The following is a 144,179-nucleotide window of genomic DNA, read 5'->3' as shown; positions in this document are numbered from 1 at the left end:
ACCAAATATAAATAATAAATAAAATTTTTTTAAAAAAATTTAAAATAAATAAATATCAATTCACAGTGTCAAAACATCAAACAGAATTCTTTAATTCACTGACACTGAGAACCATACACCTGACAGTTTTCTAAATATTAAGCAAACCCCTGATCTCCTAGGCTGATGACTCTTCCTGATCTTTTGAGGCTCAATTTAGCAATGAAAAAAGTGAACAAATATTAATTATTTGTGAAATGACATGTCTTCCCAAAAATATCATAAATTCCAGGAATTTTAGGAACCATATCTGAATCGTGTACCTCTTGCGTGATTGGATTCTGGTATACATTAAGTACTCAATTATTCATTGAATGAATCAAATTTTAGGACAAAATGAAATGTAAATAGTAGTGTCACCATCTTTTCTATCTTTTTTAGTTAACTTCTCATCAGAATGTTTTTCTGTTCCCTCATACATTCTTCATATTCATTTAATGAATAGAATAATGAAATAATGCCTCAGTTTTTTTTTTTCCTGTAAAATGGGGATAATAATGTGCCTAATGCCATAGTGCTGTTATGAAGGTTGAATGAGTTAATATAGGTAAAGAGCTTGGAATAGTGCCTAGCACAAAGTAAATGTTATCCTCCATCATCATCATTATCATCATCATCATCATCATCATCATCATCATCATCATCATCATCATCATCATTAGCAGCAGCATTATTTATAGCTGGGTCTTTATCCAGTGAGCTTTTTGTCCTTCTGGTTACTCCTCTTGTTAGAAGCCTGGTCTTGTGCTGGATAGACTACTCTGGTTTTAAAAGAAACCTCATCCCTTCTGGAAGAGCCTAGCCTGAGAAGTTTCCTTGAAAAGCAATATCTCCTCTCTATGTTTGATTGTGTATTCCCCCGCCCAACCTGCTTCTTCAGAATCCTCTCCAGAATGTTGATTATAATAGTTTAACTCTGTTTAACTGTGCTGCCTCATCCCTCCAATTTTTCCCTTTTATTCTAAAAGACTATTGTGATATCACTGTCTCAGCTGCTTTTAATCAGACTATATCAATTGAAAATGGAGAATGACCCATTCATTCTGGATCTATTAAACAGTCCAGATCTGTTTAACACAGAATAGCATGTTTTATACAACATTGGTTGTTTAACAGTTATATTAGAACTCCCTATCATCAACTGCTTGAATAGACCCAGAGTAACAGACCCAGATTAAATGTTTAGTATATGTTATGGCTTAAAATATCTAGTATACTAAGCTAGTAAATGTTCTTTCTATATATGCAATATTTCTCAAGTTCTCTTAGAACAGAGTTATGTTAATACATGTAATTAGCATAAAACTCTGCTTAGCAGCATTAATCTGAGGTTGTTGTATACAGTTCTAAAATCTCTCGCCCAACATACTGCCAAAATTACCCTCCTGAATCGTCTTGTGTAATGGTTAAAGATATAAGACGATTTTTGTTGGGATTTCTTGCCATAGAAACACACATTTCACATTTCTAATGAGATCATGTTCCAAATCTGCCAGAAACCAATGTTCAGTTTCCTCCTTGCTGCTTCCTGGAATCCAGGGGTGGTGAGCGACCCTCAACTGGCCACCTTGGCTTACTTCACTTACCCTTTAATTTGTTTCTCATAGTATTATCTCTGAATATGTAAACATATGTAATCAACTTTTAAAAGTATTTTTCAGCTAATAAAATTTTCATTTTTTATGTAACTGTATCTCTTCCCTCTTTTTCATTATCCATACTCTAGATAATCTAATCCAATGGCTCTCAACCTTGGCTGTGAAAGATTTTAAAAATAGAGGTGTTCTGTCGGATTCCCAGAAAAGTAAATGAAAATTCTTATGAGTTGAATACAGACAATATATTTTTTATATAAACTTTATAAGACATTACGATCATCAGCCATGAGATTCTTCCCATTTCATCCTAATTGAGAAATAATTAAACAAATTAGTATTATTATTATAATTTACAGATGGAAATAATAAAGATAATAACAATAAGATAATAAAAAGTAAAGCCAAAATCTTGAAATGAGAAAGAGTCATTACCAGCTTTATTCCTTTATATCTTAGCATATCATCTTATATTTGGGAACACCTTGTTCTTGGAAACTCTTGGTTTCTGGCAAAGGATGGTGACATTGGAAAATTGCTTGTCATACCTTTTAAATATCCTCTACATGAATGATATTAGAGTTCTTCGCTCTTCAAATGCCTTTTTTTTTTTTTGGCATAAGTATTCTGCTTGATGAAAAAGGACAACCAATGCACAGTCACATTATGTAAATAAAGTTCTTTGAGCTAATTATTAGTAATAATTTGCAATGTGATGAAAAGATGTATTCATTTGAATTTTAATGATCAGTTTTTATTTATATACTTTTAAAATAATTTGCAATTTAAAGGAAAATAGAATATATAACTGTACTTTAGAATCTTTTTCTTAATCCCAAACATATTGCATACATTTTAAATAATGCTAGACAGAAGATACCATATCATGATGCTTCAATTATCCATTTGAATCTTAATAAAAATTCAGAGAATTTGTTAATCAATATGCATCATGATTAAACAGATAAATTCCCAATTAGTTTTAGAGCCAAACTCAGAAGAATCTTAGTAGGGGGGAAGTATCCTTTCTTGGAAAGGTTATACTTCTAAGTTTAAATAACTGTGTCTTGGTCTCTGAGTCATACAGTGTACATTAATATCTATGTACCATAATGAGACTTTAAAACAGAATGTGGTCTGTTGATTCCTAATACCTATTCAAATATGTTATGAACTCAATTATCCAGGGGCCTATTTTCCAGTTTATGAATTATTTATTTCCTTTGTTTTGAAAAGATTATTATAGCTGTCAGGGCCAAGACAATATTAAAGCTCCAGAACTTGATGATAATGCTCACGAGATATTTAAGCATGGAAGGGAGGCACTGATTACCAAAGCAAATAGCTATTAATTGAATGAACAGACTAAGCAAAATTCTTCAGAATTTCAAAGACTCATTCTATATGGATAAACGAGCAACTGCATAAAATGAATTGTCCAAGAATCCCCCACATGCTTTTAGTTTGAAATGAAATGCAGCAGATAATTTTGCCAACATTAGATCTAGGAAAAGGACTGATATCACGAACTATAGCCTCGACTTTTATTTGATACCATTAGAAAATTAAACCAAAGCTCTGGCCATTGACTGGGGTCAGCTACACTGAGCCCACCAAAGTCTTAAGTTTTTCTAAACAAAGAGCATTTTATTTGGCTCTTCCCCATTAATTAAAATGCAGTATAAGTAACAGGATTTAACTCATTATACAATAGATAATTTTGAACTTGGTGTCAAAATAGGTTTCTAAAATTTGAGAAACTCTTCTCACATAATCAAAACTAATGACCAAACCACTAACTACAGCCCCTACTAACTATCATTATAATATAATTTGTTGCTTTATAGATATAAAGCAGTGCTATAGGTAAATGTTGTTAATGACAGGTACCAACCTGATTTAGGGAAATGCTATATAACTAAAACTTCTGTGAACAATGTTCAGCTAAAAGCTATCTTTTTTTCTTTCTTTCTTTTTTTTTTTTTTTGTCTGTACCGCGCAGCATGTGGGATCTTCTTAGTTCCCTGACCTGTGATCAACCCAACACCCCCTGCACTGGAAGGCGGAGTCTTAACCGCTGGACCGCCTGGGAAGTCCAGCTAAAAGCTATCATTAATTCAGTTTTGAATTTTGTAAGGTTTTTGGATAGATTTTATTGCCAAAATGGCAAAGAATGGTCAAAAGACAAAGCTGTGAGATTTGTAACTATCCCAGATTTTACATCTTTTTTGTTAAGCCATCTTACCAATGTCACCTCTGAGTCTCTTTAAACACTAAGAAAGATTTTTAACCACACATTCCTAACAAAAATGTATTTTTTATTAGACCATAGAATTGGCACATTATTACAACTCCATCAGATTTAACTTATATAATAAACAGGGAGTAAACTAATAGCCAACACAATCCTGTTTCAGAACATTCATCCCCTCCTCCTGCATCACCATCAGAAAACCAAGATCTTTATGGTATTAATGTAAGCATGCTAAACAATTACTTTAAATTATCTTGCAATCCTTTATATTTTAGTAAATTTCAACTGAGACAGTTATTTGTGAATGATATAATTTTTGGTCTTGAGTTCGAGGATCGTGAACTCAAAAGCCATCAGAGACATGGAAGGTAATGTTAATTTGTAAACCGGCAGGTGTAAGGTACAGAGAGGAGCAGGACCTATGGTGAACTGCAAAATAGATACATACTGCAAAGCATTCAAATTATTATTTTTTAAAAACACAGAGCTAGCTCAGCAAGACAGGTTAACAGGCTTGGTTAAGCCTAATGAGTACCATGTCACAACTTTTAGTCTAAATCCGTGATTCTAAAGACTAGTTGCACATTAGAGTCACTGCATGAGTGAAAGCAAAACAGAACTACATGTGCCTAGGCCCCTCCTCCAGAAAGCTGGATCAATTCATCTGGGGTAGGGATCAGAGAATGGTGTCTTCTAACAAGTTCCCTAGATGATGCTAATGTCTGCCAAAGTTGAGAACACTCTGGTCTCAGTGATAGATTTGAGATCGAATAAATAAATTTTATTGTATCACATGGAGAATATTTATGTTTTTCTGCTGAGATGTTAATTCTTACAGGAATGGGCTGGTAATTTACGTATTTACGATAGAGCCAATTCACTGAGCTGTTTTTCAAATGCCAGTGGGAGTTTTCCCTACATCGTCTTCAGTCGCACATTAATTTGTTAGATAGTTAGCTGAGGTTGGAGATACAGACAGCCACCTCACCTGTAGCTATGTATGGTAGTAAAGTTTCTCAAGGGGAACAGAGTCAATAGAGTGTGTGTGTGTGTGTGTATGTGTATGTGTATTGCATCTACCTTTCCTCTTGAGTTAAATGCATGAACAAACTTAAATGTAGTTAATAGATACAGTCTATCATAAGGCTAAACCTTCTCTGTAAAGACAGCACAGGTGTGATGATAACATCATTGTGTTCTGCTGGGAGACACTTCGGAAAATACATGTCAAAGACAACTTGATTTTCTGTCCTACACCTGATCCATCCCCAGTCATCTATCCACCCAGCTACAATGCAGGAAATTCAGAGGAATCCTAGACTTCCCCCTTTCCTTTAACCAGCATGGTAAATCCTACTGAGTCTACCTCTAACACATTCCTCAAGTTCATCCACTTCTCTGCACCTCTACTACTACCACTTCAGGTCACCATCATTTCTTGTTTTATTTTTGGCAATAGACTCTTAACTGCTTACTTTACTCTCAGATCATTTCACTGCTCTGCTTAAAACTTTCATTTTCTTTAGAATAAAACTCAATATCCTCACCATGACTTATGGTCTTTACTGATCTGGTCCCAGCAACATTTGCGATTTTATATTGACCAGCATTTATATACCATGTTCCACCCACACCAGCATTTTCCAAGTTCCTTGGACATTCCAAACTTTTTCCGGTCATAGTGGTTTTGTGCTTGCTGTTGTCTAGAACATTCTTCTCATGTCTGATACCTTCTTATTTTCACACTTCCTGATATTCTCTATCAAAGAGTCATTTTTATTTCCCTCATAATACCAATGTCAACATTTATCATCTCACTTAATAATTTTTATGCTGTCTATTTTCCCTACTAGCAAATAAGCTCCCCCCAGGCAGAGACAGAGATCTTGACTGTGCCAATCCTCCCTGTATCACCAGTGCCTAGCACCATGTCGTACACAGGACAAATGTTCAATGAATATTTTTAAACACCTGAGTGAATGAATGAGTAGTTAGGTTCTGACATGTTACTATGTCTATAAATAATAGAATGATCTGAATGCCTAGGTTTTGCTAAGAGCATAGATTCTATTGCAGAGTACAGGTCTATGTAACTAGCAAACTCTCAATATATGTCTTCAGTTGTCATCAACACAGCACTCATTCATCTTTTGATTCAAGCATTTGTTGAATGCCTGCTTTGTGCCTGATTATAGGACAGCATGATACCAATCTACGACAGATCTTAGGTCACATTAATATTAGTGCTTGGATATTGCTATTTCCAACATCCCATCTGCTCATTCAGGAACTCAAATGCTTTGACCCTCCCCACTGCTATGGCAATAAGAAGGGTCTTCTATACGCTCCAACATCAGTTTGAACTGTAACTCCCCACTATTCTCTGCCACTCCAAGCTCTACATTCACCTTCACTGCTGATTATCTCACATAAACCTCTAATCTCAGAAAGGTGCATATCCTTACCTTTTCATTTCCAACATTAATGCTCTCAACCCTAACAGTACTGCAATATGTCAACAGCCTTTGCAATGTTCCATCCCACTATATTAAGGTCAATTGGAAGAGATGGGGTTCCACAGCAGGATGGGTTGGGCATTTGTACTAGTAAGAGTAGACTCACAATTATACCATGTAGATTCAACATTGTAAAATGCTCAAAACAATAGAAGTGTGTTTTCTGATCACGTGACAGTACTAGGTGGGACAACAGGTTGGCAGGGCAGCCATCTCCCATATAGTCATTCAGGGACCCAGACTGATGAAGGCTCTGCCATCTTCAGCATGTTGTTTCCAAAGTTTCCTGGGAAGTCCATTATAGGTGGTAGGAAAGAGAAAAGAGCACAGAGGAGCACCATAGGGAGTTTTATGATCCAGGCCTGGAGGTAGCACTATCACTTCCTATCATATGCAGTGGGATAGAACTCAGTCACATGCTAATACCTAAAGACATGGAGAGCTGGGAAATGTTATGCTAGACGTCATTTTCCAGTAACAACTCATGAAATTTTGAAGGATAATTGACTATGCCTGCCACAGCTCACAGTGTTTCAGAAGGTGGTGGAATAGCTCTTCCAATCCACACAAGCAGCCCTTCATGTCCTCAGGCTCTACACATGCTTCTAGGGTAGTTAGATTGGGACTGGTTTTAGGACTGAGCACCACACCAAACTGAGAACTGCCATTCCATTCTGCTCTTCAGTCCATGCTGCTGAATCTAAAAACTTTTGCAAGGGTTCAAGGTTCTCCATGTACCTTGGCTTTTGGAGCTTTCTACTGAACCATTAATTACACCTGTAAGTTTAACATTTTGGATAAAGTACAGTTTTCCACCCCACAAGGAAACTTCTCAACCCTCAAAAAAAAAAAAAAAATCACTTGGAGCAAATACATGTGTTCTGGTAATCATGGTGCTAAAAAATACCTGCCAATCCTACCTTATACCTCAACTCCAACTTTTCTGGAATCTTTGCTAGAAATTTGAGATGAACCTGAATATTAATTGGAACTTATGTAGGCATAGGGGCTGAAGAAAGAATTCTAGGTGAGAGGTAAAATTTGAACAAAGACTGAGAAGAAATCATTTATTCATCAAATATGTATAGCTCTGAGGCTCAGAAAAAGAAAATGACTTGTCACTTTATAAACCAGATATAATATTCTTTATGTAGACTGCAAACTATGTTATGGTAGGTGCTAACTATTGTCTTCTCGGTAATCTCCAGAGAATTGATTACAAAGCCTTTTTCACTAAAAATTTAAAAGTACATCTTAGAACTCAAAACTAACACTTGGGGGTTTTATAGATCTTAGATATTAGATTTTCTCTTAAAATCAAGATCAGAAGTAAGATTAGAACAAATGTAAATAGATTATAGGTGTTTTCAAGATTCAGGAAACAAACAACTAAAAATAAGGATAATATATTTTAGAATTATAACCATAGGCAACAGTCCAAGGTTCATGAAACTCAGTCTTCAGAACACTGGTTAAGCAATGACATTTGGGAAAGTCAGTAAGCAGCAACTCTCCAATCCTCCTCCTGAAGGACAGCATAGACAGGCCTGGCCCAGCTGGCTGGAGTTTGAGGGGCCGTCTCAGAAGGTAGAAGTGCCTTTGCTTGCATCTGTGGTGCATGGCACCAGAGTCCAAATACCACTTGTGTTCCAAGAAGAGATGCCAAGGGTCAATTTGCAGAAATGTGTCCAATTGTGCTGTCAGACTAAAAAAGCCTGATAGTCAAAGCTAAGACAGCCAAGAAGCCAGGCAAGGCTACACCAAGAAACAACAGGACAGAATTAGGAACTAGGAGGTAATGACCAGGATTAATGCCTTTGGCTATCCTTGTTCTAGGTGGGGTATAAGGTGGACAAACCAGTATATTTAAAGGACCTAGGACATAGCAGACAGCAAGCAAATTGGCTTTAAAAACTATCTAGTATAGAAATTAATTCTACCAGAGAAGATTTCTAGGAATGTGAAATAAGTGGTAACAAATGTAACTTCATTTGAAAAAAGCTGATAGACTTGGCTCTTCCTAAACATGTGCTTTATTGCCTCAATTTTCAAATAGAGCTTTGAATTTTCAACACTGAAGTCACTGCTGGACAACAAGCAATTATTAAAAGCAAATTTATATAAAATCTGAGAAACTTAAAAGAACCCGAAGTCATCAAGGCCCTTTTGGAACAGTTTAATTAGTTGTTGGCTATCAGGACAGAAGACTAAGGAGTGAAGATTTGATTATGACAGGGTGAGAATTTTAAAGCATATTTTTTGAGTATATCTTTCTTAGATCAAATTTCCTTGAAATAGACACAGCTACAAGAATACTTGGGCAAGTGATTTATGAAGAAAGTACTCCCAGGAAAACCAGTAAGGGAGTGGGAGAAACAGGACAGGGAGGAGGAAAACCAAGCAAGAACGCAGTTTCAGCAAAGACCCTGCCCCTATAGGCTATCCCTCAGAGTTATCCTGCTCCAGGGCGAGAAAGCTGCCTTTCATACCCTTGCATTGCACCAGACCAAGAGAAAATATTCGGTAACATGGATAACCCAGAATGTATTAAATTATTTTTCTATGAATGATTCACATTAAAGATGTTTCTGTAAATAATACTACACTAAAATATTTTGTACATGTGTCGTTATATGCCAGTGTTTTATTTCTGTAAATAGATACCTAAAAGTGGGATTTCTTGGTCAAAGAGTATGTTGATTTCTTCTCTTTTTTTTTTTTTTTTTAAACAGTGTGGAGGTTTTGAGTTCTTTTAGTGTCACTGGTAGGTTTTTTTTTAATTATAAATTTATTTATTTTATTTATTTTTGTCTGCGTTGGGTCTTTGTTGCTGCGTGCAGGCTTTCTCTAGTTGGGGTGAGCTGGGGCTACTCTTCGTTGCAGTGTGCGGGCTTCTCATTGCAGTGGCTTCTCTTGTTGCAGAGCATGGGCTCTAGGCACGCGGGCTTCAGTAGTTGTGGCTCGTGGGCTCTACAGCACAGGCTCAGTAGTTGTGGTGCACAGGCTTAGTTGCTCAGCGGCATGTGGGATCTTCCCGGACCAGGGCTCGAACCTGTGTCCCCTGCATTGGCAGGCAGATTCTTAACCACTGCGCCACCAGCGAAGCCCATATGCTGATTTCTAATATTAAAAGTTAAAAAGAAATTCAGTTGATGACCTTTCCTCCCATTTTACTGAGAAAATAGAAGCAATCAGAGGTGAAACTTCACAAACTGCTTCAAAGAGATTCAAGATTTACAACTGGCCAGGATCTGTATCATATACCATGTCCTCCTTCCCATCATAAATGATGTATTCGTTCTCCTCTCTAAATCTGATCTCTCTGTTCATGCACTGAACCTCATGTCCTACTCAAGGACATTTTTACTCTAGCAATGCTCCCCTCTTTCTCCCTCTCCTCAACTTTTCCATTTGCTCAAGACAAAAAACTTAGCACCATCCTTGACTATTCTCTTTCTTTCATGTTACACATACAATAAATCAGCAAATCAGGTTGATTATAGTTTAATATGTATCCAGGATATAACCACTTCTCACTCACTACCTTTAATATTACAACTTTTGGTCCAAGCTATTATTTGTTTTTCCAGATCATGGCCGTATCTGCCAAAATGGTCTATTTTACCTTTGTTACTTTACAATCTATTCTCAACACATAGCAAGAGTAATTCTTTTAAACTTAAGACAGATCAAGTGATCAGAATGAACTCTATAACAACCCTACTTAAAATTGTTAATCACCTTTCACATCCCAATCCCTATATTCTTTCCTGCTTTATTCTTTTATAGCATTTATCACATTTAAATAAAATGTATAATTTACATATTCCAGATCACTTTGGATATCTTATAATTGAACGAAAATCATTTTTTATGCTCAATTCTTATCATTGTATTTTTTGTCCTTGCATTTTCCAAGGTTTCATTATGAAAAATTTTAACATACAACAAAGTGGCAAGAATTTTGCAGTAAACACTCAGTACTCATCACCTACATTTGACCATTAATATTTTACTTTACTTGCTTTATCACATGTCTCCATCTCTTTCCTCATTCCATCCAGCCAATCAGCTATCCTATTTTTGATACATTTCACAATAAATTTCAGAAATCAGGTTTAATTTTTATCTTACTGATGCCTGACGATGTTGAACACCTTTTCATGTGCTTACTGTCCTTTCGTATATCTTGTTTGGTAAAATGTCTATTAGAATATTTTGCTGATTTTTAATTGTGCTGTTTCCTTTTCTGCTTATTGAGTTACAGATTTTCTTTGTATATCCTAGACACCACTTCTTTGTCAGACATACGTTTGTGTATATTTTCTCCCCATCTGTGGTTTGACTATTCATTTCCTTAATTGTGTATTTCGATAAGCATAAGTTTTAACTTTTGATAAAGTATAATGTATCAATTTTATAGTTACTGCCTTCTTTAACCTTAGAAACTTTTGCCTTTTGCTTATACACACATCATGAGAAAATTCTTATATATTGTTTCTAAAAGTTTGATGATTTAAGCTTTTGCATTTAGATCAATAACCCATCTTCAATTAATTATTGTGTGTAGGGTGAGGTAGAGATTAAGCTGTTTTTTTTTTTTTTTTTTTAAGCTGCTTTTTTAAAGTAATACATTTTATTTTTTAGAGCAGTTTTAGGTTCACAGCAAAATTGAGCAGAAAGTACAGAGAGTTCCTGTTGGTCAAAGTACTCTGTACCACCAATTACCAATCACAGGGCAAGACTGCAAACACTTCTGCCCATTGCGTCTTTGTATCAGAGTCACCAGGGGAAACACAATACAGCCGAGCACTGGATAGAATGATACTTCATTTAAATAGAGAAGAGACAGAGCAAGATCAGTTTCAATATTTGGTGTGGGTATCCCATAACCAACAGGTCTCTCCTGGCAGCCAATGTAGAACAATTTGCTTACTCACATCCTTCTCTAGCCTTGGTGGAAGAAACCCTGACCCTTCTCCTGTGGAATATGAAATACTGAAAGTTGGGGGAATACCTGAGGGCAACTGACTCCTATGCTTAAGCAGCATAAAGGAATGCTCATTGCTCCTGAAAGGGAAAGATAGTTCCACACAAAGCTATAAGCCCTGCACGGGCTGTGTGGGCCCTTTACCGGTTGGTAAGGAAGAATTCTAGGACCAAGGCCCATTTTTGGTGACTGAGTGAGGGGTCAAAAGACTGAATGCATGAGTCTGCATTTCTCAATAATTCCATTTTACAACCTATCCCCACATATGCATAACCTCCTCCTACTATCAATATCTTGCACCAGAGTACTTTTATTACAATCCATGAATCTACATTGACACATTATTATCACCCAAACTTCATAGCTAACATTAGGGTTCCCTCTTGGTGTTGTACATTCTATGGCATCTGACAAATGTATGACATATGCCCACCATTACGGTATTGTACAGTACTACCATAAATATCCTCTGTGCTCTGCCTATTCATCTCTCCCTCCCCCTAAAGCCTGGTTACCACTAATTTTTTTTTTACTGTCTCCATAGTTTTGCCTTTTCCAAGGTGTCATATAGTTGGAATCATACAGTATGTAGCCATTTTGGATTGGCTTCTTTCACTTAGTAATATGCATTTAAGGTTCTTCCATGTTTTTTCATGGCTTGATTTAGATCATTTCTTTTTAGTGATGAATAATATTCCATTGTCTAGATGTACCACAGTATATTTGTCCACTTACTACTGAAGTATATCTTGGTTGCTCCAAAGTTTTGGTAGTTATGAACAAAGCTGCCATAAACATCCATTAGCAGGTTTTTGTGTGGACATGAGTTTTCCATTGATTTGAGTAAATACTAAGGAGCATGACTGCTGGATTATATGTTAAGGATATGGTCAGTTTTGTTAGAAACTGCCAAACTGTCTTCCAAAGTGGCTGCCTACCAGCAATGAATGAGAGTTCCTGTTGCTTCACATCCTCATCAGAATTTGGTGTTGTTAGCATTCTGGATTTTGTCAGCATTCTGGATTTTAATTTGCAATTTACTAGTAGCATATGATATTGAACAACTCTTTATATTTTACTTACTCTCTGTTATATCTTCTTTGGTGAGGTGTCTGTTAAAGTCTTTTGCCCATCTCTGAAACAGATTGTTCATGTTCTTATTGTTGAGTTCTAAGAGTTCTTTGTATATTTTGTATAACAGTACTTAATCATATGTCTTTTTCAAATATTTTTGCAAAGTCTATACTTACCTACTCATTCTCTTGACATTGTCTTTTGCAGAGCAGAAGTTTATACTTTTCATGAAGTCCAGCTTATCTATAGTTTATTTTCATGGATCATGCCTTTGGTGTTGTTTCTAAAAAGTCATTGCGATACCCAAGGTCATCTAAGTTTTCTCCTATGTTATCTTCTAGGAGTTTTGTAGTTTTGTGTTTTACATTTAGGTCTATGATTCATTTTGAGTTAATTTTGGGGAAGGTGTGAGGTTTATATCTAGATTAACTTTTTTGCATGTGGCTGTCCAGCTGTTTCAGCACCATTTGTTAAAAAGACTATCTTTACTCCATTTTACTGTCTTTGCTTGTCAAAGATTAGTTGACTATATTTATTTTATGTGGGCCTATTTCTAGGCTGTTCCATTGATATATTATCTATTCTTTCACCAATACTACACTGTCTTGATTACTGGTAGCTTTATAAAAAAGTCTTGAAGCCAGGTAGTGTCAGTCCTCCAACTTTGTTTTATCCTTCAATATTGTGTTGGCTCTTCTGGGTCTTTTGCCTCTTTATATAAACTTTACAACTACTTGTTAGCATCCACAAAATAGTTTGCTCAGATTTTGACTGAAATTGCATGGAATCTATAGATCAAGTGGGGGAAACTGCCATCTTGACAATGTTGAGTCTTTCTATCCATGAACATGGAATATTTCTCCATTTATTAAGTTTTTCTTTGATTTCATTCACCATCATTTTGTAGATTTCCTCATATAGATGTTGTACATATTTTGTTAGACTTATAGCTAAGTATTTTATTTGGGGGATGCTTATATAAATGTGCTTTTAATTTCAAATTTCACTTGTTCATTACTGATATATAGGAAAGCAATTGACTTTTGTATATTAATCTTTTATCCTGCAACCTTGCTATAAATGTTTATAATCTCCATGAGGTGTTTTTTTGTTGTCTTTGATTTTTTTTCTTCAGATTTTCTACATAGACAATTGTCATCTGCAAACAAAGACAGTTTTATTTCTTCCTTCCTAATCTGCATGTATTTTATTTTATTTTATTTTATTTGTCTTATTATACTAGCTAGGACTGATAGTACAATGTTGAAAAGCAGGAGGTAATAGGGGACATTCTTCCCCTGTTCCTGATCTTAATGGGAAAACGTCAAGTTTTTCATCATTAAGAATGATGTTAGCTATAGGTTTTTGGTAATTGTTCTTTATCAAAATTTGGAAGTTCCCTCTGCGTGTGGAGGGGAGAAGAAGCATTCTATAGTTCTATGATTATGTCTCAGTCTTTTGGTGAATCTATCTGCTGTACTGTGAACTTCATCATTACTTCTAAATTCTACATCCCCCTGCCCTTAGGTGGGACAGAATGGCTAGAGGAAAATTGATTTGGGTATTTCCCTTCTCCTACCTGGAAGGCTAGAGCTGGCCAGAGTTGGATATTTCCTTTCCCCTGGGTAGTTTAGGTTCTGATAAAACCCAGAAGGTTAGGCTCTGATAAAATACTTTTTCCTGAGAGAAGTCCTCATTAAGAAGACCAGAATACTCTGGCATATTTCAAAATGGTTCCTTTTTCCTCCCCTTGCAGAAGCATAAGGATTTTCTCCAAAATTTACTCTGAGGATCTGGTAGAGCTCCTGGAAGTAAAACTCTTTCCGGAAGTGTGGGAGCACTCCTATGACTGGGTCCCCATGGAGTTCTTAACTCTCAAAGTCATACACATTGATCATCCAGCAATTTGTCAATTACAGTTTACATTTTTCTACCCTGGCACTTGTTCCTGTGGAGATTTCTGCTGATGGATTTCTGCTTCCATAAGTTGTGACTCTCTATCTACCTGTCTGTCTCTTCAATATTTGGGGTAGTGGTTTGGACTGTGATCTCGGAATCTCTAACAGATCTAAGAAGAATTGTTGATTTTTCAGTTTGTTCAGCTTTTTACTGGTTGTTAGGATGGAGTGGTAACTTCTAAACAGCTTACACGCTGGTTTCCAAACCCTCAATCTCAACTAAGTTTCTTTTTATTTTTAATCTGCATATCCAGTTATTACATCATTTGTTGAAAGTATTTTCCTTTACCACTGGATTGCTTAAGTCACTGTGCTGAAAATCAAATCACCATACAAATATGGGCCTATTTCTGAGATTTCTATTCTGTTCCATTATCAGTCTTTTTGTCTGTCCCATGCTGTCTTGATATGCAGAATTATAGTAAGGCTTTAAATCATCCAATTTTGTTCTTCTTGAAGAGTGCCTTAAGTATTTTAAATTGTTTTGCATTGCTATATATATTTCAGAATCATTTGTAGATTTTACAAATAAATCTGCTAAGAATATGGTTGGGATTGCATTGAATCTATACATCAATTTTGGGAGAATTAACATCTTAAAAATACTGAGCCTTCCAATTCATGAACATGGGGTATCTCTTTATATAGGTCTTCTTAATTTCTCTCAAGAATGTTTTGTTGTTTTCACTGCAGAGATCTCATACATTTACTGTTTAATTCATCCTTAAGTATTATGTGTATTATGACATGATTGCAATTTTTTAATATTTTATTTTCCAACTGTTTACTGCTAGTATGTAAAAATACAATAGGTTGTTTTTGTTGTTGTTGTTTGTCCTTTTTTCCCTATCAGGCTTGTATCCTGCATCACTCTCAAATATAACTATTATATCTGGTATTTTTTGTAGATTCCTTAGGATATTCTATACAAATAATCATATCACCTGTGAATTAAAGGCAATTTTATTTCTTCCTATCTGATCTTTACATCTTAAAATTTTTATTTCTTGTCTTATTCCAATGACTAGGACTTCCAACCAATGTTGAATACAAAGGGTGACTGTGGGTATTTTTGCCTTGTTTCCAATATTTGGGAGAAAATGTTCAATATTTTGCCAAAGTGTATATTAGCTGTATATTTTTACATATGTCCTCTATCAGATTAAGGAAATCCCCTTTTATTCCTAGTTTGCTGGGAATGTTTATCATAAATTGGTGATGAATTTTCTCTAATGTTTTCTCTGCATTTATTGAAATAATTTTTCTTTATTTTGTTAATATAGTAATTTGTTAATGTAGTTAATAAAATAGATTTTAAATGTTAAAATGGGCATTCCTAAGATAAACTGTTTAGTCAACATTTAATGTGCTTTTTATGTTAATGTTTTGTTATGCTAATACTTCGTTATTTTTGTGTCTATATTCACAAGGGATATTGTTCTTTAGTTTCTTTCTTCTTTTTTTCCCCTTGCAGTGCATTAATCAGAATTTCTATTAGTCTCATCATAATTTGGGAAAAATTTTTCCTCTTTTTCATGAAATGTTTAGTGTAATATTGGGTTATTTCTTCATTAATGTTTCTTAGAATTTATCAGTGAAACCCTCTGGGCCTGCAGTTTATTCCATGATAAAATTTTCTATAATAATTCAATCTACTTAAGAGATCTAGGGATATTGTTCATATAAGTCACCGAGCTGCTGTGAATCTATAAATTTGTGTCTTTCACAATTTCAGCCACTATTTCTCTGTCCTCCTCTTCTGCCTCCTCCTTCTTCCTGCCATATTTTCTCCTTTCTCTCCTTAGGGATACCAATTACACATATATTAGAACTAATAATATTATTCTATAAGCCCCAGACTCTCTTTTCGGTTTTTAAAATCTTTTTCGCTATATTCTTTAGATAATTGCCTTCACCCAGTTGAGTTTCACTGATTATTTTCCTTGAAATATCCATTATATTACTAAGTGACATTTTTATTGAGGATGTTGTATTTTTCAGCTCCAGAATTTCTATTTGTTTTTTCTTTTGAATGTTTTTATCTCTATGATTTGATTTCTTACCTTTTTAGTCATTGTGAGCATATTTTTCTTTACCTTAATTTGCCTCATTGAGTAACTCCTTAAAGTCCTTCTATGCTAATTTCAACATTTGGGTTATCTTGGTATTGGTATCTGCTAATTGTCCTTTCTCTTGAGAAAGGGTCATATTTTCCTGATTTTTCATATGTTGAGTGATTTGGGGTTATATACTGGACATTGGAAATGATATGCTGTGTATTCTATTATATTTCTCTGGCTAATTAATTTGACTGGATTCAAAGTACAAATTCTCCAGTAGCTCAGATCTCAGCTCAGTTATTTTATCTTTAGCTAGGGTCTGTTCCACACATGCATGTTTCAGTGGTTAGCCAGATAATTATTCAGAACTTGTAAAGAATACTTGGAACTACCATTCTCTGACTCTTCACTTTCCAGAACTGCCCTTCACTTTCCAACGGTTAAGGTCATCACTCTGTATTTTGGCGTTTCAGACTAGAAAGCCTGTGGTTTTCCATCAGAGTTTCAGTTATCGCAGATGGCTGCTTACTGTAGTCTACACCTCCCTTCATAGACACAAATTGCCATTGTTCCAGAGACCTCATCTACATAAGACAATGGCTGGTATGAAAAAAGGCATCTCTTTATTTACCAGTAAGGTTGCCAGAAGTCTTCCCTTATTCCAGAACTATGTCACATGTCCATCCTAAAACCAATCACCAACAAAAACAATAGTATATTATGTTTGATTCAGTGAGTTATATAGCCCTGAAGAGGAGGGTGGATTTACCAAATAAATTAGCAACTATGTCACAAAGAGAAAGGCTGGCAATTGTTCTCGGATCGGCAGCCAGTAGTGTCTCAGCATTGTGAATGCATTGCAAAATACCAGGAGACATTTTTCACATAGACTAACACAGGAATGATGGACCCCAGAATTGTGCAATGTGGTGCTGTTAAAATTAATTACTAGATAATTTTATGAAAATGGGATTGGGAAATTCATAAAGTGAAAATCAGTTTTATTTCCAGCTAACGGAAGAGCCACTTAAATGGAAGTGAGATTAGTGTTGATTAAGAATTCAATGTATGAACCCCCTAAGCATGGATATATAAGAAATAAGGAGAGCATTCTAAGGGGAAAGTATACAGAGTAGTATGGAATCATACTGAGAAAATATATGGATAAAGAGAAATCATTAGACTAAGATTTTATACAAAGTCTAAGTTTTCTCAAAATAAATAAAGCAAAACAAAAGCATATTAAAAACAAAAACCACAAAGTGATGATAAAAGCAAAATTCTGTGTTTAAAGAAGTATCCTAGGGCTTCCCTGGTGGCGCAGTGGTTGAGAATCTGCCTGCCAATGCAGGGGACACGGGTTCGAGCCCTGGTCTGGGAAGATCCCACATGCCGCGCAGCGGCTGGGCCCGTGAGCCACAATTACTGAGCCTGTGCATCTGGAGCCTGTGCTCCGCAACAAGAGAGGCCGTGATAGTGAGAGGCCCGCGCACCGCGATGAAGAGTGGCCCCCACTTGCCACAACTAGAGAAAGCCCTCGTACAGAAACGAAGACCCAGCACAGCCATAAATAAATAATTAATTAATTAATTTAAAAAAAAAGAAGTATCCTAGAGGAGACAGGACCAAAAAATGGAGGGTTGAAGTCCAGTTAGTGCAAGGGTGAGATAGGTACTAAAACTTAAGTTATCTTTCCACAGATGACAGGGAAGGCCAAGGATTATTTTCTTGAGGTAAATTCCTAGAAATCACCTGATGAAAGAGTTTATCATTTTTCTGCTCATTCATGTAGTTTTTTTATAATTTCTTTTCAATTAATTTCTATTGGCTGAGAACGTTCAACTGCAGATTATTTCAGTATCATTGAGGACTCTAAAATATAATTATAAATAAGTAATCAAACAGAATTGTCTTATCCCATCAGGGTCACCTATGGTTATTCTTGATTTCTTATCTTTAATCAAGTACCATGGACTTGACTTCCAACCCCTTCCCATCCTAAGTAGCTAGATTTATGCCAAAGTCTTTTTTATAGTAACTTGCATAAGATTTTTTTTAAAAACCCATTTAGTCAGAGTTCCCCTTTATCTACATTTGCATTTACTCACTACATTTCTCACTCTATTACTTATTATCTTTCTAAAAACAAAAATTTTACATTCCATTTGCTTCAAAAGATGGGTATAGAGAAAAGAATATTGGAAAGTTGGGGCACACAGCTTCTACAGGTTCTGTCACTAATTAGCTGGATAATCTTGGGCAAGTAATTTTTCCTTTCTGGACCATAGTTGCCTCCTGTGCAACTGTAGGGAAAAAAATGAAAATAGAGTATGATAGTAAATGGGCATTCAGTTCTATCATTCCATGATTCCACAAATAATTCAAGTGACAAGATCAGACTTTCAATGTTAAATGCTATTTGTTCCTACTAGTGCCATATGCAGTACTGGTAAAATACATCCTTCATTATTCTGGGTCTCACATGTTAGAGAATTTTAGAGCCAAAGGATATCTACTCTTTTACCTAAATATTAGTCCTAGGCCTCAAAATTATTAGTATTAGAACTAGAAATATAATCTAGATTTCCTAACTTCCAGGGCTAGTGCCCTTCCCTCTTTTCCTATTCACCTGCAAATGTAATAATTATAATGATTACACTTATAAATATAATAATATACAAAAGCCTCACAAATATTCTGAGTTATTCTTTCCCCCCATATGAACAACTGTAGAAGATACTATTAGAAGAGATAATTAAAACACAGATTAACAAGCATTTGCCATTCTACATCTAACTTGCATCTGGACAGACTTGGGCAGTCTCCAGCAATGTGAAAGTATAGAAAGTGAAGGCTGAGAAACTGCATATTTTCCTATAAAAGACAGTTCCAGGAAATACACCTCTGTCAGAAAATAAACCCGAAATAATGTTCAACAGCACACAGCATACACAACATCTGCTGAGGCAAAGACTGATTTGAGTTTCCATATATTGCCCAGTTTCAAACACATTACTTTCTCATTCTATAAAAGATTCTCTTCCTTTTAAACAAAAGCATGTTACTATTACTAACTTTGATAATATCCATACGATAGTGCTGAAAGTAAAACATTACAAGAAAAGAGTGATGACTTATGTTAGGGTTCTTAAAGTGGTTTTGCTTTTAAAACATGTGCACCAAAGGAGCAACCACTCCCTCCCGTCATGCTCCTACCTAACCTTCCAGCCTCCTCCACTGAACCTCACACACCTTTAGAATTGAGAACAGTGCCTCGTCTACTTCTCTCCACCAAAAGAGGAAAGTGCCAAGGCTCAGGCTCTTGGTCTTACAGCTGCTTTGATGAAAGGCAGGGATCTGCATCAGAACCCCCTCCATGTGCATGCCAGCAGAGTGGCTGGGCTCTCTCCATCCCCCATCACTGGGCCCTAGTAGGGAACAGCCTGTGTGACAGAATATTTCACCTTCCCTTCATCCCTTCTTAATAGTAATTTACTTCCAGATTCTGCTCTTTCCTGATGGAAGTTAGAGGGTACAGAGCTTTTTCTTGCTCCATCTACCAACGTAGTGTCAGGCACAGATTTCCAATTTTCCCTAATAGTCACTCAGCAGAATAGCTTTGGAAAATCTACTTGGTAATAAAGACAATTCAAACAGGAAAAAAAGAATTCCTTCCAAATGACAGAAGCAAATATCTTTAAGACAAAAAATGATGTAAATGAAACTGGCTCCCAAAACTTTATACAGCAATTAATTTCTTCCTAAAACATCTATCTGCTGTCATGTGGATATAGCCTTGTGTATTTTCAGTAGGCCTAAAAGGGTAGTGTTTATCAATAAAATGTTCTTACGTACCAAAACTAATTATACTTTATATTGCTAAATCTGAAAACTGCTTTATTTTAAAAAAAATCTGAGGTTTCTCTCTTTACCAAATATGTGGCTTCCTTGCTGTCTGTATTTCTTTCCCCTTGCTTACTTACCAAAAGATAAACTAGTCACTTTTTCCCACTGGCTTTGCTTAGTTATAATTTTTTTTAACATCACAGTCAATTTTATTTTGGATTTTGATAATGGGAGATCCTGTCCTTAGGTTTTCCATGTTTGTTCTAATTTAAAGTTTTACTTAATTTAAAAGTACATTAACAAAAATTCAACTGACAAACTCAAAGTACAAAAGCAAAGTTGAAAATGGCAGCAGTTTGTTACCTAAATTCTAACTCTTAAGCAATGAGTAAATAGGGATTTTTTACCCCCATGGCCCCCTTTGTTCTCTGAAAAAATGACTTGGCATCATGCCTCAGGTTTTAATGGTCACATTGGGGTCTTGTGTTAAGAATCCTCACCAAAGGAAGTTCCAGTTGCTCACTAGGAATGTCCTCAAATAGTTTGAAATTTTTTTTCTCCACTAATTATGTAGAATCTATGTACAGCCATCAGCCTTCAATTCCTAAGCCAAATAACCAAATTATTTTTTATCTTGGCACAAAATTAGCTCAGGAGTCAGGTCTCTGCCCCCAAGGGATAAAAGGAGAAGGGCAACTTAACACATAAAGCACAGCCCCCAAGTTACGGGAAAAGGCTCTCTTTACTGTTACTGCTGCAATATCAGTAATGAAGCAGAAGAAGCAGTTGTGCAGAACAAATGTCTGCATTTAGAAAAGGAATAAAGAAGCAGAGGACATGCTTTCATTTGAGCCTACATTCAGAACCCTGAACTTTCTGGAAGAAATAATAAAATGAGGTATCTAAAAAAGAAAAATACAAAAAGACATCATTACAAAGTACCACTGTTGTTACCCCTTAGATCCTCCCAACAGATACCCCCAAACTTTGCTAACTGGCATTTCTGAGGTTCAAAGTACTCAATCTGCGTACCCAGTGCTTTTCTATTCACAGGATTGTGTGGGAATCCTGCCATTTGGGCAGGTTACTCCACCTCCCTGGACTTCAACGTGTACTTCTAAGGTCAATACTCCTTTCTACTTCCTCCGCTATCTTATTCATTGATGACAAAGAACTCACAGTCTGTCTACAGTTTCTATTACTGTAACATTTAACTTTCTTTGATAAACCAAATGTTCATAGTTGCCTTCCAATTACAATAGACTACTTTCTCTGTTCCACTAAGCAATTCTTTTGCTAGTTTTATTTCTGTCAGTCTAGAAGTTGACCTCTAAAACAGAGAGCATCCAGTACTAATTTGTATAAATAACAAAAATCTGTTATAGGTAAATATTGAACTAGTGCAAAAGTTGTTTATGTATTTGGAGGAAGGTGGTCAAAAGGTTTACAAAATAAATAAGTAGTAGGGATGTAATGCACAACATGATGACTATAGCTAACACTGTATAATATACAGGGAAGTTGATAAGAGAATAGATCCTAAGAGTTCTCATCCCAAGAAGAAATTTTTTTTCTTTTTCTTTTCTTTTTGTTTTATCTATATGATATGATGGATGTTAACTAAACCTGTTGTGGTAATCATTTCACAATATATGTAGACCAAATCATCATGCTGTATATCTTAAATTTATACAGAGATGCGTGTCAATTATTTCTCAATAAAACTGGAATAAAAGAGAAAATAATGAAAATGAGCCACTGTAATTTTTGGCCATCTTCCTAATTCAAGCTTTGGAGTTAAAAAAATTATTTTTCAATCAATTCTAAATGATCTGACAGGCTTTATTTTTCAATAATTCAAAACAAAACTAGATAGCTAACAAGAAGTGCTTAAAGGTGTGTGTGTGTGTGTGTGTGTGTGTGTGTGTGTGTGTGTGCGCGTAATGATAGGAATGAGGGAATGGGTAAGGTGATTTCCCACAATTAAGTTTCTAATTGCAGAAAATATGAGATTAAAATATTTCTCATATATATTTTCCTATTTTTTAACCATGGCAAATATAGGTAAAACAGTAAAAACAATACTAGATAAATACATAAATCCAGAAAATGTAATGCTATAAAGTAGGAAGAGCATACCCTAATCCATGCACAGATGAGTATAATTTTGGTTAAAGACAAAATAATATTTCTTTCTCACAAGTTAGCCAAAGAAATATTTCTAAGTCCTTTTTCTCTCTGCCCATAAAATTTAAATATATAAAACCAAAATATCCAAACCTCCACTGATAACTGGAATAGGAACATAAAAGCCAGAATAGCAGAGACAAGAAGAAGCTCTTATAGATTCTTGATTAATTTTAAAATGACATATTTTGAACTATTATTCCAAGAGCAATCTCTTTACCCCTTAGCTAGGATTTATGTAGATGATCTCCTAATTCAGGGGTAACTTCCTATGTTAACCACAGGGACTTGCTCTTCTAAAGGCACGCATTGGAATAAACCCTGAGAATTCTCCAAACAGCTTGTTAAATGCCCTGGAGATTCTGAAATGTTCCTTTTCTCCCTCCCTGTCCCACAGCCTCAGCGGGGGCCACTGTTGTTCTTACAAGGAGATTACATCCATTAAGTACGTGAAAGCTGAAATTCTTGCAATTTGCTGTTTTAGTGCATACGTACTGGCCCATCACTATCATCCTGAACAGTTTGCTTCATCTTCCCAGGCCTTTTCTCTTCTTCTTCTTCTTTTTTCACCTATAAAGAACTAAGGAAGTTAAAAGTCTTTTCCAGCTATAAAGCTTCATCTTCGTTCAGGGTGATAAAGTGAGAGGATAAAAGTGAAATCCTTGATCTGAGAGCCATATACTCTAGGCTATACTGATTTCTATAAGAAATTATACTTCTGTCAAATTTGTGGAATTGTCTGAAAGGCAGTCAGCCCACAAAATTATCTGTATATGTATTTAATTTGGGGAGTTTTGGTACCATAACCAGCTTTTATGCCCAACTGTATATTTCAAGGCTGCCTACATCTCTGTTCTTAAAGATTTGTCTTTATATAAAAACAAAAATAGAAAATAATACTATTAATTCCCCTCCTTCCTTTCTTTACTAAACTATAAGCAAAGGTCAGTTAGTACAACAAATTTACTCACAAAAAATTAATGATTTTTAAAGATTAGTAAAGATTTAAATTAGGAAACAGTTAAATTTTCATACCAAACTAAAAAGAAGAAAGCTAATTTTAATATAGAGCTTTTTACAGCTTTCCACAAATACATATCCTTTTTATGAACACAATTTCTACTTTACTGAATTCCTTTTCTAAATTTATTTATGTAAAAGTGTTCTATTGCACATTTGGTAACCAAAATGTTCTACTCTTTAATTTTGTACTTCAGAATCATTCACCAAATCAAAAAACTTCCACAATAATCAATCAAAACTTAATACTAGATTCTACACTTCTTGAGGGCAAATGACATGGGTCGTTATCTTTCGTACAGCTCAAGGAATATAGCACGTCAAGCAAGCACTAGATGGTCCCCAAGGTACTTTGTATTAAATTACACTCCCCTGTGGAGTTTTGCATATATACAAAATGTATATTATTATACGCTGGTTATCAGAATATATATACCGTAGTTGGTGTCCCGACTAGGACACAAAATTTACCCTCATTGCTTCATGTGAAGAGACTTGAACAAAATTACTAGTTACAGAGGTGTATGTATGTGAAAGGAAAGAGCAAAGGAGGATGCAGATCAGCAAGAGAGAGGAACTGTTACCACTCCTTGCACTTAAGGGGTGAGGGGAGGAAATATAATTGTAGGAACTCCAGTGGTAGCTGGAGCCCTGCAGGAGAGGATCTGGAGGGACACAGCCACTACTAGAAAAGTGACACTGGGCTTCCCTGGTGGCGCAGTGGTTGGGAATCTGCCTGCCAACGCAGGGGACACGGGTTCGAGCCCTGGTCTGGGAAGATCCCACATGCCGCGGAGCGGCTGGGCCCGTGAGCCACAATTGCTGAGCCTGCGCGTCTGGAGCCTGTGCTCCGCAACAAGAGAGGCCGCGATAGCGAGAGGCCCGCGCACCGCGATGAAGAGTGGCCCTCACTTGCCGCAACTAGAGAAAGCCCTCGCACAGAAACGAAGACCCAACACAGCCATAAATAAATAAATAAATAAATAATTAAAAAAAAAAAAAAAAAGAAAAGTGACACTGAAACAAAGAGGAGGAGAGGAAGAAATACCCAGAAGTTCTCTAATCTTCTGAAGATCCCATTCTCCCACTGCCAAAACCAACTGCAAGTCATCCGTCCAAGGGACACTGGTGATGCACAGATGTCAGAACAGAGCTGAGCAGAAAAGGGCAGAAAATCGGTCTGCGGACTAACCCAAGAAGAACCAGCACCGTGCATATTGCATTCCTCCAAAACAATAATATTTCTGTTAATACTAATTTGTAGTATTCTATGAATACTAATTCATTGATAATAAATCTTTGTCAAAGTCTGTTTATCAGAGAAAAATTTGTCAAATAGGGAGAACGGATGTTAGGTCAAATTATATTTGATGATATGTATGTTTTAATGGGAAGCACACGGCAGCAGATAGCTTAGGGAACTCTTAGCGGGAAATAATTAAAATAATGAGCTAGAAAACACAAAGTGTGCATCCAGGAGTCTGAGAACAGAAGGAAAAGAAACCGAGTCAGGTTTAGTTAGCAGAAAGGACATAGCCAAAGTCCCCAGAGTGCAGGAGAAACTGTGAGGGATTGTGCCAGGGCCGTAAAGCCGCCAGAGATCGAGGCTTGCTCCTTCATGAAGCTGAGAATAGAGTTCAGGGTTTCCTTCAGCTCTTCCTGTAAGGAGTAGAACAACCAGAAAGAAATTTCAGGGGCTCTTCTTTCTCTTCTCAATCTCTCCATTTGCTGTCTGAGTCCTAAGATAACCCTGTTTTGTCCATCAATAATAAAGTGCCTAAAGTCATTCATTTGTTCATTCATTCATTCATTCATGCTCTTTGCAAGGTAAATTGCTCTAATTTATTGGTAAAATCCTGCAAAATGTACAATGCCCAGCTGGCACACAATAGGTATCAATAAACATTAGTCAAATAAAAACCAATTAGTGAATGGATGGAGAAATGAAGATACCATAAATGTCTGTTGTTATAAAACACTGCAACTTTAAAGAAAACACTACGACCTGCCAATCAATTCACAAACATAAATGACTGAGATCAAAATGTTTAAAATTTTGATCTAGGATACAGGACTAAGAAACCTAGAGAGCTTGAAGTGAAAGGAGGCACAGTTTGACAAAGGGACAGCTGAGAACACAGAAAACAAACAGAACTCTTCAGAGACTTCACAGCTTTGTCAAGGGAAGGTTCTGTTTACCATCAGCTGGAAGGAGACAAACAGCAGCTTTGTGGAAATATGTTTATTGTGTTTGGTGCCAAGATGCAGAGTTCAGTTTCCAGGAATTTTTGGTGATTTATTATATGATTTAAACATCCTTATATAGAATATTTTTTCCTTCAAAAGGTCCTTTTCACCATCTTGGCCATTTTTCCTTCTCAATAAGAGATCATTAAGTCTGTTTGAAAGCTAGGGAATAGGAAATTTACATTAGTTTCAAACTTTGAAAAAAATTGTTTAAGCCAATACCTGTGCTCTGAAATATCATACCGCTTTATGGAAACTTAATAGTAGAATACAGAAAGCAGAATCAAATTATGTCTACTTTTCTAGAAGTTGCCATAAATTTTCTGGAGGATAACTTATAAATTCAGATTATACATTTAAAAAAATCCTTGAATATTCTGGAAATACGTATATACATTGCTTTCCAATTGTGTTCATTTCACAGGCTTCGATAAAATAGCCCCCTTTGCCAAATAAATATCAATATTTATTTGGCTAGTCAACTGGTACTTAATAATTCAACACTAAACTATTTTATTACTTTTCTCTGGCTAATCTACTGTAACAAAGAAATATTGGTTTTCCATAAGTAAAGCCTCCGAACCCTTTTTATCATTTCCCCACTGGCATCTCAGACATTAGAGTGATGAGTGGTCAATGATAAAGAGAAGAGGAGCAGAGAGGGGAAAAGAGAAAATAGACAAGACAGGTGTTACCAAAAAATTAGGACAATAGGGCTTCCCTGGTGACGCAGTGGTTGAGAATCTGCCTGCCAATGCAGGGGACATGGGTTCGAGCCCTGGTCTGGGAAGATCCCACATGCCGCGGAGCAACTGGGCCCGTGAGCCACAACTACTGAGCCTGTGCGTCTGGAGCCTGTGCTCCGCAACAGGAGAGGCCACGATAGTGAGAGGCCCGCGCACCGCGATGAAGAGTGGCCCCCGCTTGCCGCAACTAGAGAAAGCCCTCGCACAGAAACAAAGACCCAACACAGCCAAAAATAAATAAATAAATTTATTAAAAAAAAAAAAAAATTAGGACAATAGCCCATAACCTAGTACCTGAGTTCCAAACTCTGTTCTACCACTGAGTGACTTGGGCATCAGTTGTTCATTCACCTATGAAATGAATGAGTTAGATTCAATTATTGCTAAGAGTCCCACTGGCTCTGCAGTATTACACTACTCTCCATGAGGTAAGACCTCTTTTCCTTTCATTTGAAACCCCTAGTTAAAAACAAATAAGATACCACTATTTTATTTTCCCCCAGATATTATGACTATTAGCATCATCTCTAGCTGCATCCTGGTAAGATCACAAGCCCCAACAAAGCCTTAAAACCGGCATCTTCCGTATCCAAAAGAAAAAATGAGCTGGAGTACATACTCATAAAGGCTGCACTGCAAACTTCAAAAATGAGGCCTGCACATGTCTACTTTGTAGAACAGCCTGGCTGACTTTTGACCTGACTTAGCATTATTTAAAGCAGCTTACTGACACTGCCAATAACATCGCACATAATAGAACACACATCTTGTAAGTGAACCACAGATAGTGCCAGGCAACATAAAGAATCCAGGAAATACACACTTAAAACGTAAACTGCTTCAACAGAATAGCTACTGAAGGATCTGGAAGCAAATACACAAACTGCTTCTCTAAGGTCAAATAACCACATTTTAGGATTCTGCAATGGCTGCTGCCATAGTCTTGTTTTTAAAAGCCTCAATAATTTCTCAAGACATCGTGTTTAACGAAAGGCCACATCTATTTCCCCCAGTAAAGATTTAGCCTAACACTACTGGATATGTTTAGGGCATAGAAATAAAGCATGCCTTCCAGAGGTTGGAAAAAAGAGAAAAACTGCCTTTTAGAATTAGTAGGTACCATTCTAATCTGAAGCTTGTACTGTCCTTTTCAATCGTTGCAGAGAAACAATTAATAAAGGAATCCATTAAGACCTGATTATTGCTGCTAAAAAAGGAAGGTAGAATTTCAGTCCTTTGAAGTAACTGAGAATGATTCAGGCCTCATTACAGAGATATAATCTACATTCATACATTTATGTTAGTGATTCAAATCTATTGGGAGAGATTGAATTCCGTTAAATAGTGCATCTTTCCTGGGGAACTTTTCTCAGGCTTTCTCGGGCTAACCTAAGAGGTGACCTAACAATGCAAAGCAGTGGAGTATTTAGGGATTCAACTGTGCTATAAAAGAAAGGCTGTACAGAAAAGAGAAAGAAGAATGAGATATAATCTAAAAAGCTATGTCAGCTTTTCCTTTGGGCTGTTTTGTAAATGCCCTTCCTGTCATCACGCTGTACAGAAGAGAGGCGAAAGGGCTCTAGAACTTTTAAACACTGCACCTGCTGCAACCAGATTTTAGTATGGCAGTTTTAAAGATGTATCTTTCCCATTTAGGACAGAATAAAAACACAAAACCTCTAACTTAAATGTCTGAACAGCTTCTTCTACTGGAGAAGAAAGTTGGTAGATGTGTGTGTGTGTGAAAGAGAGACAGAGAGAGTGAATGTGTGAGAGAGAGAGAGACAGAGGCAGAGAGAGACAGAGAGACTACTTTCGAGGTTTGGGGTAGGGGGTTGTCTATTGTGAGTTAAAAGAATTGAAAGGATCTCAAGTTGGCACCAATACTGTTGATGCCTGGTGCAGAGAAACCTCAAAATAATAACTTCCTGTGTTTTGTAACTTTTCATGGCAGGATTTTTATTGTACAGTTTCATCAAACATATTTTTTTTCCCCAAAAAACATGTAGGTTTAATTACTTGTCAATTCAAACATTTGCATTCTGCTGAACAACTGGGCTGAAACTCTATTTCCTTAGAAACACTACACTCTTTTTTAGGCATTTTTCAGCTCAGGTGTAAAACTGTGAACTAGAAAATTGAAATTAGCACTGTGCGTTTAGTTTTAAATATCCATGCTTTAATGAAAGAGCCAGACTTGTTTGACATATGCTCTTTATTTGCTTAACTCTCCAATTAATAGCTACAGAAATCAGAGCTAATTACGTTAAATATAAAAATCTACTGTGTTCACCACATTGTCAAAGTCTTCTGAATCAGCATTGCAATGGTTTATAAATAATGCAGTTAAAATCCTGATTCTAGTATTAAGATGTTCTGTTTCAAAGGCTCTGAATGCACAGGAAACTATAAGAGCACGTGTGTAAAGTCATTTTTCAAGTCACCACACAACATAATTAGGCAATATTCCTAAAGCCCATTTCCAAAGCTAGATTTTTTAATTTCTTTGTCTTTTCTCCTGTTCAATGAAGATTGAGACCAAATGCACATTGCAGGGACTCTGGCTTGTAGTATATACACAAGCTCGCCCGATTAGTTCCCTCCGAATTACAGTTGCAGAGGTCAAACTCCCAAGTTCACCTTGAAGTGATTCACCCTCTTAGGATAGCTGCCTAAAAATTAGGTTGAACCATATGAAACTGCCACTTTTGAAGGTCAAAAACCATAAAATATTGGCAATTTCACATGCTTCAACATAACACAAAGGTCCAACTGCCTGACAGAACATAAATACTTTATTTCAATACATCTTCAGTCACTTCTTCCAGTCAGGCTGTCCCTAGTTTAGAGTAATTCTTAAAGAGGTTCTCTAGGAATTCTTACTCAGGTTGGAACGGATTATCACAGTATCTCCTTCTTTGTGCCTCTTAATCCTTGGCAAAGGCTGCCTAGCCAGGGACTTGATTCTGTCTGTACCTGAGACATGAGCAAGTTTATTAGCAATGAAGGAGTTTCAGGGTGGTGAATGCGAAAAAGAGAGGGAGACTGGTGGTACAGTTATATTGTAAAATCGAGCCCTTTAAACATTAAAATTTGAAGACAGAAGAAAGGGCCATCTCCCTTGATGGCAAAGTGCAAAGGAAATTGCCTAGAAAACAGCAGAATATTCGGCAAAATTGTATGGTTAAATCTTCGCAATCTCAATAAAGTGAGTTCGCTTTGAAGTGCACGCGTTATTCTGTAAACGACCCTTGTTAGCAATCAGAAATCGGTCACTTCGGTCCCTGATTTCATTTGCGCCGAGAGAGGCGACTTTTAAGGGTGGTGATAAATCTCCCTGAGCTTAAAAGTCAGAGAGGGCCAAAGTGTGAACTTTTTACTTCAGCAAAGGAAGCGAGAAATCAGTGATTCATTAAAGCAGAGACCTCCTTGGAAGCTGGCAGAAGAGGAGGAAAGGAAGCTAATTATGTCTTCCTTTTCTTTGCTCGCTCCCACCAGTTTATAATTCACTGCCTTGGAGGGTTTATCCTCAGCATCTTCTGTTTTCTCCCTCAGCCCTCCCCTGCTTCTGCGAGCGAGGGGGGAAAAAAAAAGTCAGCCAAGCCCCAGGCTCCAGGTGGCTCTCAAGTACTTCACTGCCAAAAGGAAAAAAAAAAATAAAAAATCCTATACTGGAAAACAAGTGAGAAAGGGGCTCCCCAGAGGGGATTGGTTCAGACTGGAAGACAGCAAAATTGGGAAAGCGTGAGGATACTGCTCGCTCCGCTGACCAGCGCTGCAGCACAAGGACGCTTCCGCAGCAATTAGCCCAAGCTGGAGGCGCTGGCGGAGGCTGCAGGCTGCGGCGGCCCGGGTGGCGAGGAAGGGACCCGCAGCCCCCGAGCTCCAGCCAGAGGCATCGCGCTCCCTTCTCCTCGCTCCCCTGCTCTCCCCCCTCCCTGCCCCCTCCCCCCTCCCTCTCCTCGGCGTTCCCAGCAGCCGAGGGTTTCAGATGTCCCACCGCCGTTTGACCCCCTTTCCCCCCGCCCGCCCCCCGCTTCTCCACCCCTGCAAATGAGGTTTGGCCAGCAGAGGCAGAGCCCACCTCTGGCTTAGAATCACTGACATTTAGACTCCAGGCTTCAACCTGTTTACAAGCGGGCTTTCCAAAGGAAGGGGTGGGGGGGCGGGGGGAGGGAAATAGGGCCAAACAAAACACCAACCGCCATCCCCTCCAAACAAGAAGTGACTTTCTGGAGGCTTCAAATCAACAGGCACCACCAAAAAGAGAAAGCAAGAGGGGGAAGAGAACAACGGCGACCGGGCCCCTGACTCCAGTTCTGACAACCCAAAGGGACTCACTTTTAGAACTGGCCAGCAAGCTGGGGCTGTGCGGAGAGGGACCACAAGGTGCCAGCCGCAGAAGGGCGCAGATACCTCCCCCAGCCTCCCACCCCAGCCCCTTTGGGTTTTGTTCACCGTGCTGTCATCTGTTTTTCAGACCCTTTTCTGCGTCTAACATGGTGAAGAAAGGAGTGAAGAGGAGAACAAAGTAACTCCCGGGGGAGCGAAGATCGAGGGTTACCCGCACCACGACGGCCACCACCAGCTCCTGCCACTGCGGCCACCCACGTCCACATTCACCGGGAGACCGAGGGGCGCGCGGCAGCGGATCCGAGAAAGGAGCGAGAAGAGGCAGCCGGCCCTTCCGAGGAGTTATGGATGTTGGTGCTTTCACTTCTGGCCAGATCCGAGCCCAGAGGGAGCTAACCAGCGGCCGCCACCTCCAGCTGTCTCCTTGCCTCGCACCGGGTCTTACCGTTCCAGTATGTTCCTTCTGATGAGACAATTTCCAGTGCCGAGAGTTTCAGTACAATGTGGAAATGGATATTGACACATTGTGCCTCAGCCTTTCCCCACCTGCCCGGCTGCTGCTGCTGCTTCTTGTTGCTGTTCTTAGTGTCTTCCGTCCCTGTCACCTGCCAAGCCCTTGGTCAGGGCATGGTGTCACCAGAGGCCACCAACTCCTCTTCTTCCTCGTCCTCCTCGTCTTTCTCCTCTCCTTCCAGTGCGGGGAGGCATGTGCGGAGCTACAATCACCTCCAAGGAGATGTCCGCTGGAGAAAGCTCTTCTCTTTCACCAAGTACTTTCTCAAGATTGAGAACGGGAAGGTCAGCGGTACCAAGAAGGAGAACTGCCCGTACAGTAAGTAACAAATGCGCGCTCCCCTCCTTCCAATTATCCACCCCACCCCACCCCGGGGCGGGGGGGGGGGGAATCTGTTCCAGATGTGGCCAGCTAAATATTTACGTCCCCAACTCCTGTAAAATGATTAAGTGGAATACTTTCACACTAAATCACCCCCCCCCACCCCGGGTGTATACATTGCGCCGCCTCACCCCCTCCCCGCAGCGCGCTCCCTCCCCACCCCCAGGCTCTTCGCCACCCTACCCGCCCCGTCTCTCTGGCTTGTCACTCGCGGGACCACGCAGGGCGCCCAAGAGTTGTTGCAGTACATAGATGCCCCTCTCTGTCTCCATCGCCCTTCCCCACCTCATCCCAAGGTCTCCTTTCCCTCCCTTCTGGAAATGGCTCAAGTAAACACATTTTGTTCTTTTGGCTGGCAATCTTATTAAGAGTTTCAGGACAGTTTCCTCAAGCTGAAAATAATTATCCGCTGTCAATTATAGGGACTTTATGGGAACTTTATTTAAGAAAGAAAAGTCAATTTCACTCTCCCCCACCCCCATCCCTTTACCCTACCACCCCTCTAGATAGGAGCAAAAGCATATTTCTGGTTTTGATTTTTTTTTTTTTTTTTTTTTTTTTTTGGTCCCTCATGTTGGTTTGAGTGATTGCAGTCCATGAAGTTAGCTTTTCAGGCACCACCGCTGCTATTTGTCTTCTGCCTGCCTTCTCTCTTGGTAACATGATGCTCATGTCTGCATTGTCAATAGCATATGCGCTGCTTTGTGGTGTCCTGTTGTACTCGTTTCTTCTGAAACCTCTCATATTGCAGAGCCATAGTACTACAGCACTGTAAACATCTGGGACTGGAGTCACACAGACCTCACACAAATTTCATTGTCATTCTTTTATTTTCAAAGTAAAAGTCGTAAGTCTGTTTCCATGGTGTTGGTTTATCCCATAGGATGAGGTTTTCACCTCAGTGCAAATTATGCCCCATCCTTGGACTTCTTGCTTTTTTCCTTTCTCCCTCCCTCTTTTCTTTCCTTCTTTAGCTCTTTCTCTTCTTTCTTTCTTGCAGGGATGTGGGTTGGGTAGGGGGAGGGAGAACTAGAAGAGGAGGAGTGAACATTGTGTCTCTTCCTGAATCAGTCCAGCAAAGCCAGATTACTCTGTTGGCTTCCTTTCCTGCTTACTTTCAAGTGGTGAGACTTATTCATCCTCTATTGATTGCAATTTGAAAGGATCCTGAGGCTATGTAATGGCACACTGAAGACAGTAGACAATAACATTTAAACATCTTTAATGACCATTTAGCATTATCTCAATGGTAGTTCCAAGTCACCTTTTCAAAGGATTTTTTTGTGTCAGTTGTTTGGGAATTCCAAGCATATATTTGCTAGCTAACTTAAATACATGAGTCATATACTTCATGATTCCTTAGCCTAGAAAGTATCTGGTATTAATGGGAAAGACAGTTAACCAGAACCTAGCATTATCTTTTTAAAATAAAGATTTACAAGAAATAAGACATTTTGCTTATTTGGGGACTCACATACCTTCAACATTAACTTCTGTTCCTCCTCAGCTGCTATTTCCATTTACTAAAATTAACAATATGTTTACAAGTAATAAAAAAGATTTGTGTAAGTGTTTTAAAGTATTCCATTTGATGTTTACTACCAGAGATGTACCTATAGTCCATTAACTATATTTTTTCCATTCTTATTCATAAGAAGTGGCTGAAATAATGTCATTTTTTTTTTTTTTTGCTCCAAAGTAATTTGTTACCTGAATTTATTAGATATGATGTATAGATGTTATGGTTATTAATTTAAAATTTTAATACTTTTATTCACTTCTAAAACAAAATAGTTGTGATATCATCCAGGTAGGACGATGGGGAAGAAGTGGCCCGAACACTTACTGAAGAGTGAGCTGGGAGTTAAAAAAAAAAATTCACAGGGACTGAAATTCTTTGTATTTTTAGTTCATGGAAATAACTCAAAGAAATATAATAAAATTTCAGAGTGTTAACCTTGAGCAAATTTTGTTTTACACTAACTTGACTTCGCTATTGCTGTATTTTAAGTGTCTTTATGATGTGATGTAAGGAGCAATCTATAGTAGTTTATTTATGCAACTTAAATTACTATTTTCTAAAATAATGATCACTGTGTGATGAACCATTTAGTAAATGGTTTCCAGTGTACACATTCAAATATATTTTACAGTAAGAATTATCTGCAAAGAGAAAAGTATATGATTTTTATCGTGTAAAAACAAGTGTGGAAAATTTTCATCCTAACTGTCTAAAATACACTAATACGTCTCCCATGTGATAAATGATAACTAATAGTCCCTGTTAATATTATAGTATCTTATATAGTAATGCAATACTAATCAATGGTTGAAAATGAAAGGGGGTGGAGCTTGCTATGTTAAATAATGTCAAACCATAAATAATTTAGGTTTTCCAAGAACATCTGTATCAAGACATAGCAAGTGAATAGTAGAGGTTGAAACAGCTTTAATTTCACATGTGGCTGGGTAATCAGAATGCTCCTACAATTTCCAGCTGGACTGATTCAGCTGAACTACATGGTATCATTAAGATATTGTCTAAATGTTGCATAATTACATGAGAACAAACTTTTGCTATGCCTACAGGGTAACCAGCCAGCCAGCCCACCAAATGGTAGCCTGTTAAATATTAGGGTATCTAACCTCTGAAGAGTGTCAGTTCCTTGTCCAAAAACCACATTTCAGTAACATTTTCCTAAAAAAGTTATTAATTATTCTCAATACACAAAGCTGTTCTTTTAAGGTTTGCTTATTTGAAGCTTAATTTTCTTTGTTACTTTTGACCCTAGTATTACTGCTGCTAAAATACAGTAACAGCTTATCTAAGAGGTTACATGTTTGTGATGTCCTGGGTAATTAAACAACTGTTTTACTGGCTTTTTGCCAGCAAAATGCTAACAAAAGAGAAGTAAGGAAATCATCCAGGAGCACTAAAAAATCATTTTTAACTTCTACCTCCAAAGTTGGTTCCCATAAATTGGGTGGTTCTAAAAATATTACATGTGCTAGAGAAACTCTTCTCCATTTTGAGTGATTATTATAAATTTTTAGGGGTGGGGTATTTTTTGTTTGCTCCTTTGCCATTATATGAGAGTAGAATAAAGGGAACAGTGATGAATTATGTTTCTCCTGCTAGAAGTCTGAGAAAGCTTGAATAATTTAGAATAGCTGTGGCGTATCTGTCACTAGATATGCTTGGGCTCATTTAGGTTTGTTATATCATCCTTTACATCTAGAGCTTTGCCCTTGAAACGTTACCACTCGGCTCCAGTTCTGGCCTACTAGAAAGGCTGGATACAGCTGTTAGGTACCCTTGCAACTGGGACCGGTGGACTTATTTCTGTCCATGTGAGTAAAACAGCTGTGGGCTACTCCCCTGATTGTCACTTATAGAAAAGGGGAGTCTAGTGAAAAGAAAATGTATCCCTAAACTTGAGAGAGCCAAGGATAGATATTCTCAAAATGGAAAGCCACAGTGCTTATGAGTCTTTTCAGGAAAGGAGTATGTGAGACATTAGAGAAATCAGTGTGCACTGAGTATGCAGTATGTGCCCTATTTCTTTAAATATATACCTCATTTAACACTCATAATAGTTCTGTGATTTAGATAGGACTATCCACATTTTTCAAATATGAAAACTAACCCTGAAAAAAAGTAAATTACCCAAGGTCATTCAACTAGAAATTGACAGAGCCAGATTCAAGCCCAAGTCGATTTGGTTTTATCATTACTTATTTCTTCTACCTCGCTACTACCGACAACATTGATGTCAATATATCAGAAGTAGACACCACAAAACTCTAAAAAACAAATTATCCAGATCCTTAATTGCTTTTTGCTATGCACACCAACTGTTCATCAGAAGGAAATTGGAAGAGCAGTAAGATGACAGTGGAACAGAGTGAGTATGTTAAAGTTATCATTGCAGGTGTCTACATGGTATCAGACAATGTTAGTGCATTCTCTAGGTGAAATCTCTCTTTTGATATTATATTTGAGAATATAACTGCTCATGGACACACAATGTACACATACATCCATCTCACAGAAGGCAGTAGGAATACATGACTAAGAAAAATCCATGAATATCGTTGTATATAGTAATTGTTTACAGCTGAGGGCCAAATGTTTAATTGTTCCCACATGTAATAAAACAATTTGATTGTAAGTACAAGTGTGAAATTGGGCTGTTGAAGAAACTTCTGATGTATGACTCTAAAAGGAGCAAATCTTAGAGACCTAAAGCTTTAAAATGACTCCGCAAATCAAAAAGGTATTTCACCACATAGAAATGACTGATTATTGTCTTGTAAATAAGGTTTACATTATTACTTTTTAATCAGGACTAGAGCTTATTTTAGGAAGTTAAATAAGAAAATCACTTTTGAGGAAAATAAGGACTTGAATATTATCTCCTAATAAATATACAACAGTTTTCTGGGAAGAAAACCTATATGCAACTTATGGCTTCCACTGGTGTCTCATGTAAGTTGTGGTTGTTTCTAGAGTTTGGTTGCATAATTTATAACTGGCAGCATTTAATCATGAGGATCGAGGATTTATGAAGGTGGAAGGCACTATTTAATGTTTACATGACACTGTCCTGTTACCTTTACTGCATTCCTACCATATGGACCCTCCACTTTGATGGATTTATCATAAATCCATTAAAAATGCACAATTACAGAGAGTTTCCTCTTTATAAACCTGATTTACAACCATCTACTAGAAGAAACTCAAGAAAACAGTTGGCAGAAATCACATGCCAAATACCGGAGTATGAGAATTCAGAGACACCAATCTCTAGGTCTTGAGTATTTTAGTAATCTATTACCGAAAGGCGTGTACCATTCTTTAAAAGCAGGTGTTTTCAAAATGATGTTTAAGCACAGAAATTAAAAGAAGAAGAATTGTGCCTTATACAATGAAGGAAACTCCATTGCATGCATTTTTCCTCTACATTTTTACTGCCCAGTTTAGAGCAATAAGCCTTACTCCAGTTCATTTCTTCATTTTGTAATGAACTTATGGTAGAACCTGAATGAGCACTTTAAATTCCTACACAATTACCTTAATGTTCAGAGGCAAACCCCATTTATTATCCAAACGTCTGACTTTCCACAAGCCAAAATGTTGGAAAAAAGTTGACGGCTCATTTGAAATGGAGCTAATGTTCCTCACATTTATGGGCTGCCTATGAATATCTCCATCTTTCCTAAGCCTTAAATGTCTGTACACTTATCCAAAGTTGCAGTACAAATGATATGTCTTTATTATGCTTCAGAAGGAAGAATAATACATGCGTATTAGTTCAAAGTGATTTTAATCTATCTTAACATTAATTCTGTGAACTTTGCAATGAAGAGTAATTCAGATGACATTTTTAGTATTACTGTTCCAACATTTGTCAGCATTAATAGTTGATGTTTGCTTAGTGTAAGTAAAACATTAGCATTTCCCTCCCAGAAATTAAAGTTGTCCTTTAATTTTCCAGTAAAATTGGGCATAAGATTTATGTTAATTTTAATACAGTTTTATTACAATCTAGCAGAGTAATGAAACTCATTTTGTCTCAAGCTTTTTATGCAGAAGTATCTTAATTTTTCATGTATTGATATATTGCAATGTTTTAAGATCATTTACCTTTGCCATTTGACAAATGGTGTTTGTTACTTGGTTTTGCAGATTAAAAATATTCACTTTTCATAATTGGGACTTGTTTTTTCAGTGCCTATTACCTCTACCTGTGCTGGTCAGTCAGTATAACAAGTGATAACCTAGAAACGTGCCTTTAAAATTAGTGTAAGAAAATATACCTGCATCTTGGGAAGCCACCAGTGACACTCTGGTACCAAATTAATGAATAAAATGTGTCAATGTTTTACAGAATTAGTTTAAAACCAAGTATTTATTTAGTACAGATTTTGCACAAATAGAAAATTTCAAGATATCTAAAAGGGAGCTGGGTCACCCACAAAATAATGGCCTTAAAGATTTCCTTGCTTTTAAATCAGGTCAGTTGTATTCTTTCTTTGAACGCTATGTCCTAATTGGAACAATAAATCAAAGATGACACTCAGAGTAGATTCCCATGTAAGGTGGACCACTGGACAGTGACGTTTTACTGCTGCTAACACGTGCATCCAATTACCATGTGATAGATTCATGGTGCTGGCAGTAAAGTATTGCCTCATTTTATACTTCACCTAATAATTCTTCAGCCTAAACCTGTCTACCTTTACCTATATCTAATCTGTCAGTATGTGTGTTATCATTAATGAGGAAGTTTCAAATGTTTGGCATGCTTCCTACAATGAGCAATGACATTAAGATATTAATGAATCATTTAATTAACCATAATAGATGAGGGAAAATATTAAGTCAATATATCCCCAACTTCACGTAACTGTCAACTAAGTATAACCTAATAATTTCACTACAATGATAACTTAATTATGAATAGTGGGGGTTAACTGGAACTTAATTCTAAAGAGCAAAATTAAGAACTTTAAAAATATTATTAACTTTAATAATTCTAATTAATTAATCCTAACTGCAAAATTAAGAATTCTTTTAAACAGGCATTTTTCCATAATAATTATTATTTTCTATCATCATTATTATTTTCTTTCAAGGACCTTAGGTTAACATGTTTTACTGGTAAACATATGTGTTAGTTCATCCTTAACCTTTTTTGAGGCACTGCCCCTGTTTGAGGATAACTTGACATGTTCATAGAATCTACAATTCAAGACCCATCAACTGCTTTCTAATAGTTCTATCTTGAGGCAGTTATACATCTGAAATATCAGCCATCTGAGGCACTGTGAATCCCTGATATTTTATCACCCCTTCACCACTTCATTATTTTCTCCTCCTTTTCTTTTCTTTTTTTTCTTTTTTCCTTTTCCCTCATGTCTAAACCCCTTACATACCGCTGAAGCAAGGGAAAGTCATCCATTATCATGCCTTAGCATCCCACGTTACATTTAGGACCAGTAGCCTAGCTGTTTTTGGATGTATCACTTGGGCACATCAGCAACCAAAACATGTAGTTCATTTTCTATGCAAAAAAGTCTTCAGCAATGCAAATTCAACATACTCAATCAGGTGCCTCTTCCATCAGGTGCCTCTTCCCATTTTGAATCTCCAATGAAGTCCCATTATCCCAGCACTTAGGCCAATTTCTTAAAGCTTTGCCTTTAGTGAAGTGGGCAAACCACGAATAAGCATCTTCTGAGAATGGATGCTGATTGTCTAGTTACTAAATCATCAATCTGCATTTTCCCTTCAGGTTAAATATTCTGTTCCCAGTAACTCTCCCTACACATTCATTTCACCTTTCTTCTAAAGTTGTTCAGTATATGCAACACTTACTAATTACTATGTCAATTTTCTGATCTTTTTGCATTTGTCTGGACTCCTATAAGAGGAAGAAAGTGAATGAAGATGATTTAGGAAATCACATAATTATTTTGCTTCTTTTTGAAGTCATCATTTACTTCAAAAAGATGAACACTAATTTGGAGGTCTTTAATATTGCCAACTTCCAGAACCTCACTTAGATTATAAAGCTTCTCTGTACACCCCTGCCAACTGTAGCTCTTTAAAATGAAACGAATGTTCTCATTTTAATACTGGTTATCAAAGGGGAAAAATGTAAAACGTACATGCATGTGTATTTCAGGCTGACCAAATATAGAAATGCACATAGCTTTATTAGAAAACATTGAGACACTGACAGGAGTTAAAATTTAAATTCATAGCATATGTGTACTCACATACTTCTCTCAAGAAAGAACCTTTTGGCACTGATTGCTGAATTAGATTTATATTTATTATATGCAGAATCTGACTATTTACGTATGTTAGATTGGTTTGTTACTCTAATAATAATTAAAAGCCAACTTCTTTTTACAGTTTGTTTCAAATTATATAGATAGATCGATACAGATATAGACAGATGGATTTCCATCTATCTATAGGGATAGCTTTGATTTATTGATAGAATTATTAAAAGAAAAATTAATATTCTGCAACATGAGGAAACATGACACTAATTTTTATACTATTTACGGTCTGAAGTGAGATATATTTATAATGTTATTAATAACAGTAGTTAGCAATGTAGTAAGCCAGATTTCTAGGGCATTTTTTGGAATGTCTCCATAGAAGGATGTGATTCCACAAAGATGAAGAGAAAAAGTGCTAGGGATATTAATCAGATTATGGTATAAAAAGTTGGCGAATGAAACTACATAAATGCTTTAAAGCTGAAGCAAGAGAGATGGTAAAGAACATATAATTAGAATGTTAGAAGCCAGAGGAAAAGCAGAAGAGGCCATAGAGCATTTAGACATAGACTGTGAAAGGAGGAGGAGATGCTTTGCTGGAGTGATGAAGACAAGGGTTTTGAACTCTCAGGAAGGAGATCAAGCTAATGAGTAGCGCTGCAAAAGGGCTGACATGACAAGAAAGGTGTGAGGGAAATATAACCCAATCCCTGGCATTCAACTGGATGTTAAATTAACTGAAATGAGAACCTGTGATCTAAAAGGAATCCCACAGAAGTAATCGCAGCCACGGTATCAGAGTAAGGAAGGCTAAATCTGAGTTCCTGCTAAAGAGGCAGAAGGGTAGAGGGGTTAAAAGTGTGGGCTTTGATTAAAAGTGATTACAATTATGGGCCTGGATCAAAAGTAAGCTTTGTAGACACAGAAGTGGGTGCATTTGAGGCTCCAAACTGCCAGACAATAGTGTATCACTTGGGCAAGTTGTCATCAGTAAAACAAGGATATTAACAATACCTATCTCTTTTCTACATGGTAGAGATTAAACGAGATCATTTATTCATTCAACAGAAATATATTAAGTGCCTGCTTTGTGTCAGATACCGTCTGACACTTAAATACATGCTGAACAAAGATGCTGGTTTTGCTCTCTCAGAGCTTTACTCTACAGACAATATCAAAACAAACAAACAAATAAAGAGATATGTGATGAAAAATTGGGGTAACTGTATGGAAAACAAGCAGGGTACTCTAACAGAAAACAACTGGGAACTATTCTAGGCTACAGAAGCCTTCTGAAGATGGGAGGTAGGAGGAAGGGAACAGCATGGGGAGAGTTTGGTGCCTTCTCCAAGAAGTACAGAAAAGGCACACTGAGCCTGGGGTTTGGTGAGAAGTTTGGAGAAGTTGAAGTTAGTGTTTGTAGTAGCTTAATGGTGCCCTCATCAAATGGGTATTATATAAAGGAAAAGTAAATGTGATGCTTCTCTTATTTCAAGGGAAAGTATCAAGAAAGCAACCAGCAGATTACTTGATGAAGTGGAAACTATAAATATTAGAAAAAAGAAGAAGGAATGAGGAATGCACTTGACATTTTTTAAAAACAGAAATATTAGAATATCTGAAATAATTTAAGATTTGGAATTGTAGTATCCATAATGTTCTGCAGTTTGGGGGAAGCACAGAGGTCTGGTTCATTAAGAGACTAGTAGCAGACATTTGAAAACTGAAGATGAGGAGAGAGTGAAGAACTAAAAATAAAGAATAGAAGGTAACAAATGGGGCTTCCCTGGTGGCGCAGTGGTTGAGAATCTGCCTGCCAATGCAGGGCACACGGGTTCGAGTCCTGGTCTGGGAAGATCCCACAGGCCACGGAGCAACTGGGCCCGTGAGCCACAGTTACTGAGCCTGCGCATCTGGAGCCTGTGCTCCGCAACAAGAGAGGCCGCGATAGTGAGAGGCCTGCGCACCGCGATGAGGAGTGGCCCCCACTTGCCACAACTAGAGAAAGCCCTCGCACAGAAACGAAGACCCAACACAGCCATAAATAAAATAAATAAATAAAATTTGAAAAAAAAAAAGAAAATGCTCCCTATTAAAAAAAAAAAAAAAAAAGAAGGTAACAAATGTGTTCAAGGACACAAAAATAAAATAGAACAAAAGAAGAAAAACAACAACAACAACAACAAAATAAGGACAAAACAGGTAACCATGAAGATTAGAAGAAGACAGATTACTGCATTAAAGGAAAAAATAAAAGTGACTCAATTTTTAAATATTTCAAAATAAATCTTATATTTCAAGTTATGATATGGACCAGTTTTGAACCAGGATTATCACAGGTGCTCAGCTTTCAGGCTATTCTGTAGTTAAACTTCTTGTTTCTCATCCCATGACTGTGAACTTTTTGGCCCATACCCTCAAAGGGTTTGCAATCTAGAGGTAGAGACAGATCTTCCCAGGCAGCTGGAAGGTAATATAAGGCAGTTTATACTAAATTCCAAAGAAGCAGGATGGAATTTAAGTAAACAGCAACCTGTAACTGAGGGAGGGATGAATGACAAGGGGAGTATCACACTGAGGATAAGGGACTCCAGATAGAATTAGATAAGAAGAAAGGAGTAAGAATATTCTAAAAGAAGGCACAGAACCTTACATGAAGTTTTCAGGAAACAACAGGCAGGCCCACTGGGGTGGAGCAGAATTTACAAATTGGTGGGTATCTTATGAAATACAAAGCAAAATACACTAGAATGTGCCATCATGTGAGAGGGAAGTATGTAAGTATACTTAGATTTGAGGACTTAAGTTCCCTGCTAAAATATTACACTTATATAGTTTGCATTTAAAATCGCCCTTCTCTATTATATATTTGTTTTACTTTTGGAAGTAAAGAAAAAAGAGAAGGCAGAGAGATATTTGAAAAGGGTATAAATTATAGCATAATTGACATAACCTAAAAATATGAAAACTGTAGCTTGATCTGACAAAGAAACCCAGAACTACTTTCATACTAGGGACATGAAAAAGTAGTTCCTGTGATCTATACCAAATGGCATCATCTTTAGCATTCCTGATTTGCTAAATGATCACTACTTAAAATTTTAAAATAGCTCCTCCTGCAGAAGTTCTTAACTTACACATATCACTGGGAAGGGGTTTTACAATTTCACAGCAGATTCCCAAAAGGAACTACTGAGGCATCAATATTACTTGCTCCACTTGTATATTTTTTCTTGTCATTGCCGTTCTAAGTTGTCTCAGATTTACTTGGTTTAGGTGATTAGGAAAAAAAAAAATCGACTACAGCTCTTTTTCTTGCGAAAGAGTATACTTAAGTCTTTCAAGGGAGTAGGCTGCTGACAGCATATATGCAACTGCACCCACTATTAAGACCATGAGCTTTGCAGACACACTTCTTGATGTAGAATCTGGGTTCTAAAACTGCATAGTTGTGTGGCCTTGGACAAACGACTCCCAGGGACTTGACCTGTGCAACTGTTAAGTGAGGATAATAATATCACCTACCTCATCACTGTTAGAAGGATGAGTTTGTAAATTTACAAATGTAAATTTCTCAATATAGGGTCTGTCACATTTTAAGAGCTCAAAAATGTTAGCTCTTATTACTGTTTTATGCTGTGACTACTGTGTTGTTTTTAATTATCCCATTTTCTGAAAAGACCCCTAAGTCATAAGATAATAAACAATTAAACAGAAAAGCGATATCATATACCACCTTACTTTATTTTATAGTTTATAAAGAATTCTAATGTTTTCATCAGTTGGATCTCAGAAAAATTCTGTGAAATGGGTAAAAGAGTCACTGTTACCCCCATACTATCTTTAGGTGAGAAGATTGAGTCTAAAAGTTATGGTGCCAGACTGACGTTATATAGTTACCGTAAGTGAGGCAGGATTCAAACCTAGGACAGCCTTGGCTAGGGTGACCTTCCGTCCTGGTTTGCCCAGAGCAGTCTCAGATGTGCCTCTTGTTCTGGCGTGTTATCAGTAGCACCCTATTCACTCTCAAAGTACCGCATTACAAAATCACCCTAGTCTTAGCCATTCTGATTTGTGTAAGGCACAGATCTACACAAGCCCGTTCTCTATGAAACACTTCAGTTTCTTCCCAGTACCCTCAGAATAATAACTTCATCTCTCTGCATATCATGTAAAGCCCTCAGGACTTGCTCCTCCTAAGCCCTCACCCCCACCTCCTTTCTTACTGTACTCCCCATCATAGACATACTGAGTTGATTTTAGCTCCCGAACATACCTTGTTCCTTCACATGCAGCCTTTGCACACACTCCTAGGCCTGGCTGGAGTGATGTTCCTGCCCCTTGTCCCCTTTCTTTCAGGTCCCAGTTAGATGTCATCTCTAGGAAACCTTCCTGACCACTCTATTGTCTCCACAGAACCCAACACTCAGTATCTAGTATTTTAACACAATCTCACACTTGATTAATTTACCCACCTAGTTTCCTCACACACAGAAAGCTTGTTGGGGGTGAGCACTGTGTGCGTCACACTGACCTTTGCCTGCCAGCCCTTAATATACTGTCTGGAATGTAATGGGTCCTCTCTATATGTTTATTAGATAAATTTCTCTTTTTAACCGCGTGTCCTTGAGCCAAGACACTTAAGACTTTCCTTGGTCTCGTCACCTGGTCTGGAAAGTGTGATTAACATACTACCCACCTGAAAGATGCGGTTGAAGTAAATTATCTTTTAAGATTCCGTTGAGTTCTAAGTTCTACAATTCTGAGAACTTAGAAAAATAAATCAGGCCTCATTACTTAACTAAATGCTAAATACTTGCACTCATACTAACTTCCGAATGAAAGTTTGTGTAATCCTTGAAATGGGTTGCTTCCCATATTTCTCCAATTTGCCTCAGGTTACTACTGACTGTTCAGTAGAGATACATGATGAATTTACTCTCTTTTAAAATTGATGCTGACTGTGGGATAGTTATTTATAGCTTCAGAGTTGTGTTTGGGTTCTGGGGTAATTTGGTGACAATTAAGAAATGGGCAATTCTTGGTGATTCATTTAGAGAAGAACATACTGCAAAAGAGTGGGAGTAAAGAGATATGGTTCATAGTCTTGGCTGTGTCAAAACATTTGCTGTGCAATCAGGCACATCATTTACTTTATCTTGGCCTCAGAAACTTAATCTATGAAATGAGTATATTAAACCAAATACAAGTATTAAAATATTTTTGTTCAATCGTTTCCAAGGTTAAGGACTAGATTCTAGGAGCATACCTATTTTAGGAGATAATAACTATAGTATGCTGAAAAACAGTCACCCAAAGATATCAGGTCCTAATCCCCAGAGTATGTGAATGTTACATTTATATGATAAAATTTTTGCAGATGTAATAAAGTTAAGGATCTTGAGATGAGGAAATTATCCTGCATTATCAAGGTCAGTCCTAAATGCTATCACTTGTTCTTATTATAAAAGAGAGACAGGGAGATTAGACACACAGGGAGATTAGATAGCAGAAGACACTTTGATGATGGAAGCAGACAAAGAGAGACATAAAGATGCAAAGCTCTGGCGGTGAAGACAAACGAAGGAGGCAAGAGCCAAGGAATGTGGCTATAGAAGCTGGAAGAGGAGAAAAACAGATTTTCTCCCTAGAGCCCATGGAGGGAGCTTGGCCCTACTGATACCTTGAATTGGGCCCAGTGAAACTAATATTAGGCTTCCAGCCTCCAGAACTGTGAAGGAATAAATTTCTATTGTTTTAAGACACCAAATTTGTGATAATTTGTTACAGCAGACGCAGGAAACCAGCACAGATTTTGATACCTCAGAGTGGGGTGCTGCTGTAGCATATACCTAAAACTGTGGAAATGACTTTGGAACTAAGTAATGAGTATGGGCTGGAAGTATGTTGGAGCACATGATAGAAAAAGCCTAGATTGCCTTAAATGTACTTTTGGGAGAAATATAGATATTAAAGGCCCTTTGGTGAGGCTCAGAAGGAAGTGAAGAGCACAGTAGAGAAAGCCTGTGTCATCTTAGAGAATACCTGTATCTTCATAGAGAGAATGTTGGTAGAAATAGAAATATTAAAAATGCTGCTGATGAGAGATAGGGGAAATAGGGAGCACGTTATTAGAAACTGGAGGAAAGGAAATTCATGTTATACAGTGGCAGATACTTAGGTGAACTGTGTCTTAGAGTTGTGTGGAAAGCAGTAAGTGGTGAACTTGGAAATTTAAATGAGGAAGTTTCTAAGGAAAGTGTTGAAGGTGAAGTCTGGTTTCTTCTTGCCGCTTACAGTAAAACGTGAGAGGAGAGAGATAAAGTGAAGAAAGAACTGTTAAGTAAAATGGAACCAACACTTGATTGGGAACTTCTCAACTTATCCAGACTGCAAAAGATGCTAAATTAAAAGATTCACTATTCGGAAAGTATGCTCTAAAGAAAAGGCCAACGGTGTGACTGAACAGCTTATGCTAGTGCGTGTAACTGACGGGTTCCCTCAGCCATCTCAACAGAAGCCAGAAAGAGAAATTATCAAAGATCTGGGGAGCACCATCTTGTCTACTGACATGAATGCCTGTGATATACACAGGAGACCCACAAAGTTTTTGAGAACATTATATCAGCAGAAACACTGCCTGCTTGGACTGAAAGAAACTGAGATAGGACAAAATGAAGGAAAACCGTCAGACTCCCCAAATTCTACAAGCAGGAAACAGGCTGACGAAACCATTCAGCTGCAAACACATACTAGCTTTCAAGAAAAGGAAGGGTCACGGTGAGGGCAGAGCCTTGGGCAGAGAAGGCAGAACCACAGATGCAGAAGCAGGACGCTCCAGCCACAAGGGACTAATCCCAAGTCTTGAAACCTAATGGAATTTGTCCTGCTGGCTTTTGAAATTAGTTGGGACTGGTGACCCTTTTCTTCCTTCATTTTTCCCTTTCCCTTTTTTTGTAATGGGAATGTCTGTAACACTAGTACTATGCCTTTCCGACTGTTGTATTTTGGGAATAGATACTTTATTTTCAAGTTTTACAGAACCAGACGTATAGAGGACTTTTGCCCCAATATGGATCATACCTAGAGTTTCACCCATACTTAATTTAGGTTAGGTGATGAGACTTGGGATTTTTGAGCTCATGATATTTAAATGAGATTTTGGACTGAAATTCATGCTATGATGTGTGGAAATTTGGGGGGATGTTGGGGTGGAGTGAATATACTTTATGTATGGAACGGATATAAATTTTGGTGGCCCAGAAGGTGGACTGTAGTGTGCTGAATAATGACCATTCAAAGATATCAGGTCCTCTAGAGACTGTCATACTGAGTGAAGTAAGTCAGACAGAGAAAGAGAAATATCGTATGATATCACTTATATGCAGAATCTAAAAAAAAAAAAAAATGATACAAATGAACTTATTTATAAAACAGAAACAGACTCACAGACTTAGAGAACAAACTTATGGTTACCAGGGGGAAGGGTGGGGGGGGGGGGGAGGGATAGTTAGGGAGTTTGGGATTGACATGTACACACTGCTATATTTAAAATGGATAACCAAGAAGGACCTACTGTATAGCACAGGGAACTCTGCTCAGTATTGTGTAACTACCTAACTGGGAAAAGAATCTGAAAAAGAACAGATACATGAAAATGTATAACTGGATCACTTTGTTGTACACCTGAAACTAACACATTGTTAATCAACTATACTCTAATATAAAATAAAAATTTAAAAAACAAACAAACAAACAAAAACAAAGATATCAGGTCCTAATCACTGGAATGTGTGAATGTTATCTTATGTAGTAAAGTTTTGCAGATATGATTAGATTAAAAATCTTGAGATGAAGAGATTGAGATTATCCTGGATTATCCAAGTGAGCCCTAAATACCATCACAAATGTCTTCATAAGATAGAAGCAAAGGGAGATTTGACATACACACAGAAGGTAGAGGGTGATTTGATGATGGAAGCAGAGAGAGATTTGAAGATACTATACTGTTGCCTATGAAGATAGAGGAAAGGCCATGAGCCAAGAAATGTGCCTCAAGAAATGTGCCTTCCTTGAAGAGGCAAGGAAGAGTTTCTCTCTGAGAGAGCCTTCAGAGGGAATATGACTCCACCAACATCTTGATTTCAGCCCGATGAAACTGATAATGGATTTCTGGCTCCCAGAACTGTGAGAGAATAACTTTCCGTTGTTTTAAGCCACCAACTTTGTGTTAATTTGTTACAGCAGCCCTAGGAAAATAATACAGTAGCCTATGACAGATTTATGTGGCCCAAATTAATGGCGATTTGACAAAAACTGTATCTTATAATAGAAAGCACTAAGCTTTCTTAGCGCTCTCTTGATTTCTTAAATCAAATAGATTTAAGTTCTAACACTTTATCCACCACTTACTACTTGTGTGACTGAGATAGGTCTCAGAGCTTCTGATTCTTCATCTGACCAATGAAGATTAAAATAATTTATCTAAAAATATCTAGAAAAGTACTAGGCTCATAATGGAACCCCATATTTTAGTTGAATCTAAATTGATGACAAGTTTAAATGACTATATATCTGTAAAACATTGTTCTAAAAATATAGTTTATTTTCACCTAGTACTTTGACTGCTGGGCACTACAAGACCAAAGGAAGAGCTCTGATTGTTTGACATAGAACCTAGCTATAAAGGTGGTCTGTTTTTCCATTGGGTTGTGAATTCAATGTGGATTAAAGAATATTTGTTCTCTTCCTCTTCACTGGTCCAAAAGCCACTGTCCAGAAGATGCATGCTAAACCATGGGAACCTTTCCAACTTACAGTTAAGGATGATAAAAGATCTATTTTATAAATGGATAATTAGTATAATTAAAATGTAAGCAAGTGGTACTTTCTGAAATATTTCATGTTTAAATATGTTGAAGTTACTATACTTGTGCTCTCATTGAAACTATACCCTGCATCATCTATCCTCTTTCACTATGGATAGAATTCATGCAACATCCCATGTTTAAGCCTCTCACATCTCAAAATGTTTCCATACTAGTATAACTCTCCTAAAGTTTATTATCATGACTGTTTCTGCATCTTGAAATTTTAAGGTAAGGCCTGGAAAAGCAGGATTCTAAAACTGGCATCTCCTCTTCCAGAAAATTAATTTCTCTCACAGTAATAGAAGCTATGAAGTGGTAGACAATAGATAAATGTTTTATTATCATGTCTTAGGGTAATGCGGCTTTTTCCAAGCTGAGGCTGACAGTGGCATCTCCTAATTTAGAGTGTTATCGAGCGTACTCCTTTTTATCCTTAACACTCATTGTTAACTGAGTGCTGGGGTTACAGTAATTTTGAGAAGAGAAGTAATGGTGGTGAAATGGGAAAGGTGAGTGCAATTAGGAATAGGGCTCTGGTACATGGAAACTGGGTATAAGATCTGATCCAGGACTTTCTCGAGCACAGTGGGCATGCTAATGGGAAGGATCAATCCTACCAGCCCTGGTGGTACTTATAGTCTCTGAAACCAGGCAAATAATATAGGTACATACAGATCTACAGCAGGCTTCTGAAACTTTCTTAGCAGTAGAATGGACAGAGAGACAGTTGCGAGTTATGGTTTGAGATCCAGCCCCTACCCATTTCTCTTTTTCTTTTCTTTAAAGATCTACTTATTTGTTTATTTATTTATTTATTTATTTATTTTTTGGCTGCGTCGGATCTTAGTTGCGGCACATGGGATCTTCATTGAGGCATGTGGGATCTTTCATTGCGGCACGTGGGATCTTTCGTTGTGGCGCACGGGCTTCTCTCTAGTTGTGGCGTGTGGGTTTTCTCTCTCTAGTTGTGGCGTGCAGGCTCCAGGGCGCATGGGCTCTGTAGTTTGCGGCACGCAGGCTCTCTTGTTGAGGCACTTGGGCTCCCTAGTTGTGGCGCTCAGGCTTAGTTGCCTCGCTGCGTGTGGGACCTTAGTTCCCTGACCAGGGATCGAACCCACGACCCCTGCATTGTAAGGCGGATTATTTACCACTGGACCACCAGGGAAGTCCTCTACCCATTTCTCTTAATTAAAATAAGATTCCTTTTAATAAGTCATTAGAAAAGAGATTTGAAGCAAAAGGAGAGGCCAGATTTGAAACAGCTAATAATAATAGGTAATGCTAGGTAGATTTCAAAGTTGGGCCTATGGACCACATGATGAGAACGAACCAGGTGCTTGCTCAAAATGCACATTAGGAGTCCTATTCCAGAAGTACTGCACAAGGGAAGAGGAGACGGATAAGAGGGGACACACAGGAATTTGAACTTTATTAAACACCCCAAGCAATTCTTAATGCCAATGAACCTCTAAGAAACAATAAAATTAAGGGTGACACTAAGTTAAGTGTAGTGGTGAGGAATGAAAGGCCAAAGGTGTTTTGAGTTTGGGATAATCTGAAAAATTTGGCAGAATGAATTTCATGGACATATTTCATTTTTGCACATATTCTGTGAAAGAAGAAAGCGATAGTATATTCTGTAAAGAGAAAGTAATTTTTAAAGTTAAGACATATGCTAAAGTTAAATACCCCTTGGTTGGCGGAAGATTTTCTGATAAATCTGAGATTAGTCAGTTTTCAGCTCACTACAGTAAGTGTATGAGTTGTGTGTACGCTACATCTGGGGTGATGGGCAAGAAGAGACTGTACCCGTCTAAAACTGGCTGTGTACTCACCATGTCAGAATACTCTGCCACTGCTATATATGAGGAAGAGCTGGGGGTGCTACACCAAATGACAATTGCGTAAAAAAACTTTTAGAGATTCAGGGATCCTTCTCACTTGTTTTTTTTTTTTTTTTTTTTAAGCCACAGGAATTTGTTCATAAGCGCCTCTAATCCTAAGAGTGTTGGCAGAAACCTAGCCTTCAAAGTAATCACTTGAGTTTGTAGTACAGCTTCCAAAGCTGAAAAAGTGAAAAAGGAATATTGGTGAGATTCTGTAGTTTCCTCGGGAACGACCTTTCAAACTTACACAGCTCCTTTATGTCTTATGCGTTATTGAGAGGAATTTCTCTTTATCATGAGGAATTTTTTCTTTCAGCTGTGGAAAGTACCTTTGTTTCAGTTCCTGTGTATGACCCTCTCTTCATATGACTGAGACTGGCACTACAGTAAAAGCTGTGACTATGTCCACCTTGGATGTTCCAGAGTATGCAAACTATAGGTTTCCTCCAGGTGTCAGTGACATTTCTTTATACTTACAAAAGACACCTTGGACCAGATTTACAGTCCATATGGAATGTAAATGGAATGTCTACTGCTAAGTCACAGGGAATATGGATCTGGAAATGTTAATCAAATTGAAAACACTTAGCACACCCTTGGAGGCATCTTTTCTTTCCTCCGTGTATTTTTTTTTCTTTTTATATATTTTTTCTTTGTATTGAAGGGCTTCAAAATCATTTAATAAGATTAATCAGAATATGTTCAGCTGAGCTTAGCAGTGTATAACCACTGACACTGGCCATAATTTATTAGTCTGAGATCATTATTGTACTGAGCAACCTAAACTAGTGTGGTTGGGCTTTTCACAATCCAAAAAGACTTCCTGGGGTTTGAAATTATTTGTTATATCCTGTCGTGCTATATGAAGCAACTGGCCCAAGGCGTTTTTGCCCTAATGTTTTGTGCTCCAAAGAAGGCATCAAATTATTTCAACTATTAAAGAATCTGAAATTGAACACTGCTGATTTTATTCACCATCAATTGCCATATTATTTTCTTTTTTGGTGACAATGATTATAGAATAAAAGCTCCTTGTTCTAGACCTTCTTACCGTCCCATGTCCTTATTCAGTGACTAACACTTTAATTGAACTAACAATGTTTTCAACTAGTAACAGTGAAATTTTTTGATGGAGCAGAGCCGGATACTAGAAAGAAAAATTAGAACTTGGAATAAATTTATTATTAATTTCATTCTTATTTTACATTAAAAATAAATGAAGCATTCAGTAATATTCTAAAATCTCTTAGACTGACTACATAAAAATTTTTTGTTTTTCTATGTTGATCATGGAAAATGTTGTGAGGCAGTTCAGTTTTAATTAACATACGGGTTCTTCATGCGACATTGTTGTGCTTTTTTAAAAAAATCATGTTGGACATCAGCAGAATCCATTGAATAAACAGGTAAAGGGGTTTTTGTTTTGTTTTGTTTTGTTTTTAAGGTAACAGGGATCTTATTAGTCAGCATTGAATGATTGATGCAAACTGGGTGACTATTCTCAACTACTGATATCAAGTGCCATGGTTTTAGATATTGTTTCAGCTGTTTTTAGAATGAGATAAAATAATAATAACAGCTAATGATACTGAATACCTATTCTTAAATACTTCACACGTGTACTCATTTAATCTTCAAGCAACCCTAGGGTGTGGATACTAGTGTCATCCCAATTTACAGATGGGAAAATCTGAAGCCACTAAGAGACTGAGTAACTTCACTTTAGTATTATACTTAATAAGTGGTGGAACTAGGATTTGAACCATAGTAGAGCGGCTATAGTGCACATATACTTAAACACCATAATACTGCACCCTTCAATAAGATACAACCTGTAACTAGTCCAATTTGAAATCCTTTAGTCAAGCAGAGGCAAACGGCATTGTGGTACAACAGCAAATTAAATTTTATAGCTGGAGGAGCCTTATATAGTATTCTATGCTTCTTGACTCAACTTTGTCTACATAAAGACCAAAGAATATCTCTTCTTGCCATCTACAGATTTGTACCTGCAGCTGAAAAAATCTGGCCCCGATCACTTTTGTCTTCACAATGACTAAAATAAGAAACAGATCAAAAAATATATGAACCTTTCCAGTAGTAACCTTTTTAAAGAATGACAAACTGGAAATGTTTCAAAAATAAATTTTATAGTATGAGTTCATTTTTCTACCAATTCTTTCAGCTTAAAATTCTTTATATCATTCATTTAATATCAAAGATGATACTTTTAATCTAATCACATATGAAAAGAAAATATTTATTCTGTTTTCTTGCAGTTTGGGAAATAGTTGTCTGGATGCCAAACTGCCCAAAGACATACTCTTTCACTAAGAAAGCAAAATATTAAGACAAGTTTACTTGGAATTGCTGATCTTTTCCCTTTTACTTAATGTCTCAATAGTTTCCAAGTTCAGGACTTGAAGTATTCTCCTTATCAAAGAAAGTCATCCATATTAAACTCCTACATCTACATGTAGCCATTTTTTAAGCTCAAAGGAGAACTTAAAAATGATCCAAATAGTGAATCAAATAAAATATTTATTTTCTCATCTTATCCTAATGAACTGCAACCAAACTAACCTAAAATCACCTTTTGACATACCTCATGCTAATGGCAGATTTGCTTTCTGCTTTTGAAGGTGAATTGATATTCACAAATCATATGTCACAAGCCACTAAAAGTGTCAAAATCCCACAGCAGGCCCTTGGTGGCTTGTTAATCTCTCCTGTTTAAAGGAAACAGACTAATTCACTTAAATATAACGAAAGCCATGCCTGCTCCAGCTCGGTCCCTCAAAGAGTGTCAGCCCATGCAAGTCCTGCCTTCTTTCTTCACCTCCTTTTTTCCTGGCTCTGACAATTAAACATGAAACTAAGAAGCAATGATTTCCTTAATGTTGCCATGTCTGAGTTATTTCAGATGTCACATATGTACAAAATGTAGAATCCTTTTCTTGGGGGGGGGCATTGAAAATATATACAAGGAGGTGTTTCTGCCCACTTCTCTCTATTGTTCTCAACAAAGCATAAAAGATAAACCAAGATGTTAAATGGGGGAACCAGATGTATATATAACCTTTTGCCCTCATTATCCTAATTGGCTTCCATTAGGGGGAGGGAGAAAAAAAATAAAGTAGTACAAAATAGGAAATAATTGTTACAGAGGTGTGAGAGTGAACTTTTACAGTAGATTGGCTAAAATCTGGAAATATTATGGCCGGAGTGATAGAAGAGCAGTTTTCAAAAGGATCAAATCAAAGATGATTGCTATAATAGTAATAGGAGGGAGGGAAAGACTTTATATTGATTCTTTGCATCCAGAAATTGTCCAACTGTGGGCAATTATGCCCAAGCTATATTATTTTTAACATTTCTCATTTATTTCTGTACTTTGTTCTCTCTTATTGCCCAGATACACACAACCCACACATTTTTGGCTAATTATGCCTGTAGTTAATTTCCCCCTTCTAACCTTGTGTATTTTCCCACTTTAATAGCATTATCTGTTTGTGGTTCTCCATGCTGAAATTATCTGCAACGTTTAGTTAGGTTAGACCTTCCTATCAAGTACCTAGTGACAAAGGAAGGAACCTAGGAATGGGATGAAAACTTCCTAGGATGAAACAGAGTTTTACTTTTAACATATGTCTTAATCAAGGCTTAGAGTCATAAGAATAAAAATCTGGAGTTAGGACATTTAGGGGGAAAAAACAATTTTCATTGCAAGCATGCTGTACATGTTAGTCATGGCTCAGAGGAGTGGGAACTTCATGGAGCAAGAAGGGGGAGGTGCAAAAAGAAGGTTTTGAGCTTCCTTCCAAATGTATTTTTAAAATAACATTACAGAATCATGATTTATGAAGAAAGGAAGACAATAACAAGAAGAAAGCTTTTTCTTTTGGCCAATAATTTGAGAACTGGATTGACCACCAGGAAAGGAGCATGAAGAGGCGAAAAGGAGGCAATTGATTGAAGAGCTCCTTAATGTGGCAATGTCTGGAATCCTACAGGACAATCTGCTAGAGCCTGCTGACAGCTAATCTTGGGGTATAAAGTCTGAGTGAAGGTTGGAGGTATGGAAGAAGCTTTCAGAGGCCATTTACATCACCTCCACTCTCCCTCCACAAAACCCACTCTATGTCGTTTTAGACATATCAAGCCCATACTGGTATTTGACAATAATCATCATAATCGGAGAATCTACGACACTCATTAATAGCCAATTCTAGTGTTTGGATATAATATCTGGATGTATATTAAAAATTTATCTTAAAGCTCTGGTTCTCTAATTTTAGCTCATTATATCTTGGTTTCTCAGTGAGCATGAGAGATAACTGAGTAACCTGCTTAATATCTTTATAATGACCTACTTAAAATCTTTACATTTTCCATTTATTTGTGTCTTCAATTCTTTCATTAATGTTTTATCATTGTCAGTGTACAGGTCTATCATCTCCTTGGTTAAATTTATTCTTAAGCATTTTATTGTTTTTGATACTATTGTTAAAGGGATCGTTTTATTTCTTTTTCAGATAGTTGGTTGATAGTGTATAGAAATGCAACTGATTTTTGTATGTTGGTTTTGTATCCTGCACCTTTACATTTTCATTGTAAAAACCATCCATAGGAGACCACCCACAAAGATTATTTTGCCACATTTCTATCTTGATTTCCTTGAATCAAAAGGAGTTATACTGTGGCTGAATTCATTCAGATACTTTATTTGTTTTACAGGACTCTTTCATATATATAATCTTATTTGGTTTTCACAATAGCTCTTTGAATTAGGCAGGGTAGGTGGTAATATCTTCATTATATATGTGAAAAAACTAATCATATTGCACTTAAGCTAGAATTCTCTTCCTTTGGTTACTAATTAATAATCTTTCCACTGTACTATTATATTTCTCCTGGAATAGGGTTTCCTAGCCACAGCACTTCTGACATTTTGGGTGGGATAATTCTTTGCTGTGCTAGGCTGCCCGATGAGTTGTAGGATGTTTAGCAGTACCCATGACCTCTTCCCATTGGACGCTAGTAACAGTCCTCTCCCACTTGTGACAACCAGAAATTGTCATTGCCATAGTCCATGGGCTGGGAGACTGACAATCTGATCCTATCTGGAGAATAACTGTATTCAATTACTGTTAGATATCATGAAATTCCCCAAATATAAGATGTGTATCTTTCTATTAATATTCATAGGATTGTTGCATTGTCATCTTTTGTTAATGAGTGCCTGTCCACTCACAGAGGATATAATCTAGTACCTTCCCTTAATACTTCTAAAGCTTTTAGCTTCCCATCACAATTTTCCATCTTTACTTTGGAAAGAGTCACAGTAAACTATTTTTTCTTCAAAAAGGTTTTTTTTTTTTTTCTTAAAAGTTTAAACTACAAAAGAAGAAGATGTAACTCAGATGAGTTTGGAAGTCTCTTAGCCTCCAAAGCCCAAGTTCTCAGTCTATAGCCAAGATCTGAGCCCTGAAGCGTTCTTTCCTTTTTGCAGTACTCTCTGAAGCTATCAGTTTCTGACATGTATAGTGAATTCTACAACTCAATTCAAATATAAAGAAGTTGTGTTTATTACCAGTTGCTAATTTGTTGCCTCATTACTATGTGATCCAGGGCTATCTTGCTTGTGTAAGTGGGGGCATATGAAAGAGCTGAAGAGACAAACTACGAAGGAAAAATTTATCTGGGGTGACCTAGAAAATAACTAATGAAAGCAAAAAGAATAATTAAGATTTCCCATAGACCACAAGTGTATATAAATTATGAGTGATTTCAAGTGAATATGTAGTCAGTGACACTCTACCTTCTAAGTTAATAATAAATTTTCTAATTATAAAGAACGAATACCAGGTTGCCAAAAATTACTTCCTTTATATTGTAAAGAGGGTCTCACTAATCAATGAAGAAAGATACTGTCAATAACCTCATTGGAAAGATATTGTCAATAACCTCATTGGAAAGTCACAAACCCTTTATGTTCATTTTTCACTTTTCAACAAACATCTTTTTTTGGTGCTCCTTGGGTGTATAAGATCATTGGTGTGAAAGTCCAAGCTCTGTGAAACGTGCTTGGTCCAAGGTTCTCACAGAAAATTTAGAGTGGTCAAGCTTTATTTGAGATGTCTTAAAAAGCTTCCAATCTATATTTTTTAACTTGCTATTGATTTCAAGAATGCCGAACGGCTAAGTCTTGCTGGTTCACTGTAAGTAATAATTTACATCCTTATGAAAGGTTAAGTACCGATTTCATTACTTCTACTTATCTAAGTGTCCTGATGACATTCACAATTAGCTATTAAATGAGAATTATGTTTAACTGAGATACACCAGTTATTTTAATGCAAGTTTTCACTTGAAGAGCCATTATCTTTTGTATTGCAAGTTAAAACTGTATTAATAGTGCATTAAATGATGGGCATTTAGAGATCTGAGGCAAGTGAAACAAAATTACATGTTTTTTTATAACATGTAATTTTTAGGTAAATTATATTCATCTGTTGTTTTTCCCCAAAATGAAGTCCAGGAAAATTAATATTGTCATGGACAATTGGAAAAGTCACAGAGCACACTTATTCAGGAATACATTCATTATTCAACAAACATTTATTGACTACCTATTACATTCCAAGTCCCGTGAAATATTTTGGGGACAACAAAATTAGTCACTGCTGTCTCCCACATGGAACTCACAGTCTAGAACCAGGGATAGACACATAAACACATAATCATATAATACAGTTAGTGCAAAAGAACAGTGCAGTGGAGGCACTAAAAGAGGGAAGAGTTAACTTTGCCTCAGAGCGTTTTGGGCAGGAACACTCAGAAATGAGTAATGTCAATTCAAGTTTCTCCAGGGAGAAACTCTTCAGCAGAGGATAAAGCATATATAGAATATCTCCAAGATATTAGGAGCATTGTAAATAGAGGGAGAATAGCACATATAAGGGCAGATAGGATTGAAACAATTCGTCATATTTAGGAAAATTAAAAATGCCTTACTTATTACCAATATTTATCCTCTAGCACATAGCATCCATTGATACTCTGGTATCTCTACGTAGGACAGAGGATATGACAAAAAGTTTACAGGATCGGCTACTGTGAATAATATTAGTGTTATCAAATATGAGGAAATATAAGAAGAGCTGCTATGCTGTATGCTGGGTTACAGGAACTCTACATATGTCTAGGTTAATTCTATAAAAAAATACATGGAACAGTTGATATTTTCCCATTTTTCAGAAGAATTAAAGGATCACTTGTGAAAGTTGATGAGGACAATGAGTAGCAGAGCCATGATGTCAAGCCGGATCTGCATGAATCCAACCACTATGGAATACTGTCCTTCTTCTATGTGCGTTACCTGATTTAGTAAGATTTTTTAGAGATTATAGCCTTCTCAAGGGACCTAAAATAAATGGAAGCAGAAGGTATAAAAGCATAGGATTTGTTTGGACAAAATAAATACAGATCACCTTTCTGGTAAAGGGAGCAACTGAGAGAGTGGTAGGAGGTGGCTTTGTGTGTAGGTATATTTGAGACACTTTTTGCAAATGCAGATGAAAGGGAATGAGAAATTGTATCTAGGTGCTTCGGAAATGGAAATTACAAAACTGCTGAGCAGACAAACCAAAATCAGTGAAAATTTTCAAGTAAACTTACAGAAAATATCAAATGCAGATTTATTAAGTGCTACATAATAATGAGTTTGTAAGGCACAAAGAATCTGTAGAAGCCCAACATTTCTAAGTCTTGCCAGACTATGCAAGACAGACTTCTCTCTCCTCCCTGGCTCAGCTCCTAAACAGAGCTATTATCTGGAGAGATAATTCCAGATGCTTTGACCCCTTCCAAATTCTTATTTGATGAACAGTCATCTGGAGTGGAACTCTTACTCTTCATTGGGTTTTCAGAGTGATGCACCAAGCTTTACTCTCCTAATTAACACTATGGGTCATCTCCATGCACCCAGTAGTTCTTGGAGACTGTCAGATTCTCAAATCTATGACACTGCCTCTGGGGAGGATAGGGTTGGGTGGACCCCTTGAGTGGCCTTCAAATGCCTCAGTATTAAAATAGAAGTCTCTTGTGAGTGTCTGAAAAATCTCAGCTGTTATTTCTCCAAATTAAAAAAAAATTTTGAACTCAGAAAGCAATAAACTACAAGCTAAGAAGGACCATAGAGCTTCTGTGGGACAGCAGAAGCTGTTTTTAGCTGAACTAGCAAACTCTGATTGTCATCATTCCAGTCAAGATTTCAACACTGAAGAATAATCTTGACACAGAGTTGCCTCTGCAAGGCAAGTCTTTCCATTTAAAATTTTTATTATTGCTCGTAAGTCCATAGAATACCTTTTAATATAGATATTTCAGGGCACTTGGGTTTGTGTTCTATACTGGGCCACTGAGATAACTAGGAGGACATTTATTCAGAAAAAGTTGGAAGTTTAAACTAGAAAAAAATTAGGAATTCACCTATGTTTTCATCAGCGCCAGGCCTCCTTAGAAGACCCAAATCTTGAAATATCATTAAGATAGTATATTTTCCAGAGAAAGTCATACCCTTAATATTCTTTGACAATCAGTCAATTGGTGATAGGGTTGCTAGAGGTGTCTTGCTACTTTTAATGGCAGTGATAATAATGATTGCAGGCATAACATAAACAGGCATAATATTCCAGCCCCCAAGCTTAAGTCTTCAATCTAGTTTATAAGATTGAAGTTGGTAATGTAATAAGTACCCATAAAAATTCCTAATTACTGAGTACAAAAGGAACGGTATATAAAATCAATAGAGAGGCAGGCATGAAGAAGCCATAGAGGCAGACACTTGAGAGGTGCTCTTTGAAGGAAATATGCGATCTAGACAAGTGTCTGAGATGGCAAGGAACTCAAGGTGGTGGCCATGGCCTAAATGAGAAATGTGGCCAAGTATGCTCAGGGATCAAGGACAGACGCTTGTAGGAGAATGAATGGTTGCCACAGGGAAGGGAGTGTGGGAGATTGGCAGGAAAAGCTAAATGGGCATGTCAAGAGCCATTAGAGAAACTCACATGTAAGGTTAAGTAGGAAAGTTCAATCAACACACTAAATGTCTTACCCTTCAAAACTTCTTGATGGAGAATTTTAAACAATTATATGGAATCTGTTTTAAAGATGATCCTTATGTGATTAAGATAATGTCACTTTATAGTGGAACAATGAATTGTAACATTTGGACTTCAAAATTCTCCAAATGTGTCTTGACAAACATCATCCCATGAAGTTTTATATGTCACTATGAGCCAAAGCATCAAATGAACACTTGTCAATGCAAAGCCTTTTTGTGGTTTTCAGGACTGTGAGGATTGGGATGATTTGAAAGGGGAAATTCTTAGGGTTCATAGAAGGGTGCAGGTATTCCAAGAAGGGGATTCAGTCCAGGAAGGTGGCACTTTCTAAACAATCACAGGTTTAAACACAGATCACAAATTTTCAAGATGGAGTTAGGTTTTCCAGTCTAGTCAAATTAGACCACCATTACTTAGCCAGCACAAGCTACCTTGGGAACCAAGGGGCAAAGTAACCAACGATTAAAGAGTATCTGCCATATGCAAATGATTACATGTGCTATTGGATAGGTCTCTACTGAAAAGTCCAATGAACAACACCCTCGCTTTGATTCAGTCTGCAGGACTGGCCCAAAAGAGGCTTATCTAATATGGAATTCCCCTCTCCCAGGTAATGTGGAAGGTTTTGTGATTTCCTTGGAAAGCTGCACAATGCCACGTAGAATAATTAAGGATTATTTTCCCTAGGAGATCCAGAATATCATATGTCATTGTCTTTGAATATGCATCTGATTTTTAATACTATCTTGCCAATGTATTTCAATATAATTTTTCCTTGCAAGATCCTTTATGTAAAAATGTGCAGGTTCAGAGCATACCTAATAGCAGGGAGAAAATCTCAAGACTCTACTAGCACATGAACTAGATATAAGCACTCTGCAAGGTACTGTGGATGGTTCAAAAGCAGTGTAAGATGGTACCACGCCCCCCACCCCGACCTTTACAAGATTTCAAATCTTAGTAGGAGGCTCTCATTGGGGTATAATAAGACTGCATATAATCAACTGGTGAAAGGCTTGAGCCTTTGTGCACACTGAGGTTTGGACATTTGGGGTTGTGTGTATTGCATCACACGAAAAACAAATGTATGCAAAAACAGAGTTGCTCTTGGAGAATATCATTCTGAAATTTTCTATTTTGGGGAGCTAAATCTATTAATTATATAATTTCCATTTTTCATGGCTTTAAAAATAGATACATCAATTTAAGATACAATGTACTAACTTTTAGTGTTGTCATGGGTAGAGCATGTACCATTAAAATTGATGTGTGGAGATAATATGCACCACATGGTTTCTTACTGTCTATATGTCTGGCTTTAATCACAAATTCTTCATGAAATGTTGCAATCCTGGGGTGAGTTAGCTGTGAGATTCTTCTGGGGTACAGACTGGGCTGTGGATTATAGGTGAAACTGCATTATGAGGCTACTGAGGTTAATTACATCTGAAAGTTTCCAGGACAATTCACATCAGTTGACACTCTGTGCTCACTAAATAAACAATCTGGACGGAGTCCTTTATTAACAGAGCAAGAAAGCAGCTAGCTGTCTGTGTTCTATAATGTCCTTTTGTTTTTCAGAGCTTCTGACTCAAATAGCCTTTCTGTTTGCTTAATGTATGCTTTATTAAGCCAAATACTGAAGAGCCAAGAGGATCAAAACCTTGAATATAAATTCTCTATCTCAAGGAACAGTTGTTAATTTAAGATTATGTGCCCCAGGACAGCAGTCCACTGCACCACAGGGAAAGAATTCCAGTGTTGACCCAAAACTTGAAAGTACATAGTGTAGTGCTGAGAGCCTTCCTTACCTGCAGGAGTTTTATAAAGAAGTTAGCCAACAAGCATAAGTTAAAGATCTTCTCCCTTGAGTATGTTCTGCCTTATCTATTGGAATTTCTGCCATGTAGAAGCTTCCTAATTCTCAATGAGTCACAATCCTCTTATCAGTAACACTCTTTCAGTTCTTAAACAAAGGAAGGGTAAAAAAACAAACAAACAAAGAAAACCTGGGGACCCAGTAGTCTAATTTGACCTGGAAATACAATTGTCTTCCATCAAGCCTCCTGTTTTTGAAGTCACTCAGACTCTGGGGTACACCAGTTCCACTTTTCCTTGCATGGCCTGTTTCATTATCTTATAATTTGGTGGGTATGATAAGTTCTGAAGGCAATAGAGGGAAATATATAATTCCTACAGGTCTTCCTAAGAACCTCCATGGCAGAAAAAAAAAATTGGGTAGCTTGTGAGGAAAAAGAGACTGTACTTAGCTATAAAAAGAAACCTATATTCACCAAGATGTTGAGAAAGCAGGAGAATTTTGTCCCAAATTGGCATCTTTGTCATTAAGCTACTTAAACACCTTATAAAGAGAGGTGAAATACCATAAGATTAAGAGCAAGGACACTGGATTTGATGTTGAGTTTGAATCCTGGCTTCACCTTAATGAGGTATGTGACCTCAGGCACGTTACTGAACCTCAGGTGCCTGTTATCTTTCAGTAAAATAGGATACTAATAGTATCTCTCTCATAGGGCTGTTAGATGGTTAAATGACTTGATCTGTATTACCTGGTACGCTTTAAACAGAATTGCAACTGGAAATTTTTAATTTCATCCACTTCTCTGATATCAAGTTCACTGTTAGAATTCACATATAGATCAATTTTTACATCTGTAAACTAGTGAGAAAAGAAACACACACAGATGACAAGATGTAGAAGTTTTTGCCCTATCCCAGCACTGGCGCGCTGTGTGACTATGCAATTACTTGGTCTTTTGAGGTTCAGGTTTCCTCAGCTGTAAAATGAGGAGGTTGAAGTAGATTACGTCTATAGCCCCTTTCAGGTCTAACATCCAATTACTCCAACTCAAGAGATTTGTTGTTGTCCAGCCAAAATAACTCATCATGTTTCCAAATTGCATCAGAATGTTTGTTTTTTCATAAAATCTTAGGAAATTACAGATAAGTGTTAGTGATCTAAATGGCATCCCTCACCTACACGCACATACATTTTTTTCTTTGTAACAATCCTTTTTCTAAAAGTTTTGGCAGTTGGAGCAGGAAGAAGTGAAACATTAGATTTCTGAAAGCAAAGTATATTGCAGGGAAAGGGTTATAAGGTCACCCGGTTAGTCTGAAGTGTGTAATTCTTTTCTCTCTCACCTCATTCTTGCTTCTTCAGAGTAGCAGTTGAGTAATATTGCATCAGTTTGATAAGGCTCTCTTGCCCTTCCTAACAACTAAAACCATCCTGGACACCTTTTCATGGACACTCCCTCCATTAAAGTATCAGAGAACTTTAGAACTGCTTTTAAAAATAGCAGATATATTAATGATTTTCTTGAGAAATTCTTTTCACTAGAAGAGTCTGACTGAGAAACAGTTGATAATGCCATACAAGATCCCCTTACTGAATAAAGACATGGAACATTTCTGTCTCCAGAAACATGCTCAGAAAATATCCCTGAGACATTGATATTAGAAAAGGAACAGACACAAGCTCCACTGCATTTGGCTGCCAGTGAAAAGCTCATTTTGTTTACATTATTACTCTCCAAAGAAGACAAGATGAGATTGTCATTATCCAAATGTTGTGCAGTGTTTTCCAACTCAGTTCTTGAGCTAAAGTAAGAGATTGCCAAAAATCATGTTTACAACACTGAATGCATAGTGTAATAAAGTGTTAGGTAGATCAGCTAATAAAATTACTTTAGACTTAAATCTGAGTTGAATTTGGGTCTAATTCTCTCCCCCAAAGGGGACAAAGAGAGTTGATTTTTCAATAAACTGAAACATACTCAACTTTTTGTTGATAATAGACGGTGAGACCTCTTACCTAGATGTTGCCCATGAGAAACACTCCTTTGCAGTTGGAGAAGTTAGCCAATCTCAACTGAATTGCTGATGGTCATCTATCTAATTGATTTTGATTCTCAAATTTGTTAAAATGAAGTTGGCAAAAAATATTCTTTATTGTCCCGTTGGCTGACCTATGGACTCTGAGCCAGAAAGGAGTTGGTAAAAGTTAGGGAATGGAGATGAAATTAAATCCTTAGATTCCAATCATTGATTTCCTAAGGGAGATTGTAACAGCTTCACCTCCCACCCTTTTCTGGCTGAGAGTTGTATGATCAGCAATCCCTTGTTAAAGCATTAGTGGTTCAAGCCTCCTGGGAGAAGCAGTGATGTGCTTTGCATATTTGGCCCGAAGTACCACTTAAGATAATTTACCTCAATTTATCCTACTTATAAAATTCAGATTAGGAAAACAGAATCATGATGCTTTAAATATAAGCACACCCTAATCTCAAAATAGCCACATGGAGTCATATATAAGCAGTTTTCTCGTCTATGCTATGTTGTACTTACTGTTATCATTTTAGTGTTGCTAAAGTATTGCAGAAAAATATGGGCCATTGCACTCTCCTTGTTTTTATGATACCTTTGTGCACTAATACCTAATAAGTCATTCTTTGTTTTGAGCTCAGGAATCTGAGATGCTTGTTAGTTCTCTCTTTCTTAGTAAATGGTACCACTTTAATGTAGATTGTAAATATATACCAGAATATCCCACACTTTTGAGTCCTCAGCAAGTTTCCTGTTTTACTTGATTCTATTCATGTCAGATCCTTGTAAGTTGTTCTCTCTTTCTGTTCAATCTTTTATTATGTCTACAACAAATACATTATTATCTCATGTAGAAAGGGAATATACTTTGACTTTTCTATAAATGCCCCCATAGAAGATCATTTGTAATATTAGGTTGGGGCCACATACATGAGAGTGTTTTGGTAGGATGAGGCCTTTACACATGCTGAAGAGTCCAGTAGACAATGGCTGTTCTTCTTGAATCAATTGTCTCCTTCCCTACACCATTTTTCCAACTCTAAATACAAGTGAAATAAATGTTCTTGTAAGTCCTATTTTCCTTTTCATGCCATTGAGACAGACCATAGTTCCACACTATATGGACACATAATTTGGAGACTGGGTACATGCAAAGAAGATGAAGTCATTGCCTTTTTAAGACCTGAGTTTACATCAACACTGCCTAGCCAGATAGAAAGCCTAATGAATGGAAAAGGGAACTAGTATTACAACAGTAGTGAATCATGAAAGCTAATAAAAACAAGATCCGACCGAAGCTGCATCTGGGAGTGAGGTTTTAAGGAGCAGGCAGGAATGTGCACTAATTATCAGATTGTTAATGTGTTACATGTGTTTTGGAGAGGAGATAGTGTGACTCAGGGCAGGCAGTAGCCAAACCAGTAGCCCTGGGTTTTATCCATCACAGATTTAGTATTAAAACACCAGCTGCATATAACTTTTCTAATGCAACAGATCCCCATACACAACCTGGTGCTATAACCAAACATACTACCACTGTTAGAGATTTTAATATTATATGAAGACCGGGGTCTACTTGGATACCTTCTGAAAGGAATGAAAAGTTTAGATACATCCATCCATTAGGTGATGTTTACAGCTCTGCAAGGACAATGAACAAAATTTGAGGGCTCTTAAGGTCTTCAGATACAATTAGACTTAAGAGCAAATTAATTATTTGACTTATAAAAGTCAATGTAATTGCACTTTAGTGTGAGGTAGTTGGAGTCAGGGAAGATATATTAAATATAATATAGTACAGATTATATTAAATTTATATTTAATAAGCACTTCTAATTAAAAGTGTACCTTCCTCAGCCATTCTGAGAAATGCCATTCATTACAATATTAAGGTAACATGCATGTTAGACAAAAACATGTAAGAACTGAGAACACAGACATTTAACACATCACCCATTACGAGTTTTACTTGAAAAGATTTAAATGTTACTAGAGATGCAATTTAAGAATCTTGTATGTTCTTTGTTAAGCAGTCTGTTTCTTTCTTTTTTTTTTTTTTTTTTGTATTCCCCTAAGAAAAGGGAACTTTCTAACATTTAATAAGTAAGGTAGATCCAACATACTCTAATCCACCTAAACTAAGAAAAGAATCCCAGAGAGTTATAGCTTGTTATTCACCATCTTATTTTATTCTTTATTTTATTACTTAGTTGTACTGCTCTAGTATGAGAGACAAAGATAGAGGGAAAAATCCTCAAATTATTTATGGAATAAGTGCATTTGTTACAATTTCATTTCATTTTAGAAATGGAAACATATGAGTTAGCTGGATAAACTTGAAAAGTACCCTTTCAAGCTTAGCTGCATTCTAGCAAGGAAAATAAGAGCCTTTTTCTTCATGATAAATTACTGAGTTTCCTCCCCCAATGATGACTTAGAAGACAGTTCACTTAATCCTAAAGCTAATAGGATGAGATTGTAGAGCCTCCACAAATTCCTTACCCCTCAGCTTCTTCTGCCAAAGAAAAATTTTCCAGATACATCCAATTTTACGAACAGTATCTTCCAATTTAGAAGGTATCTGAGAAGCTCCCATTATGATATTTGAAAAGTACCCTCAGGATTTCTTTTATTATTTCTACCTAATTGCCAAAGGATTCAAAGCAATTTAAAATAAAATACAAATGCAAAACAAAACCATTAAAATAAGGAAATAAGAATATATAGGGATTATATAATAAGGGCTTAGTTGCAATAGTTTTATTAGAAACTATGTTTGGGCTTGCTATTGAGCATAACATTTAGCTCTAAACTTATTAAAATGTAAAGAAAAAAGAAAACACAGAACAAAGCACATAGTTCTCAACAAAAAGCCAAAGTAAAATGAACAGAGCAAAAACGAACAACCACTACCACAACAACAATAACAGAGAGGTCATCTGGACAATAAAAATATTTCTTGGCATTGGATTCTTTTGTGGATACTGAAGAGGGAGGATGGATTACAGATATGGAAACTAATGTTAACCGAGAAAAGACTATTGACCAGACACTGTTCTAGATACTGTATCCACATAATCTAATTTATAATCATCACAAGATCTCTAGGAGGTGAGTTAGTATTATCTCCATGAGAAAAATGAAAACACTGAGTTATGCAGTTTCATTCTACCTACACATGGCACTATGTCATATTAAGGGTAAATTTTTTTAACTCCAAAACGTTTTTGCTAAGAAAGTTTCTTTTATCCATTCTTGTAACAAGCCTAAGTAAGAAGTCTGAGAATTTATTTTTAATAGTAACAACTTATGCAAGCATTTATTGAGCACATACTATACATTAACTCATTTGAACCTGAGAAAAATCCTTGTGTTAGATACTATTAATATCCCTATTTTACGGATGAGGAAAAGGAGTCACAGAGGGATCAACTGGCCTAGGTTCTCATAATTACAGAACCTAGAACTTTCCTGGGTAATGTCCAAATTATATACTCCTGGTGATCTGAATTAATGCAGGGATGGGTCTTAGAATACCTTGATAGATACTCCTGGACTTCAGACTACCGATTTCAAAAATCAGTTATCTCAATCAAAGTTCTGATAGGAGCTTGGTAGGAGTCAGGTAGAGTTCCTACAGTTGATACTTTGTTTCCAAAACCAAAGAGCCTGGCTTGTACCCTGGCCCAGGTAAGGGCCATGCCACCTCTGCATTGTTGCTGCATGGGGGCATGGAGTGTCAGGCATGAGTTTCCTCTGTGGCAGGTTTTGCATTGTATACAGGTAGTTCTTTTACTGAACCCTTGAGTTCCGACAGTAGATTCCAACACATCCTGCACTTGTGCATCAGAAACTTCAGAAAAGCTCCTAAAAGCCAAAGCCCTCACCTGCTAAGTGGGTCAGTAGCATGGTGTTCTTTTTGTTCATCAAACCCGATGTTGTGGCCAGGGCTGAATGACAGTTACCCTCCGGCATGTCAGTGTACCCCAAATGTGCTCCTCTTACGTGGATATAAGTTCTGGCCCTCCTTAGCCTGAGATGGCATCAGTAATAATAAAATAATTGATTGATTCTACAAATATCCACTAGCTTCTAAATTTTTACCACTGAATTAATATTAAAACACAGTTTCCTAGTTGTTGGAAAATTCACACCTTAAAGTAAAAAAAAAAAAAAAAAAGACATAAATCAGTAAATATTTAACTCTAGATTATGTATGTGTGTGAATGGTGTGTGTCTTTTAATTTGAAGAAAGCAATACACCCATTGTGCATCTTTTGGCACAGATTGTTAGGTTGAATCATGTATTATTGACTATATTCCTCCAAATCTTATGTAAAAAAATGGAAATTTACACGATTCAGTCTAGTATCTGCAAAATACCAAACTATTGGTAGTAGCAAAATATCAATAGAAATGGTATAGAAACTTAGCCAGTGGTAACCTGGAAGCCATCTTTCCTTGAGAAGATGAGATTCCAACGATGAGCTGGCCTGGAAATTACATACTTCTGGTTTTCAGAAGGGAAGCACACATTGTAGCATGTATCTCTGTTTAATTAAGTGCACACGATATTTGTGACTCTCTAATTCAAATTTTAATTATAGGTCTCAATTCTTAAAAGATTTTTGTTTTTAAATACTTGGAAAACCACTTAACTTTAAAAACAAGTTAGATCATATCAAATGGAATAAATCAGAGACTATCTTTCATTGAGCATAGACTCTAAGCATTACAAATATAAGAACAAATCCCTAACTCATTTTATCTGTTATCCATCTCTCTATCTCTCTATCTAATCTGTCTATCATTGGATGATAATTTAAGCCAGTCTTTTATGTAAGAATATTCATAGACACTGTCATGTCTTTAAAGCATGCCTTGTGCAGCTGATTAGTGTATTTGGAGTCAGTAAATAAGAAACTCATATCATGGATTATCTTCTCTCAAGATAGAGAGAATAGGAGTACTTAAAATCCAAGAGGATTCAAATTTCAACGTGGGCTAAATTGAATTAGCTTATTTTTTATTAATTTAACAACCAGAGTAAGCAATCTGACCTGAGAAGATTAATTTTCAATATTAATTTCAATATTTACTTAGGTACTTTTAAAATTCTTAGGGGCAATGTAATACATATAACAGTTTTCATTTAGCATTATTTTCTAAGCTACCTAATGATGCAAATATAAACAAGTTTTCTCAACATGTAAGCTACTAAAAACATTCTCCTAAAAAAATATATATATATAACTGCATTGCCATCTAAAGCATGAATCAAAACCAAGAATTAATATAGTTATTTAATAAGCTATTTGCTAAACATAGATACTGATTTTTTTTTCAAGTAATGAACCATGGATAGAATAAAAATAATCTTCTTTCAAAAATTATTATTGATGATTTTAAACTGAATATATTTCTTATATATAATTTAAGAGCATATATATTATATATACTCATGTTACATATGTATGTGTTATGCATGTGTTTATATATACACATATATGATTTTCTTATTGCTATTATTATTGCATGTCCATTGTTAGAAATATATAAGATAAGGAGTTATTAAAATAATAATTCCTCATAATTTCACTACCCAGAGGTGACCGCTGTTTTATTTTGGTCAATTTCCTTTCATTCCTTTCTCTGTATCTATGATTATATAATTCTATATTATGCAGATATTCCTAGTGGATATCATACTGTACATACTATATTTTATCCTGGTTATAACTTTGTTTCTTCTTGGACACTTTTTCATATTATTAAAAATATTCATAAATATTAGTTTAAGACTCCTATAAGATTCTGACATATCTATATCATAGTTTACCTATTTACATATAATATATATTTATTAGATATATATTTAGGAAATATATATGTCAATAGTTAAAATATTCAAAATAATCTTATCAGTTTAATATTCTTGTTATCCCAATCTCTCAGATAAACATGACTTAGATTTTCCATAGCTAGTAGATGACAAAACAAGGATTGTCCGTATGATTCAAAACACGATGCTCTTAGCCACTCAGCTTCACTGTCTTCAAATGATTTCATAGAAGCCAACTTTTTAGGTCAAGGAGTATTCAAATTTTTAAAGTTACCAACACATATTCCCAAACAGCTTTTCAGTTTTTTCTCAAGATATTTAACCAGAGTAAAATTAGAATATTAAACTATTTTCAAAACCTAGTATGAGTCAAACTGGTATGACATATACACCTAGGCCAAGTCTAATTTGATTTCAAAATAAAGAGACTACATTCCAGCAAGGGAAATAAAGTGATTTTTGCCAAAGGTGCGTGTGTGTGTTTGTGTGTGTGTGTGTGTGTGTGTGTATGGTAGCTCTTAGGGAAGAACTGCTATTTGTTAAAAAATTAAGGCCATGAAGAAGTGATCTATAAAGTGATGGTGAAGAAGATAAGATGGCGAAATTGCATTGCATGTGAACTTAGAAACCGCTACTGGGCTGAGTAGCAAGACAGGAGAGAAGGTTGAAGAAATTAAAGTGGAGGTGAGGGCTTCCCTGGTGGCGCAGTGGTTGAGAATCTGCCTGCTAATGCAGGAGACACGGATTCGAGCGCTGGTCTGGGAAGATCCCACATGCCGCGGAGCAACTGGGCCCGTGAGCCACAGTTACTGAGCCTGCGCGTCTGGAGCCCGTGCTCCGCAACAAGAGAGGCCGCGATAGTGAGAGGCCCGCGCACCGCGATGAAGAGTGGCCCCCACTTGCCGCAACTAGAGAAAGCCCACGCACAGAAACGAAGACCCAACACAACCATAAATAAATAAATAAATAAAATTTTTGAAAATTAAAAAAAAAAAAGAGGAGGTGAAACAAAATAGGAGACAAAAGACTATGGTGACAAGTGGGTAGTGAGCAACTGGTCATAGTGAAAAGTAAGAAGAGGGTAGGGAGTGTGATTAAAGTATGCTAGAAAATAAACACATCTTTTATTTAATCTTAAATTATTTAAACCGCTATGACCTGTATCCTCTCCCTAGTTTCAAACGTAAATGTTAAGTGAAGCCCACTATATACACAAAGGCCTTGAATGAGTTTAGAGGAACATTACAGAAAAGAAGCCCTGTTTCACAGTGCAAAACAGCTCACACAAGCAGTGTGAGCATAAAGAAGAGAAGATTCATGGAAAGTGTGGTTGAACTTTTAGTGGGCACATAAGATTGAGAGTTTAGTGCAAACAAGAACTTAGAGCCATAGGTAATGTGTCTTAAATATTGCATGGGATATGTTTACACTAAAAAAGTCATTCATTGTTTATCTGAAATTCAAATTTAATTACGCATTCTGTATTTTTATTTACTAAATCTGCAACCTACTCCTAATAACCTCCAGAGATAACAGGAAGGATGACAGGTTCCGCCTTATCTGGGACAGGAGTGATAGAAATTTGTGCTGAATTTTCTTTACAATTTAGAGGATAGGGCAAAAACAAATATGCATAGTTAGTGTCAGAATTATTATGAAGTACAGATCCCATGTTAAGTGCTTGCTATGATCTGAATGTATCTCCTCAAAATTCATATGTTGAAATCCTAAGCCCCTAAGGTGATGGTATTAGTAGGTGGGGTCTTTGGGAGGTGACTGGGTCATGAGGGCGGCACCTTCATAAATGTGATTAGTGCTCTTATAGAAGAGATCCTAAGAAACTCCCTAGCTCCTTGTGCGCTGTTAGGACATGAGAAGTTTGTGACCTGAAAAGAGGGCCCTCATCTGACCACACTAGCACCCGGATCTCAGATATACAGCTTCCAGAACTGTGAGCAACAAATTTCTGCTGTTTATATGCCATCTGGTCTGTAGTGTTTTGTTAGCAGCCCGGCTAGAATAAAACAGTGTCCTTCTTTCTGTCTCTAGTTCTGCTCCTGTTGTGGTAGGATTATTCCATTAGTACGTTTTGTTAGCATTAGCTTTGTTTAATACTTATAGAATATTTCATCCTACTATCATCAGTGGTTTCATATAAGAAAATTACCCTTTTAATAGCTCACTGCTGGCCCGCCTTTAAATGCACAACTCTTTGGAATAGTTCACACATTTCCTTAAAGAAATGTTGCAAGACTAGCTATGCCTTACTAACCACCTCATCCATGGTACAGCTAGAAGGCAAGTAGAATCCTTGAGATCTTCTAACTATCCTCATAGTTGTAAAATATTTTCACTTTGACAGGTTCTATACACATTTTACACCAATATCTGACAGTCTTAAGAAAAATGACATATTGCAGAATGGTTGTATGGAGGACTCCTATATTTACCTTCTAAATTCAATAAAAATATAATATGGCCCCAACATAAATAAAAATCATATTACTCAGACACTAAAAACAATTGTGTTCTATGTAGTAAAAATGGAAGAAAATAATTACTTTTCTGTAGGAAAAATAAAAGCCTTGAGCCAGACCCACTGGGTCCCATCCATCAGTACAATGGAACCCTGCTATAAGGACATGAGCTGAATTTAATTAACAATTATCAACGGAGCACTTACTAAGTGCTACATCTAGAATTTTGCTCTGTGCTAAGGTTATAAAAGTAAACCACAGTCCCTGAAACCAAGTACAATATATTCATGTAGCCATCAAAGTATGAATAAGGTATTAAATGTACACACACAAAGGGGCTATCCTCAGCAAGAGAAGGAAGATTTGCCGTGGGTGAATCATCATGCAAAACATTTCTTTGGGTTTTTGAAGGATACGTGAGGATTTGCCAAACATGAAGAGGAAGGGTTGTTCCCACCAGCTTAAGATGTGTGAAAACTGCTAGTACCTCAGTATTGCTTGAGTGTAAGATGAGAGGTGGGGAGGGCCATCTATGCAGAAGTCACCATATCATTTAGGGATGCTCATGATAGTGACCTACACCAAAGTGTTTTAAGCAGGAGTGTGTCACTTGATCACAGAAGTAACTCAAAATCATCACTTAGTGACATGAAGGAGAGATTTGAGTGAGGCAGAAGTAGGATGAGGTCATCCAGGGAGGAAACTATTATCAATAGTCTGAACTAAAGATACTACAACACCAGCCTGACTTCAGCCAGAAACAGAGGGGATGGGTTCATCCATTCATTCATTTATCTATTTTTTCTGCCAATATTTATTGAGTACCTACTATGTGCTAGGCCCTCTTCTGGGTTCTGAGTACATAGAAGCAAACAGACAAAAATATTCCTGTTCTATGAAGCTTATACTGTAGAGAAGAAAAATGTTTTTTCAAAAGTATATCAACAAATTTAAAAATGACACTATGATTTTAAATTATATTTTTAAAAAATAGAATGAAGTGCTGTGCTAGAACTGCACTAATCAATACGGTGGCTGCTAACCACAAGTAGCTATTTTAATTTAGATTAATTTAATTAATGAAAATTAAATTATTCAGTTTCTGATTATCACTAGCCCCATGTTAAGTGCTCAATAATTACATATTGGACAACACAGATTATCAAACATTTCTGTCACTGCAGAAATTCAGGATGGAGCTACTTTAAGATAGATTCTTTATATAAAAGTATTTATCTATGAGGAAATGATACTTGTACTGAAACCTGAATGATGGGATAGAGTCAGCCATGTCAACATCAGGGGAAATAAAGCTCAGGCAGAGGACACAAGTGCAAGAGCCCTGAAGAATGAAATCAATATTTTCAAGAAAGAGAGAGAAAGCCAGAGGGGCTGGAGAATGGTGTGTGAAGGAGAGAATGGTGGGAGAAGTTTAAAAAGCAGATTGTGCTTCCCGAGGCCCATACTCGGGAGTCTGACAATTATTCTAACTTAATAGGAAGCCAATGAAGGAATAATATATATGAATGACATCATGGGATTTATGTTTTGTTTTTTTTTTAAATCACTTTATTTGTGGACAAGAGATAGTTGGAGGGAAAATGAAAGCATTATGCTGGTAGAAAAAAATGTTAGTGCTTTGGATTGCACTAACAACAGAGCTGTAGAGAAGTAGTAGGGTCCAGACACAATTTGGAGGCAGAACAAACAAATCTTTATGTTTGACAGTAAATGGGGGTGGGAGGTGAAGAGATGAGAGAAAGAGTGAATGATATTGCTTTGTACTGAGATGAAGAAATCTGTGGGGGCAAGGAACAGCTTTGGGAGGAAAAATCAGTTGTTTAATTTTGGAGATATTAAGATCACTATTAAAATTTAAGAGCAGCTGGCAAGTAGTTAGAGGTTTATGAGTTTAGGAAAGAAGTCAGGGCTGGAGATGTATGTTTGGGTATCATCATCATATGTATGGAATTTAAAGTCATGAAACTGAGAGATCCTTGTGGAGACAGTGTAGAATACCTGGCTGGGTCTGAGTCCAAAGTCAACCCAATTATCTCCATATTCAGTAGAGCAAGGGGAGAGGATAGAAGAATGACTTAGAAAGAGTACCAAAGAGATAGGAGAACAATCCAAAGAGTGAATTCTCAGAAGGCAAGTGTGAAAATTGTTTCTAGAAGTGTGGAAGAACAGTGATTTCAAATGCCACGGGAGTTGGGGTAAGACTAGAAGAGACCACCAGAACTTAGCAGCATGGAATTTGTTGGTGCCTGATGAAAGGGTGCCAAGATGAAGCCCAGTTTCACTGAGCTGAGGAAGAGAATGAAAAGTGAAAAATGGGTATATGTAGACAACTTATGCTTTGCTGAGAAGGGGAGAAAAAAATGGAGAAAAATTGGAGAAAAGCTTGAGGTCAAAGGAATGTTTGAAGATTAGCAATACCCAGACATACTGTAGAGAATGATCCTGTACTGGGGCAGACATTGATGATGGTAATGGTCATTTGCTTGAGCTAAGATGAGCAGAAGTTCAAAGATAATGCAAAATTTTTTGATAATGCAAAATTTTAACGTATTAATATTCTTATAAACAGAAGACTAAAAAAAACCTGGTTGAAATCTAATATTCTCAGGCACTATAATCTTAGTTCAGTTTAACTTTGCTTATTTTTCCGCAAAGTATTCTCAAATCAAATTTTCTCATTCTATCATTTATTATTTTTCTATAATCAAATAATATACTGTAATTCACAACCTTTTAACATTTGCAGACTCTGTTTAAGGTTAATATATTTTCAGACTCCCATATGAAATCTTATAACTACCTAATGATGGAAGGCTAGTAGGTATGCTTTAAAATAAATTTCATCACTACAAAATGCTTTAAAATCAATTGTATCGCTACAAAATTTCCACAATTATTGAGAAATAGTGTATATTCATTAGATACGATGCTTATTCAGGTTACAGACAATGAACAAGGGGACCACTGACCATAATAACTGAGATCCTTTATGCATGCAGATTGGAGGGAGGTCCATATACAATATGAAAAGAAGCCAACACATAATTGTATAGACTACTGTAGCCTGAATCCAGAAAGTTACTAGGAATATATGAGTGCTTTTATCCAAATTCAAAAAGTTATTTTTCAAATGAAATCCTTTGAAAGTCCAAACACTTCCTTTCCTCTACTGACCCCTAAAAACCACTGACCCAGCACATACCATAAAATTAGAACAATGCTGAAACTTACTGTTATTATTAGCAAATGTTTCAAAGAAAGTCATCTTAAAAGAAAATTTGTAATCTCTCAATCCTAAGTATTGAAAATACAAAATATTTGTCCCAGGAAGAAATCAGTCAGGGAGTTGTTTAAAAAACAAAACAAAACTATAAAACCCTAATGTTGCTAAAAAGAAAAAAATGAACTTTTACCCAAGATATCACTCAGCTTAAATCTGTCATTTTTACGGTGTTTTAAATTTAGGAAACAAAAACCATTCATTTAATATTTAAAACAATTTCAAATCATATATCCTTTGGTTTTATAGCAAACCTAGTGTGAAGTACAATTTTTCCAAATGCTATTCTGCTAATGGTTAGTCTTTAATTGCACATGGTGTCATTATCTACCTGAATTTATCACCACGCAGGGATGAAGTTGGGTTAAGCCTCAAAACTGGACTATGACAGTGGAATGCATTGAAGTACTTAGGCTGAGAAAGCAGCTTCCCGCAGCCTCAGAGCTGATACCTGTTCTGTGCTGTCATGCTCACCTCTCTCATTGTTCTCTTTAGATGTCCCTTTGCTCTCTGTCCAGATTTCTGACCATCCAACTTAGCTTATCCTCTTGGTCCTATGTCTGGATTTATATCTTTCCACCTCCATGATTCCTTGGTCATAGCCTTGCCTTGATCTGTCTGCACGCAGCAGCATTTTTACTCTTGGAGAGTAAATAGTGACGTCATTCAGTCTGCAGACATCACTGAACTCCTCTAAGGAGAAACATTCCCCAACCTAAAATTCTTGAAATATCTCAAAGTATGTAATTGATTTGTTTAAAATGTAGATGAACTTTAACATGGGTGAGGTTATAAAGAATTTCATCATATTTTCATTTCCTTTACCGTAAGGGTCCCTTGCCTCCCTCCTTCTGCCTGTGTTTTACTAGAGTGCTTGACCTAAAGCTGGCAGTCAGTAAATACTCTGAATAATGGATTCTGTTTTTCCCATAAAACCTTCCATAACCTTCCTAATCCAAAATCCTTGTTCTCTTGAACTCCTGTTGAAGTTCTTCTTTATGCAATTTACTTGGCATCATATATGTTACATATGGACATCTGTATCTAATATTTATTAACTTTTCAAACATTCTTTTGCCCCTTGATAGAATGTGCCTAATACAGGGTTCAGTGAATTTGAGTGGCTTAATTAAAAGTAAGATCTAGATGCTAGAATGTGACTTCCACTTCCTTGTATCCTGTAGTAAATAATACATATGTGGTACTTCACAAGTGGTCATTGATTTGTCTGTGATGCTTATGAATATCAAATTTAAGACTAAAATAATATAACTTTATAGAGGAGACAGTTAACTAAGGCATAACTAACAAGAGGTGGTATCCACTGACAGTATAAGTTCACTAACTTCCAAATAGGATTAAATTCACAAATATTAAAGGTATAATGGGGTTATTAAGGAATACGTGCCTAGTTTTTAAAGCTTATGTTAGACAATGCTGCCTTCCCAGCTCTGCCTTCGTCATCACCAAAGGTATTCTTGCAAAGCCTGCTGGATCAGTTAGAATATAGAAATAAGAATATCCATTATTTGTTGAACACTTTCCATGCATTAATTAATTTATTCTCTTATATAAATCCTATGAAGTAGGGTTGTTTAATATCACCCCCAAATAATAATAGAAGGCAGACAGGTCTATCTGGTTTTAAATTCTGTGCTCAATCCACTGTCCCATGATTTCCCCCCAGTCACTGCAGCTCATATTCACAAATGTTTCTGTTCTTACATTTGGGTCCTATAATAGCAGGACAGTCAGCTCCAACCAACTGTCAGGGCCAACTATGTGACTTGATCATCCACAGATTCCAGTATCTACAACAGTTCCTGGAGCCGATCCTCCATGCTGCTGACTGTACTGAGCAACACTAACGGTTCCCTAGTTGATTTAGGTCTTCAAATAATGGTGTAAAATCCCTTCCAAGATGACTCCCTTATAGTGGGGGTGGTCTATAATGTGGACATTATCGAACTTGCATTGTTTCGTCCAATGTCTTGAGTCTTAAAATAACTCACTTACTTGTAAACTCTGATAAATGTTGTGCCATTGTTTTCTAATGATGAGTAGCTGAGACTATCTATCTATAATTCATATACCTACCTGCATATGTAAAATAATGGACTATGTTGTTGGTCTTTCACTTATTCAGTAAATCAGATCCATAACCTAATGAAGTAGAATTGAGTGATGTAGTTCTATTTTTTTTTAATTCTTCTTTCTAAGAATTCCTTAAAAGCTAAATCCAACCAATTTTTATCTAGCCCAGTATTTACTACATATATTAAATTTCCAAGAACACATGTTCAATGAATCTGTATAATATAAATAGGAAAAAAGTAAATTCTATTATAAAACATTATACTGTAATAGTTATTATATTAACAAACATTTACTGCCATTTATTTCACCTAGAACTCATGTGCAACCTTTTACTCTGGAACCTTATAGATCAGACAGACCCCAGAGATGCTGAAAAATAAGAACAAAGGAAGAACTGATTAGAATAAATTTTTCTCGTATTAGATAGAAGATATATTTCAGATCATCGTGTAAACCCATTTGGATGGTTCTCATGTTAACTTCTAGGATTTATATAGAGAAGTGCATTTTCTTCTTCCTGGGCTGATTCTACCTTTGACTTCCATGTCTTTTTTTTTCCCTTTTGGGTAAGGGAGAATACATAAAATCCTAATTCTATTTTCTTTTCTGTATTTCTGAATTTATTCAAGGTGGTAGATCCAAAATCCTAGAAATAGGACAGCTATTCCATTGGAGCCCAAATGAATTTCATGTTTGGTAACACTCTCCAGTGATAAAGTGAACACTACAGGCTAGCAATCTATATATTACTATTGTTGGAATAATGAAAAGAAAAACTATCTCTTTGACAAAAGATAATACCTATAGCCATCATGATAAAGAAACATTTAACTGTGTCCTGGGGTTAACACTCCTTGTCTTAATGCCTGTATATGCCATGTTCTTAAACTTTCAATATTTTATTGTTTCATAATATTTTAATATTATGTCAGTGGGGTGTGTTTTTTAAAGAGTTAAAGGGGATTACCAAAAACCTAAGAGCTGAGAACTGTATGGGTAGAGGGTAGATTTCAAAGGTTAATGACTCTCACTCAAGTTTATAACTCTCAGGCAATCCTTGAGGAAATTGGAAAAGAAGCAAATCTAAGGCATGTCACTCCTGTTCTTTGGGCCACTCTCATTTCACCTTCCAGTTCTGTGTTGGTGCATAGTTCTGCTTTTTCCCTGCACCTACTCTTTTGGTCTCAACTGCTAATGTCATTTTTAATATATCCTTCTCATCTTTATTGCCACTCCTCCTTAATTGTCCAAAGTGGTAGATGTGTGTGAAGTGGAAAATTTCATGGTCACTTTGGCAAGACCAGCAATTGGTGAGTGGGGCAAAGATATGACTGCATTCTAAAATCTCTCACTCCCAGTCTCCCATGAATTCTTACTTCTTACCATTTTCTGTCCTCTTAACCAAATAGTGGAGAAAGACCTGTAAAGTTGAGGGAAATGAGCAAGGTTGTACCTTATTTTAAAGAGGTGTGTAAGAGTGGAGACCTGAGTCTTCAGAGGCAAAAGGTGGGTGTTGATAGGAGAGTAAAAAGAATGGGGGCAGATGGCCTGAAGTGGTATCCTTTGTTCAAAATAATAAGTAGTCTGTAAGAGGGGGAGAATGCAGTCAAAAGTGAGAAAGTGAGGCGCTGAAGAACAAAGAGCAGAAAGCAAGATATTAAAGATAGGGGTCAAATGGCCAGAGGAGACCTTTCAGATAAGAGGACACCTTTCAAAGAATTGCAAAGTGAAAAAGGAAGAAATAAGTGGAATTTCTCAGCATGGGCCGAATAGGTTACAGTTTCACATATAGAGTGTTGATAGGAGGTTATCACTGCATTTTAGATAATTTGCAAATACACGACATGGAAAATTCTCTTGCTAGAGCAGAGCACAAGCCATTTGTATAAAAAAAAAAAGATAATTTCCATAATAGAATGCTTTATACTAAATTTTTATTTTGTGTTTTGTTTTTCTATTTTCCCCAACCTCACATTTCTTCAATATATTTTAAGGGCAGAATCACTTGTACATTTAGAAGTTAAACCCTACTTAAACTATGTGTAACATATTTGAGGGGTGGGTTAATCTACATTTACTTGTATTACTGAATTCTAAAATGATTTATCTATTCCGACCATCACTTTACAACATTTAGAACCTTAGATGTACAGGCTTCAAATAAAAATAATCAGATTTTTAAAATGTTCCTTGTGCTTGGATTTTAATCTCTGTTTTGAGACTTTAGATATTTTGGAAATTTTCAAAAATACCATATTTAAATCATATTCATTGTTTTCTTTGGTCACTTTTAGAAAGGAAAATAGTAAACAGAAAGGGGCTTTTTAAAATTAAATATATTTGGCCCTAAAAGAACAGGAAATTAGATTCATTGATTTGGCTTTACATGAACAGCTATCCAAATTCTAATTGACATTCTTAACATGCTTTAAATTTATTATTAAGTAGATGGTTAGACAATCTCAACCTAAATATAGCTTGCTTTTCTACATTAATTCTCTATGTTATCTTCTTGCGTTCCTCACTGAAGAACAATAAAATGTCTCTATTATTTGTCTTTGATACTTGAAACAGAACATATAAATCACAAACCGCTAATGAAAATTAATAGAGTACTTTAACTCAGCTGTTGGGGCATTTCTGATATAAAGTTATAGATAAACTTTACATTGTAATTCAAAGCTAGAGAGAAGCTTCTGTTACAATTTAGCCTCTTCATAATAAATGTTTCTTTGAACTTGTGCTGTAGTGAGGGAAGGCAAAGGGAAAGCTTTGCTGATCTTTTAAACACATCAAAGCCTTAGGAAGCTAAGCATGCTGGACAGATGCTTTTGTCAATCTGAATTATCTGTGCCCCATCTTCCTATGGAGATATAGCATTTATCTCCTCTAAATGGCAGACAGGAGGTCCTGTCACTACAGAGACTCTACAAGGTCTACATGGAACTTCATAATTTCTGTTTCTTTTAGTATCACTCAACTTTGTTAAGTCATCTTTTCCAAAAGTCAATTCTATGCTTGGGAAAAAGGTTCTAAATACTGGTTGTAGAAAATACAGAAGATTATAAAGAAAAATAAAAATCACCAATAAAGCCAACACTCAGAAATAATCATTGTTATGTTAGATTATCTTCCTCCTTTCTGATATATAACTATATATGTCGAATTGTCATTTTTATGGAATTGTGATCATACAGTACCATGTTTAAAGCTTACATTATTAGCAATTCCTCAGATCATTAAATAATGTTATTTCTAACATGTTTCTGGCATTTTCTATGATTGCTAGTGGAAATAAAATATGTAATCATAAGTTAGAAGAATGATTTATCTAACACTTTTAGTTGGACTTTAGATTGTTTTGTCAGTATTACGTAATAATTTCAATGTACATTTAATACATAAATCTGGTTTTGGCAATTGTAACCATTTCTTTGGCATAGATTTCTAAAACTGAAATTATTTGGTTAAGGTCATAACAGTTTGAAGGCTATTCTAGCAAGTGCTTAATTGCTTTAAAAATGTTCCAGTTTACAGGCCTATCGGCAATTCACCAAACCAATACCAACACTGGCTATTATATTTTTTTCATCTTAGCTAATTTGATAAGCAAAATATTTTACCTTGTTTTAACCTGGATTTATTTTACTAACTAGAGGACTAAATATTTTATATGCTTAAAACCTGTATTTTTCTTCTTTTGAATTATATATTTATATTATTTGCTCAATTTTCTCGAGTTTTAGTTTACCATTTTTTTATCAATTTTTGTGAGCTCTTAAAGACTTAGGTTAGTTCCCTTGTCAAATTTGTGGTAGAGAATATTCTCTTTTTAAAAACCTTTTCTTTTTATTATGTATTTTGATGTACAGAATCATTAACTTTTTTAATATTCAAATCCATAATTTTCACTTTGACAGTTTGTCAATGTGTTTCATGTTTTTCATACCCTGAGATTAGACTACTTCCCTATATTTTTACTTCTGGTCATATTATGGTATTGTTTTTCATAGGTAAAGTTTTCATTAACTTGGAGTTTATTATTGACTTGAGAAAAGGATCCAATAACTCCCCTTTTTGCCCAAATAGGTAATTATCCAGCACCCTATAGTGACTCTATTTCTAATTTTTATGCTATCTTAATTGTAAACTATATTTGACATACTGTTATTATTTATCATTTATTTACACTATGTCTAGTTCCAAATTACTTAAGAAAACATATAAAGGATAAAACAAAGACAAAATAAGTAAAATGAAGCAAAGAAAAAATAATAATTGAAATTGTAGATAGAGTCAAGAATGAGTTAACACAAATTTTCTGCCTTCAAATGTTATACCTATGCAAAGAATAGGCCATAAATAGTGCCCCTTAGGTTTTCAAAAAGTTAGGGAGAAAAGGCAAGTTTAGTGTGTTATGGGATTCAGAATTCACAGATATAAAAAGCTAATGCTCTTAAAAATCACAAATTTTTAAAAATCACAAATTTTCTGCCCAGTGAAACCATAAAGAAGAACACTATGTACTATGGTGAAATATATTTTTTACTATATCTTTATAACAAACAGAACAACACTAAAAATTACATTGTATTAACCTGCTATTTTCAAGCCCATGGCTTTAGTTTTCTGATGAGTTTAATTCAACTATAGTTTTAAAAATATTCCTAAGAATGTATTGCATATCCCTCATAATTACTGTTACTCTTATATAAGCTTTTGAAAGATATTGAGTAGGCATAAATTCAAGAATATTCAACCTCAGGGGGGCCACTAATGAATGAAGCCAGCTGAGGGCAGAACAAGTATTAACAATTTGAAGAGTTAGGGTAGAACTGACATCTTCTTGAGCAAATAGAAGAGTGTCAAAAGGTCATGTCAAGTTTCTGAATGGATGTCCACTCATCCTCTGCTTGAAGGAAATTTTTATACATAGGATAATTAGTGTCTGAGCCATTTATTCCATCCATCAATCTCACTGTACTTTTCTCACATTGATTAAATTATTGTATCTATAAAATATATTTTATTATCTGAAAGTAAAATGTTATCAAAATTACATATTTTAAAGGAAAATTTGACTATTTTTAACTATTTATTTTTCCTAATGAAGTATAAGACCACTTTGCCAAATTAAAATGTTGAAATTGTGATTGAAATTGTATTAAGCACATAATAAATGAAAAACTGAAATGTTTACAATATTTTATCTCTTTATACTCATCTTTCTTCTATATCTCTCAAAATTTTATGTTTCTTCTTATAAGTGCTGCATATTTCTCTTATGATTATTTCTTGCTTTTTTTCTCATGATTTTACAAGGGGATTATTTTCATTTTCTTTTCTAATAGTGGTTGGCATATTTTTAAAAAGCTATTAATTTTAAATATCCTATAATTGTCCAAAGTAAGGAACTATTAAGGTTTTCAGTAGATTATTTTGCCATTTAAGGTAGCTAATCCTATCACTCAAAGGTAATAACTGTGTTGCTTACTCTTTTCAATACATATTCTTCTAATCTTTGTCTAATTTTGCTGTATTGCATTGACCTGAACTTCTTGGTTAATGTTAAATACTAGTTCTGTCAATGGGTGTAGTTTACCTAATATCAAACTATATTTGAATTGCTGGATAAATCTCACTTGATCATAATGGCATCTTCCTATACTGTGCTATTGAAATCAACTAATTAGTAGTTTATTTAGGATTCAATGGTAGATTTCTTTGTACTATATCATATTTCAGTGTCAGAGGTATGCTTTTTGGCAAAATAAATTGGAATTATTAATACAGCATGGGTTTACCTGTTTTAGAATATTTAATAACTTTCACAAGTATAACCACTGGTTCCTAGAGCCATTTTTAGGATTGGAGAAATTGTTTTACAATAGTAGTGGTAGTAATGGTAGTATTTTATCTCATTAAAAGTAGACCTTTTTCTCAGTTTGAATCAAGTAATGAAGAATATAGGTTGTAAGGATGTTTGAGGGTCACCTTTGGTGTTGAAGTCATTATCATTATTAACATTCATTAATTATATTCTGATGCTTTTAATATTCAAGAATATGAATAGTTATATGAGTTCTTAAAATGGGTATGCATATGTAATATAGAATATTCTCTAGAGTTTGTTTACAGAATTTTTTTTCCATTTTCACAACTTGTACTCTTCTGATATGTATAGTCAATAGGGAAGAAAACAGTAAATTAAAGCTAAACATACAAGAAAAGTCTAAGCATATAACTTAACTACTATGTGAATTTGTATAGAGGACTTGTTTTCTATGATTAGCTTGTATTACAAAATGAATTAAAATAGTGACCTAAGTAGAACTTCATTGATCTCCATTAACGATGTTCAAGATGTAAATCACTGAATAAATTTAGCATGCCAAAAGTTGTATGTGGCCTGTAGCTTTGGGATCATAAAATCTAAATGTTTCTTCCCAGTAGAATTCCCAAGAAGACTTTCGTTTAAATATTCTTTTATTTTGATAAAGTGTCCTTAATATAAAAAGAGAGTTTTTATTATATACTAAGATATGTACTAAGTAGAACACTAGATATGAACAGGATTGGAGACACAGCCAAAATGGAAGCTTTTCAATTATCAAAATTATCAACATTTCTTGATACAAAAAAGAAATCTGGAGACTTTTCCAATCAAATAGCACTTGCTTAAGGGAAAGTGGAGTAGGTCATCTCCTCTCATCATTAAGATGCATGAGTGTCTCCTGGTGAGTGACCATTGTTATGAATATCCTTGTCATGTTGTGATCTACATATTCCCACCTGTAGGCATAAGTTCTTATAACTTATGGTTAGAAAAATACAAGGTATTTAGATTTTTAACTTATCCCCGTGCTATTATTCACCATTCTTTACGTTGAAGTTAAATTCTGAGTCTGGCACTATGTGGAAGGGATTAAATTAAACCAAATACAATATTATATTATTAAAAATCTTACAGCATTAACAGGGGGAATGTGCAAGTGAGAATGATTAGGAGAGAGAAAGAAAAGGTCTTTTTATGGGGATTTTTCTCATGGTCAGTTATGATTTACTCCCCAGCATTTATGATCAATTTCCACTGAGCTTTCCCTGGGTTTATGACCAGTATCTTTATTTTCCAACCAACTAAGCAATACCAGGCATCAGCACTCCTGTTTGCCAGGCATTACCACCTCAGATGGTAACTACCTTGCAGAGCACCTTTTTTCTAGAGCTAGTGGAAAGAACATTTGGCTGGGATTGAAAAAACTTGCATTGGAATTTCAGCTGGGCTAACCACCAGTTGTATAAAGCCAAGTAATTCATTTAACCATTCTGTCATTCTGCCTAATCCAAATGATTGACATTCTTTAATATGACTTCTAATAACATGTGTATTGATAAGCTTCTAAAGCATTTCTGAATTCAGTTCTTCTTGTATGAAGTGGCCATATTCCCCTCTGTAGTTGGGGTGAGGCAGTGACAGGCATTTCTTTTTAGTGAATTGGGAGAAAACTTATGTTCTTTTTGGGTTTCAAGAAATTTTTGTAGAGGTGGCCTAAAAATATTCCAAACACACTTGAGGAAAGGGCCAGTGAAAGCAGTATTTTTCAAATAGATTCTCACTCTAGAATGCAGGGATAATAAGGTAAAACGGGAGAAGATGCAAAGACTAAAGTGATAAGGCATTTATATCCTCATTGAGAAAAATGATTTAGGGCATCACAAAGTTACAAGTAACTGAGGTTTACTGAAAGCGGAATACTGGTAAGAAAAATTGGAAGTAACATTTACTATTATTGAACAGAAGTGTTGCCCTTCCTAGTTATAGGAGCAAGAGAGATGAGAATCACCTTTGCATCAGGTGACCATTTGTTTCTGAAAAAAAAAAAAAAAAAAAAAGAGCGAGGCCCAGAAGACTTGGTGTAAGAGAAGGAAAGCTCTGATGGAGTAGGAAACCAGATCTAAAATACAGATGAGAGTGTCAGGCTCTGCCTTCCCTCCTCCTGCCAGCTCCTCCCTCTTCCTACAATAACATGCCCAACACATAGAATACAAACACAGAGATAGTGGGATCCAACACACGTCTTTTATTATTCAAACTGGCAGCCTCAGCATTATCTCCTTCCATTGCTAACAGACTAAAGAGGAAGCTGTTGAGAATATGGAGATCAAATCACACAGAGGGAGTTGGTTAGTTAACATTTTGAAAACCAATGAAATGCAACATCATTTAGTGCTTAAGAGCCTGCACATTTGATGTCATATAAGAGTTTGGACCTTAACGCTGAGCTCTTTCAATTTTAGCTTCCTTATGTACATAATGGGACATATAATGCAGCCATCAATGTTAATGACCACAGTGTTCTAAGCATAGGGTCAAGTACATAGGGATACCTATAAATTGGAGCTATAAGTTTTAACTTTTATCATAGTTATATGTTCATTTTCTCTCTTCCCTTCTGTGAAATGAACTCATGACCACTGTTGTCCTCCTTGTTCAGCTCTATACCCTTAGTACTTAGGACGGTGCTTTGAACATAGATAGATAGTTTTTTGCTGCTAAACTTAGACCACTGCTTTCTGGAAAGAAATCCCACTATGCAAGAGTTCAGTGCATCTGGCCGTATGTACTCATTGTTTCATCAATACAGCCAGCTTATGTAATAAGTTACACAAATATGGTGAATATTTTCTATCTAGATTGGCTTTAATGTGTGTTTTTACATAATTATAGAGTCATAAAATCCTGACAGGTTCAACTAGTTCTAATTATTTTGCAGGCCTATCTGTTAATTAACGAAAATATAATAAAATATTAGAAGGAGACTATGTAAGTCCAAACGCATATACTGTCGTATTAAGACTTAGAAACTTCCTAGAGATGGCTAGTGAGCAAGAGGAATGTGGCTTTGCCACAGGAGCCCTTTCAGTCTGGTGGATTGATTTCCTCCTCCTCCTCTTTTCTTCTTATCCTCCTGCCCTTCTCTTTCCTCCTCCTTTTTCTCCTCCTCCTTCCTCTTCTACTAGCTAGAAACATACTTCTTAGCCCATGCTGAATATGCTTCCTTCCTTACTTCAACCAAGTATGTGCCAAAGAACACTAGTCACTTAAATTCTTGCTACTCAAAGTGTAGTCCTAAGACCGGCAGCAGTGAAATTACTTGGGAGTTGCAGAAACTGGGACCCCCACCTCAGGTGATTTGAATAAAGCTTGAGCAGCTCTATCTTAGCCAGTCTTGTAGGTAATCTAGGGAAGATATGGTTTCACCCACTAGAGGGCAGTAGGACATGTGCACCACTAGGCACTGCATGTATTTCCCAAGTATGATTAAAAATTCTTATAATTACCCACAGTTGCCAAAGGGATAGTATGCTTAGTTCCTTTAAAGGAAAAACAACAAAGTCAAACCAGGTTACATAGAGAAATTCAACATGTGAGATTAATGAAATAAGCAGTTCCATGGCACTAGCATAGTATAAAATCAGGTGCCAAATCCTAAATTGTAATGTTGGCTCTTGTTCATAGACTATAGAATTGTAAAGCTGGAAAAGGCTTTGATAATCACCTCTGGGGCAACCTCCTTATTTTACAGATGAGGAAGGAGACTCTGAGAGGTTAACTGCCCCTTTCAAATTCATACAGCTCACAGTTTGCCAAGCCAAAGCTGGAACTACTACCAACAGACTCCCTACCAAGAGTAAAAAGATTTTAACAAGATGCTAAACAAATCTCTGTAGTATTCATGGTAAATGGAGTTCATACTTGTGCTTTACACAGATGATGGGTTTAATATTGTTAGTTTTTTCCTGAGAGGGAGGAGATAGCAACGGAGGCATTTGTCTTTTTTTTCCTTCACTTACTTATACTCAGTTGTATTACTGTCAGAACACAGCATAGGGACGTCCCTGGCAGTCCAGCGGTTAAGATTTCACCTTCCAATGCAGGGGGTATGGGTTCGATCCCTGGTAGGGGAGCTAGGCTCCCACATGCCTCGGGGCCAAAAGGGCCAAAATGTAAAACAGAAGCAATACTGTAACAAATTCAATAAAGACTTTAAAAATGGCCCACATCAAAAAAACAAACAAACAAAAAGCACAGCATAGATGTCTCTAGCTCCAGTCCCATAAGTGTCCACATGTAAATATCAACCAATCACTAAGTATTAAGTAATCATAATATTCATGGTACTGTTTCATATTCCTTTTAGCATGATGCTAGCATGATTTCTGCTCTTGGTGGTCTTTAGTTATGTGTGTTATAATAGCTTGGCTGGTAACTGCTTTTAATTCTCAACCCCCATATGTTTTTTGCATGCAAAATGAGATCAACATTATGTCAGACCAAAAGATACAGAAGGCAATGAAAACTGAACTGGCAGATCCTTATTCATCTAAGAAGCTGGAAAGGCTTTACAGAAAAATGAACCCTAATTGCACATATAACACCCTCAGTACAACTTGTTCACATGTCTTCAAAATGACCTTTTAAAGAATGCTTTAAATATCATTGCCTTTTTAGAAAACATTGAGCCAAACATGGAAATCGCATGAGAAGAATTTCTGAATCTCCAATTAAAGGCACAAAGAGCCACATTTTCAATTTCCTCTTCCTTTTCTCTTTCTCTAACTTGTCAATGCAATTATTTAATAAAAACAAAAATCACATAAAATTAGTTAGGCATAAGCATTTGAATGTTGATGGATATAATACAAGCAGTTTCTTAGACAGAGGTCCAGTTTTTGAGCAAAGGTCCAGGATAAAAAAATGTGAAGCAAAGTTTTGGTGGAGTGACCCCAGCAACAAAAATGCTCCAAAAATAAGAGCATAAATTTTTTAAGGAGTATCTACTTTTTTTTTAACATCTTTATTGGAGTATAATTGCTTCACAATGGTGTGTTAGTTTCTGCTTTATAACAAAGTGAATCAGCTATACATATACATATATCTCCATATCTCCTCCCCCTTGCGTCTCCCTCCCACCCTCCCTATCCCACCCTTCTAGGTGGTCACAAAGCACGGAGCTCATCTTCCTGAAGGAATATCTAATCTTGCTCAATTTCTAGCTTCACAAAGAAATTTAAATCTAGCTCCCGAATAAATTTTTCAGAGTCCAGATTTACCCATCTCTCCTCTTACCTTTAGCTGCAGTGTATAAATGATGTCCTAATCCACTGTCATAATTTTACATCATAATTGTTTATAATGAGTTATCCACAAGTTCACTTTAATTATCAAGAATATAAATACAAAACACAGCTGCTAAGATTGGAGCAGAGTCTAAAGTAAAAGGTCTAAGTAGGTTTTGACTTTCCCATTTTAAACTAGAAAGGAAATAATCTTAGGAAAAGAATGATGTCTGATCAACTGAGCTAGTAATCCATAATCTATAATTTAAACAACTTAAATTGTAATTTTGATTTTCCTAAGGGATAAACCAATTATATACTATTTGTATAAGATATGTGTTTTCTCTACCATTAACAGTACAACAATAAAGAAAAACAGTAGCATTTAATAAACTATTTTTTAGCATTCATATAAAAGCGTATATGCAGTTATTTTAGGAGGTTAATATTACCATTTGGACTTAATTTACTTATTTTATCTGAGAATATTCTTTTTTTTACATTATAATAAAAGAACAGCTCTCAATTATTGCCAGTAATATTAGTGGCATACTCATGTTTATATCTCAAATATGCTTTTAATTTTCTGATGCAGAGGCAAATTGCTGGTGATATCTTAATGTTTTGAGGTAGTTAATGCCAAAAGGCTTGGACCTGATCTTAAACTGAATATTTCCCAGATGTGTGGTAGGGTGAAAGGTGGAACAAGTAACAGAAACCAACTTCCTATCCATGTTAGACTTACTTAGGTGAATTTTAAGTAAGGATTAATTAGACAATGAGACCTTATAAGCAGTCAACTTCACAGCTCCCAGAGATAAAAGCTGGGAACCTGCTCAGTTCTAACATAAGCCATATGTTGAGAAAGAGAAGTATCAACTACCAGTGTCTCCTTGCACCTTGTTTATAACGCTCTTTTAGCCAACTTTCTTTTGAAAATCCAATACTTTGGGAAATGTTGAAATGCTATTTACTAAAGGATGAAAATCTTACAGCTTTTGAATAAGTATCAGATAAATATTGAAGTAGCAAAAAAAAAATGTGAAACATTTAACTCATATGGATGAGCTCATAAATATAAAAAGACAGCTTAAGAATGACAAGAGGAAACTGCTATTAATGTGGCTTATCCTAGACCAGCTTTGTACTGACAGATACCCTGGGGACACTAATGCTCTGAAACTCTATGTCTCCGTGGGAAGCCAGGCTGCCCATTTTAGGAAGAGGAATTTGGCTCAAATTTACAGTCATTTGTCCAGATTCAGTAGAGACGAAAGATGAATTGGAACAAGATCTTGCCAATTATTCATTCTTAAGGGTTGGGTGCTTTAACTTGACAAGATTTTGCCACCTAAACCAGCTGTTTTGTGTTGGAAACTAGATGGTCTAGTTTAGACCATGCCAGAACTACTTAGAAGGTCTGAGCCATAAATGTCAAAGCAAATGTTTCTGATATTGGATACATGCTCATTTTGTGATATTTTTCATTTGGATTATCATGTGGAATGGGTGCTGGTTTAGATCAGTGGTGTCGAAGTAGAAGACAGTGATGTCGAGCTAAAAGCCTATGATCAAAATATGTCAGCCAATTAGGAAAAGATCTGCTTCAACAAACAATGAAAACTAGACTTGGTCCAAGTCATAAGAAATCAATCTGGTGCACTTATTTGCCAACAGTAAGAGCAAAATCTTCATCAATAATATCAGTTCTTCAAATAAGTTATTCTGGGTAGAAATCTACTTGAGATAATTTTCCTTATATGGCTTTTTCCTTATATTTTTAAAATTATTTATTAACATAGTGAGATTTTCAGGTTATAGTAAGGAATAAGGGAAATGTAAAGAATCTGAAAAAGTATCTTGCAAAGCAAGTAACTTATTATATATTTTTTCTGCCTGTATTAAATTTGCCAGAAAATCTTGTCTACCAAAAAAGTTACTGTGTTGATATTTTGCTTCAATTTAAAGGTCAAAAATATCTCTGACTTTTCATGTGATTACCTTACAAAGTAGTTAGCTAGCAAGGGCAATTAAAAAAGAAAACTATCAGATTCCAAAGAGTAGTACACTGCTCACTCTACAGAAACGTCAGTATTCTTGGAGGGGTTGAATGAAGGTGAAAGAAAAAAACATGAAAACAGTTTTCAGGTACAGCCATTTAACAGTATAGTGTGCACATCCCTTGAAGTTTGTGAGTGGGAAGACAGCTAAGAAAGTGTCTCTGAAGCTGTCTTTCTGGAAATCAAGTTTGTGTAACTGGACAAGACATGTGGCACAAGTCTGTGCAATTAGATCACATAGCCTAGTACTGCAAACATAATTATTAGCGGCTGTTTTTGTCAACTGGCATGTTAGAGAAACAATAAAAAGAGGAGCTGATGATGATGAAAGAGGAAGGGCGTGAAATGGTTGTACTCTTCTCAGTAGCTTTTAACTTTCCACATAAAGACTTTGTCAAACCTCCAGACTTAACGTGTTGACTGAGAAGGCAAAGAGGGATGAGAAGGCTTTTTGTTGGCTAGAAGAATAAAGATAGGATCTCCCACCACGTCAGAAAGCTGTTAAGCACTCAAGATGAAAACACTCAGGGTTTTAGAGTCAGCAAGCAATTGTTTATATTTGGACATTTGCAGCAGACCTCATTACCTTAACATCCTTGACTAAGTTTCTGAGGCAAAAAACATCCAGGCTGTGGACTGAGATACTGGACTTTGTGGTTAGGAGACTTCTTTTTTAAACCTTTTAAAACAGGTTCCCATGATTGTACACCTATGAAAGGAAAGGGAACAGAGTGGTTCTTGGCTTTTGCTGTGGTTGAAGCGAGTAGAATTTAGTAGGAAAAGACTGAGCAGAATAATTTAGGCTTGGGGCTCCATTTTATTCTTTCTCTTCCTATAACACACATGTCACAGTGGTTCGTTTTATGCTCAGTAGGTGGCTTTCATACACAGAAAGCATCAAATATTTGTCAATGTGATTTTCATAGGGTCGCATTTGATAATCAGTCCCTCAAGATACCTGTGCTTTACTTCGAGTTGAATGTACATCCATAAAATAATGTTTGAGGTTAGAAGATAAATTGGGACAGGATGGGGGGTGCAGAGGGTGGTATGTTCCTCTATATTCCTGCCATGGAAGGTGAAGATGAACTGGCTTTTGATTTTACCCCACTGAGTACTCTGGGTAGAGTTGGCACACTCAAATACCTGCCAATGGAGAAGAGCTTTCCTTTCCTCTTTCCAGAGGAAAATAAGTTGAAACTGGTACTTTGCACATGAGTTCCTTCAGATGAATTACTAATTTGTTCCATGATTATATGTCTGGTACCAGCTATGGGTTAGGTGCTGACAGCACAGATGTGGCCCATTTGGAGAAATAGAAGAGTCATGCTTTCAATAAACTAAGGGCAACTTGAGGCTCTTCCTACCTCCAGCCAAAGGCACTCTCCTCTTTCTTCACCATAGTTCTCATCTACATACTGAACTTCTCCTTGACATAAAAATATGCCTAGTCCTTGTATCAAAATGCATAAAGAAATAAGTTCAGCTACATGACAGCTGTAACTTATCCATATGTAAAAATTTCTTGAGAGTTCTAACTCTGAGTTCCATTTCCATGTTCTGCCATAGTGTAATCAAACTTTTCAAGCTTTTTAAGAGCATGTCTATTTTTGTTTTAGTTTTTTGAAATTTAAAAAATTGTTTTTCTCACTGGTTTGTTTATGTAAGATAGATGTACATGTTTCTATTCATCTATCTATTTAATAACAGTAACTATGAAATGTATGTCATCTCATGGGTCTTGAATTTCTGAGTCTGTTTTGGTAAAATATGGAGGCATCAAATATATACCCTTCTTAAATTATGACACTATATTTGACATCTATTTGTAAAGATTCTTATATGAAAACAAACAAACAAGGTTTACTTTGAATTTTACCCAAGAATAATATACACTGAAATATTTCAACGTTTGTACTAAATCCAATTGTATTACAATCACAATTTTTTTCTGACCTACTAGAATTAGTGGGAGAAGAAACATTTACAATAGAAATTGAATGGTATGAAACAGTTGAATGTTGCTCATTCTTCTTTATAGATGTTTCCAGCAGTTTATTAACCTGACTTGCTAAAAAAACCAACCAACCACTTTACCTAAATGTGTTTTGCCAATCTGATGACAATTTGACAAATTATTTTCAAATTTGTATTGTCCTTTTCAGCTTCTGTTTTTCTCTACCTTATATCCATGCACTAAAATTTTACTCACCATAAATTTTATAAATTAGTTATTTTATTTCAGTTGAATTTAATAATTATTTGACAAAACAAGCGAGTCAGAATTGAGCAAATCAATTCAAATACTTTCTTGCAATTGAGTATATGAATTAAATAACATTGAGAGTTTTTCTTTTAGGGGAAATGCTTTCAGATTTTGACAAATAAACGTAAGTGGAAACAGTTCTTCAAAATATAATATATGGAGTTTTATCCAGCTGAACTGAAGTATACTACAAAGGAGTTTAAGATAACTTTTCTTGAATACTTTTTCCAAATTTTTAAAGATTTTAATAATTTTGAATAAAATTTAATTGAATACAGTGAGCCATTTGCAATTAGCATGGTTTGGATATGTATTTTAATGCAAGATATACAAAATCAAGTCGGTAGAATAATTTTAATTCTGTGGTTCTTCTCTGTTAACTTTTAGTTTTTGGTTTCCTCTCTCTGTTTTTTCCCCTGTAATCTGGATACCAGAAAGCATGTCTTATATGCATGAGAACTCAAGTACATAGTAGTTATAATCTATTTTCTACTCTCAAATGCTGAATGTTCAGCATGTTTTATTCATAACAGTTTACTAAGACTTGCATCAAGATGAGTATGAAATAACACTTGTCAGAAATACATATATATTATACACACACACATTATATATTACTCTACTTATTTGCCTCTCGGCAGTTTTTAAAGCTCTCTTATATGGTCCTGTTGATTATTTGGAACCAGCACCTACATATAACGTTCTCTTATCCATCAGTTTTCACTTTCAAACTTGGGTCAAATAGATTGTGTTTTTTCTTAAAGGGTGTGTGTTCTTTCTCAAAAGTATACTATTTTAAACCAATTTAAGCACTGATTTTTAAATAAGATGTTATATTAAGATAATTCCTGGTCTTTGTCAACCATGGGAAAAGATAAATCATGTGTCAGGTAGAATTCATTCTGTCTAGTAATTTCTTTATAGCTTGTCAACTCAAGACAGTGAAACAACAAAAATAGTCAGTGAGAGTTAGAAAACCATACATAATATTTCATTTCCCATGTATAATTACAAAGAATAATAAAGAATATACGTTGGGTTCTAATATCAATCATCAGTTGCATCTCACTAAAGGAGTAATACTCTTCTGCTACCCATAGTTAAGGCACATCTGTTCTTAAACCATCTCTTCCTAGCCCAATGTTGCTTTTCCCATGTTGTGTCTGACTTTTACACTAAGTTTTAATTTTAATTTTTATGCTGTCTCAAAATACTCTTTTTAAGTACCAGGAAAATCCCTTATATTAATTTCTATGAAAGTATTCCCTCCAGTGTACTCTGCAAAATACTGACTGTGTGCCTTACTAGTGACTAGAAATGAATGTGTGATGCTGTCTTCTATTTCCAACCTAAGAGATCTGTTTTCTTTGTCAGTTGTGTGGCAAATGGCAGGGCATTTTCATGAACTTTGGAGACAAAATCACTTCTACCTTGGTGTTTGACCAAAAAAGGACACCCTTTTGGTCAATGTCCAGAGAGCTATGACCTTCCCTGAGTATCTTGATTAAACTTCGCCTTTTCAGCACAAGTCAGAATTCCTTATTGCAATATATAATTCTATGTATGGCAAATGAACAAATGTTTCAATTTGACAAGGATATATAAATAGGTAAATTGTCTTTGTGCATAATAAAATAAAAATACACTTACTAAATAGTTGTGTTTATATATCTTAGTATTATAATTATCCACTACCCAAGTAACTATGGGAAGAATCTTTGAAAGAGTAAAGAAACTAATTATATACCATTCCATATCGTGCTAAAAGCTTTATAAATTTACAAAATACATGTTCAAAGTGAGCCTTGAGCTTGAACTCTAAAATATGTTCTACATTAAGTATTTTAAACTACTCAGGGCTGTTCATGCTTAGTTAACATTGTGAACACTTCAATGCATCAAGTAAGACTTTTTCTTATTAGAAATCCAACATCAAGATGTGCTCTACTGTGGGATGAATTGGGAGATTGGGACTGACATATATACACTAATATGTATAAAATAGATAACTAATAAGAACCTGCTGTATAAAAAATAAATAAAATAAAATTCAGAAATTCAAAAAAAAAAAAAGATGTGCTCTACTGACCCATTTTCTGCTTTTCGTTAAATTGAGGAGAAAAGATATTCTATATTACGTTTAGTTGTATTAAAGAAATTCATTAAAACTTTAGTAAATGTTATAGACATTTTATAAGAATAACTTTAGAGTAAATATATTGACCTGGTGATCATTTAGCAAAATATGTCATGAAATAATTCCTCTAACCCTTTATGTTGGCTTTTAAATTTTTTCTTCCTTTATAAATAAAATATACAGTGGTCAAGCTCAACTAGAATGAATTGTTTCTGTGTAACGAGCAAGATAAATTAGCCTATAAAACATTAAGTAGATAGAAAACTTTTGCCTGGCTGCCAACAGTTTTTAAATGTTTATAGGAGGCTCATGTTGTAGTAGAAAGAACATGTACTAACTATTTATTTCAGGCTCTAAGTAATCTTTTAGAGGTGCTTGGATAAGTCCCTGGATATCCCTAGGTCCCCTGGTGTCATCTATTACAGAAGGGAAAGAGATAAACCAGACAATCTCTAGATTTCATCAAGCTCTTCTCTGACTCTACAATTTGCTAAGACCCAGCTTTTTCTTAAGCCTTAAACGACCTGAACTTTTCTCACTAAAATAAATGACATGAAGTTTTCTTATTTTGTAATTTTAGTTGATTTTGAGGCTTTAAAACCTGTGCTTTAAATTAGACTGATCAGAAGTTTTGTTTGAACCAAGAATATTTCTCAAAATAATCTATGATGACTCATTTTGGGGGGTGGGGAAGAGGAATATCACAATTGATATGCTTACCAAAGCCTCCTTATCTTGATAGATCTAATTTAGAGAGTTGGTTGGCTTTTTCTAGTACATAACACATTTCTAGTATTATTTTGCATTGTCTGTAGATTTTTCCAGCAGCAATAAGATTGCAGTGATTGTCCCTTATTTTCACATGGTTGATATTTAGACCAACCTTTCTACACAGAATAGCAGAAAGAAAGAAAGAAAGAAAATTTCCTTCCCTCCAATGCTCAGTGAGGAGACATAAACCACATAAGGATTCCCTCAGGCTTCTTCCCCAAATGTGAAATACAGGAGACATAATAAGAGTAGGGCCAAAGTGGGGTGTGGCTGGATGCCCAGGCAAGAAATCAGGAATTCTAACATTTTAGAATTTTTTGAAGAACTTGTTTACTAAAGGAAACGGGGGGGAAAAATAGCTTTATAAAACTTTATATATAAATATATTTTCTGACACAGAAATAACTTTACCTTTCAAGAAGAAATATTTTCCGTATTTACTCTCTGCCTTATTATGGCCTTATTACCTACCATTCAAATGCATCGTGCTGGGCTTTTCTGAGTGTATCTTCAGCCTCTCTTTCTGTTTTATGATATTTTCCACCATTTATTCCATTGTAAAATGGGATCCAATGTCAATTATCTTGGGTCACAGCAAACGACTCAAACATGTAAGTATTTCCAGTGTTCTTTTTCCAGGATTACTGTTAGTTGGAAGTAGAGCGAGGGTTCCTATCTCCAGAGTCACACAAGCTTTTCTAGGTCTTTATTTCATGCAAAATTAGGCTTACAATTTTTTCTCATTTTTCAAATTAAATTTATATCAGTACTTATTATGGAAAATTCTCAAGAATTTCAAATAAATTCTTATTCTTAGAAACATGTAATTTATGTCTCATTGTGAATCTACCCTGAGAACACAGAAGTAATGTCTGAAAACACAGCACTGTCACAATATTAGTAATTGTCTATATCCTGACACAGCGCAATAAAGTTAAATGAACAACCAAAAAAACTCTGCTAGTGAGGAAAAAGACTTAGAAAATACTAAGTTTACTAAATCTATTGATCTAGTACAGTGTCATGAAGAGCCACATTAGATGGCCATCTGCAAATATTTATTGACTAATGATCATCGTGGAAGATCTCAGAGTCACATTTCATTTGTAATAAAAATACAATAATGAGATGAAGATTGTGTTGCTTCTGATACTTTTAATGTTAGGTCAATGACAATGGTTAAATTACATACAGTATTGGTCAATTAAAATATAGCCTTAAATTGAGAAATGTTTTAGAATTTGCCACCATACTCATCAATAAGACCAAGCTAGTCACTGAGCTTATCCTATGACTTGAAGTACCAGGTGAGAATGTAAAAGGTCATTTTGTACTGTAGCAAATTGCCAAAGATATATCTCCTTATATAGGGATGGTAAAGATTTTCTGCTAATGTAGGTCCTGTTTCTGTCTGCAATTCTAAATGAATGTCAAGGATATCTGAAAGAGCTGTGGCTGATAGAAAAACTAAATAGCTCTATTGCATTATGCTGAAAAGGCAGCCAGAGTCTATAATAGTACAAGGTGGACCAGATCTAGATCAATGATTAGCCCACTCTGGAATCTTCCCTTTAAAGGTAGTGAGATTATTCTAGAGGGTGGAAGATCAAGTGAATCCCTACAGATCTGTAGCAATTTCTTGGCCATCCGCATAATTTTAAGGGAGCCATACAGTCATTTAATTCTTAGAGTGTCAACACAATTAGCCCTATGAGAATGCCTGTAAAATACTTCTTTAGGGGTAGCTGAAGGCACTTACATTTCCACCAGCATTTCCACACCCTTATTGAGGAGAAGAAAATAAAGATTCTGATAATAATCTTATTGCAAGTCTTCAAAAAACTGACTATAGACAACAATGTACTATACTTGTACACGAATTCCAAATCCACATTATCTCAGTTATGCATATGTTGAATCCCACACCTATCAAAAACAAGCAAAAGAAAAACCCAGTACTTCTTTCCACATTCTTTAACAATTTTACTTTGATGTTAAGTTGCTACCGTTATTTGCATCTATTCCAGTTTGTGGTTTTGCTTCTTTGTACATGTTTCTGTCAATGCTTTTTTATATCAAAGGCCTGCTCTGTCTCTGAATGTAGTGTATAGAACACTGTGTGGTCCTTGGACCAGCAGAATCAGCACTGCCTAGGAAATTGCTAGAAATTTAAATTCTCTGGCCCTACCCCAGGTCTACCAAATCAAAAATCCAAGCAATCTGTTTAAACAAGCCTTCCAGATGATTCTGGTGAATGATCAAGTTTTAGAACCACTGGTGTAGAAGACTGGTAAACTTGACACCATTCTGACTCAGCAGACAGTAAATATCTATTCAATATCCACTGTCTGAGACTCTACGCAATCCTATGAGCTGTAGGCAGTTAGCCCCAACTTGCAAATGAGGAAACCAAGACTCTGAGTCTTGACTTATCCAAGGTCACACAGCTAGTTAAGAAGCAGAGCTATTAAGCCAAGTTCTTCTGCTTTTTAGAGCTTCCAATATTTCCCTCTCATTTACACCTGTGTCTCCTCTATTAATTTCATCACATGAAACGTGACTTTGCTATTTCCTTTAAAAAATGTGTGTGTGTTTGTGTGTGTGGTTATTAGCTGCCTATTGTGTTTGTGTGTGTGTGTGTGTAAGAGAGACAGAGACAGAGAGAGGATAGGATGGAGAGGGAGAAGGGGGTGTATATGGAGAGAAATGAGATGGGAAAATAAGTAGCTGATACAAGATAAAAATTAATATCACAAATGTTGCTGTTGTTCCAGTTACTCTCAATATACAGCAATTACTCAGGTACATTTTGACATTCTTTCAATACAGTTAAGCTAGGGTCTCCAAGCAAATATGCAATCCCAAACAAGTGTAAAGCATGTGGACCCTTAAGCTAAGAGATACTAACATAGTTCTGTTACCTTTCAGCTAGGTGCTTTCCTCTCCCAGTTTTCAAAAAACCATACTTTTCTTCCCTTTTACACTTACCAGTTGTGAACTATTTTGCTTGCACATGCTACCCCTGACTTTGGTGACAGTTTTCTACTCCATAATCCTTGTGAGATTTTTTTTAATCTCACATAACTGTCAAACCAACCAACTACAAACAAAAAAATCCAGCACCAGACGCTTGTTAAAGGTTACAAGACAGATTTTATTTAGACTACTGCAGTAAGGGAGAGAGACTAGAGTATTAACTGAGCTCAACTCCAACAAAGACAAAGATGACTGAAGTTTTTAAGGGAGAACAGAGAGGGAACAAAAAGGGATTATGGGGAAGTGATAAAGGGGGGACAAAAAAGAGACTAGTGGCTATGTGGAAATGGAACATTACAGAAGGGAGTGGAATGGAGAATTACTGAAAATAGTTTGGCAAGGGGGGCTGGAACAATTCAGTTTGGCAGCATTGCATTTTCTTAAGCATGGTGGCTGGAGTCACCTTTAGGGACACAGCCTAGTGAGGTTGGAAGCCAGGGTAAAGTTTGACTGAGTCTCTTAGCACAGTGTTCAGGAAAGTCCTTTGTGCTGTGCGGGAGTTCAACAGTTCACATAATGTGTTGAGGCTTCACTTAATTTAGCTCTGTTTCACATTAAAGAGAGGTGAAAACATTATTTGAAATATTTCTAATTAATATGATGACAATTATTTAGCTATAGAAAACCTCTGTGTATTTTTTCTGGACATGATCATACAGACCTAGAATCTGTTGGACTTTCTAGATCTAAAGTAGCATTTTATGCTCAAGAACCATGAGTGGAATCAAGTTGTCAACAAATTCCAGGGTGTAAATGAATTACCAGCTGAAATAATTTCTGCATAATTTTTTCAACACTAGTGTTTATAAAGCAAAATTATGCTCCATTAAGTTATTTGTGAATTAGCTGTTATAATTTTCACTACATAAGAAAAATTACATGTGTTTCATCGTAGACATAAAAATATCTAATCTTATGTCTATAATGAAACAAATGCAGTTTGTTCTAGACTTAAAGCTATATATTTTATGTTTACCCCAGAATTTTAACATTACACTTGTGTAGATATCCCCTCTCCAGAATACAACTGAGAGCCTATCAAAAAGAAATACTAAGGTTTCTACATAAAGCCTCATGTCCTGTACTCAGAAAAGAAAATCTCCAAACCTTGCTCATATTTTTCATTTAATTTTAACAAGATCACATATTAATTTAGCAGTTTAATGTAGAAGCTCATGAGAGCAATGTACTTTCACAGCAGAGAAAGCCATCAGTGCTAATGTCATCAAGAAAAACAAACTTGTGACTAGTAATCTCCATATATGAACAAGGAAATGAGTGAACTTGAAAATTTAGGAGCCAAGTTATTTTTTTTTTAATAAATAAAGTCTGAGAGCTGAAAAACTTTAGCTACCTAGAAAATTAGTCTGTATGGAAGTGAATCCCTTTGTGTGGACTAAAAGGTATACTTCTTTAAAATACTTTTGAAATCTAAAAATCAAGTGTTTGCTAGAATAGTATAGTACTTTGAGAATAGAATAGTACTTTGGAGAAAAGTATTTAAATAGGTAAAACAATCCTTATCATTGCCTTTGTTATAATTTACCTAAAAGGAATAATAAGCATTTATATTTTATAATTCACCAACTTTTCATTTGAAGCACACATTTTGGCATTTCCTCTAACTTTAATTTCATTTTATTTGGATGTGGAATTGCTAATTCATCTCAAGATTTTACAAAGATGATTACCGTCAAAAGAAAAAAAAATTATTTAATGAATACCCAGTTTTTCTTTCCTCAGCCAGTCATTGGACTGACCACTTACGATTCATTTGTTCATTCAATAAAAACATATTGAGCACATATTATGAACTATGCACTGTTCTAATAATTTTCTTAAAAAGACCACTATGATTACTACAGTTCTTTGAGAAAGATACACAATTAAGGAGATAGACCCACAGTGATTCTAAACTGAATACCATATTTGGAGCCATTTAGCCCCTCACTATTGGGTATGGCCACAGAATCTCGGAGGTATACGGTGTAAATATGACAACAAGCCAAGGCACTCCGTAGGTCTTTCTATATTAGTATATAATAGAACTATTCGGGCCACTGAACAATTCATGGGGAAGAAAGAGACTTAGATTAGAGAGGACAGGATTTGTGTATCATCTTATACTAGTCATGATATGTTTCAGCACATTGACTAAAACTATCAAACTATATACAGCATTAATATCTACTTTGAGTTAAAATGTTTAGACAAAAGTAAGATGTGACTGATTCTGAATTCATAAGGCTCTGACATTTATTGAGCTGCTTCCAAGTTTCACAATAAATTTTTTGAAAAGTATATTCCTCAGGACTTCCCTGGTGGCACAGTGGTTAAGAATCCGCCTGCCAATGCAGGGGACACGGGTTCCAGCCCTGGTCCGGGAAGATCCCACATGCCGCGGAGCAACTAAGCCGGCGTGCCACAATTACTGGGCCTGAGCTCTAGAGCCCACGAGCCACAACTACTGAAGCCCGCGCACCTGGACTCCATGCTCCGCAACAAGAGAAGCCACCGCAATGAGAAGCCCGCACACTGCAATGAAGAGTAGCCCCTGCTCGCCACAACTAGAGAAAGCCCGTGCACAGCAACGAAGACCCAATGCAGCCAAATAAATAAATAAATAAATAAATTTTAAAAATAAAAAAAAAAAAAGTACATTTCTCACCTGGGAGAGCATCACTGCTACTCAATGAAGCAGAACCCTTACTTTTACTGAGTGTTCCCCACAAAGTGCAATCGGTGGGGAGAGCCAACGGTGGCTCGGGCACATACTGAGCTCTTTCCCCTCCTCCATGCCTTTCATTACTCTTTCACTTTTCTCTACCTAAAATGTTCCCGTCGACTTTTCAATTCCCACCTATTAAAATCCTACCCCCTGAAAGTTTCATCTCAAATACCAACCACCTTCTTCAGGACGACTTCTTTACTACTTAAAGCCATGGCAACATATTTTATTTCTAATAGAGCACTTAATATATTTTCTTTGTGCTGCAATTACTTAAATTATTCCTGTCTTTATGCTACCCAGTTTTAAAACTCCTTGAAGGTAAAGATGGTGTCTTGTTTGTTTTTTCATCCTCCATCGTGAGAGCTAACACAAGCCCTGCACATTGGTGCTAGGTACATGTTAGCAGAATTAATTTACTCAAATAGTCTCCAGGATTTATTTATATATTCATGTTCTGCTTATCTAGGAGAGGATAATGGGATTTTGCATTTATTTTTTACATCTAACTTCCCCCCTGTATATATCCGTTTTCTTAAATGACTTTTACTTTCTTTCTCCTGTTATATCCATGAAAAGGTATTTAAGGAGAAAGTTACCATCTAGGCCAATAGCTTGTTTATTATCATAGCCCAAAAAGAGTAGTCTTGGTCAAATGTAATTGCTGGAGAGAAAACAAGTCAGAGGCTTCTCTTCTGGAGAAGGATGAGAGGCATAAACTGAGAAAAATGCTTTTGAACGGCTACGTCCTCAGACTGACAACTCGGTGGTTCATCAAAACATAACTCTTGCCCTAAAGTTAAAAGAAAAACTGATTTACATGAAAATGGTGATGTCTAGGGTATTTCCATTTGGAGTTCATCAGTTTGCAAAATCCTCCCCATTACCATGGTGATGCTACCTCATTAGGTAGAATTTGCCAATTAACAGGAGCTGATTTTTGTCACAATCACTTTTGTTATATTGATTATCAAACTTTATTATTTAAGATTTCAAATATAATTCAAAATAAACTTAATATATTGCTATTATTAAAGGAATTTGCTTTGAAAATTGGCTTTTTCTAATATGTTCTTTTAAAAGTTATATATTTTTAGATAAAATATTTCATATTTGCCAAAATTCTTAGAGTCTGTAGAAGATGGTTGATAACTTGAGACTGACAACTCCCCAACCTTACTTCTGACAACTTCCTCACTTGTTCCTCACTTTCCCCTGTCAGGCTTTGCTTCAGTTGGCATTCAATTTTGCATCAAATTATACACCCATAGAACTATAAGTTATTAATCCAACAACTGTCAAACATACTTTCCAAAAATACTTTTATAGGCAAACTTGATCATCTTCACCGAAGAACAGAGAATATGGGAGAGATTCTTCATGAAAAAATAGGCAAGTTCTTTAGACTTGAGTTCCTTAGAAAGTCACACATTCACAGATATTTACAATAAAGACATGTCATTGTCCATTACCCACGAGATTATCAAATTATGACTTACTGACATATGGTGTATCCAAAAGTTCATTTTCAGGACTCAAAAGGACTTAAATCATCCAGATCTTCCTCTTTCTATTTTGAAGCATACTGAACCTTTTCAAGCTAGCTTTAACTGATTGCAGAGTAAGAAAAATGGTTAATTGATTGACGAATTCTTTGAATATTGTGTTCCTATTTTGTGCAAGGCAGAAAGAAACCCAAGGGTTTCTGAGCATAAATATGATCTACCATGTGCAGCGCACTCTCAGAAATAATCAATCAAAGATTCGGTAATATTTATTACACCAGAACATTTTTGCTTCTGCCAACTCAGTCTGTTACTATAGCTTAATCCCACTACTTCTCATTCACATTCAAAAATCTTTAATTCTTTGCTGAAATCCACCTTTTTCATTCTAACAATTTCCAGTTACAAAAGCATACATAGGGAACACCTTATAATTTACTGATAGTACTTACTTGCCTTTTTGGCAGGCAAAGCAAATAGCCGCCTAAATATTTTGCCCCAGATTCTTATCACTACCTTGTTCTATATCCTCTGCTTGTGACATAAATAAAGTATATTAGATCTCCTTCTCTGAGACTCAGGCATCATCCTCTGTGGCCTGCCAGATCCTTGGGAGGAAAAGCATATTAGTTTGTTAAAGACTATTATCTCGATGATTCTTTATGTCAGTTGGTTTTCTAGCAGAATTCCTTTGTGTAAATGGGAAAGAAGCGGGAGATATGATGGAAAGGCAAAATAGTCAGAGATGGAGGGCAAAATAGTCTGAAAGTGAGAGGCTTAGGTGTTGGGTCCCTCATTACAGACCTATGTCACTTTATCACCTTGTGAGTTACAAAACCTCAGTATCATCCATTTTTTCATCTGTAATTGAGAATAATCATACCTCCTTAGATGACTGTTAGGAGAATTAAAGAAATAAAGTACAAGAAAGTACTTTTTAAAATGTGCAAATAAATGTGTGTATGTGTTTGTACCTTGAGGGCAACTACCAGTATAAGGAAAAGGGATGTTTAAAGTACAGATACTGATTCAATATCTTGTAATAACCTATAACTGAAAAGAATCTGAAAAAGAACATATACACAGACACAGACACACAGACATACATATAACTGAATCACTTTGCTGTATACCTGAAACTAACACAACATTGTAAATCAACTATACTCCAACAAAACAAAACAAAAAAAATACAGATACTGTCTCCCTCACTCTTCACAATCTTTCCTTGTTTAAGCTTGCCAAATGAGATCTGTCTCACTCTATTAATGAGGAGGTATGTTGTGTTAGGTCACAGGCTTGCTGTAGGATATAAGAACAGAATGTTCTATGGCATGTAGTTCTGGCACAAGTCTCTCTAGTGATGTCAGCTTTGCTTTGGGGGCATGAAAGCATTTCTATTGGCCATGACATGGCTTGTTAACCTGTGAAGAAAGGAAAGAAGGTGTCCATGTCTTAAGAACAAGACACTCTTTCCCTCCAGGGAGAGTATAAACAAAATTTGTGGACCACATTTAGGATGGTGTTTTTTACGATAGTAAGTACAGGATAAATGATAACGTATATTGGCTTTCAGATTTTATGGGCTAAGCCAGTGGGAATTTGTATGTTCTGTTCAGGATTTACACAGTTTGTTGAAGAAGCTTCAAACTCTGTAACTGTTGGAGGAAAACTTTCCTCTCATAATAATTAAGGAGGCAGTAAGCTCTAGGCAATTTCTAATTATTTTATATGTACTATCTCATTTAATCATCACAAAACTATAAGGGAGATACTAATATGCTGCTCATTTTGCAAATGAAATTGAGACATAAGCAGTTCAGTGACTTCTGTGGTCATTCACTACTAAATGCAAAGCCAGGATTCAAATTCAGTCTGGATTCAGAGACCTTTGCTAACCACAGTGCTGCTTCTCTGCCCTGAGAAAGCTTTCCCAAGGGTTTAAAAATAAGAAGTACGTTTAGGACCTGAGGTCTCCTTAACCTAAACTAGGTGGGCATTTTAAGTAGATAGTTTACCTACAAACTTTTCAGAGAAAATTATCTTTAGATGCACCAACCAAAACTTGTCTATTAGGGGAAAAGATCTCTTGTCTATCTGTTCCTAATTCCCTTAGTTTCTCATTCCTTCTAGGAAACAAGAAACTAAAACTTTAAAAAATACTAATGGATTTTCTCCCAACCCGGAGTAGTGATTCTGCTATTTTAAAGACAATGTGTATATTGGGATTAGTCTCTCCGTATTTCAGAATGTCAACACATTTGCCAAAAATAAATTTATAAATTTAAATGTAGCCAAGAGATTTAGTTTATCTAAGAGTCCTACAAAGAAGAAACAGTTTACCACTGTTTTTACAGGTTGAAGTAAATCTGACATATTATTGACACATGCTATAGGTTTAATTTAATACCATAGTACAGATGTGTGCTCTGATAAGTTTTTGTGAAACCTAGGCTAAGATGAGCAGAGCTGTTTCAATATTTATGGGGTTGAAAATGCAGAGTTAGCAAAGGAAGCATTTTAATTAAAACAATATTTTCCCCTATATGCACAGAGTAAAATGCAAGGGAATTCATTTAAAGACTTACTATTTTTTTCCATATTGTTGCTGTGTTTTTAGGCACAGTGGAAAAGGCTGGGGTTTTTTTCCCCCAATTATTTTCATTTTTGATTTTGGAGGCATCAAAAAATAAACAATAATTTCTTCTGATTTTTCTTTCTTTCAACTAAATTTATGTGACTCTTTAAGTTTAGCCTTTTTAAATTGTATGTTTTAGGTATCTTGGAGATAACTTCAGTGGAAATTGGAGTTGTTGCCGTCAAAGCCATTAACAGCAACTATTATTTAGCCATGAACAAGAAGGGGAAACTCTATGGCTCAGTAAGTATTCTGCTTTTATTTGAAAAATCCACTTCAGTAAATTATTACCACAGTTTTGCAATGTTTCCCCCAGACATTAAATAGTTTTGTTATCATTCTATTGCTAGTAAATAGAACCACAGAGGGCTGGTCACCAGCGTTTCAAGGGCTGGCAAGGCAGCTCTTCCAACTCTGTAATCTCCTCTGTTGTTCACCCATTAGTCTACCACGCAGACTGTTGCTGGCATTCATCAGTCAGTGCTCTGAATGCTAATATTCTGAATGCTCTGAGCTAACCAGTCAGACTCTCACGGAAGCACCTGGTCAGATTGTCATGGTTGCTGCAGACAACTTGGGGAAGGATCATTGAAAACAAAGATCTTGGACTGAGTAGAAAACCACATACTCTGTGTGTATGTGTTATAGCTAAAGATAAAACAAGGGCATGGGTGTTTTGTATTCCGTTAAAATCTGAAATGGGGAGACACGTCAGGAAATTCCACATCCTCTGTGCTGTTCAATCAACTCCAGAATTTTATTTACCTAAACAATAATGATTAATTCAGTTACGGAGCTGGTACCCAGCCAGCGCTTTGAGTACATACATCCCTGTGTTCCATAGCAAGTATCAGGGAATATCACTTTAAAATGTGTAAATAAACTTATTGTGTTGATTAGTATAAGGATGATTGCAGTGCCTGCCTAGGGCAAGCAGCTTTCAAACTTAAGTAAGTGTCAGAATCACTCAGTAGATTTGTTAAAACACACTCCCAGATTTTCTGATTCAGTCAAATCTGTAAGACTTTGCATTTCTAACAAGGTCCCAGGTTTCCCTAATGCTCCTGGTATGGTACCCACAATTTGAGAGTCACTGGAAATTGATTCCATCATTGGTCTGGACATACAATAGCCTTGTATTTCATTCATATCAGATCCACTTATAATTAAGGAGTCAGGCATACCTTGGGTGAGCCTCTTTGACTAGGATAAATGCTTTTTGGATGAAGGGGTCAGAAAATTTTTAGTTAAATTTTTCCATTATAGGTAGCTCTACTAATGAGCCTAGAAGAGTAATGGACCATTTTAAAAAGTGGTTCCATTTGGGAGTTCACAGCATAACCACTTTAGAGACATTTTTTTGTTTTTCTTTTCAATAAACATGCCGAGGTCCCTTCCCTCCCTAATTCTTATATAAGAATTACTGAGTAAGAGGTCCAGGCACATATTCTTTGGAGAGATACTGATGCATAGTCAAAACCAATGCTTTAAAGTAAAACCTAATAAAAATTTAGATTGAGAGAGAAAATGTAAAAGTTTTAATTGCAATAAAATATTGAAATAATTTTTAATTGATAAAGTATATTTCTTTAAAAAGGTGACATCAAGGGAAAATGGATAGCTCTCAAATGAACTGTCATAAAAATATTTAATACTTTTCCTTCCATTCCCCCACTTTTTTCTTCTATCCCAACATACCTCACACACTGTGCCTATTCTTCTTCTTGAGCTCTAAGGCCTACAAATTATTTCATTCTCTCTCTATTTCTTATGTAGAGGCTCAGTTGCTTTCTATCACATCATACCATTTTAATGATCTACAATGGCATTTATCAGGTATTTCTCTCAATAACGTGTTGGTTGTTGACTGTCTTCTCCCAGTAGACTGTGGCTTCAAGAGGACAGGGTTTGCCTTGTCCCACATGATTTCTTCAGCACGCAATAGCGCAATGCATTAACCTAACTACCTTTCCAAGTAGCTCAGCCCATCATAGCCGATGCACTCCACTTTCAGCCTGTCTCAGAAAGAAGCTCATTCTCTAACCATAGTGTACTGTTATTGTAATTTTGCATTACCACCAGGAAGAGTAAAAAAGTATGGCTTGTTCAAAATTAAATTAAAAATCTACTCAAATTCAGTGTCCTATTTAGAGCAGAATAGGACTAGGAACTTTGCATTTAAAGGGTATACCAAAAAAAAAAAAAAAATTCATGAGTACACATCCTATATATTCTGTGTATCAGGTGACAACTCTTGTAATTCCTATTTTTTTTTTTTTTTTCAGATAATTTCCATTGATTCCATAGCCTTCCTGAAAATAGCAATTAGGCAAAAACCCAGAGGGACTGATTAAACCAATGCTATATATTCTATTCTCTTGAATATTTTCCTTGATTCCCTTTTGGGAAACTTCTCTCTCTTATATTTTCATTATTCACCCTCTGAGCAATGTGTCTATTGTATACTATTGTATACTGAGTTCTGAGTTTTCTTCTGACAGATGGAATTAAGTAAATAGATTATAAAACTGAAGTATAGAGGACAAGCCCTTGTAGGGCATGGTTTAAAAACCGAAGAAATTTCCCTGGTATCCTGAGGAAATCCAAAACCTTTTTCTAAACTACCAAAACCCTACTTTTGAGATCTTGCTCTAGCCTAGATTTTTTTTAAAACTTTAATATTTATGATTCACCTAAATGCTGTAAACAATAGATTCCTAGGTCTCCTCCAGAGATTCTGATACAAAAATTTGACCAATGGTCTAAATATTCAAAACACCTGAGATGAGGAGTCTGATACAGGTGTAATTCACTTTCAGAAACATTGTTCTATAAATTAATTTTCGGGAGGAAAAATAATTTAGCATCCATTCCTACCTTTTTTATACATAGCTCCCTTTCAAATATAAAATCAGCTAAAATAACCTCAATCCTTCTGTAGTCTCTAAAATACGCCTTCTTTATTGAAAAAATACAATTATTCATGTAAATAAAACCCTCTCTGCTTTGAAAACCATACAGTTTTAGACAGACTAGGATGAATAAATAGAAGAAAATAAACTCAAATTAAGGATTCAAATCTTCTCTAAGGCGTAATTTTTATTTTAAAGTCATTACCTTAAATAATTTACCTTTTCTTCTTACTTTCAACCAAATAAGTCGTTACTTGAACATTACATTTAAATATTCTTTATAGAAGAGAAGCACAGAAGATAAATAAATTCCAGAAAACAAAGCTTAAACTGGTAACATTAACATAAAATATACCTGCTCATTACAGTTGTGATAATGTTCAAAATTAGGATCTAGCCTGCAGAAACCTGGATATTTAAATATACACACATTCAGGAATTGGGAATTTAGTCAAAATTTCCAAAAGTGCTGAGGTGAGAAAAACTGAACTGCCTAGTAGAAGTTTCAGCTGAAAGATGCCTACAATGCCCTTGGTTTGCATAGAGAAGATAGACCCAGAAGAGCAAAAGCCCCAATTCCTTAGCTTTTTAACTGCTTTAGTTTGGGTATAAGGGGAAAGGGATATTTCTGAAGTCAGAGTTTTGAGATTAGTGAGGTATCTCCTCTTTGTTATTAACTCCAGAGTGAGAATCTGGATTTCTAAAATGAATGAGTTATCAATCTTTGTCACAAAAGATCCCCTTAAAAAACTTGGCCACTTGAAACAAAGCCAAAGGACTGTCTGTAAAGTGGAATTTCCCAGGATCCAAGTCTTCAGGCTTATACAATATAAGCAGTGCTAGTCACCAGATTTATAGTTTCTTTGACATGGAAATTCACAAAGCAAGGTTGTCTCATGTCCTACTGTTCAACTATTCCTAAACCTCAGAGTAAAATTGGTCAAAATTCCAAGTTATGGAAAATTGTAAATAATTTACAAAATTGAGAAATCTGGTATTTGGAAGAGAGGGACATCCCTCACTCCCAGGGCCTCTTGGTTATCTAGAGCTATTATGGTTTTGCTTTAAGGTCTGCTTTCTTATCAACGTGTGTGTATTTATTGTGGATTTATAGGTAGATAACATTTGCAAACTTGATAAGCCCACTTTTTTCCTGTAATTCTGTTTTTCCCATGGAATCCCAGTTATTAGTCTGAAAAAAAGGATTATAACAACATTCTTTATCATTGGCTCATCACAAATATTGTTACTGGAATGCTTGCTTCTTAATAATCATTCTAGGCACTTAAACATGTCATGTTCAAAGCCCATCGGCTTTTTAAAAGGGCCCCAATATGTGGTTATGATGACAGATTAAAATAAATCACATGCCTTCTAATGTAGAATCTGTTTTGTCTTTATGAGTTTTACTCTTCTGTTGTTGACGTTTTGTATTAAGTGCACAACTTATGTACAAATGGCAACAGTAAATAAAGCCCAGGAACTGGAGTTCTCTGGATGGTTTGTGTGAAATAGAATCAAGTATCATCACCATAGGAATAAAAGATTTTGTTTTTCCCTTGCAGAAAGAATTTAACAATGACTGTAAGCTGAAGGAGAGGATTGAGGAAAACGGATACAATACCTATGCATCCTTTAACTGGCAGCACAATGGGAGGCAAATGTATGTGGCATTGAATGGAAAAGGAGCTCCCAGGAGAGGACAGAAAACACGAAGGAAAAACACCTCAGCTCATTTTCTTCCAATGGTGGTACACTCATAGAGGAAGGCAATGTTTGTGGATGCAGTATAACCAAAGGCTCTTTTACCAGGCATAGTTGGTATTCTTCGTGAAGATAGTAGCTCAGAAGGAAAAGACACAGTGCAAGTATCTGCTTGGTTGAAAGAAAGGAAGGCTTTGGAAGGTTTTTGTACTCTCTGCTGACATATGATGTTCTCTTAATTAGTTCTGTGTCCTGCTTTGTAATTGAGATATAAGCAGATCAAATGGGATGGAAGTTATTCCTAAGTGAATAATATTGTGGCTGAGTTTTTGGGTTAAGTTTTTGTTTATGTTTTTGTTTTTAACCTCTGAGATAGAACTTAAAGGACAAGGAACAGTCTGTTGAATGATCTTCGGGAAAGTTATTTATGGAATACGAACTCATATCAAAGACTTTCATTGCTCATTCAAGCCTAATGATTCAATGAGCAGTAAGACACGCAAGCATTTACTGGAAAGCACTTGGGTCATATCATATGCACAACCAAAGGAGCTTTGGGCGTGGCATCATGGAAGAATTGGATAGGACTAAGAAATATAAACATGGTAGTGTAAAACTGTTCTAACAAAACAAATAGTATGGTATGCTTGTGCATTCTGCCTTCATCCCTTTCTATTTCTTTCTAAGTTATTTATTTAATAGGATGTTAAATATCTTTTGGGGTTTTAAAGAGTATCCTCATCAGCTGCCCTCTGATTTACCTTTTCTTTTTCTTTAGCACACCACATGCATGTTCATGGCAAAGTGTTTTTAAAACTTGGCAAACACTTCAAGAGTAGGAGATAAAATCGGGGAAAAAGTGTGAGTGCCCCATGTGCTATCAGTTGACTTAATATGCACTTCTGCCATAAGAACCATCAACAATAAATATGACAGTGCTATGGCATGGCTTGAGTGAGAGATGTTTGCCATCATTTAAAAGCATACAACACTCCTAAGGCTTCCTTTCCTAAGAAATAGACCAGAAGGCCAAATTCTTCTCTTTCAATACATCAGTGGGTCTCCAAGATATTAAAAGAAGGAAAATTAATTGTTACATACATTTTAGTAGCCTAGCCTCATTATTTACTAATGATTTTTTGGCCATATGTCACAGTGGTAAGTGATGAAGAGGCTGTCTGCATATATAAGAACACTTTGTAAGTCTCACATAGTGAATCTCCCCCAAAGGAACTATCAAACAATTTGGTATGAAGTGCAACCCTCCAAGGGGCTTAAACTGAGCAAATATATTCTGGTATATGTGTAACCATATACTGAAACCTGTTCAAGCTGTTCAAGCTGTATGATCTAGTCTTTACAAAACCCAATAAAACTTATTTTCTGTAAATTTAAAGAGCTTTGGAAGGTTCCATAATGTAACCTTATTGAAATTCACTTTGTTAGAGCAGGTATAGAAAACAGTACATAAGAGCGTACCAGTCATCGTCACATAGTATTCCACTAAATAAATACATAAGCCTTATTTGCAGTGTCTGTAGTGATTTTTAAAAGTGTAGAAAAATACTATTTGCTCTAAATACTTTAAGTGATAACTATAAGATTATATTGATGCTGCAGTTTTATCTTCATATTTCTTGTTTTGAAAAGGTCTGTTTATTTTTATTGTTTGGACACAGTATTTTGGTACAAAGGAAAGACTCACTAAATGTGTCTTTTTACTAAAGTTTAACCTCTAGAAAGGCTGGTGTTTTGTGATCTTCTCTAATAACTTAATTGTGTCAATGCTTAACCAGCACTTCCAGTTAATCTGTTATTTAAGAATTAGCTTTATTAAGAAACTTTCCCATAAAGTAATCCCATAAAAGGTCATATTTTTCTCATTCCTTAAAAAGTTGGGATTTCAAAGGAAATGCATTTGAGGCAGAGTGTTTTGCCTTATGGCTAAAGTTGCATTTTATGGTACTTGGCTTCCAACTTGCTTTTTGACAAATGGGATTCTAAAAATGTTTAATTTTGTGGTTGGAATCTGTATGTTAAAATTTAATTGGTAACTTGAGTCTGAGAGCTATAATGTAATGCATTCCTATGAGAACTAGATTATCTTTAATGTTTTATTTTAAAATAATAATTGCACCTGACACATGAACATGGACCACCCACAACCAAACTTAAATGTTTGGTGAGACAAATACAGTATTAGATGACCATGGTAACAGCAAATAGGGCACAAACTGGATTCGTATTTCACATAGCCATTTAGATTACCAAGAGACTATGTGTAAACAGTCATCATTATAGTACTCAAAACAGTAAAACAGCTTCTAGCAAAATGTATCAAAGCTTGCAGAAGCCAAAAATAGAAAACATTTCCTTCACCTCTCCCCTGACTCACCCCCAAAACACACACATTGACAGAGAGAAAGACAGAAACCGTTTGGTAAGGAGTAATGAGATTCTCCGAATTTAAAAATGGCATCTTTGCTTGGTATTGGGATAGAATTCTGGTCCTCTTTGCAGCTGGATTGTGCTACTGAAGGAAAAGCAGCTCCAGTCCTAAATGTCATATGTTTAAAAAGAAAATCATGATTTTGGGAGTTCTGTCTCTGTAGGAAGTGTGACCCTTGGCTACAGTGTCAAGGTGGGTCAGCCACAAATGTTTGTCCATCTGAGTGTTGATTTCGAGGAGACTCCTCATAAAGATATAGATTCCCTCCCTCCTCCTACCTCCCAAAAGGCTGAACAGTGTATAGTATGTTACATTTAAATGAATCAATAAAAATGCTGGGAAAAGAAAATGAAAATATTGGCCTTGTTTGTTTTATTAGCCTAAAACTATACCTGGTAATAAAGAGAGAAGCTCATGTGTTGTGTGCTTGGCAGGATGTGGTTAAATGCCCCACAGGCCCGAACAACAACAACAGAAAAAAAATCATTCAAACATTTGTAAGGTTTCTTTAATGTTTTACATGTGTGAGTCAGCTATCCGTACTCTAATAACAAACAAATGCTTTCAATTTTTCCTTAAGTATTCAGGTCCACCTAGTTTGCACAGTGGATAAAGAAGGATGAATTAAAAACAAGGATGGCTTGTGAAACAATGAAAGACTTTTGGAGGAAAGCCAGGAGGCTGCAAAATCTGATTTCAAGGGGATAGAGTAAGCCAATGAGTTTGATTTGAAAAGTAGAGAGAAAAAAATACATAATAATGCAAGTTGGGTCCAGGGTCCAAGCAAGGTTGTGGACACTATTTAAATAGATCATCATTAATATGCACAGTTCTAATAATTTGGATGTTTCTTAATTCAGGTTTTATGGTTATTCAGCAAAAATAAAAATTACCTTTGCCTTATCAGGGAATGTTTTAGCTGATCCAAACTTTGTTTAAATATAGATGTTTGTAGGAAGCCATGAAATATTTAAGAGAAGATATCTAGAGCATTAGAAGTAACACATTCACATGCAAACAAGTATCCTGTTGATTAAGGATTCTTGTCTATTTCACTAGACAGGACTTTTAAAACCTAAATTAAGCTGTAAGAAAAAAAGAGGGGTATTTTGGAAAGATACTGGAAGGAAAAGGGCAATTCTGAGTTCCACCAGAACTGAGACATGAAGCAACTAAAATCCTCTTCCTCTCCGGCACTCTTACCTCTGATTGGCTTTATTTGCTTGGCTACCACTTGCCTCCAATTCATTTCTTCCAACTCCAAAGCCCAAAACCTCATACCTCCTTTTCTCAAGATTCCAAAACGGAAACATCCAAGGTATGCCTCTTATTGGCCAAGTTTGGATAAGATACCAACTTTCAGAGGAAACAGCAGGACAAGGCATATGGGCACTATGGTTGGCCAAGCTTCAGTTACATGATCCAGAGCTACACCCTGGGGATTTTGGCAGCCCATACCACTGGAACTGGTGAACAACAGTGTACCAAGGAAAGGGCGGTGCGGGGCAGGTGTAAAAACAAAAACAGTTCTTAGCTACATCTATATAAATGAGACTACTGACAATCTTGCATTTTTTGCTAATTCTAATTAGGCGTCATCTTTTTCTTCAAATCAGAGAGATCAAGATTTTTAAAGGCATTTTTTAAAAGGGAGAGATTGTATTCATTTTGTTTTGTATTAAAGCCAAGAATAGGGCCCTGAATATAGGCACGCTCACTATAATTCTGCAAACTGGTCATTGAGATGAATGCAAGTTTGCACTGAATCAAAAGGTGGTTCTCATACTAAATATCAGTCTATATCACAACATGACATTATAAGTATTTCTTTATATTTATCCCAAGAATATGTACTAGTATTTTCAAATATATCAACGTGAAGAGAAAAATCTGAAACTCAAATGCCATTTGCTTTTTTTAAAATTGTAAAATAAAAAAGAAAAAGTGAAAATGTGCTCTATGTCTCTCACTATGTCTTGTATATATTCAGTATGAGAGAAAAAAAGCTTTATAACATCAATATCTCTTTTCTTCGGATGATTAGAAAATAATAAAACACAAAATGCCCTTGCAAGTGAATAATCTACTGAAAGCACTTTTACAAAACACCATGTTAAAATGGAATAATCATGATCAAACTAATGAGATCAAAGGAACTGGTCTCATTCCTAAGTGACTAATAATGAACATTTCCATGTGGCTGTTCCATGATAGCAGCTAAGGGCAACAATTCCATACTCAAAGAGAAAAGCCATATGCCAACCATCTATGCATGTGGCATGTATTACCTTACATGTTTTTATTATCCTCCACAAAAGAGCCTATGTTCATGTTTTAATATAGGCAACTGCATCCTCTAGAGATGAGAACAGCAAATGAAGAATCAAGACATCCCATGTTCCTCATTACAACTGTAAATTGAGCATAGGCCTTCGTACAACTTAGGCAGTGACCCCAGTTGTAGAATAACCAACTATGGTAAGGCCCTAACCCTCCTAATGAATTACTTTATACACATCTTAAATGCCTAAATAATCTCACAATTTTTGAAATTATTTAGTGATCATTTCTGTGGTCAATTTAAGCTGTTGACAATACAAATATTCTCAGAGAGGTCTTTCAAGGAGCAGTAAATTAAAATCAGTGTTTCGTGAGGTATTATAAATCAAAAAAAGACTACTTCTTATGGTTACAGGAGGCATTTGGGTTAAGGGTTATCAATTCAACATTAAAAATATTTTAACATCTGGTATTTAAGCACCTGGTATTTAAAAGACTTTTCAATTGCCATTTTTTCCATGACACTATCAATATGTTAAACAATAATATTCAAGCCAATATCTATAAAAATGATATTAAAAATATCTGTTTATTAGGGAGCTTTCCAACTGAGAAAAATGACAGAGAAACACTGACAAATGGTATTGCAAATAAGTAAAGATACAAACAACATCTTACTTGTTTTCCTGATAAATTGAAAATCGGATGTAAAATGCATTTTAAAATGCAAGCTTACCCTCATGTAGGAAACAAATGAAACTAAGTAGTATTTTTTTTTAAATACGAGTATTTGGGGGACTTCCCTGGTGGCGCAGTGGTTAGGAATCCGCCTGCCAGTGCAGGGGACATGGGTTCAAGCCCTGGTCCGGGAAGATCCCACATGCCGCGGAGCAACCAGGCCCGTGCACCACAACTACTGAGCCTGCGCTCTAGAGCCCGCGAGCCACAACTACTGAAGCCCGCGCGCCTGGAGCCCGTGCTCCGCAGCAAGAGAGGCCACCGCAATGAGAGTCCCGCGCACTGCGGCGAGGAGTAGCCCTCGCTTGCCGCAACCAGAGAAAGCAACGAAGACCCAACGCAGCCAAAAAGAATAAATAAACTAAATAAATTTAAAAAAACAAAAACAAAAAAACAAACACGCTCTTAAAAAAAAAAAATACTAGCATTTTAAAGTCAGTATCTGCGATCCTTCCTCATCTTACCCTAGGAGAGTTCTGCGTTCCATCCTCCAAGATCTCCTAAGAAATAGTCAAATCACCATATTTCAACTGCAAGATTTTATCTTTCTTTCTAATTTTTGACTCCCGGTGACATTAAATAGCTATGTCAAATCTATTTCCTTATTAGACTCACAAGAAAAATATAGGCTTTATTTAAACTAATACCTACTTCAGCTGTATCAAATGAGTATAGACTCCACAGTAATATTAGTAGAGATTGTTGGAGACAATATTGAGTACCTGAAATTATTGTTGCACACTCCTGTGGGTTTTTTTAAGTTATGTTTTCTCCATGCTTATGAATATTCCCTAGTGATAAAATTAATGGTTCCAAATCATTTAAGTTATTCATTCCTACTACTGGGAAAAAATTAAAACAAAATTTAAACATAGGCCCTAGTAAGGTTTGACGTCCCAGGATCTTAGAATGTGGCCTTATTAGGAAATAGGGTCCTTGCAGATGTGATTAGTTGAGATGAGGTCAAACTAGACTAGGGTGAACATCTAACCCAATATGACCGATGTCCTAATAAAAACAGGAAACTTGAACACAGACATGCACACAGGGAGAACACCATATGAACATGAAAGCAGAGATTGGGGTGATGAGTCCACAAGCCAAGAAACACCAATGATTGCCAGCAAGTCACTAGAAGCTATTCCCCCTCATAGTGCTCAGAAGGAATCAACTCTGCCAATACCTTGATTTCAGACTTCTAGCCTTCAGCACAGTGAGACAATGAAATTCTGTTGCTTAATACAACCAGATGGTGGTACTTTGTTACGGTAGCCCGAGAAAACTAATACAGAGTCTGTAACTTAAGACCCTTAGAACTCAAGTTTAGGAGGTGCTCTGGCACATCTGGAACCATAAGGCTTTCTTGTCAATACAACAGAATTGTTTGACACTAACCTTCATATCAAGCAATCTCAACAAACTCCTAAGCCGTGTCACCACAAAATCCAATATACAGTTTTGCTTAATAAATCTTTACTTAATCAACCCATAGATTTTTGTAATATACCCAGAATCATGTCAAACTTTTCTACAAAAATTTATTTTATGGTTTTTCTCAATGACCCTAAATATGACAGAAATCAAATAACTACATCTGACTTAAGTCTCAATATGCAATTTAGATGAGTTCTATGTAGGCCAGAAAATTTAGTGATGAATAGATATTCTATTGGGAGTTCTTATAATTTTAAACGTTGACCTTCTCTGTTAACTAGAGAAACAACAAAAAACAAAATCAAACTAGTACATACAAATATAAACCTATTTATGGTAGCCTCCATTAATTCCTGGTAATTTATAACAATTTTTATGAGTTAACATCTAAATAATTATATTTATTTCAAAAATATTTGGAATTAGACTATAAAGGAGACATGACTGTTAAATGGAATTGGCTAATATATCAAAATTTATATATATAAATAAATATCACTCACTTCAGAGTAGAACATTAGGAGACTATATTTTTATTAATAATATTCTTCACCTTAGAAATCAGCTGTTCTCTTACCCAGCTCTTACCTCCTTCCAAGCATGTTTTGATCCAAGTGACTTTCCGTTTCATCCCATATATAGCAGTTTACACCAGAGGTAGTTACCTGGACACACACTAATTCATAACCGTAGCTTCCATTTTGTAAATCTTAATCGTCCCAGTAGAACTGCAGAGTCAACTTTTGAATCCAAATACATGACTGAATAGGTTCCTGTCATCCTACTGTGTGCAACTACAAGATGGGTGGGTAAAATGGGGGCCCTCTCCAAAAATTTTAGTAAATCCATCCAGAACCAATGATGTATAAAACAATGGAATGCTTGTGTTATGTACCAAACAACTACAAGGACATTTTGTAACTATAGTCACATTTGCCAACCCTTCTTTCCTCATTTATTTCTCCTTCTCTGATCATTTACTGGCGAAGCCAATAATATCCAGGATTTCTACAGTGTTCAGTGTTTTATCCTCCTTTCTTTACCATCTGAACTTCCATCTTCTTTTGTACAATAAACAAGCAAAAGGCTAACAGGCCTTCAAAAAAATAGATGTCTGCTACAGAGATAAAATCACTCTGGGATAACCCAATGCTAAACCAATGTTTCATGTAACCACAGGAGTACCTGACATTCAAAATATCACAGATTGGTTCTGGGACACAACATAGTTCTGATTTGTTCAGATTTGTCTCCAGTATGAAATGCAGTAAATTAGTTGAAATTCTACTTTTACATCCTACTTTTACACCCTAATTTTGTAAGTGATAAAGTTAAAGTTCATTTTCTTTCCCAGAGCTCACTGCCAGGAAATGAATGCAGATCTCCTGATTCCAAAATTACTCTTCTCTCTATTATATGGGCACTCTACCAAAATAAAAAATAAAAATTAATTTTTAAAATCAGATCCACACCATTTACAACCCAATTTTTTTTCAATTCTTTTCAGAAATGTAATTCTAAGGATAATGAAGGTGTTTTATTTTAAATGACACGTTTCTCTTCATAGATACTCTTTTGGGAGGAATGGCATGTACTTTTCAATCAGAGAGACTATCTTTCAATCCTGGCTCTGCCACTTTTCAGCAGTGCAAACATAGAAAAGTTACCTCTTTTAAGATAAAAATGAATGAACGGAAACAGGGCTTCCCTGGTGGCGCAGTGGTTGAGAATCTGCCTGCCAATGCAGGGAACACGGGTTCGAGCCCTCGTCTGGGAAGATCCCACATGCCGTGGAGCAACTGGGCCTGTGAGCCACAACTACTGAGCCTGTGCATCTGGAGCCTGTGCTCCGCAGCAAGAGAGGCCACGACAGTGAGAGGCCCGCGCACCGCGATGAAGAGTGGCCCCCGCTCACCACAACTAGAGAAAGCCCTTGCACAGAAACGAAGACCCAAAACAGCCAAAAATAAATAAATAAATTTATTTTTTTAAAAAAATGAATGAACAAAAAGCTTGGATAATAATTCATAACACTTGCAACAGTAGTAAGGATTGAATGTTACTATATTAGTTAACTGTCTTGTATAATGACCGGCAAGCAGTAAGTACTCAGTACATGTTGATTTTCTGCCCTCTTGCTGGTCGATGGTAAATATTTATAAAAAATTTCCTAATGTGTTAAAATAATGTCTGAGTCACCTTCAAAATCTCCACATTCACTCAAGAGATTACTTCCTTACACAGATTTCAGGCTCAGTTCGTGTATTATTTCTTTCTTCCCAGGAAACATTTTTCTGACCATCGACTACACCATCAATGTATGTTAAAATCATGCTTCTCTCAGCACTGTGGATTACTGGGTCCTAGGCAAGCTCATGAGGAGGTACTTTGGTTTTGAATCTCAATTTTCTCCCCTGGAAAGATGGGCTTTCTTAGGCATCAGAAGGAAGGAGGCCAAGATAACTTAGAAAGGGACATAGCTTTCTTACTTCAGTTATGGAGATGACACTGTCTGTGGGAAGTTTGGTTTAAGAACCAAGAGGGACTGATGTTTTAAAATATTCACTTGAAACTAAGGGTACACACTATAAGCATGATCGTTTCTAGAAAAGTTATATATGTCTTAATATAGCAATGGTTTAGCAATATTTCAGCTCTTTTCCCCCCAACAAAGCCTCATTTTCATAGAAAGTGAAAGTGATCGCTGTTAAACACACGGGGAACAGGGAGCGCACGCACACACACACACACACACACACAAAACAGATAAAAATATCTCGCATATTCTGCACTGTGCAGCCACCTACCTCCTGCTAAATTCTTAATATGTTTGTAAATAAATTGGGAAATGAGGGGAAATGTGCCTATCATCTTTGTTTCCAAGACAACAATTCAGCTTTTAGAATCCTGCCTAGTTATCAGGTGGTGCACTGCCCAGATACCCTTCTCAGGACCTGGGCACTCATTCCCCGGATGCTGAAAGTAAGTTGCATGCCCCTCCTCTATGGCAGCCACATCCAATGACAGCTCACTGTCACGTATAAAACCCTTGTCCTCTTGCTCAATTACCAGTAATTCAATGGGGGTCAGCCCTGTGGGACCAGCTGAAACATTTGTTGAGACTTCATCCCAGATCAACTTTTTTTCCTCTGCCTAACCCTGCTTCCTTCACCCCTCAAAGATGTCCCAAGAGCACTCTCCAATAAACTTCCTATATGCAAATCTCCATCACAGAGTCTGTTTCCTCTGGAACTAGATCTAAAACATCCTATTAGTGCAGTTTGTTTGTTTTTAAGGTGGAGACTATTCAACAAAACTGTAACAAACCAGCTACCCCTTCTTCTGAATGATGGTTGCATCAGTTTTAACTTAAATAACATCTGAGTTTAATAAGTCCAATAGAGAAACCTAAGGACACACAACACTTCCTAGGAACAAATTGATGAGGGAAGCAGCAGTTGTTAGGACTCGCTTGAGCCAACAGCATAGGAAAGTAAGAATGGGTTCCCCATTTAGTCCAGGATATGAACTAGAGGCACATGGACACTAAGCTAATGGCCAAAATCAAGCAGAGGCAAAATGGAAATTTGTCTAAAATCTTTCCTTTTTATTTTATGAAAGAACCAGCAGAGAGAATGCATGATAGACACAATTCTGTTGTGGAAAACCTAAGCTAGAAAAGTATACTCAAACATTTCAAATTGAATATTCCTAAATGTTTCCTTACAGGAATAAAAAATGTCCATGTAAAGGGTAAATGAGAGATATGTAGGTATATGAACTTCACCGTAAGAGAGTTTGTTTCTATTTATCATGAGTCTAAAAAGCAAAGGATAATATTCTCAAGACTAAGAAAAGTTCCAGAGTAGCCCCTCCAAACAGCTTCTGGGACCTGTCTAAGTATTTGTATTTTTGTAAAGAAAATCACAGATAACAATTTACTATTATTTTTTCCAATGTGCTATGTTGAAATTCCATTACTGGGAACCTCAAACATCATTAACCAGGACAATTCCCTATTATTATGTTGGAAATGAAACTTAATTTTAGGTTTCCAGTTCCAAGTCCCAAGTGGGAACTAAATGTCACAGAACAAAATGTCATGCAATGAGATCGGATACTAAAATATGTGACAGTAACCAGACGTTTCCCTGACAATTACCACACAGCAAAAGCCAGTCAAAGAAATGAGGTACAGCGCTTCTCACAAGTCAAAGGGCACTCCACACTGTTATTTAGCATGTTGGTATTTGTCAGTTTATATTGTGATGAGCACACCCTGAATGCCTCTGAAGAAATACAGAATAAAATGCAAAGTATGGTATTTCTATGAAAGACATGTTTAAATAAATTATTCAAATAGGTCTCAAATAGGACAACTCATAGTATCAGCAATATAACCCAATTCTCGTTGAAATATGAAGTAGAAGGGAATAGGTCCTTAATTATTCTACTAAAAACCTCATTGCCATCATCCCTGCCCCAACACCCTCCCATTAAGTACTCTATCATCTGTGAGGCATGAAAAGAGGCAAAAGGAGGAATAAGGGGACATATGAGACAGATATTCTGCTCAGAGATGAAGAAGAAAATTAGGGCTGACAAAGAACAAGACCACCATTCCCCTTCACCTTAGATACTATTTATGACCCAGACCTTGGAGTTCCTTGGATTGGTTCCTCAACATCAAATTGCCAATTTCAGGAAGCAAATGATTTGCTTCAGGACAGAAATTCCTTTAGCCAGTTTTAACACAGAGGTAAAGTTACAGTGGCCAGTAGTGAAACCAAAGATGAAAAATAGAAACACTCCTCAAGCCCAGTGGAAATACCCAACCCTCCATGAGACAAGGGTAAATATTATTTTAATGGATTTATTCATTTAATGGATGAGAGGAAATATTTCAATAACCAAAGGTCAGAAATAGATACAGGGATTACAAGACTTTTGATGTAAAAATAAACTTAGATTAAAGCAAGTCTTACACGTAGTCACGGGGTACAACTAACAGTTTGATCCAAGAAAACTTAGTACATATTTAAATCACCTTATATGTGCAATGTTTCTTTTATGGAGGCTCTAAAATATTATATGAACTACTATATTTTTATATTACTTAATGAGTTTAACATAGGATAGGCTAAAAATTTTGGAAGTGTTTTAAGTTTTAATATGCACCCTTGAATTTTTTTGAAGATCTTGTTCTTTGTTATATCTAAGATATAACTGGGTGGCTAAAATACAACATGCTATACACAGGTTTTTTTTTTTTTTAATTCTGAGTTTGCTAATAAATCTTAAAATATAAAAGTATAAAATGTCCCTCTTTTCTCACTTTCACAAAAATAATCTTTGATGAGATGTGCACATTTGTCTTCAGCAACCTTGGGATGCAGATGTAGAAAACAAGTGACCGAGTCAATTAGGAGAGGAAAGGCAAAGATACTCCTCCTATACAATTTTGTGCAAATTTTTACTTGGTACATTTGTTTTAATTGCTACATGGCATTCCATTTTATGAAAATACCACAATTTATTTATCTATCCTCAAACTGTTGCACATACAGGTTGTTTCTAAATTTTTATGACCACTGATGCAGTAAATGTCTCATACACGTCCCTTGGTGTACAAGGTCAAAAGGTCTCTTCATTGTGTATCTAGAGATGGGTTTGAGCATCTTTGAATTTCTGCGCACATTGTCAAGTTGCTCTCCAAAGTTTCTCCAAAAGATAATTTTTTTTAATTTTAATGTGGTTTGTGATTTCATGTCATTTTAAAGAAATTCTTCCCCATCTTAATGTTGTAAAGCTTTTCTCATAATTATTTCTAAACGTTATGAAGATTTCTTTCATATTTATATTTTCAATTCATATGGAATGTATTTTTGTTCGTGTTGAATAGGGATAAAATTTTATTCTCTTCAATATGGATAGCCAATGATATCTCTATTTACTTCTAGGTCCACCTCTCTCATATATATAGGATGACTGTATATATTTTTCATCTAAACCAAAAGGTGTTTGAAACTGAAAAGTGCATTATTAATAATTATGCTTGGACAACAGGCATAAGTCCCAGGGATAGTCCCATGCAAACTGGGACATACAGCCATTTTAATCATAAATCAAATTCAAAGTATGGGTATATTTCTTGATTAGTTTTCTCTGTTAAAATTTTTGTCTATTCCTACAGCTGCAACACACAGTTGTAATAATTAAAGGTTTATAATGCCAGATAGTTTCAGGCAAGTTTTAACAAAATTTTAAACAAGATAAAATCTATAGTATAGAAACTATTTCACATAATCTCAAGTTTTCAGATTGAGAAACATGTGCAGCACATAATATTGAGAAGGATTAGTACACAGAATATATCAAGAACTCCTAAAAATTTCTAAGAAAATAAAACAAAAAGAGACCACTTCACACCCATCAAATTAGGAAAAATTCGAAATTCTGATAGCACTAAGTATTGAAGAAGAGTTGGTGAAATGGAAAATCTCATATGTTCTGCTGGTCTGTTGGCAAACAGGGGGGGAAAGAGAGATCTATTTAACTTCTTCTTCATCAAAAATGTTCCAAGGTACCTTGTGGCCCTTTTCTATATGAATTTTCAGATTATCTTGCTCCTCTGAAAACTATTTTGGCTCTTCTGGGTGGTTTTCCTACTCTCAACTGGGTACATCACAGCTTGCTTGCCTAAGAGAGTACCAGTGAATTTAAATTATGGATAATGTTGCTTTACTGCACCAAGGGATAAACATGCCGTAGAAGATTTGGTGTCAGAGCAGCCTTAACAGAGAGATGCTAGGGGAAGAGTGTCGGTTGTCCTCCAGCATCACGATGCTCAATATTTTAAATTTGTAAACTTTTATTTTCAGATACTTGTAGGTTCACATGCTGTTGGAAAAAAATAATACACACAGATCCTGTGTCCCTTTACCTAATTTTCCCAAATAGTAGTATCTTGTAAAACTATAGGACAAATATCACAACCAGGATACTGGAATTAAAAGAGTCAATATGGGAGAACATTTTTATTGCCATATACATCCCTCATCTTGCCCTTTGATAGCCACGCCCACTTTTCCTCATCTACACCCCTTCCTTAACAACTGGCAACCACTGATCTGTTCTCTATTTCTATAATTCTGTCATTTCAAGAATGCTATATAATGTAATCATACAGCATGTAACCTTTTGGAAGGGGAGGAAATAGAAAGTGAGGAGGGGCAAGGGAGGGAGGTTAGGGAAGGGAAGAGAGGAAAAAGAGGAATTGGAAGCATCATTTTGGGATTTTGATTCAATTCTTGAAAATTCATAGCTTAATTAGGGGGGAATTAATTTTTTCCAATTGTCTCCTCCTCTTGTTCAAACAAGCTTTCTACCTCTTCTTGTGTATTTAGGTTTCCTCCTTTTAAATTACATTCCTGCCAATTGTCCTAACAAATTTGGTGAAGGGAAGACTGAAATTCTAAACTCAAGTAGCAGAGCGCTTTCAATTGTGCTCCTAAATCACAGGAGAACAGCAACAATTTCAGTGACTGTGCTGGTTACTGCTTCTTTTCTGTATAAGCATGTACTCTAGACTCAAAATTGAGTATCTCTTTCCTGCTCATACCCTGAACATGTCATTTACCATTCTCCTCCATGTTCACTCCTCCCCAGCACATTGTTCTCACAGCTTCTCAAACCCATAAGCACATAGGACTTTCAGACTTTCTAGTCCTACTTTGTGGGACGCTTCCCCTAGGGTATCTACGTGGCTCACTCACTCATTTCCATCAGGTCTCTGCTTAAAGGTCACTTTTCAGAAAGACCTTTCCCAACCACTCTATATAAAATATTTTTGTACATAGATTCATTTTTCTGCATGGCACTTAATACAATCTAACATATATTTATTTGTTTAATCCCCACTGGAATTTAAGGTACATAGGCCAGATTCTTGTTTTTCCACTGTTATATACCCAGAACTTAGACTAGGTCCTGGCATGTAGATGGCAAGCAAATATTTGCTGAGTGAATGAAAAAAAAGTATTTGCACACCCTTAGAAGGCTTGTATATCCCTAATGATTGGGCATGAAGAGATCTTACTGCTGCATATATTTAAGGTAGGGAAATTTAGAGGAAAAGTTTGAAAACAATAACTGAATTAATGGTAAAACAAAGGGGAGAGCCCAAGCTTCAAGATCTAAAGCTTAAACTCCACCCCTCACCCCCATGAAGTGTCTGACAATTCCTTACTTTTGCATTATTATCTAAATTTTGTTTTATTATCTGCAATTTTTGCATTTGTTCAACCCACTGGAAATTTCAGAGTTTTTTAACATAAAATTTTTAGCAAGAGTTGACTTCCTCAAGTTAGGTCTAAATTACCCTAAGAACAAGCCTTCCCCATAGAATTTTGGCATTTCCCCTCCTGGCTCCAGTCAGATCCCAGAAGCCAAAAGGTGTTTCAAAGTGAAAAGTAACAGGAAGGAAAAATTAACCAAACTTCTGAAGCCTCCAAAACAATTGGTTTCAAGTTACATTTGCATTTTGGTGTGGATTAGTCATGAGAGGTGAAGGGGAAGGGTTATTATTTTATTCAGTCAAAGCATTCAGGTTTGAGATATTTCTCTGTTAAGCTTTCCTCGGAATTTCTTTGCTTAAATCTCTCCTGTTTCTTGCTGACAATTCATTTTTAACAAGGTTCTTCTTCATGTATGTTTAGAGAATTTTCTTAACGGGAGCTAGAACACATTTAACATAATCAGGATGGACCTAATTAAATAGGGGACAGATGTCGATCTTTCCATAATACATGGAAATCTTGTAAGATTTCTTTTTAAATGAGCATGAAATATGCAACAGACTTGTTGCCACCTATGTGGAATTACATTCAAGAATAAATATATATGATAGTGTACACACACATACACAATAGTTTACAAAGATACAGGAAAATAAAAAACACCTGTAGAAAATATTTTTCATGTTACTTGTTATGCAGGTTAGCCTAAAACCAAACTTAGTGGCCAAGTTTGAGAAAGAACGATCTTCCATTCCTTTCAGTAATATAGGAGTATACTATACAATGATGAAAATCATTATCATTTTTTGCCTCTTCTCATTATTGCCCTCCCCCCCGGCAACACACACACCCAAGATAAAGCAAGAGAATACACAGGTTTTCATAATCTATTTCACAGGTCTATTAAAGAACTAGCCTCAACAATCTCAATGTAGTAGAGAGAATACAAACGTTAGAGTCTGCCATACGTACATTCAAATCCCAGCTCAGTCATTTATTAGCTGAATTCAGTGTCAGCTATGAATTATAATAAAAGAGGGATTGTAATTTTTTTCTTGAATATTGCTATAAACATTGGAAACAATACATGTAAAGCTCCTAGCACAGCTTCTGGATTATGGAAAATGCTCAATAAATACAAAATCATTTGAACTCTGAGAAGAACACCTAAAAGGTTTTATTTTACCAGTATTTGTTTCAAGTGAAAAATTAGTTTGCCCCCTAAATTTTTCAGACACATACAACTTACATAATGTTAACATAGGAATACCTTAGAGATCAACTAGTTCAAAACATTTGTTTTAGAGATAGTGAAACAGAGGCCCTGAGAAATTAAGTGATGGAGGGGATCAGACCTTGGCAGCCTGGCTTTAAAGTAATAACAAAAAGTTCATAAAAAATGAAATTCATAATTCTATGACCTAGCACTTTCATTTTTCTGGTATTATTTCTCCCAACTCTTTTCATATGGATATTTCTTCTCACGTATTGGAATTATAGCCCACACAAAATTTTACAAGGTTTTTTTTGAAAGCCTATGATTTAAGAAGTGGGAGAAGAAAAAAACGGAATTGAAGAAACACAAAAAAAGAATACTCTTCTTGGGGAATTACTGTCGTTTATAACCTTCAGTTCTGGACAGCCAGTTGTCTTTACATTTATGGAACTTTCTTTTTCTTTATATATGGGTAAAAGGCCATTAGAATCTAGTATCACGATCCTCACCAGGGGTAGTGGAGAAATAGTATGTACATGTTGATTGTGAAAAAGTTTCTTTGGTGATTCTTCATCTCCCTACCCTCCATTGACAGTCACTAGATTAATTCATAGGCTCTAGAAAGTGGGCATGCAAGCCACAAAATGATCTGTGTGTTGCATATTATATATTTTAAATGAAAAAGTAAAACGGAAACAAAGCTTTCCTAATACCTAACATACACAGACACAGTTGACCTCCCATAGGCCCTTTGTCCAATGGCCATGAGCACTTACAAGGTGAGGTGCCCTCAGAGAAAGAAGGTGGACAGTGATGTATTTGCTTTTAAAATATTAGCATACTGTGGAATTTACATGTGGCCAATTAATTAGATTTACAGGTTATATTATCTAGTTTTAATTAAACTAACTTTAACAAGATGGACAAATGGTGTTAAAAGATTTCTGTAAAATTTTCAGAATAAAGATAACATTACTGGGCTTCCCTGGTGGCGCAGTGGTTGAGAATCCGCCTGCCAATGCAGGCAACACGGGTTCGAGCCCTGGTCTGGGAAGATCCCACATGCCGCGGAGCAACTAGGCCCGTGAGCCACGACTACTGAGCCTGCGCGTCTGGAGCCTGTGCTCCGCAACGAGAGAGGCCGCGATAGTGAGAGGCCCGCGCACCGCGATGAAGAGTGGCCCCCGCTCGCCGCAACTAGAGAAAGCCCTCGCACAGAAACAAAGACCCAACAGGGCCAAAAATTAATTAATTAATTAATTTTTTAAAAAAAGATAACATTACTAATAGAATCACAAACAACTAGAAAATAGAACTTGCATTTCTACTCTTGAACAAGCTTTAGCTTCCTCAAAAGGTTAAAAACAAGGACAGTGCAATCCAATCTGACATGGTAAACTAGCATGTAGTTTCTGAAAAAAAATTTTTTTTTAAATCTCTTCAAAGTAAAGTTTTATCAATGAGCTTGAAAAGTAAAGCTTTTTAAGTAAGTATATTTCTTATGTGGTAAGAATCATTAGAAAATAGAGGCTTGGAGATATTTCTATTGTCACATGATTTTATGTTGAAACATATATTTATTACTTATAAAACTTCTATGTACAATGCCTGGTGTCAGTCTATTTATCTCTTGTAAAAATAAAATATAGTGTGTGTGTGTGAAAAAAAAAAAACAAACTTGAAATTTCTGTGCTTAACTCTAACAAGTTGTGCCCGTGTGCATAGACACACACACGCTGTGAATCCTTTTCCTAAATGCCATTTTCACTATTTTAATTTTCAAACCTTTGCCTCTAAAACAATCCTCCTCTTTGTATTTTAAAATTTGAAGATACACATCAAAGAGTTCTTTCTTCCTATAACTTCATTATGAGGCTTTCTTTAAGGGTTTTATAATAAAGTGACTTTTAGTCAAAATATAATTCAATAAAAAATGTGTGAGAATTTGTATTTATTCTCAATTCTTTGCTAAAGGCTGTGAGGCTGTAAAAATTAAGGCCTTATGATCTTTGTCTTTGAGATGGTAGCAATATAAAAAAGAAATCATAGACAAGAAGATAAACTTATAAAAGGTATCATGTGACAAATACTTTAATAAAGACATATTACAGAAAAGACTGGGTAAATTCTGGAAGAGGATCGTGGTGAAAGAATATTACAAACAGGTAAGATTTGAACAGATGAATATTAGAGGAGAAGAAAGAGGAGAGGCAAAAAGAATAAACAGTGCCATCAAAGGAAGGAGGAGCAAGATACTAAGGGAAGGGAATGTTGGGATAAGCAAGGCCTCATTTTTCACAATAGTTTTACCACATATGGATGTATGCCCAAGCAATTTATTGTTTAGTTAAGCTTACTTTTGAACTCTCTATGAAAGGAACCAAACGGTATGTACTTTGTTACTTTTTTTTCCCAAATTGGGGTTTGAAACTCATCCATGTTGATAAATTGGCTGCAGTTAATTCATATCCATTGTTGCATAGTTTTATGAAGGTATCACTATTTATTTATTCGAGTAGTAAAGGATTTGGTTTTGTTTGTTTGCTTGTTTCTGTCTTTTGCTCCTGTAGACACATCTTCTAGTATACACACACCTAAGAGCAGAATTGCTGGGGTATGAACATTTACTATTTAAATGGTTTTTCACAGTATGGTAATAGTTATACTCCCACAGTGTTCCCATCACAACACATCCTCACCAACACCTTGAACTTTGAGAGCTTTAAAAAATATTTTTAGCAACCTGGTCCTGTGACATGGTATCTCATTGTTACCATTTATTAATAATCATGGAAAATAATTTCCATGATTATTAATAAAGATGAGCACTTTATATGTCTATAGGTCATACTTGGCATAAGGTCTGTCCTCAACAACTATTTCTTAAATTAGTGAATAAATGAAGAATCAAACAGCATTATGTGAATTCTATCAAATCGTGAATAGTGTTACAGCAAGATCTATTTTTCCTAGGGAGCCAAGAATTTTGAAAACCAAACTAATGTTTGGAAAATGTTGCTATGTATCTTTTAGGGTTGTAGCTGATTCAGTAGGAACAAAGTAGAACGGTATGTTTCTTATTTAACTCTGATTTTTCCTTATCATTTATACTGGATCTATAAGAATATTTGCTTCTAACTATAGAAATGCCCAGATAACATTACCTTGCCCTTAAATTTCTTAAACTTTGATAGGCAATGTAAGATTAGATTTACTAATTATTTAAGAAATATGTAGTTACAGATCACATGTTTATAAATCATGCATATAAATCAGTCATAATATCCTGCTCTATATCCACGTGGAATCGCCCCTGATGTTCTGTTAAATCAAACATAGGTTCTAGCCATAGTGAACTTATTCCAGGTTTCTGAAGGTGCCATGAACCTTGTCGCCTCCAGGTCTTTAAATATGCAGTACTTTCTGTTATTAATTCCTCCACCCCAACCCATCTTTCAGGTTCTGGGTCCATTTAGACTCTACATAACAAAAAATTATTTTTAAAATATTGACATTAAACCACTGTGGTCGATCCTTGCAATCACTTCCTCCTTCCCTTTCTCATGCAATCATATTCTAGTTTATCACCTTTCCTCACTACTCTTTGATCACATAAAAATTATGTAGGATGCTGTTATTTTGAATTTATATTTTAAAAACAATCTTCAGATGTTTTAACATCCACAGAGTCCAAGAAGCCAATAGATATTTTTATTATTAAAGACATATTTTAAAATAAAATTAATGGTGTAGTCATCAGAATCTTTTGTTTGTTCTTCACAACTTTAACATTTGGGAACAGTTATAGTCTTACCACTACAAATTATATATATATAGTCTAGAAGACTGTTTTCATAAATATATATTCACTATTAGAATAAATCCCATTTGTGTTTTTTTTCACCATATTTAATATACATGGTTTAAATAAAGAAGAAAATGTGTTTAATTCACCATTTCAATGAAAGTAGTGAAAATAAATAGTAATTTCCAGAAAAAAAAAAATAAAAGAATTGAGTCAGTAGAAATGCTAGCACCAGTTTAAATATTTTTACTTATCCAGATATGACCATATCATTCCTTACGTACAAATAAGGCTGCCCTTATGAAACCAAAGCAATTTACTTGGTGAGCCATTTGTTTTGGTTCTCATTTGCTTCCCCCTCAAAATACAGTTAGGCATTATTACACATCTGCATCTATAGAATTTAATGTTAGAAATATACAATTTGAAAGTGTTGTTTGTATATACCATTTCAACTTTATTCTCTAAACATTTTTCTAGACATAAAGGAAACATCATCTCTGTACAACAGAGGCAGAAATCTGTTTCACTTCCATCCTCCTACTCCCCAAATTCAAATTCTTCCCCTAGACCATGAGGTGGGCTGGGAAACCTCTTGGTACTTCATCACCTGCCTACTCTTGGAGAGGACGTTTCCTGTAACTTCAAGTAATTATTGGGGTTGCTTTGCAGACAATAGCCATTCTATGCAAAGGGTCAAAACTAGGGTTTCAATCCTGTTCCAGGAACACCAAGGTTCACCCTTAACCTCTAGAGTTTCTTCCATGGTGAATAACTTATTTTGGAAACAGTGTATTATCCCATGAGTAAAGGGGCATTGAAAGGAAACAGAGACAAAGGATACAGCTCTCTCTTGCCCTGAGTACTTAATATGAGGTGCTGATGTGTTTCTTCAAACTGACCATCCTTATATCCTCTTTTCAAAACACTAACCCATTTGATATCTTCATTATATTTAATCTAGCGAAGCAATCTTTTTAGTCCGATTCTAGCATCCTATAAGAAATGCCTTTTTTTCAAAATTTTGAATATTTTGTATTTCAACCAAAATTATTGAACATTACCAGTTAAAGCTAGATATGGAATTAGTTATTAATTTTATTTCATATCTGAAAATAGGGATACAGATATTGAAGAAGGAACAATATTCTTTGTACTTTTACATATTATGTCAATACATCTTATTATAGAAAGTGTTTCATTACTTCATTTGATACTCCTTGTATGTGTAAATTATAGCAATTTACACACACATACACACATAAGGAAGCAAATCTTATTGGTTGAGCAAAACCTAATCTTCTGTGTGTTATATAATATTATGATTTCCATTGAAGTAATTTAATTACTTTTAAATATTTCTTGGATTTTTAAGATTTTTTTAAATTATGCTTCCGTGTTTTAATTCTGTCAAGAATTTCATGAATTTTATTATTTCAAGTTACCAAGTAACTTTGGTGATTAGCAAATAATTTTGTGTTTTTGGTTTTGTTTTTGTATTGGATAACATTCTTACCATAGATGAGTAGCCTGTAAAATGAATTTGAAAATCTCTCAGCTGTGAGTCATTCCCTCATAACTTGGACCTATGGATCCCAGGGAAAAAAGAATTTAGCTATATAGCTAAATTCAATAGCTTGTAGCTTGTAGAATAATTAGGACACTTTAGGTTTTGGAATTTCACTGAATCAATTCCATTCACTAGTTAGAATTTTAAAATACCATCTTTCTTGTAACCTCTCTCACATTGTGATATGAGGTGAATACAGTCCACCTATGACCAATAATTAAGACAACCCACTATTTTGGGAGAGGTATCAACTGAACACCTACTGTGGACTTGACACTAAGTAATTTTGTCTGATTTTTAACCATTTCTCTATTAAGAGTTTCTCCAACCACTCCTATTTAAGAATATGCCTAAATAACCCATTTCTATTTCCTGAACTTGATCTATCCAGGTGACACAAAGATAGAGTGATGGGACTGAGAACAGCAAATTTAGAATCTACTGTGTTATCCCAGCTACTAGTTTTTGTTTTTGTTCTGCTTTTACACATGTTCCTAGCAAGTGTTAATGTTATGGAAGAAGTATATGACAATTTTCTATTTTCATGGAACTATTAGTCTTGTTGGGAAGAGAAAGAATGGAAACAAGATTTATACATGTGAAACAGAGAACAAAATGTGAATCAGGTCTCAGCCTAATGTTAGGACCCCAACTAGAATGTAAGTGACAAGGCAACAGGGACCTTGGCTGTCTTATTCAGCTCTCTGCTCAGGGCCTAGGACTGTGCCTGGTACAACACAAACTCTGTGTTCTGGACAGTCATTGATCATGACCTTGCTTGTGAAAGTGGCAGCATGTGAAAGAGGGAAAGTTAGTTTGACATAGAGTGCTTAGAAAGGTTTTGGAGCAAGGGTCCAAGCAGTCAAGCACATCTTTGATTCTTACCAAGCTCTTAACTGAGAACTGATGAACATTTTTAGTGATTAATAAACAACTGTCCTCAACCATACTCCATTGGCTTGCAAATCCTTAACCGCATTTGAAAACCATTTCTGATTCTTTTCCTACCAACACTACTACTACTGTAATCCCACCAATAATGTTTAGATAACCTTTAATGCTTATGGTTGAAATATTTCCCTTCATGATCTTCCTGTACACAATTCTGTAATTTTTTCATTTAATATTTTTGAACTTCATTATTGCCAGGGGTATGATAAGGTACTGAGAGTATAAATATGAAGGAGACACTCTTCATTTCTCAGTGACCTCAGTATGCTTAAAACATAATTGCCACACTGAATAATAAATGCTATTGCAGGAAGAGGAAAAGCCAGATATTATGTGGGACCTACTGTGTTCCAAGCTTAGAATCAAGCAATATGCTACTGCTTTCCATGATCTTGCAAGCTAGGTTCTACAATATTTAATTTTACATCTGAGGATTCTGTATTCACAGAGGCACAATATCTTCCCAAAGCAAGAACTTGTATTCCTGGGATCCACACGTCACGGTGCTGACTACATTATTCTACAACTTGCATTTCTGGAACCCAAATACCATCATTCTGATTACTCCATATTGTGCTGCCTCTTCCATCAGTCTCTTTGCTATCCCTCCTCCTCTTATCCCCTGGCATATCCTCTGTCATGAGGTAAAAGAAATAATTACCTAAGCTCAGATACTCTTTGATGTTCTTAACTTCCTAAAATTTCTTCTCATGATCAATGAATCCTTATAATTTGATATAGTAACCTCATATTCTGTGTTTTAAGGAATGAAGAATTATTACTGTGTTATGGGAGATCTAAGGCACAACTCAAGCTGATTCAAATTGTGTTTTACTGAAGGTGAAATTAACAATAGGAATATGTTCCCATAGCTATTACAAGACTTCGGGAAATTTAAATGCATCCCCTTTGGCCACACAAGAGCCTTCAGTCTGAAGAAATAATATCAAAGCGATGTTTTTTTCCTTCAAATCTGCTAAGATGGTTCAAATGCTTAAATTCAACAGTAAAATCCTGTTAGAATTTACATATATTTTTATTGGTTTTATCTGAATCAAGATCACCAGATTGTAACTTATTAATAATGCAGTCTGCTAACTAGACCCCCAAACTTAAATCGTCAGTTCAAAACAACCTTGTAAAAACTAATAGGTGCTATTTATGTGCACTAAGTCTTGCCTCTGATTTTATAAAATTCTTCTTCCAGTGGCATCATTTATATAAAAGAAATACATTTTTTAACTTTCTTCTTCTTCTCCTTTCCACATTTGTGGTAACTGTTCACTTTTAGTTATTAATATTATAATACAGAGAGTGTACTTCTCTGAACAATGGTGTGGCTACTGTGGTGGAAAAACATGAGAATTTGCTTACAAAGAATTAGCCACCAAAGCAAATAAACTGGTTTTGAACTATAAAAGCTGCCCACAAAATGTTTCTGGGCTTTTTGACCTTGTTTTTCCTTTGGGTAAACAGAGTTCAAGGACATGAATACCAACAACTGCTGACATAAAGTTCTTAGACTTTACTTTATGGATCCTTTCTTTCTGTTTCTGAGCTGATGCTACCACTCCAGAGGGTAACAACAATCTGATACAAACCTTCAAGGTCAGTCTCACCTTCTTCCAGCTCAAGTACATTTTTAAATTATTTTGCCAGAGCAGCAGGAGGCTACATATTCTTTTATCTTTCTGGCAAAATTTTATATTTTAAGTGATTTATATATTTAACTTGTCATTCTTCTCTGAAACAAAGAATTGGGGAGTAAAACTGGCCATGGAATTCAAAGTCATAGAATAGTGATGGTCTTAGACCATGTGACAACTGCCTTCTATTGTTGAAAATAATAGTTCTTGTCAATCTGTGTTACATATAACAACTGTTGAGTTGTCACTGTGTCATCAGAAATTTGAAATAAGACTCAGGGTATGTTGAAACATGAGAAGTCCAACCCAGTGAATAAGTGATTTTCTTTGAGGGGCTATGTAAATTCATGCCAAATCCTAACCAAGCTTCTTAATGACATCGTGTACAAGGAAAAACAAGTTAACTTTACTAAATTAGTGAGTGGCCAGTCATTAGGTAAACTCTTCTAGGTTTCCAGTTCAATTTCAAATTGTTCATTATTAGTATGTACAAATACAATTGATTTTTGTATTCTGACTTTGTATCTGGTGCCTTGTTAAACTCACATTTTAGTTCTAACACCTTACTGTTGATTCTTTGTAGATTCCTCATAGACAATAATGTCATCTATGAATAGAGTTTTATTCCTTTCTCTCCATTCTGTATAATATCTATTTATTATTTACTTTACTTCCTTCTTTATTTGTCTTATTGCACAATTAGGACCTCCAGTATGATGTTAAATAAAAGTGATGGTGAGAGTAAGCATACTTTCCTCTTTCCCAATCTTAGAGGGAAAGAATTCAGTCTTTCACAATTAAGTATTATGTTAGCTCTATATTCTTGGTTGATTCTCTATTGGGTTGAAAACAATAAATTATTCCTATTTTATCAAGGGTTTTAACACAAATGGCTGTTGAATTTTGTCAAATACTTCTTCTGTATAAACACAATTATATGGATTTTCTTCTTTAGTATACTGATATATTGATAACAATGATTTTCAATGTTGAACTAACCTTGCATTCCCAGGATAAATCTCGCTCAATCTTGGTGTCATAATATTTTTTTAAGTTGTTGAATTTAATTTGATATGTTGTTGAGGATTTTTGCATCTATGTTCATGAGAAATATCAGTCTATGGTTTTCTTTTCTTATAGGGTCTTTGGTTTTGTTAAAAAGGTAATTCTGACTTCATAAAATGAATCAAGAAGTGTTCACACTCCTCTTCTGTGTTCTGGAAGAGCTTGTGTAGAATTGACATTATTTCTTCCTTGAATGTTTGGTATAGGTTTTTTTTTTTTTTTTTAAATTTATTTATTTTATTTTTGGCTGTGTTGGGTCTTCGCTTCTGTGCAAGGGCTTTCTCTAGTTGCGGCAAGCGGGGGCCACTCTTCATCGCGGTGCGCGGGCCTCTCACTATCGCGGCCTCTCTTGTTGCAGAGCACAGGCTCCAGTCGCGCAGGCTCAGTAGTTGTGGCTCACGGGCCCAGTTGCTCCACGGCATGTGGGATCCTCCTTGACCAGGGCTCGAACCCGTGTCCCCTGCATTGGCAGGCAGATTCTCAACCACTGTGCCACCAGGGAAGCCCATTGGTATAGGTTTTTAATATCTAAATTGATTCCACTCCACTAAACATAATTTGAAGTCAACAATTTCATGTAAACCAACACCATCTGTATCAGAAATGCTATGTGACCACCAGCTTTTGGGGTAAGAATCCTCAGTGTTTTAAAGATGTCACCTCTTAAACTGACTTTTGGAGTTATTTGTCTAAATTGTAATAGGACTTTACAAAGAATTTGACAAGTTGATTCTAAGTTTATGTGCACAAAAAAGGAATAATCAAAGCATTGCTAAAGAAGGATAAAAATATGATAGGTTGTGCCACATGAAATGTCAATGTTTATTGCAAAACTGTAATAATTAAGTCAGTGTGCTATTGGCATAGGATAGACAAATTGACTAGCGTAAATAGAGAGGAGAGAAACAAACTCCTACATATAAGGATATGGGAATATGAGACAAATGACAGAAATGGATTATAACTCCCTGAGGAAATGTTGAGCCCTTAAAAAAAATAAGTTCTAGGACCACTGATGATAAGACCATATGGGAAAACCAAAATTTATTTCTTACTTGTGCTATTTATAAAAATTAATTTCTAATGGGTTAAAAACTAATATGAAAGGAAAACTTTAAAATTTAAAGAAACCATAGTAGAATACCCATGACCTTGAGTAGGAAAGAATGCATTAAATTAGATACAATGAAAAAAATTCTAACAAAGAAAGTAGGTCGATTAATAAGATTACATTAAAATTAAGAATTTCTGTTAGTCAAAAGACATAAAGTAAAAAAAAGATACAGGTAAAATTGAGACATGTTACTTGCAGCACAAAACTAACAAAGAAACAGTACAGCCATAATATATAAAAGACTATAAAATGATAAGATAAAGTGGCCAATAAGAGGCAAAGAATATACAAATCAATTTTCACTGCAAAGTAAAGGAGCTGTTACAGTGGAGAATTACTGGACTGAATGTCAATATTATGACATAGTATGAGTGTGTTTCATGTTTGGTCATTGCAATCATTGTTGCTTTTGTTGTGGTCATCCATGTACAATGCTTGGTGTCAGTCTATTTATCTCTTGTAAAAATAAATTACAGTGTGTGTGTGAAAAAAAAAAAAAATGTAAGAGATTGATCCCAAGTCCCTGGCCCACTCCCCTTCCTCCCTGCTTAGAAGTGACCACAAACATGAATTGGACATGGAACCTTCCAGTCCATGTTTTAAAATTTAACTTCATATACATCTACCCATAAGTAAAATGCCATATTGTTTCATGGGTTTTCACTTATTTATTCTTCCAAGTGAATTTTAGAACCATCTTGTCACAATGCCTGTAGACTCCTTTTTTAAAAAATTTTTATTGGAGATGCATTAAAGGGATTTATTACTTTGGGGAACAAAAAATCAGAGATTGGAAAATTGACTTTGATTAGAAATGGCCCTTAAAAATAGGAAGGACTTAAAAGAAATCATTCATGCTTTAAACTGTTGCTAATGAGCTAAAAAAAAAAGAGAGAAAAAAGTTAACAAAATTAAAGATTTACTGCTAGTCTGTACCTTAAAAAAAAAAAAAGAAAAAGAAAATCATCAGGGCTTCCCTGGTGGCGCAGTGGTTGAGAATCTGCCTGCCAATGCAGGGCACACGGGTTCGAGCCCTGGTCAGGGAGGATCCCACATGCCGCGGAGCAACTGGGCCCGTGAGCCACAACTACTGAGCCTGCGCGACTGGAGCCTGTGCTCCGCAACGAGAGAGGCCGCGATAGTGAGAGGCCCGCGCACCGCGATGAAGAGTGGCCCCCGCTCGCTGCAACTAGAGAAAGCCCGCGCACAGAAACGAAGACCCGACACAGCCAAAAATAAATAAATAAATAAATAAAAATGTTAAAAAAAAAGAAAATCATCAAAAATAAAACAGACATTCCCCACAATAGTGAATATAAATGTAAATATACAAAAAAAGACAATGTACATTCTCAGTAATAATCACATAAATTTAAAATAAGACTACGTGACACCATTTTATATCCACTACATTGGCAAGAACTAAGAAGTCGAATATTATCAAGTACTCGAGTGCAATGAGGATGGATCAATAGGAACTCATACATACTATCCATGGGAAAGCAAATTTGTTATGGCATTTTGGGAAAATAATTAGGCACTACCTTGTAAAGTGGAACTTTTTATGTCTTAAAACAGTGATTTCACTCCCAGAGAAATGTTTGCACATGAGCACCAGAATACATATATATATTCCAGAAAATATGTACGGGAATCTTCAGAGAAGCAATATTATTTATAATTGCAAAACAACAGAAACTGAAATGCCCTTCAGCATCCACAGGTAAATGAATAAATTATGCTATACTCACTCTGCAGAACAATATAGAATGAATTTATGGCTACACACAAAGCCACAAATAAATTGTAGAAATACAATATTGATAGAATAAACAAGCCCTAGAAGACAATATATGATAACACTATTTTTTATAAAGCTCAACTGGCTTAGGAATTCATACATGGTAGAAAAACTACTTTTTATAGCAAGGTAGTGATAATATTGAGGATAGTGGTTGTAGGAGGAGTAAGGGATTGTGATAGGAGAGGAATACATGAGCCTTCATTGACTTTGATTTCATACCTGAGCACTTTTTATTATGCTACATAATTAACCTACTTTACATATATATTCTTTGGTTTATATCAATTATATAATTTAACAGTTTTTAAGATTAAATAAGGTTATGTGTGTATGTGTGTCTATGCACTTTTAGAAGGTTTACTTGTTATCTCAAAAACATGATTAAATCCTATGCAGAGGAAATGAGCAAATGACCAAATTTCCCAGATTTCTCCAACCCCTTACACTGAGTGATGAGAAAAAGAATTTCCATCTGGATTAAGGGCTCAATGACGACAATATGATTCACTCCAGCACTGTATCACTCCTGCTAAGAGACCCAACTCCTCAGCCTGCTCTAGCTTAGGGCTTCGGCTTCCTGTTTAGGGCTTCTGTTTCTATGGTTAAAGCAATGAAAAAGTCAAAAAAGAAGCTTTATCATCAGGAATGAGCTCAGTCTTTTTGTCTCTCCAACCCCTCCCGCAAAAGAGAAGCAAATAGAAGACCACATAAGTTTAAAACTCTGAAGGTAAACAAGGCCAATGCATTCCATAATCCTACAAGTCATCCATTAAATAAGTAAAATCAAAACAAGCAAATGAGGGAAAGAAAAGAAACAATGCTTGACTAGTTGCTGAAATTCTTCTATTTTTGACCCTTTGAAGTTCAAGGCACATTTTTAGCTTTTAGATAAACTTGTACAACTGGATGCAGATAGAATGACAATATAATCCATCTTATGAGATAAATATTTTTTCAAAACTGTTCAATTTTCTAGAAATACTTTGAGCAATCTATTGACATTCCTGTGGTCAAATTATTATGGCAATAAATATGATGCAGATGATATGTTAAGTGGTGTGAAGCAGCCCCTTCCAAGAGATGTTTTTGCCATGGCCTTGCCAAACCAAGGAGAGGCAGCCCTGAAACTATCACAATTCACACTCAAAACTTTCATCCATATCAACTGCATGATTATGGCAATCTTCATGAGCATGTGGTGGTTTCAACAAACTAGGAAAAAATCTTGTGAGAATTACTGTGAGATATATCTTTACCATAAAATTACTGAGCCATTACCCACTGGTCCAGTGTTACAGCAGAGATAGAACACAGAGCAATAAGTAAAAGGTAACTCAACTTATGTCTTAAATCATTTGAACACCATTAAGTGGATATACAGTAAGTCCCCTTCATACAAATGAGTTCCATTCCAAGAGCATGTTCATAAGTCCAATTTGTTCGTAAGTCCAACAAAGTTAGCCTAGGTACCCAACTAACACAATCACCTATATAGTACTGTACTGTAATAGGTTTATAATACTTTTCACACAAATAATACATAAAAAACAAACACAAAAATAAAGAAAACGTTTTTAATCTTACAGTACACTACTGTGAAAAGTACAATAGTACAGTACAACAGCTGGCATACAGCGGGTGGCATCGAGTGAACAGGCAAGAAGAGTTACTGACTGGAGGAGGGAGAGGAGGTGGGAGATGGTAGAGCTGAAGGATCATCAGCAATAGGAGACAGAGGGCAAGCTGAAATTTCACTCCTTCCTGTTGTTGATGGCAAAGATTCTGGTTCCTTATTGTATTCAATTCTATGTACCCTCTTGAAAAAATGATCCAGTGATGTCTGGGTAGTAGCTCTTTATTTCTCATCATAGATGACATGGTAGCACTGGATTGCATTCTGAACACGTGCTGCTCCAACCTTCGTGTACCATTCTATATTCGGGTCTTGTGCCTCAAAAACTAACAGTGCCTCCTAAAATAGAACTAACTTATGTGATTGGACATGTGAACACATGTTAGCACCTTTGAAAGTTTGCAACTTGAAGGTTCGTATGTAGGGGACTTACCGTACTTCACAGCAACACTTATTTGAAAACTCCTTTCTTGCCCATAAGTTTTCCTCATATACAGCTACTACTTTCATGCTAGTTTCTAAGAAAGGAAGGAAGGAAGGAAGGAAGGAAGGAAGGAAGGAAGGAAGGAAGGAAGGAAGGAAGGGAAGGAGGGAGGAAGGGAGGGAAGGAGGGAGGAAGGGAGAAGGAAGGAAAGAAAGAAAGAAAAGAAAGAAAGAAAGAAAGAAAGAAAGAAAGAAAGAAAGAAAGAAAGAAAGAAAGAAAGAAAGAAAGAAAGAAAGAAAGAAAAAGAAAGAAAGGAAGGAAGGAAGGAAGGAAGAAAGAAAAAGAAGGAAAGAAAGAAGGAGGGAGAGAGGGAAGGAGTGAGGGAGGGGCGAAAGAGGAAGGAAGGAAATGTGAGAGAAAGAAAAAAATAAAGAGAAATGCTCTAAGTCTTGATCAGCCTTCTTTTCTACCTTCTCTTTCTCTTTCTGCTATGTAGGTAGCTCCTAAAAGGGAGGGGAAGGGAAAAAACTGAGTTCACAAGGCCAGAATCTTCTTTAGTTGTCAACAGTAGAGAGGACTGTGGACAAATTTAAGTAAAACATTGTTGACTAAAGCTTTTTATAAGAATCCTTCCATATATTCTTGCCATCTAAGCAAACTTTACCTAAACCAGTTGTTCACAAACTTGGCTGTGAATTTGAGACACTAAAGGGGCTTTCATTTTTCCCTCACTACTGAAGGATAATACTTTTTATATTATATACTCATATTAATTTATGAACGTAATATATAGTCACACAAATATATACACAAATTTGGTTTTTTGAGATATATTTGATACACACTATTCTGTAAGTTACAGGTGTATAACATAGTGATTCAAAATTTGTAAAGGTTATATTCCATTTATAATAATTATAAAATATTGGTTATATTCCCTGTGTTATACAGTATATTCTTGTGGCTTATTTTATTTATTTATTTTATACATAATAGTATAAATTTTTTAAAAATATTTTTAACATCTTTATTGGAGTATAATTGCTTTACAATGGTGTGTTAGTTTCTGCTTTATAACAAAGTGAATCAGCTATACATATACATATATCCACGTATCTCCTCCCTCTTGCGTCTCCCTCCCACCCTCCATATCCCACCCCTCTAGGTGGTCACAAAGCACGGAGTTGATCTCCCTGTGCTATGCGGCTGCTTCCCACTAGCTAATTCTTTTACATTTGGTAGTATATATAAGTCCATGCCACTCTCTCACTTCATCCCAGCTTACACTGCCCATTCCCCATGTCCTCAAGTCCATTCTCTACATCTGCATCTTTATTCCTGTCCTGCTCCTAGGTTCCTCAGAACTACTTTTTTTTCTTTTTAGATTCCATATATATGTGTTAGCATACAGTATTTGTTTTTCTCTTTCTAACTTACTTCACTCTGTATGACAGACTCTAGGTCCATCCGCCTCACTACAAATAACTCAATTTTGTTTCTTTTTATGGCTGAGTAATATTCCATTGTATATATGTGCCACATCTTCTTAATCCAATAATCTGTCAGTGGACACTTAGGTTGCTTCCATATCCTGGCTATTGTAAATAGAGCTGCAATGAACATCGTAGTACATGACTCTTTTGAATTACGGTTTTCTCAGGGTATATGCCCATAGTGGGATTGCTGGGTCATATGGTAGTTCTATTTTTAGTTTTTTAAAGAACCTCCATACTGTTCTCCATAGTGGCTGTATCAATTTACATTCCCACCAACAGTGCAAGAGGGTTCCCTTTCCTCCACACCCTCTCCAGCATTTATTGTTTGTAGATTTTTTGATGATGGCCATTCTGAATGATGTGAGGTGATACCTCATTGTACTTTTGATTTGCATTTCTCTAATGATTAATGATGTTGAGCATTCTTCCATGTGTTTGTTGGCAATCTGTGTATCTTCTTTGGAAAAATGTCTATTTAGGTCTTCTGCCTATTTTTGGATTGGGTTGTTTGTTTTTTTGATATTGAGCTGCATGAGCTGCTTGTAAATTTTGGAGATTAATCCTTTGTCAGTTGCTTCATTTACAAATATTTTCCCCCATTCTGAGGGTTGTCTTTTCGTCTTGCTTATGGTTTCCTTTGCTGTGCAAAAGCTTTTAAGTTTCATTAGGTCTCATTTGTTTATTTTTGTTTTTATTTCCATTTCTCTAGGAGGTGGTTCAAAAAGGATCTTGCTGTGATTTATGTCATAGAGTGTTCTGCCTATGTTTTCCTCTAAGAGTTTTACAGTGTCTGGCCTTACATTTAGGTTTTTAATCCATTTTTAGTTTATTTTTGTGTATGGTGTAGGGAGTGTTCTAATTTCATTCTTTTATATGTAGTTGTCCAATTTTCCCAGCACCACTTATTGAAGAGGCTGTCTTTTCTCCATTGTATATTTTGCCTCCTTTATCAAAAATAAGGTGACCATATGTGCGTGGGTTTATCTCTGGGCTTTCTATCCTGTTCCATTGATCTATATTTCTGTTTTTGTGCCAGTACCATACTGTCTTGGTTAGTGTAGCTTTGTAATATAGTCTGAAGTTGGGAGCCTGATTCTTCCAGCTCCGTTTTTCTGTTTTCAAGATTGCTTTAGCTGTTTGGGGTCTTTTGAGTTTCCATATAAATTGTGAAATTTTTTGTTCTGGTTCTGTGAAAATGGCATTGGTAGTTTGATAGGGATTGCATTGAATTTGTAGATTGCTTTGGGTAGTGTAGTCATACTATATACATATAACCATATAGTATACGGGTCTTGCTTCTGTATTGATTCAGGCAGTCTATGTCTTTTGGTTGGAGCATTTAATCCATTTACATTTAAGGTAATTATCGCTATGTATGTTCCTATTACCATTTTCTTAATTGTTTGGGGTTTGTTATTGTAGGTCTTTTCCTTCTCTTGTGTTTCCTGCCTAGAGAAGTTCCTTTAGCATTTGTTGTAAAGCTGGCTTGGTGGTGCTGAATTCTCTTAGCTTTTGCTTGTCTGTAAAGGTTTTAATTTCTCCGTTGAATCTGAATGAGACCCTTGCTGGGTAGAGTAATCTTGGTTGTAGGTTCTTCCCTTTCATCACTTTAAATATGTCCTGTCTCTCCCTTCTGGCTTGCAGAGTTTCTCCTGAAAGATCAGCTGTTAACCTTAAGGGGATTCCTTTTTATGTTATTTGTTGTTTTTCCGTTGTTGCTTTTAATATTTTTTCTTTGTATTTAATTTTTGATAGTTTGATTAATATGTGTCTTGGCATGTTTCTCCTTGGATTTATCCTGTATGGCACTCTGTGATTCCTGGACTTGATTGACTATTTCCTTTCCCATATTAGGGAAGTTTTCAACTTTAGTCTCTTCAAATATTTTCTCAGTCCCTTTCTTTTTCTCTTCTTCTTCTGGGACCCCTATAATTCGAATGTTGGTGCACTTAATGTTGTCTCACAGGTCTCTGAGACTGTCCTCAATTCCTTTCATTCTTTTTTTTGTTTTATTCTGCTCTGCAGTAGTTATTTCCACTATTTTATCTTCCAGGTCACTTATCCATTCTTCTGCCTCAGTTATTATGCTATTGATTCCTTCTAGAGAATTTTTAATTTCATTTATTGTGTTGTTTATCACTGTTTGTTTGCACCTTACTTCTTCTAGGTCCTTGTTAAACCTTTCCTGTGTTTTCTCCATTCTATTTCCAAGATTTTGGATCATCTTTACTATCATTACTCTGAATTCTTTTTCATGTGGATTTCCTATTTCCTCTTCATTTGTTTGGTCTGGTGGGGTTTTACCTTGCTCCTTCATCTGCTGTGTGTTTCTCTGTCTTCTCATTTTGCTTA

General features: G+C 35.9%; 1 protein-coding gene across 1 annotated transcript; it reads left to right on the top strand.

The window, feature by feature from the left end:
- The first annotated feature begins 31,386 nt into the window (after window positions 1–31,386).
- On the top strand, window positions 31,387–109,964 carry FGF10 (fibroblast growth factor 10). The gene is made up of 3 exons (XM_068532640.1): window positions 31,387–31,717; window positions 105,429–105,532; window positions 109,767–109,964. The coding sequence occupies exons 1-3, from the start codon at window positions 31,387–31,389 to the stop codon at window positions 109,962–109,964; spliced, it is 633 nt and encodes a 210-aa protein (XP_068388741.1).
- The last annotated feature ends 34,215 nt before the right edge of the window (window positions 109,965–144,179 follow it).

This window comes from Eschrichtius robustus, chromosome 2, assembly GCF_028021215.1.
Source record: "Eschrichtius robustus isolate mEscRob2 chromosome 2, mEscRob2.pri, whole genome shotgun sequence".
In the NCBI taxonomy this organism is placed as follows: domain Eukaryota; kingdom Metazoa; phylum Chordata; class Mammalia; order Artiodactyla; family Eschrichtiidae; genus Eschrichtius; species Eschrichtius robustus.
Note: the sequence above shows the minus strand (reverse complement) of the source record. Positions and strands in the feature narration are given on the sequence as shown.

Excerpts from the sequence above, each read along its gene's own strand:
- FGF10 (XM_068532640.1), top strand. The coding sequence starts at position 31,387 with ATGTGGAAATGGATATTGACACATTGTGCCTCAGCCTTTCCCCACCTG. Across the intron at positions 31,718-105,428 it reads GAAGGAGAACTGCCCGTACA|GTATCTTGGAGATAACTTCA; the intron begins GTAAGTAACAAA and ends TGTATGTTTTAG. Across the intron at positions 105,533-109,766 it reads AGGGGAAACTCTATGGCTCA|AAAGAATTTAACAATGACTG; the intron begins GTAAGTATTCTG and ends TTTCCCTTGCAG.